Raw genomic sequence first — 144,179 nt, 5'->3', positions numbered from 1 at the left:
AAGGGATGTAGTTATTGTTGAGGACTCCAACATAATCACAAGATCACTGAAGCAGTTCCCTCCTCCTAAGCCCTGGCATGCATCTATCATAAAATGGTCCTGCTACTTAATGCATTTAAATAAGTCCACTATTTTCAGGTTAGAAAAATATTCAACTCCCAAGTCAATCAGATGGCTAAGCAAGCAGTTTCAGTTGAGGACTCCAACATAATCACAAGATCACTAATGCAGGAAAGAGCTCCCTCCTCTTAAGCCCTGGCATGCATCTATCATAAAATGGTCCTGCTACTCAATGTATTTAAATAATTCCACTATTTTCAGGTTAGAAAAAGATTCAACTCCCAAGTCAATCAAATGGCTAAGCAAGCAGTTTTAGAAGACAAAGGAACTCTCTGAGTATGTATCGAGGGGGAGGAAAATCCCTCTACACCTCAATAACATCATCAATAAAAAGTCCCAAGGAGAGGAAGCATGAAAGGTGGGACTCTCTACCCAAATTGTGATACATGGAAACAAAAGGAGTTTGGCTCACCAAATAAGAAGGCACGGGGACAGTTTGCTAACAAAGAGTTTGATAACCAGGACAATTTGCTAACAGGGACAGTTTGATCATATGTTCCAAGTACAAACTCAAAATACTAATGGAAGACAGGTGATCCTCATGCATTGGAGACATAACATATACGTTTTCTTGGAGAGGCCTGAGACTGAAGCATAGCTTGACATTCTTTTTAATTACAGATTTGCTAAAATTTCACCTCATCCCACTCTAAAGTAGAATGGTTTAAAGAAAATGATTTGTTGATATTCCTACCTGAGAACAGAACTGGCAATTAAGTTCTCATATTTGGCTGCTCCTAGGATTAATCATTACATCATAGATGTGCATAGGTTATACATTAGAAGATATATACAATCATGTATATCCGTTATCACTGGGAAGTGCAAATGTCATAATTCAATGGAGCCACTTTTAATGTGCATTACAAAACACGAAGTACAAGTTTGATACATCTTTGAAGTCAAGTCCACTAGGAACTAGGCACTGTCTGATCAACGAGATTTTTGTAGGTCTAACAAATCCACAGTTGTGAATAATTATTCCCTACAAATACATGCCCAGGTGGACAAAGTTGCAATGGATCTTGAGCATTTTGTTAGCTACTTGAGCACTGAAGAGGTGCCTTTTGCATAATGAGTAGGGTCCAGGCTGATGATCATCAACTTTGCTACTTGTGCCATCTCAATACTCAAGACAAGGCTTTGAGTAGTGACAAAGTACAAGTCAGTGAGTGTGAGAAATAAGGGAGAGGTGCTAAGTTTTGTTATGCCACTGCCACAACTACATCTAGTAGAGCATACTTTGGATGAAAAGGTACCCTGCATCCTCTTGGGGTTATCTAATATGTCGTGACCTTAGGATGTTGGTAATGAAGGATGGAACTTCCAGTGATAGTTATGTTTACCAATGTTTTGGGATGGCCTTCAAAGCTAATCAATGATGACCCTCCCTGTTCTACTACGATGCAGGTGTTCAGGTGCCATATCATTTATTGTTCATTGTTTTGTTGATGTGACTCACCCTTCAAGGTTTTATTTATGTTGATGATTGTACTGGACTTTGGGCCAAGGGTCTATTTTGTTCATAACTTCATATTTTAGTTGGATCTAGGCATTTAGTGCATAGGGGATTTTTAATATTGCTCCTATGTTGACATTATGGTGGTGGTCCATCTATTCAAGCCACACATTCACACAATGGGTGGTGGATAATGGATATAGTGGGCAGGTATGGGTTTGTTGGAGGGTTACATGTTTGAGGTGGCATTTAACTGGAGGGAGGAAGACGGATAAAATCAAAATCTGTGACCAAGTTCATGGTGAAGACATGGAACCTTGGAGGGGCTGTTAAACCAATCTTTGTACGAGGAAGAAGGGAGGCAGCCCTATGCCCCCAACATGGCCGACAAAGAGGGGATCAAAATATATGCAGAAAATACATAAGTCAAAGGCCAAGGAGAAAGCAGATGAACCGAGTAGACTGCATCAGAGCTTTATAGGGGGTGCTCAGCGCAAGCTACTGCACCTGTTCCAGTGAACCCAATCATATTAACTACAAAAAAGGATTTGAATAAAAGAGAGAAGCATCTTTATGTTGGCTGCCTCCAGAAGCAACAAAAGAAAATATTAGAGTGTGATAGGAGAGGGTATTTTCATTTGAGTGCAATGCTTAATAAAACTTAGACGACCATTTTTTCCCTGAAACGCAATAAAGAGAAGCATTAAAACTTACTACACTGGAATTTTGCACAAGAGACACATAAGCCCGAATAGGATAATAGGATAGTGATTAAAACACAGTTAACAAACTTATAAACATTTATCAAATACCATCACACAAATGGCATGGTAAATATCAGCAAAAGGCACGGCTATTAGTGCAGCAACGATGAAGCATTTGGCACACGAAGAATATAGCAATGCAGCAGCTAGATATAGTATTTGAAAATGAAAATAGAAGATACTAGAATTCCATAGTTGACATTGTAACATAGTGCTTCGCACAGTTAAGAAAGAAAATAAACATAGTTAGAAAAGGCTACTGATTGCAGCAAAGTAGGCACTTAGACATAGCGAATTCAGATGTCCCATTTGTGGTTTGATATTCCTTTCTTTTGCTCTGCATAATGAATTTCCGAGAGGAAACCCACTGGGTACTCCCCCTCATTTTGAGAATGGTAGCCAGGGTAAACTAGATTCTTCAGGGCTCAAGGCCAGCTCAATTGTCAGCAATTAGCTCATGAAGAGAGCAAGCATGTCACAAAGTGGAATATGAACCCAGATGTAGGAGGATAACTAGTTTCCTCTCAATAACTGGAGCTACACCCAATTGACATGTGGTTTGATAATTGGCTAAATTTGATATATTTTTGTAAGACGGTTCTCTCATGGGGAGTGGGTACAGCAGATGGAGAATTACGTTAGATCAAGTCAGAAATGCGAGAGTAAATAGCCATGAGATAAAAATCTATGGGAGACAACTTTTTCGTGTATGTAGAGAAGGATACTAAGAGCAAGGCTTAATGTGCAAAGGTGGTGGTACGCAAAACAAAGAAAGAAAAAAAAGATCGAGGGGATAAACAGAAATGTCTGCTCTCGTTTATATATTTTGCTGATTTGAAAAAAAGCTTATTCATTTTCATTCTTTTTCCTTGTCTGTTTGTTGTCCCATTTTCTGCTGCTGTTGACTTCTTTCTCTTTGAAACCAGCCCATTTCTTTATCTCTTTATGTCATCATCCATTCTCTTTCAAAATGTTTCGATTAAAGGTTTGCCTCATGAATTTCACATAAACTCATCATCGATATCTATTGATCTTCACCATTTGAGTCTCAGCAGGACCATTTTTGTCTTTGATACCTATTGCCATGGTTCTTTCATACCTTCAAAGGAGACGCAGCTTCAACATGCAAAACCATGAGAAAAGCACTGGGAAAAGATGAAGAAGACAATGGAGATGTAGGACAGCAAAAATCTCTCTATTTCTAATTTATTAATTACAAATCAATGATAGTCTCAAAGTGTGGTAATTGAGAGGACAACTACCTTCAGAGTAAGTTCATTTTTTCCCTTTTTGAATGTAACATGGCATATTAAGGTTTAGGAATCCCCTGATAGGAAAGTATCTTTGAATTTAACACAACATATTAAGGTTTAGGAATTCCCTGATTGGAAAGTACTACTAACGAACACTTAAAAATGGAATTACCATACGTTGCGATATCCATGATGGTTGGATCACCAAGAAACTAGTATTGTTATGCAGCATGGATGGACTGTTAAATTTGAAGACAGAGTATGGTTGGATCACCAAGAAACTAGTACTGTTATGCAACATGGATGGACTGTTAAATTTGAGGACAGAGTATAGTAAGAAACATGAAATCTCATTACGCACTAGTTTAAATCAATGTTTACTGCATATGAGATAAGGTGTCCTTCAAATCACATTATACACTTGTCTGAATCATCACTGCATTGAGCCATTGCTAACAGACAGTTTGATAACAGAGACAGTTTGCTAACAGGGACAGTTTGATCATATGTTACAAGTACAAACTCAAAATACTAATGGAACACAGATGATCCTTATGCATTGGAGACATAGAATATATGTTTTCATAGACGTTATATGTTCACAACTAAAACTTCATTCCCTATGTGCCTTTCCACTATACGTGATTAATTAGCTTTACAAAAAAACCCTTTTCCAATCTATCTACTACCTGAGGTTATATAACCTTATCTTCTTCAAAAAAATCCTTACTTTATAACATAAGAAACATGATAGGAAGACTTCAAAAAAAAGTCTGTAGAATCTTTCATCACACCGTCAAGAACTTTTATATATTTATGGCAACAGGGGACAAAGTCAAAGTCCCCTTTGATAACTCATTTGTTGAAGTATTGAGTTCATGAAGAATGTCCCTGAAGAATCTTTGTCAAACTCTGTTGAAGTGTTGAGTTCATGAAGAATGTTCGTGAAAGAATTTCATTTAAAAGATATAATTGAGTTATAAAAGTCCACCAACAAATGACATAGATTTATATTTATTAATTAATGCTTTCCTATTGGCCTAATCAATACAAGCTTGGAATCACTCATGATCTACAACTACTTAACACCTCTAAGCATAACAACCTCAATAAGTTTTCTTAGGGAAGTAAACTATGCTTGGTTAGTTGATCCTCTATCGAGAGAATAATGAATATGGAAATAGTGATCAGGAATGAGAAAAAGAACAACACATACCCCACAAATGCAGGGATGGTCTTAACTAAAACCATAAATAAATAAACTCAAAATAAAAAGCTATCATTACTGATAGCTTAGGCTTCCTTGTGGGTATATCCTCCAACCTTTAATGAGCTAGATATAACAGAGCCAACAGTAATAGAAAGAAGGATTTCCTTGTCTTGAAAAATGCTAGAGTTCTTTGTTTACCAAATACCATATATGAGTAACACTACAAGAGCTTCAAAGCATTTAAGAAACTTATTAAAGAACCAAACTTATGCACATTCCATCAAAATAACATAGGACCAAGGAACCTTTGGCTTGAGCTCAATGAAAAATTTAAATAGGATTTGAACAATATAACGACAGGAGATAAACAAATGATGAACATTTTCCTCATTGTTTTTTCACAACAGACATTGATGAGGCTAACCTAACCTATTTTACTTCAACTTGCCCAAGTGAGAAGTTAATTTGATAAAGCTAACTACAATGTAATTATAATTTCCAAAGGAAAATGCAGTTATCATAATAAATCCCACCACCACTCACTTCTCTTGAAAATTGAGATTCCATAATTACCTTATACCTTGTTTAATAGTGAAATCACTTCTACTAACTTTTTGACACCAAACTGGAACATCTTTTATATCATCTTTAAGATTTCCTTGATCTTAGGCTTGACATTCTGGGTTATGATCTTCCAGTGATTTTTTTTTTAATTATTTGTGTTTATTATTATTATCTTCTCACTGGAAGTCTTGGTAGGCTAAAATTTCACCTCTTCCCACTCTGAAGTAAAATGATTTAAAGAAAATGATTTGTTGATATTCCTAAATGATAGTCTCAAAGTGTGGTAATTGAAAGCACAACTCCCTTCAGAGTAAGTTCATTTTTTCCCTTTTTGAATGTAACATGCCATATTAAGGTTTAGGAATCCCCTGATAGGAAAGTATCTTTTAATTTAACACAACATATTAAGGTTTAGGAATTCCCTGATTGGAAAGTACTACTAACGAACACTTAAAAATGGAATTACCATAAGTTGCGATATCCATGATGGTTGGATCACCAAGAAACTAGTACTGTTATGCAGCGTGGATTGACTGTTAAATTTGAAGAGAGAGTATGGTTGGATCACCAAGAAACTAGTATTGTTATGCAGCATGGATGGATTGTTAAATTTGAAGACAGAGTATAGTAAGAAACATGAAATCTCATTACACACTAGTTTAAATCAATGTTCACTGCAAATGAGATAAGGTGTCCTTCAAATCACATTATACACTTGTCTGAATCATCACTGCATTGAGCCGCGGTATACGAATTGTAGGGATACCCAAAGAGCAAGCAGTAGCTAAAATTATGTATGCCAACACTATGGAACTAGAGGGAATGGATTCAATAGAGATCAAGACCTTACGTTGTGTCTTTCTAAGTGGAAGAGGTCCCTAGAAATTAAAATTTTCCTGCAGAGAGGGACAAGCAACTAATAACAAGCAGAATCACTAACATTGCATCAAGGAGTCAGGTTTCTGAAGGACACCTCGAACTGATGATCTATATTAGTATATGTCAAACAAAAAATAAATTAAGGCCGCTTCAGTCCAATCCTAAAAAAAAACATATTGTAGGCAAACAAATTTGCAACTAACCAACCAATGTGAAATGAATTTCAATGAAATTATCAAATATACTACACAAATTAATGATATATATATACGAAAAATAGAGCATTTATCAACCAAAATTAAGACATCACGTCTATAAAATGCCAGTCATTGTACAATTGTTCTCTGCTTAAAAAAGTACCATACGAGTATTCCAAACAAAAACTATGGGGATTTTTGTTCTATATCAATAACATCGTCTAGTCCAATTGCCGAAAATACTAGTTAGTTTTGTCCTAAGCTATGTGGCCTCAACTAAGAAAGTCATCAAGAACAAAATGTTGGACTTATGGTTGAATCAACCTTTCACAACAAAGACACAGTGAATTATTTCATTCCAGACTTATGTCTCGACTTGTATATGGAAATGCAGTTTGTGTGGAGAACTACAGTAGTAAGGGTATCTCAGATGCCGAGCTTTGTCTATCTCATGATAGCTACAATGGTCATAGAGACAAACTATGAACAGTGGAAGTGACAAAGACACTGTTTGAAAGAAACCAGGGGATGGGGCCTGAAATTTCTTGACAAAAGCCTTCATAATTCAAAATCAATACATTCACATGATCAAGATGACTTTTTCAAGTCAGAATGCAACAATAATTTCGTAGTGAGCCCTACCCCAATTTCAACATGACGTCGATAAAAATGCTATTATGATGGCCCTCCCAAGAATGATTGGACTGAATTTCAACTTACAGTTCAGTCTTTCCACTACTTGTAAACATGGATATTTTCAATTTTGAGGGTTGGAAAATGTGTTTTTTAATGCTCCAGATGTTATTAACAAAAGGGGTTTATGTTTTGCAGGTCAGGGATTGTGCTATTGAACAAAATCTATGGCCATTTTGACGACTTGTGATGAGACTTACAGTTCAATCTTTCCACTACATGTAGGCATCGATATTTTCAATTTTGAGGGTTTATATGTTGCTTCATTGTGAAGGAAAATGTGTTTTTTAACGCTCCATATGTTGTTAACAAATGGGGTTTATGTTTTGCAGGTCAGGCATTGTGCTATTGAACAAAATCTATGACCATTTTGACGACTTATGATGGGACTTACAGTTCAGTCTTTCCACTACTTGTAAGCATGGATATTTTCAATTTTGAGGGTTTCTATGTTGCTTCATTGTGAAGGAAAATGTGTTTTTCAATGCTCCAAATTTTATTAACAAATGGGGTTTATGTTTTGTAGGTCATGCATTGTGCTATTGAACAAAATCTATGACCATTTTGACGGCTTATGTTGGGACTTGTTCCAACAGATAGTCCATGCCCAATGATATCAAAATATTCTATTCATGAAAAAGAAAGAGGGTGGTTTCGTATAAAGATGGAAGCCTCTCAAAGTAGTCTTCCTGAGAAAAAGGTGAAAGTTATTGTTGAGAAACTGACTAGGGATAGGTCACTGAAAGAACCACAAATTTGTATCTTTTCTGGACGTAATCTGGGTATCTCTCATCTCAAGCGTTCTTGTGGTAATATGTTATTGAAAATAATAAGACTTCTAGTAATATGCCATTGAAAATACACCAATTTGTGTATGTTCTGGACGTAATCTGGGTATCCCTCATCTCAAGCGTTCTTGTGGTAATATGCCATTGAAAATAATAAGACCTCCTAACATTTCTACCCAGAAAGTGCATGGTGAAGATGTTTCGAAAACGATAAAGGTTTTTCTGCTTATCAATGTACTTCAAAGAACTTCAAGGCAAGACAAAATGATGTCAAGTAGCTGGAACAATCTTAAAGAGGGCGAGGATATGGAAACAACAAAATGTACATTTATTTTATTCATATCAGAATGATATGTCAAGTAGCTTGTATTTTTCAATCTTGTACACTTATTTTATTCATATCATATAACTTGGATTGCAAAAAAGTGCTCTTAAGACATTGTGTTCTCATTGTGCAGATTCATGCAAAGCTCATGTCATGGTTGTAACTTGTAACTGGCTGTGCTCTGATTGGTTGGCTCTCCTGCTTCTCATTGTGCAGATTCATGCAAAGCTCATGTCATGGTTGTAAGTATAGGAATCCATAGACTGTGCCCTTACAAGCTTGGGTGAAGATGGCTCAACTTAGTTGTCAGAAGAACAATTATTTTCTCGGCCAATGAGGTAAATTGGATTCACCTTTATGATAGCATGAATACTAGTATTATTTCAGTCATTTTTGAGGCATTTCCATTCACATCTTATGATAAATAAATGTCTTTCAACTATTTGAATCATGGTACAATCACTACCTTGACTGCTTTAAAGGAAATTCACTACTCAAATGGATTTGGTTAGTACTCCCTAAATACGATTGTGGGAAGATTTGCTAGTTCAATCCTAAAAGATTTTATAGTTCAATCCTAAAAGATCCTATATCATGGAATCTGACAGTCCTGCTATTTTTTATGCCTACGATCTGAATTTATTCCTCGAGCCAGATGGTATAAGGAAGTCTCATCCTTTCACTGTCAATATTCATCTGGAAGACAAAGTTATTGGCATCTGTGATGGATATTCCTTGGTGGACAAACAAAGAGTATGTTATAAACACACAATTATTGAAGCTTTAAGTCAAACAAATCCATTTCCACCTATAGATAGCTCTATTGTTGACAATAACAAAGTTGGACAGCCCCAGAAGATTGATTAAACCTGTAAACCCTCAATGACATATACAACTACAGTGCTGAGAATGAAAACGATGTCAAGAAAATAATTGATGAAGAATACATGCTTGACCAAATAAAAAATTTCTCTCTGGACCACATCAAATGCAAATATGTTCTCTTCTCCATGAACATGTGGACAATCATTCATGCACTAGATTTTTAAAAGGAAATGTAGACAACAAACCTCTAACAAATCCACATGAAGTTAATGCTGAGGGACAATTTTCGGGCCTGGAAAAGGTGCACTCACAGGGATTAAATCACAGTGAAGAGAGGCTCATTTGCTGTCCCAAAAGAAGGTTCTTCATCACAGCAAGAGGCTTCCATACGCTGTCAAAGGGATCTCCAAAAGAGCCCTAGTTGCAGTCTTCTATTCGTAGCTAAGACGCAATCAAAGGGAGCCTAAATGAACCCCTAATCCACAATAAGAAAGAGACTCAATACACAGTCCTAAAGGATGTGTTTTAGGTGTTGTTCAAGTAAGGAGACCTAGCACGTCTTAGTATTTCAGTGGCAACATGATGATGACAGCATTGTGATTGAAACTATTCCTAAGCACTGTTTATAAGGTTGGTAACCTATAGTCATATTATATTAATGAAATCTGTCCTAGACCAAAGTTCAAATCAGTACACTCAGATTGAGTCTAAGTCCTTGTACGAGTGGTTTTGGTTGGTTAAGTAATAATACAGACTGTGCACATGGTACAATACCACCTCTCAGTGCCTCTAAGGTAAACGGTTGGCCTAGTGGTGCTCATCGCCAACATCAAGGTTTCTTGTTGCTGGCTAGTGTCCTAGTTACTAATGTCTACTACCCAATATTGTGACATTTTGATAGGTCGATGTACCAAAAACTAATACATTGCATTAGTGTTGGTTGACCTTAAGGTGTGCTTGATACAGTTAGCCCGAAATTTGACCTAGACTTGATGGACTATAGTCCCCAACCATGGAGTGAGAGTCCTTGAACCCCCTATCTAGATGAGCTAATGGATAATGTAGGATGATATGTTAATATCAAGGACAAGTTTGACATGGCATGTAGGTTAGTTGGGGTTTTTTTCACATTTAGGTGATGGGGAGCACTATTTTCCATCATTATAAACCAAAGGAATATAGATGTTGTATGGATGTTAATGTGAGGATAATTTTTCCACTAGACAAGGATGGCTTTGTTTGGGACCTTGGACATCATCTAAGGAGAAACACCATTATCATCCAAGGGCGTAAAAGTGGTTTTGGTTGGTTAATTAATAATACAGACTGTGCACATGGTACAAAACCACCTCCCAGTGCCGCTAAGGTGAACGGTTGGCCTAGTGGTGCTCATCGCCAACATCAAGGGTTCTTGTTGCTGGCTAATGTCCTAATTACTAATGTCTACTACCCAATATTATGACATTTTGTAGTTTTATGTACCAACAACTAATAAATTGCATTAGTGTTGGTTGAACTTGAGGTTTCCTTGATACAGTTAGCCCGAAATTTGACCTAGACTTGATGGACTATAGTCCCCAACCATGGAGTGAGAGTCCTTGAACCCCCTATCTAGATGAGCTAATGGATAATGTAGGATGATATGCTAATATCGGGGACAAGTTTGACATGGCATGTAGGTTATTTGGGGCTTTTTGCACAATTAGGTGATGGGGAGCACTATTTGCCATCATTATAAACCAAAGGAATATAGATGTTGTATGGGTGTTAATGTGAGGATAATTTTTCCCCTGGACAAGGATGGCTTTGTTTGGGGCCTTGGACATCATCTAAGGAAAAACACCATTATCATCCTAGGGAGTACGAGTGGTTTTGGCTGGTTTAGTAATAACACAGACTGTGCACATGGTACAAAACCAACTCCCAGTGCCTTTAAGATGAATGGTTGGCCTAGTGGTGCTCATCGGCAACATCAAGGTTTCTTGTTGGTGGCTAGTGTCCTACTTACTAATGTCTACTACCCAATATTGTGACATTTTGATAGGTCGATGTACCAACAACTAATACATTGCATTAGTGTTGGTTGACCTTGACGTGTCCGTGATACAGTTAGCCCGAAATTTGACCTATACTTGATGGACTATAGTCCCCAACCATGGAGTGAGAGTCCTTGATCCCTCTATGTTGATGAGCTAATGGATAATGTGGGATGATATGCTAATATCGAGGACAAGTTTGACATGGCATGTAGGTTAGTTGGGGCTTTTTGCACAATTAGGTGATGGGGAGCACTATTTTCCATCATTATAAACCATAGGTATATAGATGTTGTATGGGTGTTAATGTGAGGATAATTTTGCCCCACAAGGATGGCTTTGTTTGGGGCCTTGGACTTCATCTAAGGAGAAACACCATTATCATCCCAGGGTGTACGAGTGGTTTTGGTTGGTTCAGTAATAACATAGACTATGCACATGGTACAAAACCACCTCCGAGTGCCTCTAAGGTGAATGGTTGGCAGAGTGGTGCTCATTGCCAACATCAGGTTTTCTTATTTGTGGCTAGTGTCCTACTTACTAATGTCTACTACCCAATATTGTGATATTTTGATAGGTCGATGTACCAACAACTAATACATTGCATTAGTGTTGGTTGACCTTGAGGTGTCCTTGATACAATTAGCCCGAAATTTGACCTAGACTTAATGGACTATAGTCCCCAACTATGGAGTGAGAGTCCTTGATCCCTCTATCTCGATGAGTTAATGGATAATGTAGGATGATATGCTAATATCGAGGAAAAGTTTGACATGGCATGCAGGTTAGTTGGGGCTTTTTGCAAAAAGGTGATGGGGAGCACTATTTTCCATCATGCCTCTAAGGTGAATGGTTGGCAGAGTGGTGCTCATTGCCAACATCAGGTTTTCTTATTTGTGGCTAGTGTCCTACTTACTAATGTCTACTACCCAATATTGTGATATTTTGATAGGTCGATGTACCAACAACTAATACATTGCATTAGTGTTGGTTGACCTTGAGGTGTCCTTGATACAATTAGCCCGAAATTTGACCTAGACTTAATGGACTATAGTCCCCAACTATGGAGTGAGAGTCCTTGATCCCTCTATCTCGATGAGTTAATGGATAATGTAGGATGATATGCTAATATCGAGGAAAAGTTTGACATGGCATGCAGGTTAGTTGGGGCTTTTTGCAAAAAGGTGATGGGGAGCACTATTTTCCATCATTATAAGTATATAGATGTTGTATGGGTGTTAATATGAGAATAATTTTGCCCCACAAGGATGGATTTGTTTGGGGCCTTGGACATCATCTAAGAAGAAACACCATTATCATCCCAAGGCGTACGAGTGGTTTTGGTTGGTTCGGTAACCCAACACGACTTCCTAAGAATAGTAAATCCTCCTTACTACTACTGTGTGGTGATCGAGGAAACAAGATCTGGGTTTTTATTGCTTTTCGGAGGGATTCCTCCACTCAAGGAGTTTTCCTCCTATCCACTTGTACAAACAATAGGCTTGAGTAGGATAATAGGATTAGAAGAAAATCATAGGAAAACATGTGAATAATATGAGAGGTTTAGATTCCAAGAATTTTTTGTAACTTTGCAATGTACAAAGTTACAAACAACATGTTTGTTAATCGAAGTGATATTTGATTTCAGCTCTTAGTTTAGCTTTTTTCTAAGGTTTTTAAGTTTCCTTGTGTTAACTTGGCCCATTGACCTAGGTGGTCAATATCCCTCTTGTATCATTTATGTTCACATATTTGTTTATGAGCAATTTTTTCTTACAGCTTATCTTAACATTTGTCGACGATAGTTGTAGCACTCTTACACTAGTTAGATATAATTTTTACTTTGAATTTAGTTCATTTCCATTACTATTTTTAATTTTTTCTTCATTATGTGTTATTCATTGTTACTTACACTCTACTCTATTTTACAACTACAAAAAACACTACAACCTCATCCTTGCATTTTGGTAGATTAACCGTACCACAAGTTGTTTTAATGCATTGGATATGTTCACTTTCCAATTTTCCAACTTCTCATCAGCATCATTGCCATCCAATATCACATTTAGCATATTCAGCTTCACATTAGACTATTTCTTGTAGAAAAATAAGGACCCCTGTAGCAGTTTGCAACCCAACTTCTAAGCTTGCCCAAATTCACATGAAACATAAGATAATCCGTGATTCAATGATTTGGGAAACTTTTGAACAGACAGATAATTAGTGATCCGTGTGCTTCGATAATCCGTGATCCGTGTGCTTCGATAATCCGTGATCTATGTGCTTTGAGGAGTGGATGCACACATTATCTCCAATGTGGTCGGGGAGTATCCTGTAGCATTAAAAGGTGAGGCGCATCTGTCAACAACCCTTCCGAACGGCCAAGACAGTTTTATAAGCTCTGGATTTAATACCATTTTTTTCTGTGAGGCCGATCTTCCATAGTTTTTGCCTAAAACAAGTATGTGTTTAGGCTTTCTGTTTGTTTTATTAAAAACTAGCTCTTTGAATAAATTATTATCATATCCTATTGCCTGTTCAGATTGTTGGGGCTACCTTTAGATTATATCCTTTTGATTTTGCAGACTTTAAACACATATCCAACCCATTTCCTTGTAAGCTCTACTAAGCATAGGATGATAATACGTTGCATTTTCTTGGATCAGATTCCAGCTTAGTTATTTCCTCTGCTTTTGGGCATATGTAAAGTTAAGTGCATTTTAATGGAATTTGATTACTTGTTTCTTTGTGTTAAGATATTTGCAAATTTCCTTGCTGACACTCTGACATCAATGTAAGTTCATCCATATGGCATGAATAGGATGCTCATCAAACTGAGTCAAACATGGTCAAACCTTGACCCAATACAGCGCCCAAAAACACTGATAACTGCTTGCTACACTAGCTGTAACTGATTTATGAGATATGGCGTCAACATCCAATCCTCTTCCTTCACACAGTTACCAATCCATTACTTAGAGGTGCAGCTCCACCATTATCATGCTTTCAAGTCAATACCTTTGCTGCTAGCTATGTCATGTGGTCTAGCCTAGTAGCAAGTCTGGCCTCTGATCTTCAATCAACAAATAATATCAATGCAGTAGTATAAGTCGTACAAGGACTTAGACTCAATCTGAGTGTATTGATTTGAACTTTGGTCTAGTACAAATTTCATTAATATAATATGACTATAGGTTACCAACCTTATAAACAGTCCTTAGGAATAGTTTCAATCACAATGCTGTCATCATCATGTTGCCACTGAAATACTAAGACGTGCTAGGTCTCCTTACTTGAACAACACCTAAGACACATCCTTTAGGACTGTGTATTGAGTCTCTTTCTTATTCTGGATTAGGGGTTCATTTAGGCTCCCTTTGATTGCGTCTAAGCTATGAATAGAACACTGCAACTAGGGCTCTTTTGGAGATTCCTTTGACAGCGTATGGAAGCCTCCTTGCTGTGATGAAGAACCTTCTTTTGGGACAACAAAGGAGCCTCTCTTCACTGTGATTTAATCCCTGTGAGTGCACCTTTTCCAGGGCCCAAAATTGTCCCTCAACATTAACATCATGTGGATTTGTTAGAGGTTTGTTGTCTACATTTCCTTTTAAAAATCTAGTGCATGAATAATTGTCCACATGTTCATGGAGAAGAGAACATATTTGCATTTGATGTGGTCCAGAGAGAAATTTTTTATTTGGTCAAGCATGTATTCTTCATCAATTATTTTCTTGACATCGTTTTCATTCTCAACACTGTAGTTGTATATGTCATTGAGGGTTTACAGGTTTAATCAATCTTCTGGGGCTATCCAACTTTGTTATTGTCAACAATAGAGCTATCTATAGGTGGAAATGGATTTGTTTGACTTAAAGCTTCAATAATTGTGTGTTTATAACATACTCTTTGTTTGTCTACCAAGGAATATCCATCACACATGTCAATAACTTTGTCTTCCAGATAAATATTGACAGTAAAAGGATGAGACTTCCTTATCCCACCTAGCTTGAGGAATAAATTCATATCGTAGGCATAAAAAGTAGCAGGACTGTCAGATTCCATGATATAGGATCTTTTAGGATTGAAGTATAAAATCTTTTATGATTGAACTAGCAAATCTTCCCACAATCGTATTTAGGGAGTGCTAACCAAATCCATTTGAGTAGTGAATTCCCTTTAAAGCAGTCAAGGTAGTGATTGTACCGTGATTCAAATAGTTGAAAGACATTTATTTATCATAAGATGTGAATGGAAATGCCTCAGAAATCACTGAAATAATACTAGTATTCATGCTATCATAAAGGTGAATCCAATTTACCTCATTGGCCGAGAAAATAATTGTTCTTCTGACAACTAAGTTGAGCCATCTTCACCCAAGCTTGTAAGGGCACAGTCTATGGATTCTTATACTTACAACAATGACATGAGCTTTGCAGGAATCTACACAATGAGAAGCAGGAGAGCCAACCAATCAGAGCACAGCCAGTTACAAGTTAGAACCATGACATGAGCTTTGCATGAATCTGCACAATGAGAACACAATGTCTTAAGAACACTTTTTTGCAATCCAAGTTATATGAAAGGAATAAAATAAATGTACAAGATTGAAAAATACAAGCTACTTGACATATCATTCTGATAGGAATAAAATAAATGTACATTTTGTTGTTTCCATATCCTCGTCCTCTTTAAGATTGTTCCAGCTACTTGACATCATTTTGTCTTGCCTTGAAGTTCTTTGAAGCACATTGATAAGCAGAAAAACCTTTATCGCTTCTGAAACATCTTCACCATGCACTTTCTGGGTAGAAATGTTACGTCTTATTATTTTCAATGGCATATTACCACAAGAACGCTTGAGATGAGGGATACCCAGATTACGTCCAAAACAAATACAAATTGGTGTATTTTCAATCGCATATTACCACAAGTCTTATTATTTTCAATGGCATATTACCACAAGTCTTATTATTTTCAATAGCATATTACCACAAGAACGCTTGAGATGAGATGGATTACGTCCAGAGAAGATACAAATTGGTGGTTCTTTCAGTGACCTATCCCTAGCCAGTTTCTCAACAATAACTTTCACCTTTTTCTCAGGAAGACTAATTTGAGAGGCTTCCATCTTTATATGAAACCACCCTCTTTCCTTTTCATGAATAGAAGATTTTGATATCATTGGGCATGGACTATCTGTTGTAACAAGTCCCAACATAAGTCGCCAAAATGGTCATAGATTTTGTTCAATAACACAATGCCTGACCTGAAAAACATAAACCCCGTTTGTTAATAACATATGAAGCGTTAAAAAACACATTTTCCTTCACAATGAAGCAACATAGAAACCCTCAAAATTGAAAATATCCATGCTTACAAGTAGTGGAAATACTGAACTGTAAGTCCCATCATAAGTCGTCAAAATGGTCATAGATTTTGTTCAATAGCACAATGCCTGACCTGCAAAACATAAACCCCGTTTGTTAATAACATCTGGAGCGTTAAAAAACACATTTTCCTTCACAATGAAGCAACATATAAACCCTCAAAATTGAAAATATCCATGCTTACAAGTAGTGGAAAAACTGAACTGTAAGTCCCATCATAAGTCGTCAAAATGGCGATAGATTTTGTTCAATAGCACAATGCCTGACCTGCAAAACATAAACCCTGTTTGTTAATAACATCTGGAACATTAAAAAACACATTTTCCAACCCTCCAAATTTAAAATATCCATGTTTACAAGTAGTGGAAAGATTGAACTATAAGTTGAAATTCAGTCCAATCATTCTTGGGAGGGCCATCATAATAGCATTTTTATCGACGTCATGTTGAAATTGGGGTAGGGCTCACTGCGAAATTATTGTTTCATTCTGACTTGCAAAAGTCATCTTGACCACGTGAATGTATTGATTTTGAATTATGAAGGCTTTTGTCAAGAAATTTCAGGCCCCATCCCTTGGTTTCTTTCAAATAGTGTCTTTGTCAGTTCCATTGTTCATAGTTTGTCTCTATGACCATTGTAGCTATCATGAGATAGACAAAGCTCGGCATCTAAGATACCCTTACTACAGTAGTTCTCCACACAAACTGCATTTCCATCGACAAATCGAGACATAATTCTGGAATGAAATAATTCACTGTCTTTGTTGTGAAGGTTGATTCAACCATAAGTCCAACATTTTGTTCTTGATGACCTGCTTAGTTGAGGCCACATAGTTTAGGACAAAACCAACTAGTATTTTCGGCAATTGGACTAGACGATGGTATTGATATAGAACAAAAATTCCCACAGTTTTTTTTTGGAATACTCGTATGGTACTATCTTAAGCAGAGAACAATTGTACAATGACTGGCATTTTACAGACGTGATGTCTTAATTTTGGCTGATAAATGCTCTGTTTTTCGTATATATATCATCAATTTGTATAGTATATTTGATAATTTCATTGAAAATTCATTTCACATTGGTTGGTTAGTTGCAAATTTGTTTGCCTCCAATAAGTTTTTTTTAGGATTGGACTAAAGCGGTCTCAATTTATTTTTTGTTTGACATATACTGATATAGATCATCAGTTCGAGGTATCCCTCAAAAACCTGACTCCTTGATGCATTGTTAGTGCTTCTGCTTGTTATTAGTTGCTTGTCCCTATCTGCAGGAAAATTTTAATTTCTAGGGACCTCTTCCACTTAGAAAAACACAACGTAAGGTCTTGATCTCCATTGAATCCATTCCCTCTAGTTCCATAGTGTTGGCATAAATAATTTTAGCTACTGCCTACTCTTTGGGTATCCCTATAATTCATATATCGTGACTCAATGCAGTGATGATTCAGACAAGTGTATAATGTGATTTGAAGGACACCTTATCTCATTTGCAGTGAAAATTGATTTACTATACTCTGTCTTCAAATTTACTAGTCCATCCATGCTGCATAACAGTACTAGTTTCTTGGTGATCCAACCATACTCTCTCTTCAAATTTAACAGTCAATCCATGCTGCATAACAGTACTAGTTTCTTGGTGATCCAACCATCATGGATATCGCAGCTTACGCTAATTCCATTTTTAAGTGTTCGTTAGTAGTACTTTCCAATCAGGGAATTCCTAAACATTAATATGTCGTGTTAAATTAAAAGATACTTTCCTATCAGGAGATTCCTAAACCTTAATATGCCATGTCACATTCAAAAAGGGAAAAAATGAACTTACTCTGAAGGCAGTTGTCCTTTCAATTACCACACTTTGAGACTATCATTTAGGAATATCAACAAATCATTTTCTTTAAATCATTTTACTTCAGAGTGGGAAGAGGTGAAATTTTAGCCTACCAAGACTTCCAGTGAGAAGATAATAATAATAAACACAAATAATTAAAAAAAAAATCACTGGAAGATCATAACCCAGAATGTCAAGCCTAAGATCAAGGAAATCTTAAAGATGATATAAAAGATGTTCCAGTTTGGTGTCAAAAAGTTAGTAGAAGTGATTTCACTATTAAACAAGGTATAAGGTAATTATGGAATCTCAATTTTCAAGAGAAGTGAGTGGTGGTGGGATTTATTATGATAACTGCATTTTCGTTTGGAAATTATAATTACATTTTAGTTAGCTTTATCAAATTAACTTCTCACTTGGGCAAGTGGAATTAAAATAGGTTAGGTTGGGCCTCATCAATGTCTGTTGTGAAAAAACAATGAGGAAAATGTTCATCATTTGTTTATCTCCTGTCGTTATATTGTTCAAATCCTATTTAAATTTTTCATTGAGCTCAAGCCAAAGGTTCCTTGGTCCTATGTTATTTTGATGGAATGTGCCTAAGTTTGGTTCTTTAATAAGTTTATTAAATGCTTTGAAGCTCTTGTAGTGTTACTCCTATATGGTATTTGGTAAACAAATAACTCTAGCATTTTTCAAGACAAGGACATTCTTCTTTCTATTACTGTTGGCTCTATTATATCTAGCTCATTAAAGGTTGGATGATATATCCACAAGGAAGCCTAAGCTATCAGTAATGATAGCTTTGGATTTTGAGTTTATTTATTTATGGTGTTAGTTACGACCATCGCTGCATTTGTGCGGTATGTGTTGTTCTTTTTCTCATTCCTGATCACTATTTCCATATTCAATAATCTCTCGATAGAGGATCAACTAACCAAGCATAGTTTACTTCCCTAAGAAAACTTATTGAGGTTGTTATGCTTAGAGGTGTTTAGTAGTTGTAGATCATGAGTGATTCCAAGCTTGTATTGATTAGGCCAATAGGAAAGCATCAATTAATAAATATAAATCTATGTCATTTGTTGGTGGACTTTTATAACTCAATTATATCTTTTAAATGAAATTCTTTCACGAACATTCTTCACGAACTCAACACTTCAACAGACTTTGACAAAGATTCTTTTAGGGACATTCTTCATGAACTCAATACTTCAGAAAATGTGTTATCAAAGGGGACTTTGACTTTGTCACCTGTTGCCATAAATATATAAAAGTTCTTGACGGTGTGATGAAAGATTCTACAGACTTTTTTTTGAAGTCTTCCCATCATGTTCCTTATGTTCTAAAGTAAGGATTTTTTTGAAGAAGATAAGGTTGTATAACCTCAGGTAGTAGATAGATTGGAAAAGGGGTTTTTTGTAAAGCTAATTAATCAAGTATAGTGGAAAGGCCCATAGGGAATGAAGTTTTAGTTGTGAACAGATAACGTCTATGAATATGTATATGTTATGTCTCCAATGCATGAGGATCACCTGTCTTCCATTAGTATTTTGAGTTTGTACTTGGAACATATGATCAAATTGTCCCTGTTAGCAAATTGTCTCTGTTATCAAACTGTCCCTGTTAGAAAACTATCTCTGTTATCAAACTGTCCCTGTTAGCAAACAGTCTCTATTATCAAACTGTCTGTTAGCAATGGCTCAATGCAGTGATGATTCGGACAAGTGTATAATGTGATTTGAAGGACACCTTATCTCATTTGCAATGAACATTGATTTAAACTAGTGCATAATGAGATTTCATGTTTCTTACTATACTCTGTCTTCAAATTCAACAGTCCATCCATGCTGCATAAGGGTACTAGTTTCTTGGTGATCCAACCATACTCTGTCTTCAAATTTAACAGTCCATCCATGCTGCATAACAGTGCTAGTTTCTTGGTGATCCAACCATCATGGATATTGCAACGTATGGTAATTCCATTTTTAAGTGTTCGTTAGTAGTACTTTCCAATCAGGGAATTCCTAAACCTTAATATGTTGTGTTAAATTAAAAGATACTTTCCTATCAGGGGATTCCTAAACCTTAATATGCCATGTTACATTCAAAAAGGGAAAAAATGGACTTACTCTGGAGGCAGTTGTCCTCTCAATTACCACACTTTGAGACTATCATTTATTTGCAATTAATCAATTAGAAATAGAGAGATTTTGCTGTCTACATCTCCATTGTCTTCTTCATCTTTTCCCAGTGCTTTTCTCATGGTTGTGCATGTTGAAGCTGCTTCTCCTTTGAAGGTATGAAAGAACCATGGCAATAGGTATCAGAGACAAAAATGGTCCTGCTGAGATTCAAATGGTGAAGATCAATAGATATCGATGATGAGTTTATGTGAAATTCATGGAGCAAACCTTTAATCGAAACATTTTGAAAGAGAATGGATGATGACATAAAGAGATAAAGAAATGGGTTGGTTTCAAAGAGAAAGAAGTCAATAGCAGCGGAAAATGGGACAACAAACAGACAAGGAAAAAGAATGAAAATGATTAAGCTTTTTTTCAAATCAGCAAAATATATAAACGAGAGCAGACATTTCTGTTTATCCCCTCTATCTTTTTTTTCCTTTCTTTGTTTTGCGTACCACCACCTTTGCACATTAAGCCTTGCTCTTAGTATCCTTCTCTACATACACGAAGAAGTTGTCTCCCATAGATTTTTCTCTCATGGCTATTTACTCTCACATTTCTGACTTGATCTAACGTAATTCTCCATCTGCTGTACCCACTCCCCATGAGAGAATTGTCTTACAAAAATATATCAAATTTAGCCAATTATCAAACCACAGGTAAATTGGGTGTAGCTCCAGTTGTTGAGAGGAAAGTAGTTATCCTCCTACATCTGGGTTAATATTCCACTTTGTGACATGCTTGCTCTCTTCATGAGCTAATTGATGACAGTTGAGCTAGCCTTGAGCCCTGAAAAATCCAGTTTACCCTGGCTACCATTCTCAGAATGAGGGGAAGTACCCAATGGGTTTCCTCCGGAAATTCATTATGCAGAGAAAAAAAGGAATATCAAACAACAAATGGGACATCTGAATTCGCTATGTTCAAGTGCCTACTTTGCTACAATCAATAGCCTTTTCTAACTATGTTTATTTTCTTTCCTAACTGTGCCAACCACTATGTTACAATGTCAAATATAGCATTCTAGTATCTCCTATTTTTCATTTTCAAATACTATATCTAGCTACTGCATTGTTGTATTCTTCGTGTGCCAAATGCTTCATCGTTGCTGCACTTATAGTCATGCCTCTTGATGATATTAACCATGCCATTTGTGTGGTATTTGATAAATGTTTAGCTGATTATTTAATTGAAGTACTAGGTCCATCATCTCTTCATGATTGGTTTGGCTCTCCAGGACCTCTTTAGTTTGTTGGTGTTCTAAATGAGGAAGCTTTCACTATTTCTGGAGAGATGCTATATTCTCATTTTTCTTTTTGATCAACTTCTCAACTGCCTTAATGTCACTAGGATCATGGCCCGACTCAATAACCAAGTCCTCCAATGACTTGATCCTATTTTCTTTGGCCTGTGAAGAGGCCTTCTCCAATTTGTATTGGGTTGTTACATTATCCATTGAACCCAGCAGCCTGTATGCAGCCATGGCCTTTCCTGTAAGGGTGGAGTAGATCATCTCTCCAACCTGTTTATGAAACTCTATCTGGTCAATAGGATGAACATCCCTGGCCAATACCTCAAAATTACTTTTCTTGTAATCTGTCGAGGTCTTTGGTTGTTGAACATTGGGCTACATAAATGAGACCTGCATCTTTCCTGCTTTGATGTCAAATGCTGACATCAACCTGCTCTGGTTGGCTGGTGTATGCTTTAAGTATTGGTCGTATGTCTCAACCTTCAACTTCTCATTCCTCATCTTTATTTCCTTTTACTTGTCTTTGATGTCTCTTTCTCTGTCATCTGGTCTGGTAAAGGAAGAAACCTCAACACGCATCTATCTCTCAATCATTTGAGTGTTGCAGGTTGATGGTTTTTGTATTTCACTTGAAGCAGTTGTGTCCTTGTTTCTTTGCCCCATTGTTTCAGTGTCAATTATTTCCACTGATTCAAAATTTTCTCCATGGCAGAACTAGAACCCTCCTCCCTGTTTCTTTTTGGATTCCTGTCCTCATTGGCTGGGGTCTGTAAAATAGGAGGATTACTCATTGGTTCCCCTAGTTTTGGAACTTGCAGGAAAGAACTCTGGTCAATTTGATTTTCAACATCAATAAGTGTGTTCTCAACATCCACAACTGTGTTATCCATGGCAATCGATGTATTTTCTAACCATTCAGATTGGTTGGCAAACTATTCAATATCGGGTCTTGGGTGGTGGATGAAAGGTCCCAATTTGACCTTGATTCTCAATTTTTTTATGACCCCATGGGGGTCATACTGCCATATGAAGCTATTTCTGAACTTCATTTGTTGCAACATCTTGTCAGCCTCACGTCCAGCTTCTCTGTTATTACATATGAAGGGGCCCAATTGGTTCTTTATTTTAAATTGGGTCTTCTTCCTCGTTGCTAAGAAATTGACCTCATCTAAATTGATGATTTGCCTAAAATATTCAAGTGCAAATATCCTCATAGGGAGGTATTTGGGAAGCTTACAAGGGGCTAGTTTGCAGCCATAAACCTTGATCTCAGTGTGGTTCTGTGATCTTATATTCACCATATGAGTGACATCAGTTAAAGATTTATTAAACTAAGGTATTACAGATTCATGTGCTGGTGTGTGTATGTGTTATGTGTTATTGAAGCAACGGATCGATTAGATTGCCAATACACAGACAATAAAATGGAAAGACAGCAGAGAAATACAGTGAGCAAATATAAAGACACAAGCAATTTTAATAAGGAGTTCACCCTATTCTCCAGGGCTACATCTCCAGTCCAGCTTTCAATGGTGGCCTTGTTTTATTGTTCCTTTAAGCAAGGAAATTACAATACAGGGACTCAATGTGAGTTCTCTTGCAGCAGGTTTTGCTTGGCAGGGTAGTTCTTGGATTCCCCAAGCCACTTAAGTACACAAACTTCTTCTTCCTACCAACTCTGTGACCTTCTGGTCTACAGTGGAAAGAGCCAAATGTGATGCTCAGTCCCGGACAGATTCCTCTATGGGATGGCTTGAGTCTTCAAGCTTCAATCCTCCCCTCTGGGTTCACTGTTCCACTTCTTCGTCTCTCGACTTCTGTCTCTCTGTGTCTAAATTCACTGGTTCGACTGTCTCTGTTCATGGCTTTAGCCATTCATTCTAGTGCATGTTCAGTGCCTCTTCCGCCTTTGTCGATTCACCTTCTGTAGTTGCGCTTGGAGTCACTGGTTCGACATCATCATGAATGCTCAGGCAGTGGCCACATGTCCTCTAAATAGCACCACCATGCTTCGTCAATTCATTTCTTCAGTTACGTCATGGATGTGTTCTTCCTCCACCGTGGTGGTCAAACAGATTCCAAATCCCTTCTAAAATGCGGCGTATTCCCTTGTCGATTCTGCTTCCTCCATCGGGCGTGATCTCAGTCGTCCGATGTGGGCCCCCCAGATCCGACGCTATACGCACATTTCACGCAGTTGACTTGCTCGACCGATAGCGCACTATCAACGGTAGTTTTCTCTCACCTCCTCCTGCCACACGTCGATCAATGTATGGAATCGCTCCGCTCTCTTCCAAAACCTCTTACCATTTAAGGGCACCCCGATCAATACCGTCGGTTTTCCAAAGCACAGGTCCTGCCTTGTACGTTTAGCACTTTTTCCTTTTCCGCCCGCGGTCCTCCGATTCCCAACGCGACCAAGTGCCCGGGCTTCCTCCATTTCGGCCCTGTTCGCCCGGCGCTAATCGCTCATCAAAGTCCACCTCTGTTTCCCAATCCGGGGCTCCCATGGGCTATGTTGACGTCCCGCGCAGTCTCCATGGGCCTCCGTCAGCGCGCTTTGACCGAGGTCCTCGTTGTTGCACGCTGGCTACCATTGCCACTGGTTCAAGGTGTTTTTGATCGCTGTTTTGGATTCTTTAAAGATTTGTTCCGACCTGATATAGTCGTGGTTCTTTGACAGTCTTATATGGATCCAATGCGGATCATTCTGGTACAGGTACCAGTCTCCCACCTTGTTGTTCTTAGCCAACTGTAGCACCCTCTTGATTTCTTCGTTGATTCTAGGTTGAGTGTTACTGTTCAGCGTGTTCATGACTAGGTAGACAAATGAATCTATGAAGTCTTTGTAGGTAAACGTTGTGGAGTATTTATGGATCAAGGGTGTCCAAAAGACCACTGATCTCTCCTTTCCCTTGGTATCAAACTTCTGGATGCTTACAGGGAACGTATCTGCTTGGTAATATAAAAACATGTGAAATAACACTTAAGAGTATTTGAAAACTCTTTCAGTTGGAAATCTTGTGAATTGTTCATGCATCCTACCTGCAATGAATTGAGCATAATTGTACATGATAGCAGGAGGCTTGTTTGGAGTGAATATGGACAGGAAGGCCAGGATAACCTCATCCACATGCTCATCTGAAGTATATCCTAGGATGAAAGAGAGCATGGTGATTGTATGTCTGCCTGTCTCTGAAAAAATGGTGGCAGCGTAAGGTGGAGTATCTACGGGAATATGGCAGTCTTCAATGATGAAGGTCTGGAAGATTTGTCTCAACTTAGCTAGGTCTAGTGCGATATACAAGTCCAATAGGTCTCCAATAGATAATAAGGTCTCATTAGGTACTCAAATTTCGTGATTATTGAAAAATATTGGATGAAAGAAACTTACTCTATGAGCACGGGATTGATGATATTTCTTCTTGAGACCCTTTTTCCCTTGTCTAAAACTTTTACCTTTGATTTGACGACTTGAACTTAAACGTCGGGTTCTTCCCTTTCTTAGCTTTGTATTGGATTCCAACGTACAACCAGTAGGGCTGGGGACAAGAAAGTCAAGGTTCAAGGAGGGGCGCAGAGGAGGGGACTGTCTATTCTTTACCCGCACAGTATTTAGCAAGGCATATGCCCGATATTTGACACGCCGGGCACTCACTCAGCCGCTCCCTAACAAAGCTTTCAAGGCCCATATTATAGATCACCAACTTGAATTGCAACCTCAGTGGAATATGATAACACCAAGCCTGGACAACAAACCTTCGCGTCAAACCGCTACAACGTCCCGCGAAGTCAATCAAAACAAAATAAGTAGTTACACTCAAGCGGATTAGGCAGATAGGTAGATAGAGAGATGGAGGATGGTAGGCCAGATAGATAGATAGGCAGGATGGATAGGCAGGATGGATAGGCAGGATGGATAGGCGGATAAATAGATGGATAGGCAGGCAGGTAGGCCAGCTAGATATAGAGAAGGAGGATGGGTATTTGGTACGAAGTCGCTTGTCCGCTGAGGGCAAGGGTGAGGGACGTTAAGTGACTCGCCCGTTATGGGCTTCGTGTGTAAGGCTAAACATAGGTATATTGAAAGCTAGGAGTACTACTTTTCACCCGGAACCCTTTAGAATATATGTAATAATTCACTATCCCACCCCTATCTTCACTTAAGAGTGCATTTCAGCTTTCTCTTCCGGGGCTACTATAGTTGGAAGTCGATCTCTTTGGGCTAGGTTGGACTTGCAGCATTTGGTTGATAGACTCTGGAGTGATGGTGAACAAGCGTTGTTGGTTAGGAGCAACAATAGCCCTTTGGCTAAGGATATAGTAGGCATGACAAAAATGTATGATATCAGGGAATGAGTGAACTTCTGGGAATAGGTATTTGGGTAAAATGGATTCCCATAGATGGATGTCATCGGTATGGTTCAAGTATCTATCCTTACTCCAGCAGTGGAGCTTCAAAAGGTAGGCTAAGGTAGCAGTGTCTTTTATCTGCAAATATTTGTCTGCTAGTGCCAAATGGTTGATGTCTAGGTGACGGGTTGAGACAAGTCTCACATCCAGAGAGGTCTAGGAAGCCATCACTGAGTTTATGGATTGGGATTAGGACTCTATTGGTTGTAAAAGATAATGACGTCTCATTAGCACTAGGTTGGACTTGCAGCATTTGGTTGATAGACTCTGGAGTGGTGGTGAACAAGAGCTATTGGTTAGGAGAAACAATAGCCCTTTAGCTAAGGATATAGCAGGCATGACAAAAATGTATGATATCGGGAAATGGGTGAACTTCTGGGAATAGGTATTTGGGTAAATTGGTGTCCCACAAATGGATGTCATCGGTATGGTTCACGAATCTATCCTTACTCCAACAGTGGATCTTCAGAAGGTAGGCTGAGGTAACAGTATCTTTTATCTGCATGTATGCTAGTGCCAAATGCTCGATGTCCAAGTGACGATTTGAGACAAGTCTCACATCCAGAGAGGTCTAGGAAGCCATGACTGAGTTTATGGATTGGGATTAGGCATGTATTTGCTGTAGAAGTTAGGCTTGGGAAACTCGGGTACAGTGAAAACGTAATTGCAGCTTGCAAAAGAGGGATTTTGGGTATACAGGCAAATTATACTTCAATTAGGCAAATGTATTAATTAAGTTCAATTAATTAATATTTAAACTTCACTGTACGTTTTCAAATTTAGAGATCCATTCTGGTATTCCCAAAAATACCTGGCATTTTTGTGGTATGGCTTGCAAACTAGTTTGAATGATGGCTGCAAAGTGTACGGTTGATGCAGCGGGGCACTGGATGGTTGAATTAGGCGTCCGGAGCTTCTTCGGGTGGTAGATGGCAGTCAAATTTGGTCGTAGAGGCTCAATGTGTCGCAAAAAGGCTTGAGTAGTATTCACAATGCAAACGAGCGAAAAGAGTCGAATGGGGCTTCTTCAGCCTTTTAACCGGCAACGGTTAGAATTTGGCGCAAAATTTACAAATGAACAATGTACGGTTTTTGGTATTGGCAGGGATGTGTTTTTATGGGTCATCACACCACTTTTAGCAGGTAGGCGATATTTCCTTAAGAGCACGCGATCTTCCCTGTGCCTACAACGTAACAAAACAATGCCCGAGCAAAGCTGCAAATCTCGTGTGCTCTCGGGCTGACAATGGTCAGATACTGAATGAGCACAATATTGATGTGCGTCGTCGGATCTCGATATGGAAGATCGGACGGCTGTCGCATGGTCAATATGGACAAAGGGAAACGGAGTCAGGATTTGCGAAAGCCCGGGGGATTAATTACAATTAATTGTAATTAATTAATAACTAAGGCGGGGATTTAAAAAATAATTCGTTGGTCTAATGGAGTGGGACCAGGGGTTAATGTGGCGGGATTAACTTAACTGCACCAAGGGTTGGTGGGTTAAAAGGTTTTTGTCGGGGAAATATGAATTGGGAAATTAATTTAAATAATGTGGTGGGGGGGAGAGGGTATAAAAACTTAGGATAAGGGAGTTTTATGGGGTTTTTGAGGGAAAATGAGGAAATTAATAAAGGGTAAGGTGTTTTTTGCAATAAAGAATGGGTTTCACACTAGAGACAAGGGGTTTTTGGGTAGGGGGTGAGTTTTGGAAGGCAACTTACTAGGGAAATGTGTGAAACCAAAGGATAAGGGTCAAAATGAAGGGAAAAAGTATTTAATAAGAAATGAGGGGTTAATGGGGAAATTAATAAATGAGTATGTGGGGTGAAATGAAATGGGAGGAAGTTAATCAAAAAAGCTTGTGAACATCTTTTCACTCTCATAAATGCTCTTGCACATGAAACATAGGATTAAACATCATAAATGTGCTTTTGACTAAGCAACCTTGTACATTTGCAACCTGTGCTTTTGACTGAGCAACCTTGTACATTTGCAACCTTTCTTCCACCTACACCCTATTTGTCCTAACATTTTTTCTTCACCTTATTGGGTGCATTTGAGCCAGCAGACCTTTTTCTTTTTCTTTTGACAAACAAACTATATAATTCTAACCTTATAACTTCCAATGGCTCAGATTAAGCTTATGAGCACATTTTTGTTCTCTACCTAACCACTGATCTGCTTTTTCTTTTTCTTTTGACAAACAACCTATATAATTCTAACCTTATAACTTCCAATGGCTCAGATTAAGCTTATGAGCACATTTTTGTTCTCTACCTAACCACTGATCTACCAAGGTTAAACAGTTTGGCTAGATCTTTATTCTCTATCTATCAACATAAAATTCAAAACATGAACGAGTCAAGATTAAGCTATTTGGCCATCATCGGCTATGGCATTTATGACACACTGCACACAACCATTATTTTGCATAGTAAAGTAACAAATAGTGGAACTTGAATTTGCAAGCTTTCATGATCTGTTTTATTTTTTGTTTGGGGTTCATATTTTTCACTTTTTTTTATCTTTTCTTCTTCTTTTTGTCCTTTGATTATTCTTTTAGGACCTACCATCTTTACATTTTTTAATTTTTAACATGGAAAACATTTTGCAAAAAGCAAAAGTATGTGCAATATTACAGAACTAACCATAGCCAATTCAAAATTATGAATCCTATTATTATAAGACCCTAACAGACCTGTTACAGGAGTATCAAAACTTGTTTCTAGCGTCAGTAACAGAGCTAAAAGGAATAAAAAGAGATATAATGGAGATGAAAATTGTTCTAAGATCAGATGCCCGTCCAATCCAGTGAATCACAGTCCGTATAGATTGAACCCCAGGGTGAAGAAGAAGGTTAAAAAGGAGATCAACAAAATGTTGGAAGCAGGGATTATATTTCCACTAGATGGAGCAGAGTGGATAAGTCCGATAGTCATACAAAGCAAGAAGGATGCGACAGAAATTAGGTTCTGTGTTGATTACCGAAGTATCAACAATTCATGTGTGCATGATCCTTTCCCAACAACTTTTAGTGATGAAGTCCTGGACAGCGTAGAAGGTAATGAAGCATATTCATTTACAAACAGATTGTCGGGCTACCATCAAGTTCGAATAACCAAGGAAAACAAACGGAAGACGACGTTCACCACCGAATGGAGGTCATATGCATACAATGTAATGCCATTAGGGATGAATAATGCACCATCAGTCTTCTCGAGAATTTTCATATCTGCATTTCGAGACTACATTCACACATTTTTAGAGGTGTGCATGGATAACTAGATAGTATATAACATGTTGAAGAAACACACAAGCTTACTAAGGGTCATGTTCGAAAGATGCCGACAATTGCAAATTTCCTTAAACCTTAAGAAGTGAGTTTTAGTGGTCCCATTTGGAACACTGCTAGGCCACATAGTCTGCAAAGATGGAGTATGCATAGACCCAGCAAAGGTTGCAGCAATTGTGAACATGGAGCCGCCGCACAACGTGAAGCCATACAGGGTATTACCAGCACTTCATCAAGAATTATGCATCAATCACAGCCCCAATGGAGAAATTACTAAAAAGGATAGAAGTGTTCATTTGGACTGAGGACTGTCAAGCAACATTGAATAAATTGAAAGAAAAACTGGTAAGTGCCCCGATCCTTGTCTATCCAGATTGGAACAAAATGTTTCATGTGCATATTGATGCGTCAGGGATAGCGCTAGGAGCAGTCTTAGCGCAACCAAGGGAAAGAAATATGGATCACCCGGTGTATTACACCAGCAAAAAGTTGTCAACTACAGAAAGGAATTATACGACAACCGAGAGGGAGGCTTTGGCCATGGTTTATTCTTTGTGAAAGTTCAAGCATTTCTTATTGGGGGTGCCATTCAAGTTTTTCACAAACCATTCCGCATTGAAATACTTAGTAAACAAACCAGTACTAGAGGGTAGGATATGTCGATGGTTATTACTATTCCAGGAATTCACTTTCGAGGTGGTCATAAAACCAGGGAGATTGAATGTGGGACCAAATCATTTGTCACGACTGGAGACTGGAGAGAATGAAGGAGAAATAGATGATCAATTTCCCAATGCCGACTTGTTCAGAATAGAGGCAGTCTCGGATAACCTATAAGAGATCGCTACACTACTGATGACAGGGCAATTCCCAGAAGCCTATACAACAACGCAGAGGCGACACTTAATATTAAGGGCAACAGACTACCAACTAATCACAGGACACCTCTGCAAAATGGGCTTGGATCAAGCCTTGAGAAGCTACACACTCCAGCATGATAGAGAATGTGTTATGGGAATGTCACGTGAGAGTCGCATGAGGTCATGTGGGAGGAAAAGCCATCGCAACAAAGATACTACAAGCAGGGTTATGGTTGCCAACCCTTTACAAACGTTTTAACGAATATGCTAAGAACTGCGATGTCTTTCAGAGGGTTGGGAAACCTTCCCGACGGGATGAACTGCATTTAAATCTAGTTGACACGATGCAAATCTTCGAGAAATGGAGAATAGATTTCATCAAACCCATTACGTCACCAGCAAGGCATTCACGCGCAAGATACATAATAACCACTACTGAATACCTCACCAGATGGGCAAAAGCAGCACCCGTCAGAGACTATACAGCTGACACTACTACAAGGTTTATTTTCGAGAACATAATCTCGAGATTTGGATGCCCGAAGAGCCTCACAAGTGACCAAGGAATGCATTTTATAAATGAAACTATTGAGACTCTTCTAAAGAATTTCATGATTCAGCATAATAAAAGTAGTACATATCATCCACAAGCCAACGAGACTGTTGAAACATTAAAAAAGATCTTAGAGAAAGGTCTATCAAAGATTATATCTGCCAACAGGGATGACTGGGATGAGAGAATACCAGCAACTCTATGGGTATACAGAACAACGATGAAGATAATTCATAAACAAACACTGTTTCAGCAAGTATACGGAAAGGAAGTAGCGCTGCCAACATAGTTCATAATACCAAGCATGTTCATCTCTGAAGCAACGAGAATGACGGGCAATGTAGCATTGACAGAAAGACGAAGTCAACTAATGGAACTTGACAAAACCCTGTTCTTGGCTGAGTTTCACCAGTCAGTGGAAAAGAGAAGGCAAAAAGCTTGGCATGACAAGCATATCAGGAAGAAGATATTCGAAGTTGGGGATCATGTATTACTATATGATAGCAAGTTCTAGAAATTCCTAGGAAAACTACAAATGCACTGGCTGGGCTAGTTCATAGCTGCAGATATTAGAGATTCTAGAGCGGTAATATTGGCGCAACTGGACGGAATCATGTTGCAAGGATGGGTAAATGGTGCATGCCTAAAGCCCTTCCACAAGCCATCAAACACAAATTCAACATAAAGGGGGTCTCGGATACCAGCCCACAAATAGGTAGGAGGTAATAAGAGTTAGTCAGTCACGTTAAGAAATTAGTTACAATCATGCCTTTTATATCCTTTTCATATAAATAAGAAAAAGCGTCGATAAGGTTGTCGCAACAGTATCATCACGCCGCAACACATTTGTTTGGGGAGGGGGGGGGGGGGGGTCAAGTAGAGTCAGCAATCATATATGCTTTCACAGCGCACAAGTTACACGTAGGAAGACGCTTTTCAGTCTTTATGGTCACAAGATGTATTCATCCTTTCCGACATACCAGTAGTCATTTCCATAATAAGTAACCAGTAATGCAACTGTCAAGTAGGAGCTGTAAAATCTTTTCCCATTAGGAACAAGTTTAATAACCCCATCACTGAAAAATTAATATGCCATGAGGCCCGCTTTGTCCTTCCCTAATCCACGTCACAAATGTCAGCTCCATACCAGCCGACAACGACAAGGCATGGCTAGAACACATGGGGAAAGTTTCCAAAGTAATTAATTGCTAAAAATCTAGTCAGGAAACATCGTTTCAAGCCCGACTACTTAACTTCTAGGATAAAGAAAGAAACTACAGAGTTTCAATTACAGATAGTAGAAGAAATCCAGGCCCGCTCTGAAGAACAGCTACAGAAACGCAGGAGTGTGAAACCTCAGGTGACAATTGTTTACCAGAGACACAGGGAGATGGCGAAGGGAATTATCTCAATTCCACAAGATAAGTTAGATGAACGAATTGAGTTGGTCGAGAATCTGTATGGGAAATACGATAAATCGATTTTAATCAACAATGACCTTACGGATTGCTTCTAGTTCCCAACTCTGAAGAGAGAGGTCTACACAGAAGACGTCCAGAAGGACGATGGCACCAAGACCTCCAGAGTCAAGGATGAATTTAAAGGATTGCAGAGGTCGACATTAATCCATTTGAGAAGTTTACCAGTTTTCAGCACTCAATTCGCCGCCATGCAATGTACTAAACTACTGGCAAGCAGAATGCATGGGGGATCCCTGTGGCTTGACAAAGAGTACCCCATTCATGTAGACAATATTCATCATCTAACAGGGTTGTCAGCCGGCGGGAACGCAATAACCACAACATTCCAGGCAGGCACTAAAAGAGCCAAGAAGCAGGGTGAAGAGAACTACTATGCAAAATATGGAACAAAAAGAGGTGGAAGAGGGGAAAAGATTGACATGATAAACAAAGTCAACATCAGATTTCCCTGCTACATCATAGCAGGTAAAACCATGAGACACTTCTCGAGAAACGAATGCACACTAGACGCAATTTCGGTTGCGAAGCATTGCTGCAATGGGGAGGTACTCAACTGGTCTGCTTTTGTTCTCAATGAACTTTTTGAAGCATGCGAAGATGGTTTTAGGCGGAGTACCAACTTTCTGTTCAGGTATATTCTAATGTCTCTGGCCATGTGGAAATGGAGGTCACCAAGGGAGATGGAAATGATGCCTATCATTGAAGGACAACCATCAGCACTCCAATATGAACCATGGAGAGTGTCGGGGGATCCAAGCACGAAGGAGGTAAATGAAATGGCTTTCAGAGACTAGTATGAAATGATACTAATTGCAGTAAGGTCGACATAGAGGATACCCAAAACGTTGCTAGATGAGTTTTCTGGAGAAGTCTGGTTCGGAGCCTCACATGGGCACACCTACCTTAGACCACAGTGCATCCGTCCGAAAACATTCAAGATGAGGCCACAAAAATTCATTCTGACTGAAACGACACTACATACTGAGCTAGGATCATGGTCGGGGGTGGCCTGCGAGATTACTGATGGAAAGTACAAATATATGTTCGAGGCCTTAAAGCCACAAGGGCAAGAGGGAGATGTAGCGGAAAGCAGCGGGAAGAGACCAACCGAAGATGACCTCCAATCGATGGTGTTGTAGTTGGAGGAGAAGATGTTCGCGATGAGGCAAACAATTGCAAGTTTCGAAGGCCATTCAAATGAGAGTAACCAACCCTTGCAATTTCAAGGTTCCACTATGTTTTCACCCATCATTATCATTCTGTTGGAAATGAAAATCCCCACTGGAGTCGCTTACAATCCTTCTCAACCAACAGTCCCCAAGCTAAAGAAGAAAAGAGTCATTCGCAATCCGGCCGTTAAAAACACAAGAACTGCTCTATCAACTCCAATTGTCGACCTTACTGATGAGGTTGAACACTCAGTTTCTACATCCCCAATAGTCGAAGAAATGCCCCCCACCACCTCTGTCGCCTTACATCAATCGCGAGAATCTTCCCCACACACAACCTCACTTCCGCAACCCTGTCAAAAACCTCTCTGTCCGGCCGATGACAAACAATGGTAGAAATGGAAGTCAAGTCAGCAGAGTGGGATAAGGGCACAACCTTTGCTAGCGGCACCTAGCAAACATCACTAGCATCACTACTTTTTAGGTCGGACCCACCACAAGGGAAAAGCCCAAGTACAACTATTATGTAGGAGGAAACAAATAAACCGTACTAGCGACTTCTTATTGTAAATTTCCCAGTGGTCCCGAACCCTAGCATTTTTCCCCCTACTCCCCAATTCACTCGCTCACCTCCCACTACGAAAAATCCATAGCCACCGGCCTACCCATACAACAGTATTTTCTAGAGCCCAACACAATGCAAGTCGCCACACTATAACATTAGTTGTTAGCACAACTATTTGCATTCATACAACAAGCATCATATAGGGACGAAAAGATCCATGATGATCTAGCCAAAGAGCATGAGCACTAGAGACAGCAACTGCAGCAGGTGATGGAATAGCGAGATCACTTGAGACGGGCAAACACATATTTACAAGCCCAGATCGACAAAGTCACGCAAAGATTCCGATCGTTATGGCCAACGATCATCGATGCAAACACGAAAGCGCCAACGAATATCACAGCCTGCACACTAGTGAGTTGTTTCGACCATATCCAAGCAGCATGCTCGAATCTAATAGCCACCAATGCTTATATGAAAAAAAAACTGCAGACAGAAAGATCAACACTGCCAGACCCAGTCGAGATATACGCAAGTACAATCAAAGGCAAGATCAACGAAGTAGAAGCAAAGAGACAGGCACTCACCAATGCTCTCGCAGAAGCCTACGCCCTGATGAATAAAGTCCACAACTGGCCAAGAAGCCTGGCGTTGAAAAATCATCTAGTATACCCCATGAGAGAGTAGATACAAACATTGTTTACAGTCAACACATAACATTACCACCCACCACTAAGGCTCCTACTCCAAATGATGTGACGTCTATTTTGGACTTCATATCGAAGAGATCCCTTGAATGTTGGCGTGTCCAGCACTATCAACATTGAAATAGACCCATATACTTCACGATTGATAATGTTTGATTGGGACAACTCAAAACCGCGACTACCATTGATAGTCCCCTTTCAGATTTTGTTCACCATTCAAAATATCACCATCCATCAGTGCATCATTGACAAAGCGACATCCAATTATATCATGTCCAATCAGTTTGGAAAAAAATAGGATCCCTTGAGCTCACTACTTCCCCTATCACTTTGAGAGCATATCACAGACACCCCTTAGCGCAAGTAGGACTTTTTTAGCATGTTCTGGTAGAGCTTGCTAGAAACACCATTCTCATAGATATCGAGGTCATTGACGCTCAACTAGATTACACATCTTGTTGGGACGTAGCTATATGTATGTCATGAAAGCAGTGGCATCATCATTATTTCACACCATGATGTTCCCACACAATGGGAATATCATCACCACTGAACAAATAACACATTATGAGACGCAAGCATCTCCATCACCTAATGGTGTCTTACCATTTGTTGGGTCTCAAAATGAATTGGTCCCATTCCTGATCGAGGTCAGTCTAGGGATGTTCGAGGCATCGTCACTCCTTGGAACATATCAAAAAAATCCACCAACAATGACTTCAGTTTCCACTTCAACATTCATGATAAGTTCATCAAAAACTACCCTATCCCAGGACCCTCATCCAACTCCAAAAACACCCAGTGTCATGCTTATTAAACCACCCTTCTTAACATATGCAATCACCCAAGCACCTTTCTTATACCCTCCACCCATTTTCGTCTCAAACCAAGCCATTGAAACTCTCGCATTTCCCAACATGGCTCTCGCACTGCTTGTCTATTATTTGACCCCACGGTCCATGTAAAAAATCTTAGGTATTACTTCGACCATCATTGATTCCATTGAGCACCCCTCAAGACACCACATTTAAGGAATCATACCTACATCAACATTGTTATATGGAAAAATCGTACACACATTTCTAGTCTCAAAATGAATTGGTCCCATTCCTGATCGAGGTCAGTCTAGGGATGTTCGAGGCATCGTCACTCCTTGGAACATATCAAAAAAATCCACCAACAATGACTTCAGTTTCCACTTCAACATGCATGATAAGTTCATCAAAAACTACCCTATCCTAGGACCCTCATCCAACTCCAAAAACACCCAGTGTCATGCTTATTGAACCACCCTTCTTAACATATGCAATCACCCAAGCACCTTTCTTATACCCTCCACCCATTTTCGTCTCAAACCAAGCCATTGAAACTCTCGCATTTCCCAACATGGCTCTCGCACTGCTTGTCTATTATTTGACCCCACGGTCCATGTAAAAAATCTTAGGTATTACTTTGACCATCATGATTCCATTGAGCACCCCTCAAGACACCACATTTAAGGAATCATACCTACATCAACATTGTTATATGGAAAAATCGTACACACATTTGTATAGGTCAAATGACACCCAAAGTTATATAGCAACATGTACAGGTGAATCCTTTCCACTTGGAAACATCACGAAAATAAATAAATAAAATAGATTGGTTTCCAAAGTCCAATTAGAAAAAATCAACCCGTGTAGGCGCTCCAAAGGCAAAAATTCAATAACGCGCAACTTTTACTTTGATAGTCGCATGGGTCACTCAAAATTCCAATCAAAAATCTGGGGCCACTCCACACCATTTGAGTTGAGTTTCCTTGACAAGTACCGCCCAAGGATAGTCGGTTTCAAACTGATTTTAAGATATGCAGCCCGCAAAGGAATCCTCTTATTTGTCACTCAAGTCATTTTTTCATTGATGAGCCGGGGGAGGGAAGGAGTTCAAATTCTATATTACACAAAGAAATGGAATACGAAGTAGTAGTTTTGTGCATTGTTACACTGCACAAATTGCTCCCAAGCAATCCTACATTCCATTGTTGACAGAATTCCACCACCATTGAGAATTTTCTTTGCTTCTTTGAGAGAGGAAGAGTTTGCAAAGGAAATTGAAGAAATGAAATATTTGTTGAGAGTTTTTATGCACCATTTCTCAAACAACTCTCTTCAAGTGTCTTAATATCTTATTTGTAACTCTTCCACCACCAGCAATCGATAAAGAGTAACATGTTCATATACCTTTGTTGATGTGTTTTTCCTTAATTAATCTTGTTTCTTGTTTACTTTAGTTTTAGTTTAATATTGTTTATGCATTGTTTCCATTATATTCAATGTTTTGTTAGTTTTTGTTTCGACGCTAACATCATCCAGTTGTTTGTATGCTCCTTGTAGAAAATAACTAGCTACAAAGAAAGTGTTTTTAAGACCCTTAGTCAAACAAACACCAAATACAAAATGGTGACTCCACTTGTTTGTTTTCTTTAATCTAATTGATTGTTTTACAAGACCTTCTCCTTTGAATTTTCCCTGTGCTTTTCTTCCATATTTTTTCTAGAATTGTGTATGCCTCCCTAGAACATGTTTTTGGAACGAAAATACCTCTGTTCATTTTTTCGAGCCATTCTTGTGGTTTTTCTCACATACAGATGTGTGGGTTGCACATCTGTGCAAAACATAACTCACACAACATACAAAATAAAACTTCATTGTAATTCATATTTCCAAAGTGTTGTAGCAACCTTTAGTTCGCTGCATACACTCCGCGATTTTTTATGGTTTAGATAGGCTACACTAGTTTTTTTAACCACTATTAGTAGGGAAAATGCTTATTTTTACTTTGAAGAATTTGCAACTCACATAGCATAACTAGAGGAAAGTAAGTGTCCCTAATCCACACATATTTTCTATTTAGTTTTGTTCAATCCACATTATCACACATAGCGTAATCGGAAGAAAGTAACTGGCACTAAACCAACATTTTTTTAACTAATCAAAGTTTTTTCATTTTTTAATTATTATTGGGACAATGACGAAGTGTTAGTAAATAAAATGAGTAACCCCTGTTTCTCTTATGTCCTTGTGACAATCTTGTGGTTGCATCTGATAGTTTTCTCAAAACACTCAATTTTCATATCCTTATATGCTCACATAGTGTTATTAGGAAAGAAATAAATGACCCCTTATCAACACATGATTTCTTTTCTTTCAAAGTACAAGCATAACATAATGTAATTAGAGAAATTGTAAAGGATCACCGCAATATACTTCACATTTTATATGCTCATAAGTTCACTTGCACACACTTGCACCTCACATTAAGTTCATTTAAACTTTGCATCAAGAGTATCCACCGTTTAGATTCTTTTAAGCTTACATTTTTCACACCATATGTTAAGATAATACTTTCAAAAAAATCATGACACTTGGACACACTAAATTATCTTGTAGCCCTGTGGGGAATTTATTGTGTTCAAATTAAAGTTATACTTTTAGAGAGTTTTTCTTCACTTACAATGTGAAAATGTAAGTTAAGAAGAAACTGTGTACAAAATTTCCAAGAGGAAGATACCCTTTATACAATGTTTAAGTTATCTTAATGTGTGAAGTTAAAGTATGTGTAAGTGAAGTTGTAGCATACAAAATGCGAAGTGATGTGGATATGTGGTGATCTTATACAAATCCCCTAATTACAATAAGTTATGTTTGTTCTTTACAAGAAAAAATGTTGGGATAATGAGCCACTTACTTTCTTTCTAATTACACTATGTGAGCTTATAGGCAGATAGAAGTTTTGGTGCTTTGAAAAAGATTTCAGATGTAACTATGGGACTGTCACAAAGACGCAAGGGAACCAATGGCTACTATTTTTCTTTACTAACACCAAGTCTTGGTCCTGATAATAATTGAAACGAAATAAAAGTTTTGCTTAAAAACAATAGGTGTGGATTTAAAGCCACTTATTTTCCTCCTAATTAAGTTAAGTAGTGTGAATTTTGAAATGAGAAAAATAATTTAAAAAGATATGTGGATTTACTTACTTTCCTCATAGTTAAGGTATGTTTTTATGCAAAATTTCCAATGTAAAATATAAGGATTTTGTCCTACTTATGATGATTAGAAAATCAGATCGAAAACTTATCTGACTTAGAAAAAATTGTAGTTGTGTACGCAAGTCACTAAAAACTGCCAAAACACTCTAAAACAAAACAAAATAAACAAAAAAAAAAACCAAAAAAAAAAAATTACAATGAAATTTTAAACTCTTTACATGTCTCGTGGGTAATGTTATACACAGTCGCAAGACCTGCACGACTGTCTATATAAAGTTGCGAGGCCGGCTCAAAAAAATAAAAAGAGGTATTTTCAAGTCATGTACAAGTCCAATGAATGCGTGCACCATTCCAAAAAGGTAATAGGATAAAAACATGCAATGGAATTACGAAAAAGCAAGACCTAAAAAAATAAATTATACTAAAAAAAGAAAGCAAGTGGAGACATTATTTTGTATGGTATGTTTAGTTGCATGAATTCCAAAAACATCTTTATTGTATTTGGTTGTTTGCTACAAGGAGCATACAAACAAATGGGAGATTTTAATGAGTGAAAATAGACTAACATAACATTAAATATAATGAAAATAATGCATGAACAAAATTAAACTAAATAACACAAAAAAAAACTTGTAAAGCAAAACAAATGAAGAAATAAGAAAACGATCATCTTTATTGATTGCTTATGTTGGAAGAGTTACGATAAAAGTATCAAAGACACTTGAGAGTTGCTTGAGAAATTGTGCTCAATAGCTTTCAACAAAGATTTTTTTCAATCTTTTTTGCAAGCTCTTTTTCTCTCAAATAAGCATAGAAAATTCCCATAAAATTCCCTACAATAGTGGAATTCTTCTCGCAATGATATTCTTCATTGCTTTGGAGAAATTTTGGTAGGTCGCAAAAAAATCTACAAGTTATTGTTTTTTTCTCTCCATGCACTTGTATTTATAGAAAATTTGAACATTCACTCCCTCATTTGCCTTATGAAAGTGGTTAGCCTCGTAAATGAGATGAGAACTACCATCATCTTGTCATTAAGGCTTCTTGGGACTCAACGCTCGAATGCGCTGCCCATCATGTTAAGAGGTGCAATGTCTTTCAAGCAAGTTCGCGTAACGAGGTGCTGACTTAAATTCTCAAGACCTGCACGAATATCAAAGAAAAAACCATGATGTATAGAATTTCTAGCTTTGGTGCACCCACAAGGGTTAAATTAAAAATTCAACCTTTCAAAAAGATTTTGATTTTTGCTTTTAATGATGTTTCTAACTAAAAATGTAACTCGTGAACATTTTTTTCATTCTGAGTGTTTTCTGCTACATACAAAGGAGTACCTTTTTCTCATAATAACAACTGTGATCAGCGATAAGATCCCCAAAGTCCTCTCTTGTGCTTGCATCCAAATTTTTCGCAAACCTTCCACCCACTTCCAAACCACTGTATCTCCCTATTATTCAACTTGAGAAGGCACATCCCATTCTTTTGGTGGCCGATCAACTTGATATGGTACATCCTATTCCTCTATTGGTTCACTTGCTTGATGGGCCACATCTTATTCCTAGTGGTTGATCAAATTCCATCCCTTCATAGTGGAATACAAAATATAAAAGTTAATGAGAATTGTGTCAACAACATAATAGTTTTTGCAACTAAATTTCAGTTCCTATTCTATGATTGTTCAAAGAATAAATACTCCTAATTAAATTTATTATTATTAAAAATACCTCCAAAATAGTAATTTAAATTTCCCCCAACTTCCTAGCCTCTATTATGAATAGACGTGGTCAATATTGTAGAATTAGCCATTGACATAGTTAGAAATATAAAATTCAATGTTATTACAAGTATCTACAAACAAAGTGATCAAGTGAACTTCTTTTATATCATTTTAATAGACTTGGTCAATATTGTAGAATTAGCCCTTGACATAGTTAGAAATATAAAATTCAATGGCATTACAAGTATCTACAAACAAAGTGAACAAGTGAACTTCTTTTATATCATTTTGATTGCCTTCCAAATTTAGTTGTACATAAGATATTTGGAATCCATATATATATATATATATATACACTAAATAATTCGAACAATTCAAAACTGTAACAGATAAAATGAGACAAAATTATCTATATTTGCATCAATTGGTTGAATTGGATAATCTTCTTGTTCTCTCAATTTTGCTCACCTTTGCATGGTCCTTTGATCCAAAATGGATCTTCGTTAAACCTCTAAGTCTAAAAGAATTCATATAAGAAGTAAAAGGTGCTAAATGGCACAAACCCTTTGTAAATCTGGGTTGGATGAAAATCAAAGGATGCTCTTGAGAATAGTCCCATTGCATAGATCTTTTGAATCTGAATCTAATGCAATTTGAATGTGCTAAAATGGGACTTCGGATGAAGAAGTGATTGTAAAAATAAGAATGTCCATTATCCTTAGAAAATGAGGAATTTCTTAAAAAAATGGACTTAAAAGCTCCTTAAGGAAATCACATCAGAAGAGGTGCAAAGGGCGGACTTAGACCAAAGGCCAAACGTACCCCCGATCAACAATCTCCGATATATCACACTGGAGGTAGGCCTACATGCGATATCGGAACCCCAGGTGAGGCGATTAGCGATTGCAATGAGCAATTGCAATTGCGATCGGCGACTCGACGGATCGGCACAGTCAAAGGGAAGACCCCCGGAGCCGATTGCGATATGCGATGGTTGGCGATCAGCGATCGACAGAGACAAAGTGAAGACCCCTGGGGCTGTTGCAACAGCGATATTGTGATATGCCGATATAGCAATGGGGCCGATAGCGATAAGTCGATATCGGTGATCCCCGATACAAAAGACCAATACACATTACGGTATGCCGATAAAAGGCGAACCCGATAGAATTTATAAGCCTGATTTCATAACTTTTGAAATCTGGATTTGCGAGATTTCTGTGTATTTCCCGTGTATTGGGTTTTTTGGCTATACGCCTATGCAATTGCGATTTGCGATAGAATAACGGGCCTGATAGGTTTATAGATGTGATTGCATATATTTGAAATCCGATTACACACTACATGATGTGTTTTTCAGAAATTTTCCTGTGTATTCCGTTATGTAGCTAATTTCAGGATTTCTGCACAAGGAGGCCAAACGACCGGGTTTCCTGTACTCGCCGGTGCGTTTCAATGGGAGAACGGATTCTTTAATGAATCAATCGGTCTTTCATGCTTGCAGAGGCGAAAACTGATGCATAATAAATACACACAGTGAGCTCAATTGACAGAGCTGCTAAAGGTTTCCGAGATTCGCTTGGAGGTCGAGCGAAACACAAAAGGGACAAAGAGCCCGAGCACTTGAGCGCCGAGAGCCAGAAAGCCTGAGAGCTTCAGAGCCAGAGGGCTGAGTAGAGGCAGAGCCAGACGGATAGATTCGGATAGCTAAGAGAGCCAAAGCCAGTTAGCTAGAGAACCAGAGCCGCAAAGCCAGAGAGCTGAAACAAACTTCTAAGAGCCATAGGTTGTAAGGAAGTTCAGAATAGCAAAAAAATCAAATGATCAAGTTGTGAATGGTGACTGTTGTACTGAAGACAGAAGAAGGATTCCAAAGACAATACAAAATTCTGAGGGAGTCAGAGAGGCCAGAAGCTCAAGAAGCTCAGAGCACTGACTAAAGGAGTCAAGTCCAAAGAAGCCTAGATCTGTCTACAGCTAAAGGATAGCCAATTGAATAAGATGATATCATAAACCCATAGGTTCAGTTGTAAACCGATGGAGTTGAGCGTGGAACTTGTAAAAAAAAGATTACCATAATCCCAGAGAGCCTAGTCGAGTTGATTAGAGCTCAAGGAGACATAGCCCAAGATATCAGGGTGAACTCCATATTAAACTTGATGTCTATGTGGTTTGGTTATTTGTTGCATCTTGTTGCTATGTGCATGATGTTTATTTACTGCTTTTATTTACTGTTATCTGAGTTTCATATCAGCAAAAGGAAATGAACTCAAAGCTCAAAAAACGGTTAAGAACAAACACAAGCATACACCTATTTCAAGTTATTTAATTCCGCATGTATCAAGCATAAGCATAGATCTTGGGAATATATATAAGCTTTGGAGTGGGAGAGGTTCTTGTAAGCTGACAAGAAGCCTTTAGTGCCCCATTTCAAATCAGGTGGTATCAGAGCGATTATATTAGAGTGGTTATATCCGAGCACAAGGTTGATTAAACCCACCTTCAAACAAGGTGATATCAAAGCTGGTTATCCTAGAGCAGGTGGTATCATGATGCAAGGGGTACCAGTATATGCTTGTTTGAATCGAAAGGTGTTCAAACAGTAGCAAGTATTTTGTTGTTTGATTGTTTGTAAACTAACTGTTTTTTTAGTATGCAAAGGTTCAGGGAAAGCTGTTGTTAGCTAAGTCCAGGAGAGGACAAGAAGGAAGAAGCGCTGAAGGCATTCTTCTTATCCCAAAGGAGCTCAAAGAAATCCTTGAAGCATAAGAGGTTTGTTGCAAAAGGTTGTTGAATAAGCTCTTTATTAATCTTGTTTGAAGTTTTTTTGTTCATTTTGATAATAACAACTTCTACAAGTGAGTCCTCAAATTCTCCTTTCTTCACAAGAGTCTTTGATGAAGATATGAAGCAAGACTTGTTCATCATGATGGATATGGTGAGAGAAATGTACGAGGATGGAAGGAAGAGCATCATACTTAGAGAGCAGTGGAATTCCATGAAGGAACAACAGCAGTTGCTTTCTAACAAACTACAAGAAATGGAGAGACAACTTCATATTGCAAATATGTATCTAGAAAGGATGCATGAGTTGGAGACACAACTCTTTATTGCAAAAGCAGCCTTAGTCAAGTATCAGCTTGAAGAAGAGGTAAATAATTCCTGTTTGTCTTCAAATTCTTCTAAAAATGATTATATTGGTTCTTTTGAAAGACATACCAGAGGCATAGGTTCCAAGTTAATGTCCAAGATGGGCTATGAAGAAAAAGGCTTGCGCAAACATGCATGCACAGGGTATTGTTGAGCCAATAATAGTTGAGGAAAGGCCTAACTTGTTCATCATGATGGATATGGTGAGAGAAATGTACGAGGATGGAAGGAAGAGCATCATACTTAGAGAGCAGTGGAATTCCATGAAGGAACAACAGCAGTTGCTTTCTAACAAACTGCAAGAAATGGAGAGACAACTTCATATTGCAAATATGTATCTAGAAAGGATGCATGAGTTGGAGACACAACTCTTTATTGCAAAAGCAGCCTTAGTCAAGTATCAGCTTGAAGAAGAGGTAAATAATTCCTATTTGTCTTCAAATTCTTCTAAGAATGATTATATTGGTTCTTTTGAAAGACATACCAGAGGCATAGGTTCCAAGTTAATGTCCAAGATGGGCTATGAAGAAAAAGGCTTGCGCAAACATGCATGCACAGGGTATTTTTGAGCCAATAATAGTTGAGGAAAGACCTAAGTATTTGGGTCTTGGCTATGGACAATCCTATGGAGAGAGTTCCAAGGCTGCCATGAAGGCCACTGAAACGGTTCCAAGGAGTTTCATTGCAAGTCTTCTACCTCAAGAGTGTGAAGATTGTATTCTTGGGGAATGCAATAGCTTGAAACATCATTTGCAAGATGCAAGTGGTCATAAGCATGCACTTGAACCAAAGAGTTGTGGAGACTTTGAAACCATTGAAGAGGTTGATGGTGTTCCAAAGGGAGCTACTTCTTCATTCAATTTGTCTCCTCGTAAAGGTAATAAAGGTGAAAGAGAAAGGTATAAATCTAGTTCTAACCATGTTCCTTTTGATTATACAAAGCATGATAAATCTCCATATAAGTATGGGAAAAGAATTGCATGTTCCTTTTGTGGGTTGGTTAACCATAATGTTTCTAGATGTTGGAAGAAAATGGCCACATACAGGGAACTTTTGAAGGAAAGGAAGCAAGAACATTGGACAAGGCAAATCATGCTATCAAGAGAATGCACATGTGTTGCACTTACTACCATAAGCAAGGACACATTGTTGAAAAGTGTTGGACTTAGAATCCAATAATGCTTCCATGAAACTTGAAGAAGGTGGAAAGAGAAAATGGAAAAAATGGAAAGGGAGTTTCCATGAATGATGTGTTTCAAGATGATTCACATATTGATGTTGATGTGCAGACAAAGGTCCTACCTTTGAAATGGATTGGTAAGTAATGGTCAGAGTTCTTATCCAATTAAAGATTGCATGTCTTTTGATTTGATGCATCTATTTGCATTTCTTTGTTAATGGAATGCAAATTGTAGGTTTTTACCAAGAAGGTGAATGGAAAAGTTGAGTAGGAGACTCACTTCATTGCTACAAGATTATATTCATTTCAGCTTCAAAATTACAGTGTACTTAAGCGAAAGTTGAAGGATGAAATGCATGCATAAGCGTGATATGCATGAACACAGGGATGTTGATGATTCCCTTGTATTTAAACATGTATGTGTGATTAACTTGAAGGGTTTATTACTTTGTTTTTAAGCGTGCATGTAATGTTAAAGTTGACTTGGAAAAAGTTGATTTGGTCTCCAAGATGGAGATAATGATGAAGTGTTTCATCTTTGAAAAGAATCCTTGAGATCTTTTCTACATGCTTGACTTGAAGGGTCAATTGTTTAAAGGTTGTTTTGTTGGCTTGTTATCTAGTCAATCATTTGTGTGCATATGTAAAGACATGGAGGTGTTCACAAGATATGAAATCTGTATATTTTGTTGAAGCAAGAATTTAAGCCATCCAGTCGTTGTCTGTAATCCTGTTGTTGTTAACAGTTGTTGTTGGCAGTATGCCAAACAGGTAGAAATGAAAATTTTGTGAAGCAAATGTAACTTCATATTGGTTTGAGCCACCTTTGATCAATGATCAAGGCAGAGAAGTTCAAACTACCTTCTGTGACCCTCTCAGCAAGAGCTCTGCAGGAAGTCAAGGAGGAAGAAAGTTATTCCCAGTAGGACAAGCTCATCCAAGGCTTTGGTTCAAAGGCACTAGCCATGCATGCAAGTGTATGAATGCTGAGAGAAGAGGGTGTTGTACTCTCATCTACTATTCAGATCAGTGTATCAAACTTTTGGAGACCAAAACCTTTTTAGTTAGAAGGCGTGATCCAAAATGAATCTTGGATAAACCTTTAAGTCTAAAAGACTTCATATAAAAAATAAAAGGTGCTTAATGTGCCCACAAACCCTTTGTAAATCTGGGTTGGTTGAAAGTCAAAGGATGCTCTTGGGAATAGTCCCATTGCATAGATCTTTTCAATTTGAATCTAATGCAATTTGAATGGGCTAAAATGGACTTTGGATGAAGAAGTTATTGTAAAAAGAAAATTACCCATTATCCTTGGAAAGTGAGCCATTTCTTAGAAAAACATACTTAGACGCTTTTTTAGGAAATCACATTGGAAGAGGTGCAAAAGGCGTGTTAGTGTCAGTGTATGAATCCTTCCTCCAGTGATCAAACATGCTCTTACAAAGTGATTTTAAGGTGTCAAGGTCAAATTTTGTCATTTCAGTGAGTCTTCAAGCAAAATTTGGTCACTAGGTATTAGGTCTAAGGTTTGCTTTTACTCCTTCCAAAGATGTCCAAATGTCAGTCCATGTCACCATTCCTCTGAGTGTACCATCATTCAGAGGGTTGTCATCATCATGTCAAGTTCCACTGGGTCATTTTACACCTTGTTCATGCTTCAATTGTGCATAGGTAAGGTTCACTTCCTTCTCCTAGGGTTTTGAAGGTAATTTCTCTTGGATGGTAAAATCATCAGCAAAACTTGTATCCTGATGTTCATACACCTTCCCCTATCCTTAATGTACCTTATTAAACACTTCCCATCACTAAGATCCCTTGAATTCCTCATTTTCGCACAAACCCTAGTTTCTTGCTACAACTTGGCAATTTTCTATGCTAGGCCTATGTTTTGCCCTTTTGGACCCCTTCCCCTCACTAAATCTCTAAAATTCCACTTTCCCCTGCTTCCTAACATCTCTCCCCACCTCGCAAAATTTTCTCAAGAATTTAAAAGCCCCTTATCCCCTTCATTTCGACAAATCTCGTCCCACACATCGGGCTAGGTTTCACTCAAATGATGTTTCTGAGCAATAAAAGATGAATTTGGGAAAAATGAGAGAGAGTTTTGTCCACAATAAGCCAAGGAAGAAAAACCTCCTTCACATTTTACACAGGTGTCATGATTTTAGAGAAATGTCAAAAATATCGTTGCCTTGGGAGAACTGAATGCACCTCTGAAGTGACCTTGGGAAAATCAAGATTTCTCCTAGCTTGGTTGGCCAAATGACTTGCTTGATGAGTCCAATGATAACTAGACACAAAGATCTTTCCAATGAGCTATCATGAGCTCAATTTGGAGTTGAGGAAGACCTTCCAAAGTTGACTGTAACAGCACTCTGCCTTGAGGCAGCCTCATTTAGCACATTTTGACCAATCTTGGGAGACTTGGCTTTTGACAGGGCAAATGAGCTCCAAATTCAAAAGTTCTAGTTGGGTTGGAAAGTAGACTCAAAGGTCTTTCCAACGATCTATCATGCACCCAATTTGGACACCATGAAAGCCTCCAAAAGTCTCCTGCAAAAAGCGCTACGCATAGGGCAAGTGGCGCAGCGCATTGGGCTCAAATTTCCAATGTAAATTTACACTAGCGCGGCGTATAGGGAAGGCGTGGCGCATTGGGTTTGATGCGCAGCACATACAACCGGAGAGCCCAGAAAAAACTTCCAGGATTCGCTTAAATCGCCCAAAAAAGCATAGATCGGTCTTGTGACAAGTAGGTAGAGCTTCCATCATTGTTTTTCATCCCATGTTGGTGTTTGTTTGATGGTGCTTGTGGCATGGTGAGTGTTCAAAGGGAAGCAAACCCTATTATGACATATTGCTACTACCAATTGATTTTGATGATGATGCACATATGAAGCGTGATGGATGCTAGGTTATTATGACTTTACTGTAGGATGTTCATTGATGGGATGCAGATGGCCAAAGTGTTGAGTGGCCATGCACTAGCATAAGATGATGTTAGTACCTCTATTTGTTGCTACTACATTTTTAGAGCTTATGTCATAGCTCGTGGAGGCCTTGCACTTGATGGATATGCCATGTATTACATTTTTATTGTTGTTGCCACATGGAGCATATGTTGATGCTCATTGTTGCCATGTACTCATGAAATTTCATGTTTTGGGCATGTATTTATGAGAGAACATTTATGTGCACATGTAAAATCCATGTACTATCATTGTTTCATCTTTTGCAAAGGATATTGCTGCTAGGGTTTTATATTAACTGTTTGCCTCCAAATATCCCCTCACCTCATCACTTCCTAATTCCATACGCCCCTTGTTTTCCCTATTCCCCAAAATCATACCCCCTAAATTCATTAATCCCATACCCCCAATTCCTATTTTACAAAGCCCCAAACCCAAACCCTAGTCCATATACAAAAACACCTAAATCATTTCCTAATTCCCTATATCCCTAACTAGACCCTATCCCAAATAATCCCTCAAATCCCTCATTATTTTCCCCTCCTACAGTCCCCTGTATCATTGTTTTCCTTGGTGGCAGAGATCAAGTGCATCACCAAAAACAGTGCACCACAGTTTGACACATCAGCTCTTATTTCTTCAAGGCAATTTATCTACCAGCAGTTATGGCATCTAATCCTTCATATGAGTATGAAGAGGAGACACAAAGTGACTCACCCACAGAGGGACATGCACCCAGAAGACTTCATAAAGGTGGCAAAACATTTGGGAGAATCGCCAAGCTTCCCAAAGGAGGAAGATGGCACTTCACTTGAGCAGGAGGTTAATGCCGATCGAGAGTCATGGCTTGAAAGAGCCAACATCCACTTAGAGAGACTGTCGGACAAGGCTGACAAGGAGAAGGCATTGCTGGCAATTTATCTACCAGCAGTTATGGCATCTGATCCTTCATATGAGTATGAAGAGGAGACACAAAGTGACTCACCCACAGAGGGACATGCACCCAGAAGACTTCATAAAGGTGGCAAAACATTTGGGAGAATCGCCAAGCTTCCCAAAGGAGGAAGATGGCACTTCACTTGAGCAGGAGGTTAATGCCGATCGAGAGTCATGGCTTGAAAGAGCCAACATCCACTTAGAGAGACTGTTGGACAAGGCTGACAAGGAGAAGGCATTGCTGAGACACATGGTTTTTCATTACATGGCGAGGAACAAAGTTTGCCAAGGCGCGAATCAAGAATTTAAAGGCAAAATTAAGGAAGGCATCAAAGAGGCAAAAGAGGCAAAAAGAGCACGATCGACTCCAGATATTGGCCGAGGCATCCTTGGCCCATCATAGCTCTTGATGAAGAAAGTTCAGCCCAAATTTCAAGAAATTTGGAGCAACTATTTTTTGCACTAAAAAAAAGGGTTTGCTTCCCTATGCGCCGCGCCACGTGGCGCTCGCTTTTGCTATAGGGCTCCAAATCCAAAAAACTTTGCATTTCTAGATTTGTCATGATAAATTATGGTTTTTTGTGCATGGCCAAGAAATTTTGACAAGTTTTGAGCCCTCAAGAGGCCAAAAACACTCAAAAAATGACCTCACTACCCTTATTTTGACACACAGGAAGCAGTGTTGGGAGATTGAAGTTTTGGAGGGGAAAAGGACATCTAAATTCAGAAATTCCACTTGGGTTGGAAAGTAGACAGATAGGGCTTTCCAACAAGCTATCTTGGGCTCAATTTGGACTTCAAGAAGTGCCTCAAATTCAGCTCCAAAGTGGCGCGACGCATAGAGAATCAGGCGCGACGCATAGAGGATTTTTGCCTATTTTTCACTGTACAGCTCAGAAATTCGCCCAGTTTTGCTTTTTGATGTTACTCTTGATCTTTCATGATGTAATTTGATAACCATGATGTAATATTGGCACATTTTTACTTGTTCTACAAGATTCATTCACTAAAAAATGAAAATTAAATGAATGAATCAGTTTCCTAGCATATAGGGGCAAGTTGTTTGATTGCCTAGATTTCAGTTCCTTGTTTAGAATTGGTTCAAACAGCTCCTAGAATGATGAGCTCGACCCCTAGAGGCATGGGAAGGAGTTAGGCTTGTCTATATTATGTAATTTCTCAGTCATTTTCATGGTTGGACACTTGGGATTGCTTGGCACTCCATTGTACATTTGATTTCTGCATTTTTGGATAAGGAAAGACCAGGGTTTTGAAACACTTGTTGGGATCCTTGTGGCTCTGTGTTTTGATGGTGTTTTTCTTCATGTATTGTAAGTTCATTAATGTTTTATGTATTCCATTTCCCTTCTCTTTGCTTCTGAAATTAAACAAATTGAGTGACAAAGGTAGAATCAATGAATTTGTTGTGCTCTGCCTTAAACTTTGTTTGGTTTTACATGTTTTCATCTGTTTGGAGAGGATCCTTGCAGCCTCTTACCCTCTTCAGCGCCTCAGTGGTCTTTTCTATCCATTCATTGAATCTAAAGCATCAAAACTACTGCCTACCTTGCCCCAACCAGAACTCTGCAAAAATTTGGCCTCATCCCTGGACCCAAATTTCCCTTTCCCTTTTTCCAACAAAAAACCCCCCGAAAAATCAAATCAAATCTTGCACTTCATACCTAGCCTAAGATTCGCTGCTAAATCAGTCATCTCAAGCCCCATCTAATTAACATTTGCTGAGATTGACCCGGAGAGAGCCCTCTCCTGTCCTCGTAGGGCTAGCTACGAGGCTGAGCGTGGTTTGATGTGGACCTAGAACCTTGCATTTTTAGCCTGAGGCAAATCTAGGCTCGAACAGAGCGGACTTAGACCAAAAGGCCGGATAGACCCCCGATCAGCAATCTCCTATATATCGCATCGGAGGTAGGCCTACATGTGATATCGGAACCTTGGTGAGGCAATTAGCGATTGCAATTGCGAACGACGGATCGGCGATTGGCACAATCAAAGGGAAGACCCTCGGAGCCGATTGCGATATGCGATGGTCGACGATCAACGATCGGCACAGTCAAAGGGAAGACCCCCAGGGCCGTTGCGACAGCGATATGCCGATATAGCGATGGGGCCGATAGCGATATGCCGATATCGGCGATCGGTAATCGGTGAACCCCGATACAAAGGGCCAATGCACATTGCGATATGCCAATAAAAGGCGGACCCGATAGAATTTATAAGCGCGATTTCATAACTTTTGAAATCCGGATTTGCGGGATTTCTATGTATTTCCCGTGTATTGGGTTTTTTGGCCATATCACTATGCGATTGCGATTTGGAATAGAATGGCAGGCTCGATGGGTTTATAATTGCATATATTTGAAATCTAATTAAACACTCCATGATGTGTTTTTTGGAAATTTTCCTGTATATTCCGTTATGTGGCTATTTTCGAGATTTCTGCACAAGGAGGCCAAACGACCAGGTTTCTTGTACCCGCCAGTGAATTTCAATGGGAGAACGGATTCTTTAATGAATCAATCAGTCTTTCCTGCTTGCAAAGGCGAAAACCAATGCACAATAAATACACACGGGGAGCTCAATTGACGGGGCTGTTGAAGGTTGTCGAGATTCGCTTGGAGGTCGAGCGAAACACGAGAGGGACAGAGAGCCCGAGAACTTGAGCGCCAAGAGCCAGAAACCCTGCAAGCTTCAGAGCCACCAGAGTTTGAAGGTAGAGCCAGATGGACAAAGTCAGATAGCTAAGAGAGCCAGAGCCAAATGAGCCAGAGAGCTGAGAGCGAGAGCTAGTTAGCTAGAGAGCCAGAGCCGTAGAGCCAAAGCTAGTTAGCTAGAGAGCCAAAACCACAGAGCCAAAGAGATCAAACAGACTTCTAAGATCCATGGGTTGTAATGAAGTTCAGAACAGCAAAGAGATCAAATGATCAAGTTGTCACTGGTGATTGTTGTACTGAAGACAGAAAAAGAATTCCAGAAACAATACAGAATTCTGAGGGAGTCAGAGAGGCCAGAAGCTCAAGAAGCTCAAAGCATTGACTTAAGGAGTCAAGTCCAGAGAAGCCTAGATATGTCTGCAGCTAAAGAACAGCCAGCGGGATAAGGTGATAGTCTAAACCCATGGGTTCAATTGTAAACCAATGGAGTTGAGTGTGGAACTTGTAAAAGAAATATTACCATAATCCCAGAGAGCCTAGTCGAATTGATTAGAGCTCAAGGAGATGTATCCCAAGATATCAGGGTGAACTCCATATTAAACTTTTTGTCTATGTAGTTTGGTTATTTGCTGCATCTTGTTGCTATGTGTATGATGTTTATTTACTATTTTTATTTACTGTTGTCTGAGTTCTATATCAGCATAAGCAAATGAACTCAAAGCTCATAAACAGTTAAGGACAAACACAAGCATACACCTATTTCAAGTTATTTAATTTTGCATTTATCAAGCATAAGCATAGATATTGGGAATATATATAAGCTGTGGAGTGGGAGAGGTTCTTATAAGCTAACAAGAAGCCTTTAGTGCCCCATTTCAGATCATCCTTTCTCTAACAATTTTCCTTGCTTCCTCTTGGTTTTACACTTAAACCCCTCGTCAAGAATGACTCCTTGATTAGGGTTGATTATTTACTCCAAAATTTTCCCTATGTACCCATTACTATAATCCTCTTTTATTTTGCTTCTTATGGATTTTTTTTTTTTGTTGAAAACTTTTTGAAAGTCTAATTATATTTGATTGAAAAGACATTAGGTCTCATAAGACTAAAAACTTTTAAGTTGTTACACATTTTACGACTACAAAAAAAATTGAATATTTGATTAAAATATTTAATCTACATGAAGGTCAAAAGTATATCCACTTAGTTTTTATTTTGTTCTAATTTTTATACTTTAATTCAACAACAATTTATTTAATAAAAAAAACTTGAAGTCCTGCAATCAAAATACACACATCACAATTTGAGAATAATAAATGATCACCTTGAACCATGGTGATGTCATTACATTCAAGGAATTCCACTAGTGTTGAGGGTTTTTTGGTCCTATTGTTTTATTAGTTGGACCTACGCCATATCAATCATCATTTGGTCCCACCTTGATAGGCATATCCATCTTAAAAACAACCTTGTTCAATACAACATTACATCACATTAATTATCTTTTGCATAGTCGACAGGTTAGGTCCATGTGTTAGCAATCTCAACTATCAATTTAACACTTATCATTGCATGAAATTTATGAGATCTAACAAAGATAACAAATTATCCTATTACATAGGATGCCACATAGCACGCAATGACAACCAAATTTGATTATGATACTTTAAAATTTGAATGAGATGATCAAGCAAACCACATACTGATCTTTCATTTGTTGTCCTCTTCCAACTATATCATAGAGGACTCAATTTGTTTGAGGTTATTAAACATACCTTAATTGAAATCTTGGCTAAGTGGTATGTCAGTGGAAATTGTGTCACTCATCGTAAATTTGCTTCATCGATCCAATGATTTATCGCATTTTTCAATTAACAATAAGCACAACACGAGTTGTAAAATCTTAACAAAGATTGAAAATTCACCACCACTCTCTTTGCAAATCACATTCATTAATTTTTGCAAAGCATATGCAAGTTCAAGGTACCTAAAGAACTCTGATTTTTTGCACAAATAATTGTTTTCTTGTTGTAGTGAAAAATGTTTCTATCATGATGTCATAAAATCATTATTAAGACTCAACATTTCATATTATTTTCTAATTAAGTAAAATGTATTTACATGATAATCTCAAATGCACATTCTCCGCAACCCTTTAACCAAACAAAACCAAAGACATCATATGTGGTAAATGAAATCATTGGGTTCAAATCTCAGTTTAATCCATACATCATAAACTATTATTCTATACCAACAATCCTAGCAATAACTAATATGGAATAATCATTTTTTACAAACAAGGTTGAGATATTATTTTTCACACCTATGGCAAGAATATACAAACCAATCTGCCACGCCATGTGAGCCTTCCATGAAAATAACTTATATAGCATCTTGCATGTCTTTGAGGGGATATGTACTTCATACAATTCATATAAAAATTCCCCACAAGGGAATTCTTATTATCCATTTCTTGACCCACCTTAAAAAAACCCTACAATTTTCCAACCTATTGATTATGTTGTTAGAGATTATCCCGTGTCCCTAATTGTCTTTTGTTTACCTTTGTCTTTCTTATTCCTATTGCATTGTTAAAGAGGGTGGTTGGCAATATTGAGTTGTTCAACACTCGTTATTATTATGTAGAGGTAGATTGAACACAATTAAACCATACATGTTAATAATGTGGATTTACATGTTTCTTTTAAGATGGGTCTAAAAATTCTCTCGTGGGGAATTTTCATATGAAATGTAGGATGTAAACATCTCATTAAAGATCTACAAAGTGCTATATCAAAAATAAATTGCACAAGACAACCACTTAACTTGGCAGATTGATTTTCATAATTCCCTACAAATATAAGTAAAACAATGATATTACGACAATATTTCGAAAACATGGGGTTGGCACATATTGGTTTCCATTAGGGTTGTTGTCATGGGAAGAAAGATTCGATGTCTTTGAATTGAATTGGTACATAAGCCTGATAAGTCAATCAACAACATTCGATGTCATTGGTTTTTCCTAATTGAAGAGTTGTGTTTGAAGCACATTTGAGATAACCATTGAAATGTATCATGATTGGCAATAGACTAATTTAAAAACACACATTTCTCTTCGATTTTTAAGAAAAAAATCGAAGTGGTTTTTTTCTAGTACCTTAATCTTGCATATATTATGGTCTCAACATGACTCATAGATGTGATCCACAATGTGAGTAAAACTTTTCCGTTTCATCCCCTAGCAAACTAATAATCGAAAAAAATGAAGCAAACTCATAATAAATACAAGATTTTTCATTAACATACAACTTGGACAAAGAAACAATTAAGGTGCATTGAAATAAATTCAAATAAATTGAGTGTCCTCAAATATATTATAGAAGAGCACTCTAAATAAAAAGTTGTGTGATTTGTTGAATCTAATCATTATTTTCCTTTATATTTTAGAATATTCGAAATTAGTTTGGTTGACATGACTGACCATGTGACATTATGTACAACAATGTTATCTATTAGCTTTGTTAAATTTGCAATATTTAGTGAAGTGGCAAATGGTCAATTATGGGTTTAATCCATGTGGACTTGGCAATTATGCTAAGGAGAGTTATGATAAAGTAATACTATATCAAGCATAGTTGCTCCTACAATGGTTTACCTTATCAAAATGGAATCAATTTGTGACTAATGTTGTCTAAGCAAGAATAAAAACACCTCTTAGCATTAGTACAAGGTCTTAAGAGGAAAAGAACATGAGGATATAATATGGTTCCCTATTTTTTTCGATTTGTGATGTACATAAATTTTGAATAAGAGAATTATTATTTTATCGAGTAAGTTGATTGAGTCAAAACATTAGAATTAAAACAAAAGAAATATCATATCATATGAATATTACTTTTATTTTTCTTTTGGTAATTTAAATAATATGATCAAATATTTATTTTTTCATAATGCTAAAAAGTATAATAACTTAAATATTTAGTGTTATGAGACCTAATCTCATTCTACTCCAATGTAATTAAACTTTTTGAAAGTTTTCAACTATGTTGCATGAATTCAACAAAAGAAAACTAATAAAATTTGAAAAAAGAATTATAATGAAAGGCGTTGGGAGCATGTTCTAGAAATGTTGGCAATGCTCACAATATATGTTTAAAATCACCTTTAGATCCAATTGTGTTCCATGACCACCAAAATGCTTTAAGTTTAGTCATTTAACTGCCTTCATCCTAAGAAAGAAAAAAAATTCCCAACTTCTCAAAGTCAACCGTCAATCTAAAACCTTAACAAGAAGTTTGGAGATTCAAAGTGATTCACAAAATCTCGGATTTGAATCTTACCTCATTCACTATTTTTTTTCGTGGCGAGAAGCTTTTTGGATACTATATATAATGAAAACTCTCAAGGTACCTAGAAATTCAACTTGTATTTCTCAAATGTAAATGATTAAGTGGGGATATTTGGACGTTGTTTATAAAGTCATAACCTAAGTTATGAAGTTCATGAAGTGGGGATATTTGGACATTTTTTTTATGAAGTCATAACCTAAGTTACAAGTTGATTTGTGATCTCTTAATGGAAGAATTTAATATATTAAATTAAAATTAATTTCAAAAAAAAATTGAGACTATAACCTAACTCATTTAACTAAGTGATAGATAACAAATTTGTTAACGATAATTATTGATTTTTTTATTTCCCCAACTCATCTTGAATGAAAGGGAAAATATATTTGCCAAAACATTATATAAAAATAGTTTGTAGTGTGATGTTGAATGTGTGCAAGTGAATTGTTGTAGTCAATATATGAACATTGTGGAAACCAACAATTCCAATCCATTTCAATGGAGAAAACTCTTTTTAGACAATATTTGATAATTCTAAGACTAAGTCTCCTTGGCCTACATAAAGAAGACATACAACTTATTCAAAAGACCAATTAAGGTACATTGAAATAAACTCACAAATGAAATGAGTCCTCAAAAATGTATTGAAAGAGCTCTATATATAAAAGGTTATTATGTGATTTCTTGTGTCTAATCCTTATTTTCTTTTAAATTTTAGAATCTATGAAAGCAATTTGGTTGACATCACAACAATGTTAATGTGACAATATGTACGACAATGTTATTTGTTAGCTTTATTAAATCTGCAAGATTTAATGAAGTGACAAATGATCAATTATGCGCTGAATCCATCATCATGTGGGCTTGCCGAGTATGTTAAGGAGAGTAGGGTCCCTCTCTCCAAGGCCCCCTCCCAGCTTGGGGAGATGAACTTTGTTCTAAGCAACTATAGCCCATTTCTTCCTTTGTTCTGCTCCTTTCCATAAGAAATTATTGAAATATGAGATAATATCCTTGAACACTAAGTTTAGAGTTGGTAGAATAGATAACTAACATACCTAGAGGGCCTAAAGAACTACTTTTAACATGGTAACTCTTCTTGCAAGGTTCAATGATCAAAAAGTCCAATTGGACAATCGTTTATTATGCGATCCAACATGTCTTGTGAACAAGAGGCCTTCAAAGTGTTTGTAACCAATGGAATACCTAGGTACTTTGTCAGGAAATTATCGACATGAAAACCCATGGAACAATCCAAATGAGCTTGGACTCGTCTATTGGTATGAAAAAAGAATATGTGTGATTGGTCCCCACAATACTTGTATTCACAACACTTTTAATCCTTAAGGACATGAGCCTTTCAATAAACTTGAGAAAAATTCCTTAATTTATTAGCATATTTAATTGGGCTTATACAACCTTATAAATGAATGGGACTAATCAAAATTCTTATGGAAAAACAACTAGTTGATAGATGAATCATGCATGTTTGGTAGGAAGACTTGGAGGTTTTTCCTTAATTGAAAACTTTACATGTATTGTAGTAAATGCCTAGTATGGTTAAGTAATGGAACTTTTCCTGAAATTGTTGAGTATCTTACAAGAACCCTTTAACTATAATAAATTTGTAAATTATATTTATATTTACACAGGTATGATTTCTCAACTAAAACGATTCTATAGGGACATTTCCTATGAGAATAATCAACATAGTGTTGGATTCTACTATTGAGTTCATAATTGGCACAAGTCCTTGTAGGGTGTGAATAAGAACGAGTGTGGTGTCACTCAAATAGGAAAAAATGAATCATTGGTTTATGGCCTCTATTATTCTATGGAAGACTATTGGAGTAATGGATTGATTGCTTGAATAGGGAAGCATTTTTAAGCTTAAGAGGACTCAAGTTCATATGAGGAATTCAAAGAAATTATAACCTCGATCAAAGTAAAAAAAAAAAAATAACAAGGAAAAGCCAAGGAAGACTTGTTGAGGCCTATAATTTTACATATTCAAGGATTAAGCTACAAAAACTCACATATGGGAGCTTCGACTGTAGCCCTTTGTCATATGTGCCATAGGAGGTCAAGACTAGACCCCTAGTCAAAAACGAATAAAAAGGATAGAGATCTAATAATGGTTGATGTCCCATTATCAAAAGTAATAGGCATTAGGAAATTCTAATAAGGGAATTTTACAAAAACACGAATTCCAAAGAACCTGGAACCAAGGAAGTTCATACAGGTTGTGGCCTAGAGCGAGTGGTGGCTCGCATGATATGCAAGTTGTGGCTTGCACATTGGTGGTGGCCAGTGATCATATGTAGTGTAGAACTTTTATAATAGAATATGAGCAAAGCAAAACAATCCAATGGTGGTTTTCTCCCTTGTGGTTTCCACCTTACATCTAGTGTCTCTATGTGTGCATTTGTATTGTTTATGTTGGTGTTCATGCTTATTTGCTTTGATGGTTTTCTCCCTTATGGTTTCCACCTTACATCTGGTGTCTCTATGTGTGCATTTGTATTGTTTATGTTGGTGTTCATGGTTATTTGCTTTGATGGTTATATGCATTTGTATGTTGCCTATGTTCATGGTTATGCATATATCTGCTTATGTGTTATGTTGCTAATGGATGAATAAATCAGAGTTTGTTGGTTATATGCATTGGTATGTTGCCTATGTTCATGGTTATGCATAGATCTGCTTATCCGCTATGTCGCTAATGGATGAATAAATCAGAGTTTGTTTAAGAAAGTGCAAAAATTGGCCGCAATTCATACCACTGATTAACCTCCACCTCTCCCCCCCCCTCAACAATGCTCAAGGTTTCTAACAAAAATGATGATTAACCAAAGGTTTATATTGTTGAGTGGTATGATTAGCAAGTTGAAGTGGTCCAACTGGGAACAGAAATGATGATTAACCAAAGGTTTATATTGTTGAGTGGTATGATTAGCAAGTTGAAGTGGTCCAACTGGGAACATGGCCCAATACAACAATGACATGTGGACAAAAGTATCAACATCTCATTTGTGGCTCAATGACATGGCTTTGTATAAGGGTGTCACAAGGTAGACAAATGCCACATCTCTACTACATAACGCACGATACAAATGTTGACATGGCTTAAGAGGGATAAATATTTGGAGGGCCATAACTTTGTGTCTGAAGCTCAAAATGATGTAAATTTATATAGTTGTAATTATTATAGGCAAAAGTAAATGTCGACTTTAGAAAAAAGACTCAAGATGATTAACCATATGATCAATGATGTTTTTTTTTTTTATGTAAGTTCCACTCAAGTGCTTTAATTTGATTTTACAATTACTCTTTCCTCCTCTACCCATTTTCTCACTCGCTTGTCACACTTGTTTGTATTTGCCTTCTTACACTTGGTCCTTTTATCTCAAGCTCGTTTTATTTTATGTTTATTTATCATGATCGCTTGATTTTTAAGTTATTTTAGGGTTCGATTACTACCGATCATGCACCTTAAAATGTGATTACAATGATCAAAATTTAATGGCTCATCTTCCTTAATCAATTTCAAAGTAGCTCATAACAATTTTTTACTTGAAAATGTTATTGCCTTGAAAGACTTTACAATTTTATCTTTTTCAAAAGAGAAATTCTATCTTGTAAAATATTACAAATTATTTTACTTCCCCTTCAAAAAATAAGTTTAAAAGTGCATCAGCCTTCTTTTATCCTCTTGCAATAGATCACTTTGAAACCCAAATCAATTTTTCTAGTGCCTCATCGGCTTACGTAAATGACGATGAAGAAGAGAATTAGCTATGGAATTTCCACAAGGTTATTCCCTTTATGAACTTCGCTTCATAAATACTATTATTCAATTGAACATGGCACTTATTCCATTTATTAACTTAGCTTCATTGGATTTTTTAATGTACTTAAGATTGTAGGACTTTTATTGACAACAAAATTTCCATTCCTCTTTAGTGTGGTGACAATGACACTAGAAGTGGCAAATGGACCTTTAAATTGAAGGTTAAACAACGAACCAAGTCATTTATATTAAAATATCAAGATATTTGAATTCAAAAGAAAATAATTCTCACTAGTACTAGTGGCATTATTAGTGAAATTATTCATAGGTAATAGTAAATTTTTTAAGATCTCTGAATGTTGTAGAGGTACTAGTTATGCTTGACTAGTTGCGAGGTGATATGCCTTTGTATGGGTTGACATTTGATTCCTCTAAGAGTAAATCCCACATTTGTGATAACACTGTGCGATGATAATGGTGAAACTGAGATGTGTTGTCATTGTTCAACAATGTCAATCTACTGACAAGATCTAATAAGGGGAGCGTTAGTAATCAATGTCGATTCATCCATGGCCAATGAAAAGAGGAGGAAATTATAAATCCTTGATAAGCTACACTTCCCAAGCAATTAGATGAGACTCAATATTTTGAATTGGTTTTTGGGCCCAATAGAACAGAGGATGCGGATCTGATGTTTCTAAATGAATACAGAATCACTTTGTTGAAGTTAACACTAGAGTAATTAGTAATTAGAATCTAAAGCTTTCGCCACATAATATGTTGTAGTCCCTTAGCCACTAGTTTCAAAAAATTCAAAACCTTAGATCTTATTCCCAGAGTTCCCAAGAAAACCTATAGCTCAACAAGGCTTCCAACACATAATTGGACTACTTTAATTAGATTTGTGTTTGGATTGTTGGAATGGATCATGTAGATACCAAGAAAAAAATTAGCATAACATTCTCTTGAATGCAAATCTATGCATCCAACTCCTTGACCATTAGTGTTTTGCAATTGGAATAACTATAATACCCTCGAATTCTTTTAATCCAAATTGCATTTTCTTGACCCACTACCATTGTGTCATCATGTTCTCTGAATTTAAAATGTGAATCAAAATTCGTATGAAGATACAATTTGCATGGCATTCAAGATCAACACAAGAAATCCAAGACACCTTCGCAAATGGCTACTCATCTTCATAAATCTTCCAATTTTCCACATACTTGTATTTTGATGCATAATCTTGGTCTAACACAAAGCCAAACTAACACTAGAATAGTGTCATTCTAGAGGAACAAAATGATCACTTACAAGATCACATTTACTATCTTCAACAAAGATATAATTCATATGCATTCACCATCGTTGATATAATTTTGGAATCACAAGGAGAGGAGCTTACTCATTTTTTGGGGTAGAAAATTTCCAAAAGAAGACTTGCCATTATGTCTTCAAAGTTATGCTACAAAAATAATAGATTTGAACTCAATGTTGTATTGAGTAAGGCCTTTAAAAGTTTTTAACCTTTGGTAGTTGAAGATGCAATGAATACCTATCCTAGGTCAGATCTATAAAGATAAATGGTCAATCGATGTGGCAACTCATATTACAAACATGGAGGATCGATCCATATAGAAACAACTTTTTCGTGAGTAGATCTAGCAAATCATAGATAAAGAAACAACTCTTCCAGATCAATCACTTGCATATTTTGGGGTCGATGCATTTTGAACCAACCAATGTGGCTTTTCGTCCAAAGAAAAAGATGAAGAGAATTTGATCCAACAAGGTGTATAAATAAAGAGGAGTCTTGAGAACTAGGGTCAAAAGTAAAATGAAGTAACCATTAGAAGAAAATTAATAAAATAATAAAAAGCAAAAGCAAAAAATCGTATGGAGAAAAATGAAATGATAAAAAACAAAATAAATAGGGATGAGTCTTGAGAACTAAATGATAGGGTCAAAAGTCAAATGAAGTAACAATTAGAGGAAAAATAAAAAAACAAAGTACCGTTGGGAGAAATATAAAATGATAAAAATCAAAATAAATAATATAATAAGTTCAAAAATTCAACATAATTTTTTTAATTATATAATAATATTAATAATTAATAATTAATGGGACTAAATAATCTAAAGGGAGTTAATAATAATGTATACAAAGTCAATTATAACAACCAATAAAAGTATTACTAAATAAATAAATAATAACAAATAATAAGGAATTAATAAGAATTTAGCACCCCCCCTCCTAGGATTATTAAATAGGGATGAGTCTTGAGAACTAAATGATAGGGTCAAAAGTCAAATGAAGTAACAATCAGAGGAAAAATAAAAAATAAAAAACAAAGTACCATTGGGAGAAATATAAAATGATAAAAATCAAAATAAATAATATAATAAGTTCAAAAATTCAACATAATTTTTTTTAATTATATAATAATATTAATAATTAATAATTAATGGGACTAAATAACCTAAAGGGTATTAATAATAATGTATAAGAAGTCAATTATAACAACCAATAAAAGTATTACTAAATAAATAAATAATAAGGAATTAATAAGAATTTAGCACCCCCCCTCACTCCTAGGATCTATGGATTCCCAAAAATCCATAAAGAGGGGGCTCCCTTAAGGCCTATAGTCAACACTACGTGGGCTCACTTACCTCTTACTAATTTCTTATCCCATAACATCAAGCCGCTTGTTAGCCTTATAAATTCGTTCATTAAAGACCTTGCCTCTTTTGTTAATGAGGCAAGGAATATTCAACTTGATCCTGGTGATATTCTTGTCAGTTTTGACATTGTTTTTCTCTATACAAATATCCCTATTACTGAGGTTATGGATTTCATTAATCACATCACCGATCCTGATACTCTACTTTTTCAGTTTTCAAGGTGAATTCTATAAACAAACATGTTGAGTAGCCATGGGTTCCATTCTCTCTTCTGTTGTTGCAAACATGTTCATGGAAGACTTTCAAAATAAGGCGTTAGCTTTTACTCCTTTTCTCTCGAAGCTTTGTAAGAGGTTTATTGATCATACCTTCATCATCTAGCCTCATGGTCATGACAAGTTGGATTTATTCCTTATGCATCTTAACAATCAATCTAACTCCATCAAATTCGCAACTGAGACAGAAGTCAATAATAGCATTCCTTTCCTTGATGTTCTTATCTGAAATAAAGGTGATGGTTCAATTTCTCACTAGGTTTTTCATAAAAAGACTCGCATAGAACAATATATTCATGCAAGTTCTCATCATTTTCATACACTAAATAATCTAAGGGGAATTAATATTAATGTATACAACGTCAATCAAAACAACCAATAAAATTATTACTAAATAAATAAATAATAACAAATAATAAAGAATTAATAAGAATTTGGTACCCCCCCTCGCTCCTAGGATTATGGATTCCTTCATGCAAGTTCTCATCATTTTCTAGCGCAAAACTTGATGTTTTCTTAACACACTTGCTACCCGCGCTCTAAGGGTTTCAAATGAGAATCACCTGGAAGAAGAAAAAACCCATCTCCTAGGAGCCTTTGAAAATAATGGCTACAAGCAACCCATTAATTATGTTAATTGTGTGCATCTTCCCTTCATTTTGGGAACCACAAACAAGATAGGTCACATTTTTAAAAAGTATAATGTCCATACCTCTTTTAAACCGCTTAACACTATTTGTAGCTCACTTGTCTGGATGATGAACCTTGTTATAGACTCAAAACATTGACTCATAAATGACTATTGTGGTATTTTGGAACGTTAAACTGTCTCAATATACCCTTCACAAAAATCTTCAAACAAACATAAAAGGTGTTTATTTGATCCCATGTTCCTGTGGGTTGCCCTATATTGGAGAGATTGGTTGCTCCATTAATCATAGAATTTAGGAGCACACAACTAACATCAAATATAATAAGTCTCACTCATTTTCCCTATCTGAGCATGCAAAGAACTAAACACCATCATATAAGAATCACCTAGAAGAAGAAAAATCCCATCTCCTATGAGCCTTTAAAAATAATGGCTACAAGAAGGAGCCCATTAATTATGTTAATTGTGTGCATCTTCCCTTCATTCTGGGAACCACAAACAAGATTGGTCACATTCTTAAGAAGTATAATGTCCATGCCTCTTTTAAACTGCTTAACACTATCTGTAGTTTGCTTCTCTTGATGGTGAGTCTTGTTATAGACTCTAAACGTCGACTCATAAATGGCTATTGTAGTATTTTTGAACACTAAACAGTCTCAAGATACCCTCCACCAAAATCTTCAAACAAACATAGAAGGTGTTTACTTGATCCCATGTTCCTATGGGTCACCCTATATTGGAGAGATCGATCGCTCTATTAATCAGAGAATTTAGGAGCATGCAACTGACATCAAATATAATAAGTCTCACTCATTTTCCCTATCTAAGCATGCAAAGAAAACTAAACACCACATGTATTGAGGAATCTCATGTCATTACCGAGATCAATCACTTACATCATAGAAAGTTATGGGAGGCTTTGAAAATTGAAAAGCGAGTTAGCAATCTCGACAAGGACGAGGGGTGGAAGATAAGTATCAGTTGGATTCTTGCCCTTTATTTTGTAGCAATTTAGGTTATCCTTCATTCTCTTCATATTAATTAATATTATTACATAATCTTAAAAAATTATGTTGAATTTTTTACCTTATTATATTATTTATTTTGATTATTATCATTTATTTTTCTAGCTTTCGATTTTTATTATTTTATTATTTTTCTTCTAACAACTACTTCATTTGACTTTTGATCCTATCTCTATTTATTTATTCTTTTATCATTTTATTTTTCTCACAAGGGTTTTTTGCTTTTGATTTTATTAGTTTATTAGTTTTCTTCTAACAGTTACTTCATTTGACTTTTGACTTTATCATTAATTCTCAAGACTCCCTCTTATTTATATACACCTTGTTGGATCAGATTCTCTTCAGCTTTTTGTTCTGGCGATGAATCACATTGGTTGGTTCAAAATGCTTCCACCCCAAAATATGCTTGTGATTGATCTAGAAGAGTTATTTCTCTAAACATTATGAATCACAAAAGAATCATTTAGTTCGGAAGACTCCTCTCTATTTATTTATTTTTTTTTATCATTTTATTTTTCTCCCAAGGGTCTTTAGCTTTTGATTTTTATTAGTACTAACGGTTACTTCATTTGACTTTTGATGTTATCATTTAGTTCTCAAGACTCTTTCCTATTTATACACCTTGTTGAATCAAATTCTCTTTATCTTTTCATCCTCACAATGAATCACGTTGGTTGGTTCAAAATATAGTTATTTCTCTAAACATTATGAATCACAGAAGCTTAAGTCCATAGAAACCATAGATAGCTAAAGAAGGTTAGATCTAATTCAAATTAGATGGCTAGAGAAAAGCAAATCACAATAATTAAAGAGCACTTGTGTGGCTCAATAGCCATATATATGTGATTAAAAGATAAATATCTAGTTATTAGTGCTTATCTGGTGATCATTGTCTTTACAGGGATGAAGATGCCACACCAATATTCAATGCAAAGATAGAATTTATAATAAATCAAAATGGTCTTAATGGACAAGAAACTTTTAAACTCGTGATTGCTTAAGATACTAATAGGAGATGCATAACAATAGACAAGTCATATGAAATTTTACGAGACTTCCATGGAAAAAATACCATGAAGAGTTACCTCATCTTTTCCGTTGCTCATCCAGAGTGATATAGATATGCTTTCTATTGGTGTCAGAAGTGTCACTACTATCTCATGAATTACTACCGTAGAGAATATTCCATCCATTATCAGCTTAGAATTCACTTCTAATAACTTCACCATGCTCTAATATTTTCATCCTCTCATAAGCTTGTCATGATGCCATTTTAAGAATTAAGTGAGCAAGAAAAGACAAGAAAATGGCGGAAAAGGCCTTACAGCATTGTTCAAAACATCAAATTGATCTCAATATAAGAATTTATAATACAACAATTGAATTGTCTCTCACTAACAACTTGTGAGTGGATCATGACAACACCTCAAAAACAAAGTTTACAACCCGTTTCTATGTGGTCTCTAACAATGTTATTGTATAGGGACTCATAGCCATTTATATTATAGCATTTATCCATTAGACATTTCAACTATTTATATTACATCATTTGTCCACAATCCAAGAAAAACTTGCATCAAAAATTCTCAAAAGAGACTTTAGCACTTTCAAGGGCCCTTCCAAGGGTGGCTTGTATCCATTTAATTACATATTAAGCGTTGTTAGTTATATTTCGTTTAGTTAATTAAAAAGCATTTATTTTTTTATTATATAACACACATTAAATATTCAATACTAATTAATAAACATATTGTGTTATTTATTTACATATTTCATAATATAAATTATAAAATTACATAAATAAATTGGTTATTTACCTCTAATTTCATTTTATTTATCTAAACACACAGCTATAATAAATAATATTTTTTACACATTTTTTATAGCGAAAACCCCACCAACAAATCACTAGTAACAATTCAATTCGAAAAAAACATCATTTTTTAAAACATATATTATCTTTATATCTCTAACTACTTCCTAAATGTTAGGATAATAAATACTTTCTGTACATAAACTGGTCCATTACATACACTACCTTAGTCATATAACAATAGCAACGTCTATATATTGCATTTGAAAAAGAGTCATTATCTATTTTACAACTCCTAGGTAAGCATAATTCACTGCCTCCCTCGTAAAACATTATTCACTCCCTGTCTTGTCTTTATGGATTTACTGGTCGTAAATTATGAAATAGATTAGGCATAGATATCTGTTAATCCCACATGCCTCTTAAAACAGTGAAGCGATTACCATGCATTCTTGTAAAATAATTTTTAAGGATTTTATCGAATGGTGTATACTTTCCACAACTAGTACCATGCCCGCATGATATAAAAAGCCATCTAGCCCCACTTAATTGATTTTCACTGTTCACTGTTTTTACATTATGAAGCTGCATAATTACTCCCTATACATTAAAAATATTTATCAAAGAACAAAGCAGAAGTTACGTTGCATAATTACACCCTATAAAATAAAAATGTGTTTGTACCACCCCGCAGCCTCTTAAAACAGTGGAGCGATATATCCATGCATTCTTGTAAAAGAACTTTTAAGGATTTTATCGAATGGTGTATACTTTCCCCAACTAGTACCAAGCCCACATGGTATAAAAAGCCATCTAGCCCCACTTAATTGATTTTCACTGTTCACTGCTTTTACATATGGAGCTGCATAATTACTCCCTATACATTAAAAATATTTATCAAAGAACAAAGCAGAAGTTACATTGCATGATTATTCCCTATAAAAGAAAATAAGAAAAAACAGAATATACGTTGCATAACCATTCCCTATAAAAAAAATTGTGTTTTTTCGAATAACAAAGCAAGCAGAAAAATGTGTGTATCAAACCCTATAAAAGAAAAATGCGTGTATCAAACCCTATAAAAGAAAAATGCAGAAAAATGTGTATATCAAACCCCATAAAAGAAAATTGTATTTATGAAATAACAGAGCAATCAGACGTGGAGTTTCCATTATGAAGTTGCAGAATTATTCCCTAATACACGGAATGAAATAAGAAATGCTTCTCAAACCATATAGTCAGCAAGCAAGCATTACCTGGAGGGGAAAATATCGATATTGTTTGCGCTTCAGCAATTGATCTGGACTTTGTAAAGTTCGCTAGGTACTTAGCATCTGGCAATGAGCCTCTCCTAACAAAGAAGGAATGCACATCAAGATCAGTGTTCTGGTTTCCAATATACTTGCAATCAGTAAATTCCTTGCCATCAATGGGCTTTAATTAACTACCATTAACTGACAACTGATGCGTTATAAATTGTTCGTAAATAGCAAAATTTTACCGTGAACAGAATACTTTATGGTACAGCCCAATTCTCGTAGTTGCCCCTCAGGAATTGTTGGGCTTGGGATTCCTGAATAGTTGGATCCAAGTGCATCTGCAGGAAATCAAACAAGATACCGAGGAGAGTTTAAAACTCAGGCCATCACAGTAATGGTGAAACTGAATATTTCAGTTGACTGATTCAAAGTTGGAAACCATGACAACAAATACCTAATGGAGTTACTACCTGAACCATCCTCAAGCCATTGAAAATTAGCTCCCTCCACGTTGCATTCCATGACTGCTATAGTGATGAAAGTAGCGGACGGGGAGAGTCGAGAAATGGAGTGGCCACTGATAGTGAAAATTTTGATACAAACGCGACCATTGATTATGAAGAGATCAACGGTGCAGATCTGCCTGCTTTTAGGGTTTGAGTGAAGTTTAAACGTACTATTTAAAATGCAACTCAAGCTATTTGTCAGCCGTGACGGAGGCGCGGGCTGCGGATTGGTGCGAGTAGATTCAGTGAATTTTAAACAGAACCCTCTTCTCCCGACTTTGATAGCTGTCAATCAAAGTCCAGTATTTTCTGAGTCCGATTCTGCAACCTCCTTTAATACAGCCCGAGCGAGTACAAAACGTCACCATTTGTCACGGACCAACGATACTCTTTCCTCTTTTCATTCACAGGTTCATCAACTAGGTACCTAACAAGGTAATGTTTTCATTTTGGAAATCCTCCCAGTGTGCGATAGAGATAGCAAATCAATTAAGGATTGTTAAAAGTACTAAACAACAGCAGTCCTTCCGAATATTCCGTAGCTGACTCCTTCCCCTCTCGTACATTGACAATATTGCTCCTGTAATCTCGACTGTCGAACCTCTACTTTCGGTATTCTTCTTACTAAAATCATGAATGGAATAAATCCCATATACAGATTTCAGTGGCAGGGAACGTCTCCATCCCATAATAACCGTCCCCTCCCATCCAAGGGCGCTGGCAGTAAAAAGATAGGTGAAGTTTCGCACGAGAATAGCTGGCACAATGGACATCACGGACCATTCACGGTGCGATGCAATGATGGCTGAACAGACTGCGCGCCAACTTTAGAATGACGGGTGAACGCCGACGGCGCGGCTGTATGAAAGCCTGGACGGATATATAAAGAAATTCGATTGGCAACAAAGGTTTGCGTGTTACATGAGTATTGTTTATGTTTTGTAACATAAACAATCCTCGATCACTAAATGGTTGATGTTTTGTAACATTCTTTTCCTTGGATCAATGGTTGATGGGGAAGGTCGGCAATTGGGGATCGATTCCTTTCTTGGGGTTCTGCTTTCTATCAATTATCTCCAAAGCTCATCTTCCAGCGTAGTATCTTAGGTGTTTAGGTGTTTATGTCACGCTTTCAGATTTCTCATCCATTTTTTTTTATGGGGAGGTGGAAATGTGCTTTTGAATTCGTTCTACATATCTTATTCTCATTCAAAGTGGTTTAATCTTATCAAAGCATGAAGACTCAATTGTCTGGGCTTGGAACACCTCACCTCATTTGGGCAAATTACTGCCCGTCATGGTTAGAACTTTGACAAAAATTGAAGAGAACAAAATGTGGAGCAAAGGACTTGCTCTTCTCAGTGTTACAAATCACTTAAATAAGATTACATTGGAAACATCACTAATATATCACTGGACTTAAACTTGACTAACTCAAATTGAACTGGGACACTTGGAAGGACGGTTTTGACACCTAACAAGTGGTTGGAATTTGATTCTCCAACACTCCCCCTTAATTACAACCTCATAAAAAATTCAATTAAGATACTGCTGGTCTATGTCTCAGCTAGGTTTACAATTTAAAAATTGACTCCAACTTTTCTTCTTCTCTTTTTCCAGATCTTAAAGCCTCTAAATTGTTTCAGCTCTTTCTCTTTGTTGTATTCATTAAACCTAAGTTTCTTCCTTTGTTGGTGCAGATCTTCCATTCTTTCAGGCTTTCTAAGCATACCCTGGACTTCTTCAAAAACTGACTTGTATGTGGGTTGTTGCCACATATTATCTTCTGTAGTGTTCTTTTCATCATCAATCTGCTGCAACATAAGATTATAATAAAATAATATTTCTTCAGGACTCCAATACCTGAAAATTTCATTAATATATTCATCATCATTGTTGTCTTCAAGGTTCATTTCTGCATCTTCTATGCAGACCTCATCAAGACATGGTGTTGCAAGCCATGTTTCAAGGAAATTTAACTCTTCTTCATAGTCATTCTATGTACCTGCACATTTCAAATCAATGGTAAGTTTAAAAACATCTACAGAACCACATTGGCTTTGTTCTTTCTGCTCTACAATGAGAGCTTCCTTCTGTTGTACTTCCTTCTCAGCTTTGCTTCTGCATTTGTCTCGGTTTTCTCTTTCTGGGCTTCCTTCTTTGCGCCTTCCTTTGTTTCTGTACTAACCTGTGATACTGCAGACAGGTTGTCTTCAACTGTCTCAACAAACAACATCATGTCAATATGACATTTTTGTTGCATCACTTGCAACCATTCATCATTAGCCAACAATTCTTCACCAAATTTTAAATAAACATTATTAATTGTTGGATTCATCATAGCATTCACTGCTCCAATGGCAGTGTCATTGTCCCGAGCAAGCTATGTTCCTGGAAACACCAAGTTTCTATCCACATGTGGTTGTGCACAGTGTGGTTCACGAGCATCTATGTGCTCTTTATGCTTTTCTTCTACGACATATTCACACACATCATCCATGTGTGGCTGAGCACAGTGGGTTTCAACAATCCATTCATCTGGATGTAGATCTGCTGCTATAGATCCACCTTCATCTTCAACTTCAATACTCCCCCTTGGACCAAAACACCTCTCAAGGGTATCCCAAGCCTCCTTGGTTGTCTTGGCTTCTGAAATCAAGGGAAGAATGTTGTCATCGACAGATTCTTTTATGCATTTCAATGCAAAGGCATCCTTTTGCCTCTTCACTTCCAAATCTAAAAAGATCTCAAACATCTCATATAGTCGCTTTGACTTTCTCAACCTCTTGGCTTTTCCCATTTGTTGAGTGTTGTCTCACTACGACTCAACAAAGAAAACAAATTGTAGACATCGCATCTAACTGCAATAAAAACATCGTTACTTCCACAAACAAACAAGTTTACAAATTTTCATAAAGACAACACTTTCACAAAATCTTTTTCAAAAAAACTCACAACCCCTAGAGTGGAGAACAATGCACCTTTTTTTTTTTGTTTTAAATCTCTTTTTCTAAAAAACACTCTTTAAAAAAATGAAGCCCTCCTTTTTCTAATTCACCTTCTTCCTTAAGAGAACACCTCTCATATAACCTTTATGATATAAGGCCTCTTATATAAGCTTTAACACGAATTTAATAAGCCATTTTGAAATTACTTGAGCCTTTTTTTTACAAAACAATACGAACGCATTCAAAACATTAGATGAGCCTTTTTAACACATGCACATTTGTTTATCATATACCATGATACCATACTACGTCATGTACCTTGACTTTTCTAGCGAATCGCACTCCCAATACGCTTTATCATGCCCCTACTCCTGCGGTAGTCTTTCAACCGCTTATAGCGAGGTGCGGCACCACCGAACACTTTATTTTCACCAATACTTATGTTCGTGGACTACGCCTAACATTCCACTTATCCTACTTAGTTTGTGTTTCGCAGCCAAGTATTATTAATGTGTGTTCCTTTACACCAATGAATACCCATACACATTCATTATTAACAGCATTATACAAGAGAAATGCACAACAGTATAAAGGGAGGGGCAACTCCCTGCAATATGAGTCTGCCTGAATCAATATATTACACAATCTTCACTTTTACAATGTACAAGTTAATCTTGGGAAACCCCAAATTTACACTTATTCAATTTTCACAACTTCGGCAAACTCGGTTGCCCAGCTCGTCGACACCTCCGCACGGTCGCCACATGACTCACCAACCCTTCATTCACCTCGTCGAACGATCGTGTTGTTTGCCCAACTTGGGCGCACCTCCAAGTCGCCACACACGGGCGCCTCCAACCGAGACACACTTCCGTTCACAACCCAACACACCAACAAGTCTTCGTGCACACTTGCACGATGGGCGGACGCTCACCCGAGTTGCCAAGACACCCACGCCAAGCCTTTGCACAAATAGGGCGCCACACGTTCATCGTACACGCCTCACCCAACCACCAGGCATACCTTCGCCCAACACCAAGTGCAACCTTCCACCATGAAACTAGCCCAAGAATGGGCGCATGAGATCTGCGCCTTCACCTTCTTGTATTGCGCACTTAGAACTGCGCACTCCCTTCTCCTTGTGCGAAGATGTCAAGTGATTGTTCGATGATGTAAATGACTCCAACGCCATTACAATATATACCAAAGCTTGGGGCTAAGTCTGGCTACCCAGCCGACTTGCCCAACGCCTTTGCACACTCCTAAAATGCCCAAAACCATGTCGGCCTCCAACATATCGCTCCACGCTCCAAGTGTGTGTATAAACTAACGCTCTCCTCCTCATATGTGCGCATATCATCCAAGAGAACGTCGCATAAGTTCGTCGCATATGTGTCGCGCAACCGCAGCTCGCACTCCAACCAGTGCTCCTACACGGTCGCACATCGTTTGTCCATCGTTCAACCGCGCGCGCACCTTGCCCACCCGCGATCACACTTCGGGCAGAACCGCAGGACGTTACATCCTCCTCCACCTGAAGTCGTTGTCGTCCTCGACAACATATCATCCTGGTAGCCATCCACCAAGATCATCAATATCCATGATGTCAACTCCTCCACATACTGCAAACATCCCTGCAACATATGTAGAACCATCGTCTCCATCATGTCTCGCCTCGACAACCATCTGTTACCAAGATAACCATACCAAGGTATACACCTCATCGGTATGTCATACATCAGAGATCATCTCAATCCATGATCATCGATCACCCTGTCACAATCTCCACATGCTGCTCTCCATCATGGAAGGCTGGTCCCTCCATCTCAAGCTACATGCTTCCTGCAACATCTCGTGTCGATCTCATCATGTGCCATCATGTGAACTGCTGCCATGATACTCCAACAAATGCTAACACATCTCTGTACACGCTGCAGCCCCATGTTTGAACTAGTTGGGTAGCTAATCCAACCGTCACGTCCAAACCATGAGAATGTACATCCTCATGCCATCACCAGTCGTTTCTCAGAACATCCTATCACATCCTCAACTTGATCAAGAATCCATCTCCATATAAGTAAGCCATGCTCAGGTCCATGAAGTAGCCCTCATCTCATCTGCAACATGCTGTCCATGATGTTTGGTGTCAATGTGCTACATGAAATCAACCACATCTATCCCAACATCATCCATATGTGTATCTCCTCAATGTGAAGAGACCATCTCATCAAATCGACTCTCGATGTGCCACATCTAGGTCCATGAAGCAATCCTTCATCATATCTACAATGTGTCATCCCTAAAGTCTGCCATAGAAACAAGTATACACATGTCTCATCTATCCATGTGCTGCCCATGATCATAGACCAATTAGCTCCTATGTGTCAAAGGTAGTTGAGTCTCGGCTCAACCCATGCCCAAGTGTAGTCATCAAGGCATCATCATCGTTGTAACTCCATCAGTTCAAAGTGTCTCATATCGATCCTCCACATCAAGTCATTCTTTCAAGCCACACCCATACATGTACTTGAAAGTATGCACCCCATCCTGCATCAAAGTCTCTGACCTCAGCTCCTCAATGCATCAGATCCTCCAAGTCCACCATATATGAAGTCCCCAAAAGTCACAACAATCTCATGTCATCATGAGCTCCATAAGTCATCCCCAACCAACATCCTAGCAAGCATACAAGTCTCGGCCCAAAGGTCTCTGCAAGATGCCTCAGCTCTCCATGTAGTAGGAATGCTCCATAGTCTGCTCACAACTCCATCCAAGTCCATGGCCTTGTTGTACATAAGTGCACAACCTCTCCATCGGCTCATAAGTAAAACATCTCCATGTCACACCAGCAAATCTACCTGCACAACATCCCTGCTTTGGCACTCCTCATTGGATGCCCATAAGTGACACCTCTACAAGTGCTCTTGCACAATGTCCCTGCATAAGACTGTCATGCTCCATGTCTCCAACCTGATGTCCATGACTAAGTTGTCCATGTAGTCCAACCAAGTAGACTCATCACAACAATCGGTCATCCTCATCCAAGTCTGCAATCTTCGGTCTAGTGAACTCAGTCACCCAACCATATCATCATCATCACGAGTCTCTTCCATCATAGCTCCCCCACTAAAGGTTCCACCAATACTATCTCTTGGTCTCGGCCATGAGAAGTCCACCCAAGCATTATCGTACCTCAAGTGTGTGCCCTCCAATCTGTCCATGAGTCATGCCGGGCACTTAGCCAATTCTTCATGTGGCTAAAGCATGACCCATTCCTCCACAACGATCATCGTGTTCCTTCCTTGTCACGGGCCTTTGCACCTTCTACCATAAGGTCACAAACAACCCCAACAAGTCCTACAATAGTCAACAATCCTTGCTTCTCCATACAAGGTCTCATCATAGACATCCATGGTAAGATCCTCCCTTGCATCGGCAAACTGGCTTTGCCCTTCCCTGCATACGGTCCATCTACCAAATGTTCAAATGAAACACAAGTATCAATAGTACTTACATCATCATCATCATGAGGTTCCTTCATGTGAGTCTCCTCATCCATCCATGTCTGCAAACTGCACGATCCTGGCCCAACTTGATCAATCTAAAATTGATTCTCCATCGTTGTCATGTCTGCAACATCTTCAATCATCACGGCTTCTTCTTCCTTGTTGGCACAATCTGCAACTTCATCTTGCTCCATTGTCCAACCAAGTTGAAGAAGTTCGTCCTCAACATTCTTTTCCAAGACTTCAAGCTTTTCTCAAATCTGGGGATTCTCTTCTTTCATCCGCTTCAACCTATATAAAGTAAGCAAGAGCTTCCCTTCGCATTCTTCCAAACCTGCCATGTCTTGCCATTAAGCTTGGTCCAAGCACGATGCTTCACCTCTGCTAAACCTGTTTCACCATTGTCACTTTGTCACGAGCAACCTTGCTCACCAGCTCCAACCGAGCTCTGATACCCACTGTCATGATAGTGCAGTGGGATCAGCACTTCATCGTCAACCCGGTCATCAACCAAGCTCTGATACCAACTGTCACGCCCCTACACCTGCAATAGTCTTTCAACCGCTTATAGCGAGGTGCGGCACCACCAAACACTATATTTTCACCAATACTTATGTTCGTGGACTACGCCTAACATTCCACTTATCCTACTTAGTTTGTGTTTCGCAACCAAGTATTATTAATGTGTGTTCCTTTATACCAATGAATACCCATACACATTCATTATCAACAACATTATACAATAGAAATGTACAACAGTATAAAGGGAGGGGAAACTCCCTGCAATATGAGTCTGCCCGAATCAATATATTACACAATCTTCACTTTTACAATGTACAAGTTAATCTTGGGAAACCTCAAATTTACACTTAGTCAATTTTCACAACTTCGGCAAACTTGGTTGCCCAGCTCGTCGGCACCTTCGCACGGTCGCTGCACGACTCACCAACCCTTCGTTCACCTCGTCGCACGATCGTGTTGTTTGCCCAACTTGGGCGCGCCTCCAAGTTGCCACACACGGGCGCCTCCAACCGAGACACACTTCCGTTCACAACCCAACACACCAACAAGTCTTCGTGCACACTTGCACGATGGGCGGATGCTCACCCGAGTCGCCAAGACACCCACGCCAAGCCTTTGCACAAATCGGGCGCCACACGTTCACCATGCACGCCTCACCCAACCACCGGGCGCACCTTCGCCCAACACCAAGTGCAACCTTCCACCGTGCGACTAGCCCAAGAATGGGCGCATGAGATCTGCACCTTCACCTTCTTGTATTGTGCACTTAGAAATGCGCACTCCCTTCTCCTTGTGTGAAGATGTCAAGTAATTTTTCGATGATATAAATGACTCCAACGCCTGTTGTAGCTCCAAATCTCACTCTTATGGTTTGTGATGTTGCACTCATGGCCTAGGGCAACCCCTCCTTCCAGACCTGGTCCTAAAATTTTAAAAATAGTGTTTTATCCCTTATACGCGACATTGCCCTGAGTTAAACGCGTGTATACGCGGGTAGGCATATACCCAACCCGCGTATATGTATTAAAACACTTAAAAACATATAAAACTCCTTATTTTTGGGCGGAGATCGCGGGTTTTACCTGCTGATCACCTGTTAGTGCCCGTGGCCCAATTGTTCCCAACCAACTCCCAACTAAAAAACTACTTTGGGAGAGGTATAAAAAGACCTCAAAGGGAAGGCCTAAGGGAGGAGAGAAGAGAGAGAAAGGTTATTATGCTGAGATTTTTCCCCTGACCAGGTCTGAAGTCCCTTGTGCCTTCTGCACTTCCCCCATTTGTACAGGAAACTCTTTGTTTCCTTGTGTGTTGATGTTCATCCACCATTTATGACATCATGGAGAGAGTCATGGAAGGAGTTTGTTAAAGGCTTGAGGCTGGAACAGATCCGGAAGGAAGCTTTGCTTGGAGCTTGCTGAAGGTGACTCAGGTGAAATTATTCCTTTTTATGTACTTTATTTGTCTATAATAAAAGAAACAAATGTCTTGGTTCCCGAAATGAATCTTCTTTATGTTTATGATATTCATGTTTAGAATTCATATGTAAATGGTTGTTTTGATTTCATAACTAACTACCTTTATTTATAACATGAAGATGGTTTCTTTATAAGGTTTTGTCCATATACTGTTGTGTTCTTTGGAATTGGCTATTTTGCAGGACAAAAGAGAAGAAGGGAACTCAAAGAAGGGTTTGGACCCTAAGGGCCTTCTCAAACGTAGGACCTAAGGTACATACCCCTTTACAATAGAATTTGCTTATAATAGCATAATGGCTATGTGAATGTGTGTTTCTTTGAATAGATAACTTTCAGTCTGCTAGGGTTTCAACCCAAAAAGCCCTAGGGGAACAATTCCCTCAAACACCTCTGCACGGTCACTGCACGACTCACCAACCCTTCGTTCACCTCGTCGCACGATCGTGTTGTTTGCCCAACTTGGGCGCGCCTCCAAGTCGCCACACACGGGCACCTTCAACCGAGACACACTTCCGTTCACAACCCAACACACCAACAAGTCTTCGTGCACACTTGCACGATGGGCGGATGCTCACCCGAGTCGCCAAGACACCCACGCCAAGCCTTTGCACAAATCGGGCGCCACACGTTCACCATGCACGCCTCACCCAACCACCGGGCGCACCTTCGCCCAACACCAAGTGCAACCTTCCACTGTGCGACTAGCCCAAGGATGGGCGCATGAGATCTACGCCTTCACCTTCTTGTATTGCGCACTTAGAACTGCACACTCCCTTCTCCTTGTGTGAAGATGTCAAGTGATTGTTCGATGATATAAATGACTCCAACACCATTACAATATATACCAAAGCTTGGGGCTAAGCCTGGCTGCCCAGCCGACTTGCCCAACGCCTTTGCACACCCCTAAAACGCCCAAAACCATGTCGGCCTCCAACATATCGCTCTACACTCCAAGTGTGTGTATAAACTAACGCTCTCCTCCTCATATGTGCGCATATCATCCAAGAGAACGTCGCATATGTGTCGCGCAACCGCAGCTCGCACTCCAACCGACGCTCCTACATGGTCGCACATTGTTTGTCCATCGTTCAATTGCGCGCGCACCTTGCCCATCGGCGGTCGCACTTCGGGCAGAACCGCAGGACGTTACACGCTTCGTGCTTGTGTCGTCTCGTGCTTCTTGCTCCGAATGGGTTTTTGTTTTGTTTTGTGGATCACATTGCTTTAGAGGTATAACGCAGCCGCCATTACCTTGACTTTTTCAGCTTCATGCCTGGTGGACGTTCATTTTTTTTAATATCACGAGTAACGCTAATGCTCTGTGGGATGAGCATAGGGCGCGTGTTAATACTTCTGTCAAACTTGAAGGGTAGTGTTAGTACCCTAACGCACTGTCCATCACAACCAAATTGCGCCAATTTAAAATCGATGCAAGGAATCCTCGATTAACACGCTTTCTCCTCTGACTGTTCGACATCAGTGGAGTTACTAATGCACTGGTCTTAACGCATGGCAAGTGTTAAAAATTCTTCAATCTGTTTCGCCTTCGTCTTCGCCTTGTTGTAGCTGGATTTTTGGTTTTCTTCTTGTTTCTTCGCAGACTTTTTCAAACTTTTGTTGCTCTCTCTCAAAGAGGCTTACGCTAAACTTCTACTGCTCTCTCAAAGAGGCTTACGCTAAACTTCTACTGCTCTCTCAAAGAGGCTTATGCTTTCTCTTCTTTCACATAGTTACTCTCTCAAACTCGTCTCTATCTGTTACTCTCAAGGAGTCTTACACAGACTGAGCTTTGATACCATGACAAAAATTGAAGAAACAAAATGTGGAGCAGAGGACTTGCTCTTCTCAGTGTTACAAATCACTTAAATAAGATTACATTGGAAACATTACTAATAAATGATTGGAGTTAAACTCGACTTAAACTTGACTAACTCAAACTGACCTGGGACACTTGGAGGGACGATTTTGACACCTAATAGGTGGTTGGAGTTAGATTCTCCAACAAACTCAGCTTGTTCTTTTTTTCCAAGGGAAAATTGGTGGTATAACAGGATGTGGAAGTGTTCCATTGCTCCAAAACTGCAATGCTTCATTTGGCTTGCTTTAGAGAATCAGATTCAAACATGGGACCTTATGCTCAACAAAGGATTATTTGGGCCAAATATATGTATACTTTGTTGAAAGGATTCTGAATGTGTCAATCACATTTTTTTAATGTGATTTTGTAAGGGCTCTTTGTGTGCAACCCTCAGGTTACTTAATATTTTGGACCTTGGTCCATTGTCTCCTCTTGATCACTGTGCTATCTAGTGGGAACATAATATAGGCAATTATAAAGCCCTACCCATCTTCATCGCTTCGTACATCTTGAAAGTTCAGAATAAACATATCTTTGAAGGTAGACCCATTAAGCCCTCTAGTAGCATGCCTCATATTATGGGTTTCTTCACTGCTTATATCAAGCTTTTGAAGCTTTCTCGGAGTCATTTTTTATGCTTTCCAACCAATTCTTTATCTGCAAATGTAGGCTTCTTCAATGGTGCATATCAGTATGGCGTATGTGGAGGGGGGTGCCATCATATTTTTCTCTGGCCATATGTCTTTTCCGATTTGGATGAATACTCGTTCGGGCTCAAATACCTTAGGAGATGTTACAACAGTTTGAGCGCTATTATATATTGCAACATCTTTGAACATTGTCTCCTTTCAAATTTATGGAGATTCAAAGCGTGTGATGGATTGGCTAATCAAGAGGGGGCAATTAAAGGTTCTTTCCCTCAAGCACTGGATGGACCGAATTCAAATTCCTAAGGGTCTCTTTCATAATCTATCCTTCCAGCATATAATGAGGGAATGGAATCTGTATGCTGATTCTATGTCCAAGAAAGCTCTACGGGTGGAGGAAGGGCTTATTTTCTTTGAAGAACGTAGAGGCATACACTTATTGAGGAGGGGATTAGTTCAAATCCCAAGTGATCTTTAGTTGGCTCAAATCTTTTGATATGTCAACATGCTCTTTTCTTTTTGTCAGCTTATGATCAATGTAATTTTGTCTATAATGGTTAATTCTTTTTGTAATCAAGAGTTTAATGTCTCAGTCTATCTTGGTATGTCACCTTTCTCACCAATTTTGTCGAGGCTCTACAAAGCTTAAAGTTGTTCTTGTCATATTTGTTTTTGGTCCATGTAAGACAATTTTGTGATGATTATAGTAGTTGTCATGTTAGACAGTTTTGTGATGGTTATAGTAGTTGTCCTTGTGGTTGTATATGCCTTTGTGGTATTCCGAGTTATATATATACTCCTCTTTCTTAATGAAAATGATGAATTGATAGAAAAGAGAGTAAAGGATTTATTCACAACCGAGCTTTTCACAATCCTAGTGATAGTAAGCCACTAGTGGGCAAATCATTATTCCATCCAACAATGGGGCTCACCCAACCTAGGATCAACCTAGCTGTGGGAAAAAAAGGAGGAGTTATCCACTAAGAAAATGGGTTTGACCATTTAAAACAAATTGATAGTTGATATTAATCAAAACATTTTTTTTTTCCAAGAAGAAAAACCAACAATGTTCTATTAATAGAAAATTATTACGTATAGCAAATGGCCATATATTCCCCATATCAATACTAGTAATCATGACCACAAAATAGTTTTTTCACCTCATGTGCATGTGTACAACATTGGACAAAATAATTATCTTTTTCCGAAGTTCACAAAATAGAAAAAGCACCCCAATGAGATAAAGGTTATTCCCAGTTATAATACCCTACCCATATTACAAATTAGGTTCCCCATATCAAAAAATCCTTACAAAATAAAGAAAATGTGCAAAAAACCAAGAGAAACATATTTATGAGGCTAGGAACAACTAAGCAATATTAATTTTACTTGACTTATGGAAAATGTCGTAGTATGCTTTGTAACAAATCTCCCCTGGTTGATTAGAGTTCTCCTCCTTTGATAGTGCATCAACCGCGTCATTAATTTGCTCTAAATAAATATGAGAAAATGTTAGTCCACGAAAACAACCCAACAACATCTCTTTAACCAATTAATGAACAATGAGGGATTAAAAGATGATCGCTTCAGAATCCAACCTATGACCACTTTTGAGTCACCATAAATACCCATTTTCTCAATTGAAAGTCACTTTGCACAAAATAGTACCCCCCAAAGGGCAATAATCTTTGCATAAGTATTTGAACCCACTCCACTTTCCAAGAAAAAAAATATGTGCTGGGATTTATATACAATATAAGCCCCACTCCCACATCTATCAATGCAGGTTGACCCATTGAAGAAGCCCACATAGAAACTACTCCAAATGTTTGTGAGAGGTACACATCTTGCAGGCCCCTTTTTCACCCCATGTCTTGAATTCATTACAGTAAGTAACGATCTTAGTGCACGTCCTCTTGATATCCAATGGAGATTCCTCATAAAGTATTCTGTTTCTACATTTCCATATGTCCTAGAAAATTAAAAAAGGCAACGCGCACAAGGACACATATCCTAAGAACGAATCTTGTATGCATGCATCCAAGGAGGTCACATTCCAGTGCGTCGATATCCCTAAAATATCTAGAACTCCGTACTAAATAGAGCATGCAGCAAGATAGATAAAAAAAGATGATGAACATCCTCAATTGTCGCCTCACATAATACACATCTCCTTGAGCCCCTAAAACCCCTCCTACACAAGTTATCCCATGTCAAAATTTTGTTCTACGACACTAACCAACCAATGCACTTTAACTTTAGTGGCATGTTCCATTTCCAGATTTTATGGAAACACCTAAGATTCACGTTAAAGTGTTGGGCAATAATGATAAAATTGTAAGCCTCCTTTTCCAAGATCTAGCAATTTTTTGTTTTTCCATCCCATTGGAAAATGTCCTCCTCCTCATTCAAAGATATTTCAACGATATATATATATATATATATATATATATATATATATATATATATATATATATATATATATATATATATATATATATATATATATATATATATATATAACTGCCATATCACCAAATAAACCATTATCCCAAGATTGTAACCTTGATGGACATAAGGAGCGAGGATTAACAATAACTCGAATTTGATTCAAATAGTAAATACCCTGATTGTGCAAGAGATAAATGCGTTGAGTAGGCAACAAATGATCTCCAATAAAACCCCTAATTGGATCGAGTCCAATCTCCACCAGAGAACCAAAATCAATCTCCCACCTCATATTTCCAAATAGCCACAACTTTATTATCATAAAACTGGTCCAAATATATGATGTCAAGGAAGGACCCCCGCCCCATCATTTAACCATGCTCACAGAGACAAAGACATTAGGTATTTCTCTTTAATTATTCGTTTCCAGATGCCATTTCCATTCAAAGCTCACTGTAAACTCTTAATCGACAACGCCCATTCAAAACGTTCGATATATTTTAACCCCAAACCCCTATCTTCCTTCCTCGTGGAGATGACCTTCAAATGGATGAGATGAGTATTAATCAAAACATATATAAACTTTATATTTTGGTTTTGAATATATGATTTTGAAGAAGGAAATAGATGTTTTTAATTATTATGTTTATTTAATTTTGTATATAAATGTTACAATTTGTGTGGTTTTGATGGTTAGGAACATAACTCCCTCGAGGAGTTCACTTGGCAGGATTGAGAAAATGTAAAATAAATGTGAGTATAAGGTTTTATGTTCAAATTCTCATAAATGACTAAGTCGTGGCAGTGTGTTGGGGGGCAAAGCTGTTCACCTAGAGGTTATAGCGCTGGTGGTTGGAATTGACCTTGTGTCAAGTACGAGAGCTGCCCAGTTGTTGATTCCTCTAGTAGAAAAAAACATGGTTAAAAACATGTACTTTCTCATAAGAGATCACACGACACTGGAGCATGTACACCTCCATAAATTTTAGTAGTCAATCAAATAAAAGGTTATAGTGAGGTTCTAATACACCAATATGGTGTCTGGCTTTGCAGTAACCTTACAATTCGATTATTATGTATAGCTTGAGTGGGTCAAATGGTTAGGAACATGTGTTTCCTCCTAAGAGATCACACATTCAAATTTAAAGGGGGGGAGTAGGTACACCTCTATATAATTTAGGAGTCAAACCCCTATGTACCTTATCAAATATTTTGCGCAACACTTTATAGTTTTACAATAACAAATTAATTTTTTTCATTTTCTTATTATTTTGCAGTTCATTTATTTGTTTTGGTTAATTGGAAGTCTATTATGGAAAAAAAAAATTCTCATTTTTTTGGTATTTTCCTATATTTTTTCATATTTCCAACTTAGTCACTATTCTACCCCTTCACAATAAACATCAGTTCTCTCCACCAATAAAATGGTATAAAAATAAAAATTGAATATATCACGAAAATAAAAATAAAAAGTTTATTTGCCTAGCAAATAGGTATATATTTAATTATATAATACTTTTTCAAGAGAAAAAATCCTTATTTTTATTATAGTAATAAAAATTACATTTTGTAAACAAATAAGTGTTATGCAAATAGGTCAAGTACAAACCAACATATAAAAACATAAATATATCATGGCACGGGTGGATGAAATTAATTATTTAATATAATATTTTTTCTTTTCCCATTTGTCATAGCCTTTTTTTTCTTGCCTTTTATTGTTTTTTTTTTTTTTATCTTTCTTCCCCCCTCCCTTTTTTTTATAACTTTTCCCATTTTTTCTATCTCCAACAATTATCATCCCTTAATCTTCCTTCTATTTTTTTTAAATATAATTTTTTTTTGTAAGCAAAGATATTCTAATTATATTAACAATGTAGAATACATATGTACATTTTGGAGATCATGGGGGTCTAAGCCCTTCACCAATTGGAATGCTCTAGCCCTGAGAAGGGAAACCATAGATTGAGACAAAGAAAGTTTTCTGCCCCTGAGAGGGGAAACCAAAAACAATAGTTTGAAAAGATATATTTAAACATGTCATGAAAAGAGACAAAATTTTCAAATTGTGGATTGTGTGACTCTAAGCCACTAGTTGGCCAACCTTGACGCAGGTGCCGAAATGCCAGAATAGACCAACCTGGTAAGAAGCACGAGAGACTTGAGCAATTAGCAAGAACCTATTGAAGAATCAACTTTCTAGAGATGAGCCTAAGTCACACAGGAAGACCTGGCCGCATTGTCAACTTCATCTGGGTTCTCCTCAATAATGTAGCACTCGAAGGGATGGTGGCGAGGAGAGATAGGGAGAACTAGAACTTGAGTTGTGGTCGGTAGTGGAGTTGGTTCTAGAACTATGTAGACAAGAGAGGGATGAATTTTCGGTGCCATGAAAGTGGGGGGAGAGGTAGAGCCCAGGGGCGGGGAGATGGAATGCGAGGGCATTGAGGAGGAGGGGGACATAATGTTGGGAGGGAAACTGATTTCAAGGTCACAAGAGAGGAATTTAAGAGAGGTGGAGGCATGGATATGGTAGGTCGAGAGCTCATAATTCCAACAGGTGGCCCGAGAATTTTCCTTCTCACGTTCCTTAAACTGGCGGGCTAGCAAATTGCAAAGAGCCCATAACGCATGCTTGCCATGTATGGTTTCTTCCTCCTCAAGCTTGAACACCATGCAACAGATGTGAGGTGGGATAGAATTGTCAAATAATGTCAGTTCCACATTGTCGTTGAAGGTGGTTAGGAGACAACCTCTTCCCCTCCCTCGGTTGGCGCAACTCCCTTTACCCATCTCACGCCTCATGGTTGAGAACCACGATGCATGGGATGATGAGTATGGCTTAGAGTTGACAGAGGATGCTGGAATAGGGCTGGAAAGTTGGATGGACCAGGCTTTGAGCAGAATAACAAGAAGGAAATGACGCATGGTTTCCATGAAGTAGGGAAATAAACACCGAGAGGGGGAAGGTGAAGAATTAATTTGGGCATGCGAGAGCAGGCCTCGAGACACTGAGTTGATAGATTCATGGTTCATGACAACCAGTTGTACTATGGGGGGAGTGACAGATGCCAAGTGGAGGGCATTGTTGTTCCTCAATGGAGCATGTGGCATGAGATGAGCGAGCACCCAAATTAAAGGGAGTAAAAATAAATTGTTGTACAACACTTATCACAATTATAATTAATAAAACTTATATTTCTAATAATTCAACTAAGATAAAAATTAAATTTATTTATTGCATATTTAGCAACAAATTTTATAGTCGTGAGTGAGATGCGCAATTCCTTCTGTGCTCAAACGACAATTGACAAGTGTCACTTTTAAAATAAAATTAAAATATCACTAAATAAAAATCACAAAGTAATCCATAACCAACATAGATACATCTTAACTATCGATATACCAAGAGTGGAGAGGGATCAAATCTACCAAAACACAAACCTCATTTTCAAGGAAAGATTTGCACCTCAAAACATTTGACTGTTCTTGATGCTTGGGAGATCCAAAGTTAAGATGGATCTATGCTTCTTCTTAATAATAATTTTTTTTTTTACAGAAATGGATAGTGGATATATTAGTTACTTGGCCTTAATGCCAAAAATCGGATTACAAAAGATGAGTCTAATTCCACAAGTACCGCACAACCATGCAAGGCCATGGCATTTATGCTTAGCTCACATCTCTTTTTGGCTGCTACTATGAGGTCAATTTCAGATATTTTCCCAAGTTTATGGATACATACAAACTGGTTTAACAAAAGGCAGTAAAACATGACAGCTATCTAAATTAAGGAATTGGATCCCATGTTTCCTATCCGCCTCTGAGTAAGGCTCCAGCCGTAAGGAGGGCTGCTTTGTTGGCTTCAATGTCCGCCTCCTTATTATTAGCTCTCAACACATGGTAGAAATTCAAATTCTGGAAAGAGTCTCCAAGGTCTGTTATTCTGAAGATCAGCCTTGCAAGCCTTAGATCCGTTGGCTTAGAATGTGACACCATAGTGTTGATAATAACCTGAGAGTCCCCAATTACATTAGCCTCCCTGATGTTCAGCACTTTCAAAATCTTGAGTCCTTGGAAAAGAGCCAAAGCCTCAACTTGAATGCTAGAAGCAATGCCCAAACCCTAGGCGAAACTGTGTATCCTTATGCCATCTGGATTCAATATGATGCCTCCAGCGCCAGCTCTTCCATGATTGGCCTTTGCAGCCCCATCAAAAAATAGAGAGTATCTCTACTGTTTTGTATTCCAATCTTGGAATTCTTTTGCTGAAACTCTTATTTGCCAATCTTTGGGGAGGGAGATACTATTGGCAATTTCATGGAACTGAAGATCGAGAGGGGAGCCCCAATTTATATCTTGAAGGATGAGATTTAAATCATCTTTATGATCTCTCAGACACTCTTTTCGCTGGAATTTAATCTTAACTACCACAAGCTTGGCATCCTGTTCGTAGTTTCTGAAGATCCTTTTATTTCGCTCAAGCCAAACCTGCCAACAGATTATTTTAGGGAGAGCAGACCAAGCAGCTCTGATGATTTTGTTTTTTGGGGGAGGTCCAGGATACCTTTGCAGCCAATTAGCAAAAAAATCGGAAGGAGGAAGGCAACGTAAAGCTGGAACTCAAAGTTCCTAACAAATATGTCCAAATCTACAAAGTGAAGGTGCATTCAAGCATCAGGTGAATTACACTTTCCTGGTTAACCTTACAAAGGCTGCACCTTGAAGGACTGTGGAAACCACGTTTCTGAAGATTATCATCTGTCAAGATTTTGGAGTGACATAGCAACCAGTTGAAGAAGTCGATTTTAGGCAAGGAGGGATGATGCCATATCCCTTTCCACGGCTCAGGGTTCATGGCCACGTGAGGCTGCTCACACAGGTTGGTGTAACCTTGAGCAATGGTGTATCCACCAGCCTGCGTACCCCATCCTCTTGAGTCCCGTTTTCGATCCAGCGATGGAGCCAATTCATGGAGCTTGGAAAGCAGGATCTCGCGCTCCATAGATAAATCAGGGGGCATTTGAAGATTCCAACCAGCCCAGCGTGAATTCTGCCAAACTGAAATATCCCACAGAGTACGCATTCCAGCCTCATTCATCCATCTGCGCAGCGCTTGAAGTGAACGACAGTCTCCCAGCGGCTCGTTGTTCAATATTTTGTCTGTCCAAAGATTGATCCTTTTCCCATTACCGGGAACCCAGAAGGCATGAGTGTTTATGAGAGGGCAGGCTCTATTGCAAAGCTTCAGAAAGGGCGTATTTGGAAGCGTCATAGGGTGATCCAGGCAGCGAGAATGCTGGCCTTTGAAATATTTTTTCCAAAGAGCTAATTGCGCCCAGCCAGGGTTAGGTGCAATAATTCTCCAGATTAATTTAGCTCCCATTGCAATATTATGGTAGCCAAGATTTTTGAAGTTCAAGCCTCCTTCCAACAGTGGTTTGGAGATGGATTCCCAGCTGACTAGCGAAATCTTTTTCTCATTCTGCTTGCCCCCCTTCCAAAAAAATTTTCGAATGATCTCCTCCATTTTTCTGAGAATACCAGTGGGAGCAAGAAGGACAGAAAATTGAAATAATGGAAGACTGGTAAGAACAGATTTAATGAGGACAGACTTACCAGCAATGTTAAGCTAGGAAAAACCCCAGGCAAGCAACTTGTTCTTGAATTTCTCCAATTGGGGGAGCCAATCTCTGCTGTAGGCTCTTTTGAGGAAAACCGGGAGGCCCAAGTACTTGAAGGATGTCCAATTTGAGGATGCGGTGAAACCAAAGGTTCTGGAAATGGAGTTGAGCAAGCTGGAAGTGGTGTTCCATGTTGAAAAGTGTGCAACAAGAAATTCTTGTTGAGAATACAACAAGATGATGGAGCTTAGTGAAAAGAGTCGCCTTCACTAAGTGGGCCCGCAGGCTATTTTTGGCGCAAGTCTATTTTTAGACATATGGATCATGTCTATGTTTATGGATGATTGATCAAGTTGGGAAAAATAGATGGACTTCTATTTTTGATGAAAGTGTGAGTGATCACAGTGTGAGTGATCAAAGTCTATTTTTAGACTCGCTGTCAAAAATAGAAAAGTCAAATATTATTGTCTCATAATAATATTTGGACTATAAACTTGATCTTATTCTCTTGGAGCACTTCAGAATGAGCTACGGATGTGGTACATGCAGATCCCACAAGGAAATACGTGGTTACCTATGGGATGACTAATATTTGCATGCAGGACTTCAGTTAGAACTCAAGTGAGTTGAGTTTAGTGGACTGGAGGTACAGTTGATGGAGTTGTGTTCAGTTTGACTTAGTTAAACTAGTTGTAGTTAGTCTAACTGCAGATAGACTAATGATGAGTTGTTAAACTAATTATTAACTCATAATACAACTAAAGAATACATCAGTTAAATCAGTTGCATGTCAGTGCATGTTCAGTTCAACAGGGACAAGTGGTAGAGAATCAGATTGCTATCAGTTGTGACTATAGTTGTGCATCAGATCTTGCACAATCAAGGGATTGAGTATGCCAATGAGTTTGCTCACGTATTTGGCCCACATTTTAGCCTTTGCTCACGTCCACAAAGAGTGAGTGACTATTTTGCAGGTGAAAAACGAGTTTGGGAAGCAATTCTCATCAGTTCTTGAGCAGGTATTGAGCAGTGGAGGCAGGCAAGCAGCGGGGGAGATTTGGAGATCAAATATGAGCTGTATTGTGTGTAACAGGTGGAGATACTTGTGAGAAGTATTATGCTTTGTATTGTTACATGATTCAATCAATATAATATACAGATAGTGTGGGGTTTTTAGCGAGATGCTTTCCCCGGGATACATACTGTGTTTATGAGTTTGATTGATGCTTCTATGTGCGCCTGTGAATGTTTCTGCTTCTGTAAATTGATGATCAACGTAGAGGAGATTATGTATTATACATGTTCCGCTTAGAATTGTATGATCAGGATAATCTCTGTGAATATGTGTTAAATTATTCAAAATTTCTACATGGTATCAGAGCTGGATAATTGTAGAAAAAGTTTCTACATGGTATCGAAGCTGCTTGATTTGTAGAAGAGATTTTTACAGGACATCAAGCGAGGATTGATCATTGGATCTATTATTCAGAAAGTGTTTACATTTTATTTCTTCAGGCAGAGTCTGTAATCGGGCCAGGTAGCCTCTGGATTCATCCTTCTTTTGGAAGGTGAGATATCCGGTGAATGCCCATACAGTCGATCTATGTACAAGAAATACTTTGTTCTCACAAATTCTAGATCGGAAGCAGTTGAGTTTTGTGCTGGTGGAATTCGAATTTAATTCCAAAGCAAGAGATAAAACTCAGAAACATTCAGTTCGAGAATGGAGATAGTATGCCCCAGTATCTCACGAGGTTCACTCAGTGTCGAGATGAGCTGGGAAGTGTGGGGGTTACTGTTGATGATGAGGATGGTGAGTCTAGGACTCCTTGACCTTCCTAAGAGTTGGCATAGCTACCAGGACTCGGTGAATGGAAGGGCGAAACTGCCAAATTGGGAACGACTATGGTCGGATTTGATGCAGGAGGAGATTAGACAGAGTACCAGAGACGGTTCTTCATCCATGCAGGATGAGGAGAACTGTGCCTTAGCGAGTAAGGTGAAGAAGGGGAAGGAGAAGGTTTCTCTTTTCGAATCTTGTTCTTCCAGTGATGGGAAGAAAGTTGACAAGTCGAAGCTGCGATGCTTTCGTTGTCATGAGATTGGTTCATGGGTCAGGAACCTGTATGCTCTTGAGGTTCAAGATGCATGCAAATCCTTGAGCAGCGAGGCAACTGATGGAGACTTGGTGATTGAGAGGGAGCGTATATTACCTCTCAACATGCAGAGCCAGAAGAAGTCTCAGACGATTGTGGAGGAGCCACGATTGGTGCAGCAGCTTCAGGAGATTGTGGAGGAGCCACAACAGGGGAAGCTGAGTGGAGATCGAGTAGAGACATCTACTCATGCAGAGACCTCCAGTAGGGGGAAACTTCAAGCCAGGTGGGCTGAGGGATCGCATGCAGCCATACCTCCAGGTAGGAGGTGGGGTGATGTGGATTGATTGTCCCAAGGAGGAGGGGCAGGATCCTTGAGGTACCCAACCTCTTGGATGAGACCTTGCTACGGGAGCCCCGATGTGTAGTAGCAGGAACTGACTGATTGGGTAGAGACAGATGCGGATGGAGCGGCAGAGAGAGCGACAGTGCAGGGAATCCCAGGATAGCGCATAGCTAGCAGGCTGTAGCAATGCGAGAGGCACAAGTGTTTTGCACAGTGCTAGGTGGCACAGAGAGGTGTGCAATGGTGCGAGATGCATGGAGATGTTGCAGTAGCGCAGATGTCAGAGAGGGAGCACTTGTCAGCAGCAGGTAGAGCTTCAGCATCAGAGGGTGTTTCTATCCCAACAGGGAGGTCAGTTGGGAGGTGCAGTGCGGATGCAATGCTGGGAGATAGAACCAGCAGCAGCACGGATGCAGTCAGAGATCAAAGTGACAGAGGCTAGAGTATTCAGATACTGAAGAGCACAGAGATGCAGAGTTTCAGTCGACAGAGGCAATAGCAGTCAGAGACTTTGATGACAGAGCAAGTGGACCAGCCAGATGTGTTGCATGGAGAACATTCCAGAGTTACAGGATCGGGTTTGAGAGGAAGCCTTTCTTGTTGAGAGGGAGTGTTGAAAAGTGTGCAACAAGAAATGCTTGTTGAGAATACAACAAGATGATGGAGCTTAGTGAAAAGAGTCGCCTTCACTAAGTGGGCCCGCAGGCTATTTTTGGCGCAAGTCTATTTTTAGACATATGGATCATGTCTATGTTTATGGATGATTGATCAAGTTGGGAAAAATAGATGGACTTCTATTTTTGATGAAAGTGTGAGTGATCACAGTGTGAGTGATCAAAGTCTATTTTTAGACTCGCTGTCAAAAATAGAAAAGTCAAATATTATTGTCTCATAATAATATTTGGACTATAAACTTGATCTTATTCTCTTGGAGCACTTCAGAATGAGCTACGGATGTGGTACATGCAGATCCCACAAGGAAATATGTGGTTACCTATGGGATGACTAATATTTGCATGCAGGACTTCAGTTAGAACTCAAGTGAGTTGAGTTTAGTGGACTGGAGGTACAGTTGATGGAGTTGTGTTCAGTTTGACTTAGTTAAACTAGTTGTAGTTAGTCTAACTGCAGATAGACTAATGATGAGTTGTTAAACTAATTATTAACTCATAATACAACTAAAGAATACATCAGTTAACTCAGTTGCATGTCAGTGCATGTTCAGTTCAACAGGGACAAGTGGTAGAGAATCAGATTGCTATCAGTTGTGACTATAGTTGTGCATCAGATCTTGCACAATCAAGGGATTGAGTATGCCAATGAGTTTGCTCACGTATTTGGCCCACATTTTAGCCTTTGCTCACGTCCACAAAGAGTGAGTGACTATTTTGCAGGTGAAAAACGAGTTTGGGAAGCAATTCTCATCAGTTCTTGAGCAGGTATTGAGCAGTGGAGGCAGGCAAGCAGCGGGGGAGATTTGGAGATCAAATCTGAGCTGTATTGTGTGTAACGGGTGGAGATACTTGTGAGAAGTATTTTGCTTTGTATTGTTACATGATTCAATCAATATAATATACAGATAGTGTGGGGTTTTTAGCGAGATGCTTTCCCCGGGATACATACTGTGTTTATGAGTTTGATTGATGCTTCTATGTGCGCCTGTGAATGTTTCTGCTTCTGTAAATTGATGATCAACGTAGAGGAGATTATGTATTATACATGTTCCGCTTATAATTGTATGATCAGGATAATCTCTGTGAATATGTGTTAAATTATTCAAAATTTCTACATTCCAACAATAGATATGGCATTTTCCATTGTTTAGATTGCTTCCCAAAACCGTGCAAAACTCGTCCAAAGCTCTTTTAAATCTAGAGGCCATAAGCACATAAGCTACTCCCAATAACAAGGTGTCATCTGCAAAGAGGGCATGATTTATTTTTTTAACACCTCTTGCAATATAGAGTCTAGCGATATCCTGATCTGCCCTTTTTTTATCTAGGTAGAAATTGACGACTGAGGCTTGAAGAACAAATAGAAGAGGTGAGAGAGGGCACCCCTGCCTGAGCCCTCTCGTGGCTTTGAAAAAATCAGCAGCTCTGCCATTTACTAATGGGGCAATCCAAGGCTCCGAGATGCAAGCTCGAATCCAATTTATAAATTTCTCCCCAAATCCAAACTTATGTAAGACTTTCAGCAGAAAGCTATGCCTAACTCTATCAAAAGCATTTGCTAAATCAAGTTTGACAACCATACCTTTTTCATTTTGACTCAAGCTTGAGTGGATTGCCTCTTGGACCAGAATGAAATTGTCCACAATCTGTCTACCTTGAATGAAGCCTCCTTGGCTTTCCGGTATGATTTTGGGGAGGATGGGCTTCAGTCTATTAGTGATGACTTTGGTGATCAATTTGTATCCAATATTACAGAGCGAAATTGGGCGAAACCTGTTAAAGGAGTTGGCTCCCTTCTCTTTGGGAATGAGAGCAAGAAAAGTAGAGTTTGTGCTACCTCCGATTTTCTGGCAAACTTGGGATTTTAGAACCATTTTGTAGAGATCTTTTTCCACAATAGACCAACAAATTTGGAGGAATCTTGCTGAGAATCCGTCCGGCCCAGGGGCTTTGTTTGGGTCCATGGCAAATAGGGCATCCTTGACTTCATTCTTGGTGACTTTAGCTTCAAGGAGGTGATTCATTTCAGTAGAAATCAAGGAAGGGACCACGTCCATCATATCTGAATTTTGATCCAGATTTATATCTTCACTATACAGGCTTTTAAAATGAAGGGAGGCTGCTTTTTTATGTTTGCATTATCCTTGTGAATGATAGAGCCATCTTTGATTTCAGAAATGGAATTGGTACATTTCCTAACCTGAGCTTGTTTGTGGAAGAAGGAAGAGTTCCTGTCCCCTGCTTTAAGCCAAAGACTACGAGACTTAAGTCTCCATTATTCTTCCTCAGCTAGACAAGCCTTGTGATAGTTTTGTTGAAACAGGGCTTCTTTATCTAGGATCTCTTTTGTTATGTCAGCTGTTTCAGCTTGAAGATAATGAATTTCTAGAGCGTGATGAATATTTTTTCTTTTGTTGGCGGGATTGGGCAGAGATTTGGCCCAACTTTTCAAAACCCTTTTCACTCTTCTGAGCTTCTCTTCCCAAATGAAAAATGGGGAGCCTTTGACCGGTTGCATCCAAATGCCCTTGACTAATTGCATGAAGTCCAATTCCTTAGCCCAGAGCGGGATAAATCTAAAGGGAATAGGACCAAGCTCAAGCTAAAATAGAAGTTCCAGCTTGATGGCTTTATGATCGAAAGTGCTGCAAGGGAGAATATGGACTCTAGCCTCTAAACCAAGAAGAAGAAAATAGCTTTGAAGAAAGAATATGTCCAACCTGGCAGCTATGTGACCAGGACCAATTCTTTTATTAGTCCAAGTATACTTGCCAGAGATTGGCTTGATGTCCAGCAGGTCCCAGTCCTGCATAAGGTCCTCTGCCCATTCCCTAGCCGGATCACGAACAATGCTGCCTCCTCTCTTGTGAGCTGACAGGAGAGTGAGGTTCAGATCTCTGACAATGATGATATTCTCGAGGTTAACTAGATCTGCTTGATTTCTTAAGGAGTCCCAGCAGGCCTTTTTTCCCCGGCGTTCACAGGAACATACACGTTGAAGAGACTGAAAATCTGATTTGTATCTACATGCTGCAATTTTAAGAACAGCCAGTGAGAGTTGAGGGTCTCAGAAATGACTGAGAATTTGTTAGCGTTCCAAAGGGTACCCACCCCCCGGAAGCCCCTCAGGCTGAGATTTCTTTCGCCTCACATTTATTCCAAAGTTTCTTACTTACCTAAAGGAAGGCAGAGTCCTCCAGTTTGGTCTCCTGGATGAGAAGTATGTCTGGAGCTTCTGTCCTGATTAAACTTCTGATGGCTTCTTCTTTGATTCTGCTCCCCATACCTCAACAGTTCCAGGATACAATATTCATCATTTGTATTTCTGGTTGGCTCCCTTGAAGTCTTACTGCTGATTTCTCGCCATCTTAAGTTTTGTCGCTAATAGCTTCTCAAGAGTTGGCTAGCTGCCTTGGAGCTTGTCTTTGAAAGTTTCCAGCTCCCTTTTTTCCCGATCTGTTTTGCAGCCTCTTGTGGATCTCCTTGTCGAGGCTTGGGATTCTCCTATTTTGCCTTCTTCCTCTGAGCCTTCAAATTCTTTCTCAACTTCCTTGACTTCTACAGTGTTTCCTTTGGAATTCTCAGCAAGGCTTGCCCCCTTGGGAGAAGAGGGGGTACCTTTTGTGAGGGGGATTGATTTTTGGATGTCTACTTCCTGAGTTTCCTCTATTTGTGAGCTTAGAGGGGTGAATTTATTTTCTTGCTCCATTCTGGAAGCGGGTTGCTGAGAAGGGGCCTGCTGAGGGCCTCTTCCGGATGTACCAGCATAATTTTGGGTTTTCTTGGCACGCTTGACCTAATTCCAGCCTTGTTCTTTACCCTTATCTGGTTCAGAATTGGTTGGACATCATCTGGCGAAGCAGTCATAGACATGGCATTTTTGGCACTTGAAGGGAAACTTCTCATAGTCAAGCTTCTGCAAATGAGTCCAACTTCCTACTTTGATTTTGATGGCTTCCGGAAGTCCCACCTCTAGGTCTACTTCTACATAGATTCGGGCACAGTCATATTGATCTTTGTTGTTTGCCTGGTCTATGAATTTCCCAAGGGCATTGGTGATGTGTTTCAACGAGTCCCAATTCCAACAATGCACTGAGAGATTTGGTAGCCTGACCCACACCGGAAAAATCGTAGGAACATTGAATGCAAGGTCAAAATTGGACATCCATTTGTTGAGATAGAGGCCCTGGGGGCCCATGAAATAGGGGCCATTCTGGAAGATTAGATCCTTGTCTTCATTAGAGGTGAATTCGAAGAGAAAAAATCCCTCATCCTAAGAAATAAGTTGTGACGTTATTCTTGATCAAAGGAGCCCAGTTCTTGTTGACCCAGTTCTCAGTGGACTTAGGAGAAGGCCATAGTTCGGTGAACTGACCAACAAGTGCCCGCTTAGCCAAGGACAGGGCGACTTGGATCAGAGTCTCTAGCAGCAGGGAGATTTCAGGAATATCTTCGAGCCTCTTAACGAATTTGGCAGCTTCATTCTTTTTCTTTTGCAGCAAATGGCCAAAAGTTGAGAGAAGGCTTCAGCAGAAGAAGAAGGCATAGGAGGGGGGAGGGGGGTTGCTTGGGGCGAGCCCAGGGCCTCCATGAATGTGAACTCCTCCCAGTGGCAAACGAGCCACACAACAGGCTCTCAACTGAAGAATGCAGGTAAGCAAAGATAGAGGGCCCAGGGCCTCGGGGCCGCAGGGCAAGGGGACCTAGGGCGCAGGGTCCAAAGTGTAGGATAGGGTTTCAAGGGCGCTCGCACCAGGGAGATCCATCTCGTGTGAATTTTTCTTAATAATATTATTTATATTTATATAAATTTCACATTTGTATATAGAGAGATATTCTTATTTTTAATTTTATTAAAACCTTGATGATACATATAGTCAGATGTTTTATAATTTCCTTAATTTATTTTTTTAATTTGATATATATATAAATGTGTGTGTGTGTTTCCTGAAATATGAACCATTGATATTAGTCCTTGCCAAGGTAGAATTGTAGCAATTCATTTGTTTATTGATCACTATTAATATAGCATTGACGAATGCAACTTATAATGTTTAACTTTAAAAAAAAAATATTATTAAGAAAGAAAAAAACTATTTGTCAAACATTTTATTTGAGCACAACTTGAAGATCTTATTGTAGATTTTGCATAATCTAATGCCATGTGATAATTGTCTCAAATATTTTATGCCATAATTTATGGATATAGTTACAATATTCAAACATGATTTTTAGATATTTGTATAGTGATTTTCCACTCTTAAGCTTTGTAGGAGTAAAATTGTAAATGTGTAGGCTTACAAGTGGTTACAACCCACCAAAATTTATGCAAGTTCTTGTGCCTAGGTAAGAAAATAATTTATCCACTTCAAATGTAAATTTATCAATTCCTATGGATGCAAGAATATAAGATTTGATTTTCCTATTACCATTGTTAATTTATCATTGACCAATGTAAGCTATACTTTTGTATGCAATTTTTCTCAAAGCATAACTTTTCTAACTTGATTTGCAAGGATTAAGCAACCCTACAACACTTGTTTCTCTTGTTTAAATTTATTTTAATGTGATACCTATATTATGATTGTTTATAATTTTGTTCATAAAAACAAAATTACAATACAACAAATTGAGTTCAATCTATTTATTATTTTTATTACTTATTTTTTTGTAAATCAAAGGTTTCTATTCATTCAAAAAATTACATTTGTTATTACACGAGTCCAAAAATCAGTTGGCCTCACTCTTACTAGATTTATTGTCTAGACTATGCATACCCAGGTACATCACAAACTGACGAAAAGATAAATTCTTACATACATCAACTGACAAAAAATGCCAAAACATTGATAAAACTAGTAGACAACTAACTAACTCTAAACTTCATCATGATTTACTGGGATAGGATGCTCTAGATCCAAGCCATGTGGCTTGAATTCATAGTGCGCATGAACTTCCATATGAGGTAGGTGAGAATCTAACCGCTCTAACTGCTCCTAGGTGTGTCTCTGCTCCCTCCACAAGTTGACCAGTCTGTCATGCATCACACAAATCTTCCTTTGAAAATGATCCATAAAATCAAGTAACTCCGAGTGGTCATCATGTCGAGCTCAATCCAATTCTTCAATAAAATTACATATCTAGTGTAGAAGCCTAGTAACCCCTTCTAGAGAGGGGGTCGTCCCCTCAGAGGGAGATTTCAAAGGCACTAGTGGGTCAACCGTTTCTACCTAGATTTTCTCTGGTGGTTATGGATGACCAAAATCCTCCCTCACTTCTCTACCTTTGTGTCGCCATCCATTCCGCACATGTATTTTTCAATGTTGCCTCACCTTCTCCAAACCTGCTCTAAAAGTTTTGCCGCACCAACAAGCTATAACCTCCCATGTTTAGATACTCTAATTACCCTTATCTGAAACTCCCTTTGGAAACCCCTCCAACGGCAAACATGAATTTTTTTGAACCAGCTCCTTACTGCTGCTCAATTTGTCACTGTGACCCAATGTCGCTGCTAATGACGCCACAAAGTTAACTCCCAAAACACCCAGAAGTTCCAAAGATGTCTAAGGGCCTACATGGCCTGGAATGCTCACTCTCTCCAAATCAAGCCAGGTCGGTGACCAGACATCCAAATATCCACTAGATGTTCTAATTTTTGGCCAGGTACTTGGACTGACACTAATGCCAACAATTCAAGGAACTAGGACAGTAAACCAACACGTACACTTGAATTGAAACACAGTACCCCAATATTAATTAGCATAAATTCAAATGTCAAGCTGCTACATTTATACCTGGTACACATAACCCACAACGCTATCTTAAGTAATCCTCTAGACACAAATAATGCAATGAGTCCAGGAAATTTTGCAAGGGAGTAGCCAACTTTCTCCTCAAACCCAAAAATCCATTCGGTCTTACCACTAATATTCTAACCCCTGGAACGCGCAAGGAAAAGTCAGAGCCAAAAACTTTGTTTCCTCTCTAGGCTAAGACTAGGAGCACTCCTTGTACGCTTCCCCACGATCTCCACAGTGCAAATGAGCCACCATGTCTGCAAACGCCTCACCATTTCACTTGCATTTCCTTTATGCTGATGTACAACCCGCAAGATACTCTCCTAGTACCTCATACACAGATCCACACAAATAATTATTGGCATCATAACTACCCTTGTTGAAACAATTGTGGAGGATGAGCCCTCCCACATGTTTCCTAGGTGCCAAACCATCATGTTTTAATTAACAAGCTAGGACATGAGGTGGTGAATCCTCACCCATGGCCCCAACCATTCTCGGTGTGCCACCCCCATCAAGGAGGTTCTATCCATATCCAGTATTCTATCCAACTCATCTACCCAGTTACAACGAGTTACTACCAACCAAGTGGATTAATAATAGACTAGATCTTGGTCATCACTTCCCCTGCTTTCTAGGAGATATGTTGCGTTATTATTAAATATCTAAGTATGAGATGTTATCATGTATGGAAATGATAATCTCAGGGCCTGAATCTATGACATCAACAAATCTAACCACCAACTTTTGATCACCTTCATCACCAGTGCCTCGTAAATCAATTTTTGTAATGTGTCCATTGCAATTCTAAAGTCACCTTCTATTTGAATATTTGAATACCCTTCTTCTCTGGAAATTCTAAGTCGTCTCTCCAGGGCCGTAAACACAACTACATTATTACCAGTGTAGTCACAATATCCAACATATGTCCTCTCGACATTACCTAGATCGTCTCTAAAAATACCTCTGAAACTAGCAGGCCCAGGGTTTCCTTTACAAGCCCCATCGAAGTTCAACTTGATGAAGCCCGATGGAGGTGGAATTAATTATTATTAAAAGATATTTCTTTAGTAGCATGCTAGATATTACTTTGGAATCATTTCTTGAGAGATTTGAAGATCTTTTAGGATTACCCCTTTGAGTTAATCTACTTTCCAGTCCTTAGGATCCCATGATTCAAATAAGATGGTTTCTTTAAGGTTCTTCTTTGCAGTCCTCCACACTTTTTCCAGTGATGATTGTTGATCTTTAAAAATAGTGTGATTTTGTTTTTCCATACATTCCAAAGAAGGAAGCCCAAGACTAGATTGAGGCTCTATTCACCACTATGTTATTAAAGAAGGAAAGATGGTAGGTTTCTCTTAGAATATTAGGTGATTGATCTAAATGTCCAAAGAGATGAAGTACCTTATCCTAAGACTATATAATGAAAGAGTTTGAATTTAATAGATGTCCCATTATCTCACCTTGTAGCCTACAAAATGGTCAATACGAGGGGCCGATGAATCCTTTTTTTAGAGAAGGTCCCAATTAGAAATTTCTGTCTTCTAATAAGTCATAAGACATGAGCTACTTTTGACCATAGATATCATGTCCAAATACAAATCCATAGGGGATATTGATGATCTGCATGATAACCCGCCATGATATTGTATCCCTCTTTCACAGTGAACATACCTTTAGTCTTATAACCCCATCCTAATTTACTAGGATCTATTGTTATTGGTATTCTCCTCTCTTGTAGATCAGGTGCTAACAATTTCCAAGATTGCATGTCTTGGCCCTTACGCCAATGTACTTTGGATTTCCATACACATCATTGAGATTGTGAGAGGAATCGTCCCAAAAATATTCCACCATTGTAGTTCTCTAAGTCAAGGTAAGATTCACAAATCTCTTAGATCCTCTCTATTATCCAATTTAGGGAGATATTTCTAAATGTCACTCCAAAACCTCAATGTCTGACCATTGAAAATCTCCTATAAAATATACTTTGTTGTTAGGCTTTTATTTTCTTAGGCTAAGTTCCATATCAACAATCCCTTAGAAAAGGATTGCCTCCTTAGTTTCTCCGCTAGTGTACTTTCTGGGCAGTACTTGCAATCTCATATTTTCTTCCATGACTCTAAACCTCCTTGCACCCACATCCACCATAAAAAAATTCCCATCACTTTATTTAGGATGGTAGGGTCGTGTTATCACCCCAAGAAACTCTCCTAGGTTGTAGCTCGGAGATGCTCGGGAACATTACAAATTCAACTTATTGTTGCAAATGGATGAATGGAAGAGATGATGCTTGTTCAAGCCAGATAACCATTTCTACTTTGCTTGACTCCAAACATGCGTGAACACCCCCAGACTACAAGGCTTTATACCACCAATTACTCACAATTTAAGGATTTGGGTGAATATGGAGAATACTGACCACCCCAGCAGATGCACAAGGCTATGTGATGGCCGGCTGCAACTAGTAAAGAAGTCTGTAAATCTAATTCCCCAACACACAGACAGGATGACAGCTCTCTGGCATTAGTTGAAAAGAAACCTAAATAAGTCTTTCACTGATACATACAAGATTTTAACACAGAGGTAGGATGACAGCTACTCTAATGCTAAACATCAAGAGTTCAGAAATGCAGCATATCAAGCACAACTTGGAACAGAAGAAGAATGGAAAGTGAGCAATTAACAGCAAAAGAAGCTTGTATTAGCTGAAAATGAAGACGAGACGCTGCAAGTGCCAAAATAGTTATAGTCTCCAGAATTTGAACCTCACATCAAAACAACAACCATCATCCCTGATTACATCTTGTTTCTGGGTATATATAGAGTTTCATTACAAAGGCACTCGGCCATTCTAAGTATGGAGGGGTCATAACTGACCACCAACCACATTTAGTTGCCTGATGGAGCTTCTGAGTGCGCTTGCTTGCTGTAGCGGATGAATTTGATCTCCTCGGGTGCTCTGCTGTCCTTTCAGGTGGGTGGAGTGTCGTGCAGAATGAAATTCCATAACTATTTAATACATTCGCCTGCTCGGGCTCTGTCCTTTTCTTTCTCAGCCATATTGTCTATTGAAGGCGGTTGTTGAGGAGGAAATGCGCCTGGTACTGAAAACTGGTCACCTTCATCCTTTTGGGAGCATGGAATGGTTAAGGTACGTGGACTGCACAGTGGGTGGAATAGTCGGATGGAGGAGTGAGACTGGCCGTCGGATTAAGGGGATAGACGGTGGGGATTGCTTGGCTGAGGGCATCGGGAGATATGGAAGCGGAGCAAGAGTGGGCCGTTGGATCTCGGGCAGACAGATCCAACAGCTATCGGACCGAAGAGACGTGCGGGAGTTAACGGGCGGGGACGGAGGATGGGCGGTAAGTGGTATTGCTCGCACCGGCGTTGGGGGTCGGGCGGTAAAGGTACAAGGGCGTGTGATACCACTTGGAGTGTGACGCATGGTGGCAGGGAAAGGACGAAACCACTTTTCATCGCGTGTTATCGTCCTGGCGGTTCGAAGGTGCGGGGAAGAGCGACTGCCGTCCGATCGCAGCAGAGATGATCGGATGGTGGAAATTTGATTGCGCGGGTTTTTCGTCGGATGTGACGGGGGACCGTTGGATCGGGGTGGTGGAGATCAACGGCTAAGGTTACAGTGGTGTGTTTATGGAGGCGCGGAGTCCGGCGGGCATAGTTTTAGAGGGTTTTGTGTTTTAACGCCCGAGATTTAAGAAAAGGAGTTTTTATGGCTTTTAACAAAGGTGCACGGGAAATGGAGATAAAGGGAGGGTGAGAGAGGTAAAGGAGAAGGTGAGAACGATCAGTATGGACCTCCTTTTAGCATGACCAAGGATTAAGTTTTCCTCCAACCTTTAGAACATCGATGTTATATAGCAGAGCTAACAGGTCCCTCTCTCCAAGGCCCCCTCCCAGCTTGGGGAGATAAACTTTGCTCTAAGCAACTAAAGCCCATTTCTTCCTTTGTTTTGCTCCTTTCCATAATAAATTCTTGAAATATGAGACAATATCATTGAACACTAAGTTTAGATTTGGTATAATAGATAACTGATATACCTAGAGGGCCTAAAGAACTAATTTTAACATGGTAACTCTTCCTGCAAGGTTCAACGATAAGAAATTCCAGTTGGACAATCATTTATTTATGTGATCCAATATTTCTTGTGAACAAGAGGCCTTCAAAGTGTTTGTAACCAATGGAATGCCTAGGTACTTAGTCAGGAAATTATTGACACGAAAACCCATGGAACAATCCAAACAAGCTTGGACTCATCTACTGGCATGAAAAAAGAATATGTGTGATTGGTCCTCATTTATATTAGTTCTTGACGCCTCCTGGAAATTTGATAAGACGAGAGAATAATGCCTAGATTCCTGGATTGATGGATCACCAAAGATCATATTTTCATTGATGAACTGTTGGGGTGTGGTTGGGAGATCCTACCCTAATAACTAGATCCCTTTAATCTCCCTCTAATTAGCTACGTATTTAATATATTGACCCAAACCCTTTGCAACCAGAATAAAAATCCCCTTGTCTTAACCCTCATCCTCCACAAAAGGTTTTTGTAGGGGATCCATTTAATAAAATTGAGAATAAAGGCGTAGAAATAAGAGATTTAATCCATAGGGGTGAAAACCTGAATACTTTTAGCACCCTAAGAAATATTTCTAATTCAAACTATCATATGATTTTGATAAATCAAGTTTAATGATCATACCTGACTTATTGGCTCTTTGAATAGAGTGGATTACCTCATTAGTCGTGACAATCCCATCCAAGATCTATCGTCCTTCCATGGATCTAGTCTACTCCGGGGAAATTATGTTGTGCAACAGTGGCTTGAGCCTCTTCACTATGATTGAGGAGATGAATTTTTATATCACATTGCATAAAGTTTTGGGGTGGAACCCACTCGTGTCCTTAGAGTTTCCTGATTTAGGGATTAATGTCAAAGGTGGCGTTAACACCAGACCATACATGTTAATGCCCCTTGATTATTTCACTAAAGTATGTATTTCATTACCTAGAAGTTCCAACATGCCTTATAGATAATCTATAGTGAAGCCATCATTATTTGGCATCCCTCTTATTACCTCCTCAATTTTAGCATAAGAGAGATCCCTCATCAAAGTTGAATTATGTTCCTCATCAACTAACTTAGGAATGAATGTCACGATCCAATTGATAACTTCCTCTTTGTCAACATCTGGCTATGTTAGTAGATCCTGGAAATATGAAACCAACTCGTCCTCAATTTCTTCATGTTGTACTAAGTGGTGTCCTTCTTGTGACTCTAAAGAAAATATTCGTTTATGCTGCAAATGATTTATCATGGCCTTGTGAAAAAAAATTGTGTTTCACTCCCCTTCCTTTAATCATTGAAACCAGATTTTTGGACGCCATACGGTCTCTTCTTTCTTCCTCCATTGTTCTAGTTAATTAATAATCTTTCCCTCTTCTTCAATTATACCCTCTGATCTCCCCCTCTCTGATAATTATTTGTTGAATCTTCTACATCCTTTCTTATAATCTGTGTTTTTCAAGATGGATATTACCAAACTCCGTCATGTTCCATTTGTTTAATCTTAAGATTGAGCTCTTTTAGTTTAAGTTGGAATGTCTCCATTAGATTTTGGCTGTGCAAGTCAATCTCCTTCCACCATGCTTCAATATTATTAATGAAGTCTTGGTTTTGAAGCCAAAATGATTCAAAGCAGAATGGACATTTTAACGGGGCCATTTTCAAATCTATTTCTAGGTGAATGGGCGATTGGTCTGAACCTAAATAGGGGAGAATGGAGGCCTCAACATAGACATCTTTTCTCAACAAGCCTTTTGACAAGAAGGAACGATCCAATCATGGGGCTATCTGGTGCCTTCGTCCCGCACGATTGTTCCATGTGAAAAGGTCATTGTTTGCATCTATATATATGATCCGTAGTTCTTGGATTATCTCTTGAAACGATTGACTCCATTGATCGAGAAAACAAATTCCTCCTTTCTTACCTTCCAATTGTCTTATCATATTGAAATATCCTCCCATTATCTGACCTTCATTCATATGGATGCTTTTCAAACATCATAAGTTCTCCAAAAACCTGTTTTGCCTCTCGAAACGGAAGTGTCATAGACTGTCGTTAGGCATATCTCCTATTTTGTGCCTATGCATCTAGATAGGATATTGGGAAATTCTATCCAATCCCAAAAAACCAACACACTTAGGTTCCAAACTATCACCAATTCGCCAACACTTCCACAGGCATCTATGGCCTTAATTGCACTACCTCTGCAACATTTGCCAATGATTTCCTCTAGCTTCTCACTAGAAACATTAGTTTCCTATATAGGAATGATGTTTGACTTTTATTTCTCTATATCCTTCAGACACCTCACCTTTCCATTATTTTTGAGGTCCCTAATATTCCACAAAATTAACTTCATTGGGGGTCTAGTACAATAAGAGGGAAATACTCTGTGATTTCATTGATCTAGCTCAAGTTGACAAAAAACTCCCTGGCTTCTAGAATTACCTCCCTTGTCAATTTTCTACCTTTGTGGCCGTGGTAACCTAAATTAGATCCTTTTGGTTTGGATGGATGAGGTGAACCTTGTCGTGCAATGATAAGGCTCTTCGAATCTCCCTCTGATTGGGGTTTCCTTTTCCGCCATTAAACATATAATTGATAAAAATGTTGGATATGTGTTGCAAAGATATTTATCACCTCAACTTTCTCCCATGTCTTAAGAAACTCGACCATGGTCCTTTCATCGGAGCGAGGGTTTCATTCATGTATTCTGCTTCGAATATTTATCTGGTATTATCTACTAATGTCCTTATATTTGGCGTCTCAGATGATGATTCAGTGACTTTCTCTTTGTTGATGGTCTATATTTTGGAATTTCCACCTGAAGATATATCTCTATGCCATTATTCTACGCCTAGACTAATAGGGTTGCTCCCTCTGTTGTCTCTTCACCTTGCCCTCATATTGAGAACTTTTTTTAGATGATGGTATTTTCGTTTCTGTCGCTTTCCCATTTGCTGACATGACCTTTTGATTTCAAACATTGTGGTTATTTTGATTTGTTACCTCTTGGGAAGAATATATATTAGTTTCCTAACTCTCCTTCTTATTCAACGGGTAATCCCTGAACATGAGTCCACATTCATGGAACCTTCTACAGTTGAAGGCTACATGCTCATAATCTAGTGACTACATTAAGATCTCACTGTGGTACTCGATATCAATGGATTCTGGAAGGGGTTTGGAAATGTTCATATATACCCAAATTATTGTGTAGGATTTCTATCTTCTCCTCTTCGTTATCTCTAAAAAATTTACAAATTACTCAATAGAGTTCTTGATGCCTTCAAGGATATCAGATTCTGAAAAATCCTCTAGTAAAGAGAACACGTGAATGCAAACTAGGGCAGATAGGAATCGTTCTTTCTTAGGATCGTAACAAGCTTCCAAAAACCTCATGAAAAATCCCCATGTTATTATTTAAATAGGGCCTGTTTTCAAGGACTTGTTTCTGATCTTCTAGATCTGCAAAAACTACTATAAAGTAACCCTTGGCTCATAATCTTAGATCGATAGGTCCATTTGAATTCCACTTCACTATATCTTTCTCCTTGGGCCAAAGGCCCATAAATTTATAGATCAGAGCATGATCTTTCGTAAATTGTTTTGACTTATCCAATTGGTTGTTCAGGATGACTAGTTTAGGATTAGTCACAGCCTTTGGGAGACATATCCCATCAAGTCACGCCTTCCACTAGGCCCTTAGCACTGGGGTTTCCTTATTATCCCCATTCACTCCTACTAAAGTTGTACCTCCCGTCATTGGTTTATATTTGCCTAAAGCTACAAAGCTATATGAGGGGATATTATCCCTACCACATATGCAACCAATCATAGAGTATCACAGTGACTCATTGGATGAAGAAAATACCCCACTTCTGAGCTTCAAAAAACACTAATCACACTCATTTAGAACCACTACAACATGTCTCCATATTGAGCCAACACTTTTTGTTTACACTCATTTACTGACACTGCAACATCTCCCCCATAATGGGTTGTAGAGCGCCTCTCAGCGCAATAAAAGAATAAAGTATATATATATATATATATATATATATATATGGAGTAAATTTTATTGATATTTGAGCCCACGTAGGAAATGTGTAATTCCTTAGATATTTAAAAATTATCCAATGAGGCCTTCCAATATTTCAAAGAGGGCCTTAAATAAAATATTTGAGAGAGAGAAAGAGAGAGAGAGAGAGAGAGAGAGAATTATTCCTTATTATATTATTCATAGTATAAGAGAAATGCATGTGATGAGCCTTAGTATTGCAACAAGAATGCTGCAACTCCTAAGGCTACCAACTTAAATTATCAACCCGAGGTTCGTACAAATGTAAGAGGTGTTGGTGCTATATGTGCAACATACAATGTGTCATTCTTTCATTGATCTAATGCAATGAAGTGAATATCATGAAATCAAGCCTAAACTAATTGCAAAAAATGGAAATTCTACTCTATTTGCAGGAAATGGAAATGATGCTTCGCTTAGTTGCATAAATGAAAAAGTTAGGCTATTTTCATAAATGTAAATTCTATGCTACTTGCAAGAATGTAAACACTAGTCTAATTGCAGAATGTAAAAAGTTGCTTTGAAAATAAACTAATCCTATGCAAGAACAACACTTTGTAATTGAAATCCTAAGGGCATGAATTCAAAGAAATAGGCCTAATATACTTTGCATGGGAAAATCACACTCTTAATCACCATGTTCAAAGCTACTTCACTAGAGTTACAAAACTGATATGCATTTCATAAGAAAATCATTGTTATCGTTCAATTGAGAAATTTGTCACCTAATCCTAATTACATAATTGTATTTAAAGTGAGAAAAAGACAGGTTCAAAGTGATCTTGGGTCTTCCTCAACCATGGATTTATAGCATAGGAATCATGATTCAAGCCTAAGATACAAAAACCAAGCTTTTGGACCAAATATGGCCAAGTTTACACCTATTATAGGATTGCTACAAGACTGCGATAGGATTGCCACAAGACTACTACTCCTTGAGATAAATTGCCGAATGCCCAAGAAAATCAAATGAAAATGAGATGTGAAAATTTTTGTTATTAAGTAGCATGTCCTAGGACGCCATTACAAGTGGAATCACTCGGAAATACCCCTGTTAACATGTGCTAAAAAATAACAGAAAATTACTTCTATAAAAACCGAAAATTCAAGAATTAGTGAGCTAGTTAACCTACCAAATGCCTAGCCTAATCAAGTGAAAATTCTATGCGGTAAATTTTGTTCTTCAACTAAATTTTTTGAGGACTTAATAAAAGTGGAATAAATTCAAAATAGTCCCATTAACACATGCTAAAAAATAGCGTAAAATTACTACTATTTTGCTACAAGAGACTTCTAGAAATTCTAGATTTGTGAACTAGTAAATCAATCCAAGTAGCTCAATGATGAATATGACTTTTCAAAGTTGTTATAACGATGAATCATGCTTGTGAATCTATATATAACCTAAAAAAAACTCACTTCAATCATTTAACCAATATGTCTTACAACAAAAGAAGCATGAATGGTAAATGCATAAATAAGAGAAGCAAGTCAAAATACATTCAAAGGAAATTAAGAAATTATACAAAAGGGCTCTAAGGCTCCGAGGATGGCCAAGCCAAACGATACACAAAGTCCTATGAAGGAAACCAAGCTTTAGAAGCTAAAACTGATACCAAACTTCATTATTTGAATCAATCCAAGTACATCCCTTCTAGAAATAAAAGTGGAGTTGCTAAATAACAAGTTTTGTCCACAAGAAGACTAAGAACTACATGGCTCTAGAGGAAAATTAGAATTGGTACTGATACAAAGTGATGAGAAATCATTCTCTTTGAAAGGAGGTAGGTTTCCCCTCCAAAAGTGCTCAAAAAGTTGATCTAGTTCCCAACACTAGGAATTTGCATTAAATGATAGGGAGCACATTTCTAGATTTTCTCAACATTGGAGCTCCAAAATATGCCCAATAATTTCATCATGTCCTATTAATTTATTATCCAATCTTGGTCCATCCTGTAGTAAGGAGAAAGTCCCTAGATTATCTCATCCTCCAAGTCTTCACAATATGCCCAATATTCTCACAATATTCTACAAAAACAAATAATATTAGGCACATAATATTCAATTATCTCTGAACCTTCCTAATGAAAATATTAAATATAAAAAGATGTCAACCAATGCAAAAAGAGGGGTTTAATGTGTTAAAGGATGGTATTATGGGCCTTAATTTATGTCTAATTTGGAGGCTCATCATATCCCCCTACTGAAAGTGTTGCTCATCCTCTGAGAAACTTAGTGACCTAACTGTGCCTCATTCATGGCCTTGGTGGTATCCTTGCTTTGTCTTGTAGTTGTCCAACACATTCCTGTAGCAATGTTCTGTCTTCCTATGACATCTTTCTTCCTTCCTATAGCATCTATGTTTTCTCCTATAGCAGCTTTGTTTTCTCTTGTAGTAGGGTAGTTTGTGCCTTGAGATTCTTGGTTGTGGCTGCTCTAGTGGTGGTCCTTCTCATGGGTGTCAAAATTTGATTCCCATTTGCTTTAAGGGAGGTGACATACTCAATTTTCATTTCACACTGTCCCAAATCCATTCCCTGGTGGCTAGTTGATTCCTCAATTGCAATTGGGACTGTTGAGGATGTTGAGGATTCCCTTGTTTGATCCTTGTTAATTTCTCTTGTTGAAGTAAAATGGACCCTTCTTGGGGAAATTTCTCTTGGATTTGGCAGGTGTGCTAAGTGTGGCAAAGGTGGAAACCACCTCTTGTTTTGTGTTCCCTAGTAAGAGGCTAAATTGTTTCTTTTGCTTCTTCTTCTTTCTAGGCTTAGAATATTTCCCTTGGGTTTCCTCTTTTGCCTTCTTCTTCCCTTTTTATTCTTTCCTTCCTCCCCTCTCTCTTTCTTTAATCTCCTCTATCTCTTCTTATTCTTCAAATGGATAGAAAGTCCCCTAACAACAGTTGTGGCATTGTCTTCTTCCTGAGAATGTAGGGCCATAGAAAATTCATGGGTTATGTCATCATCATATATGTTCAATTTATAAAAGAACCCCATCCATTGATGGTTTAGGAAAATGTCTCTAATAGGTGGATGTTGATGAATTATAGTTGTGCTAGTGGGTTACCTTCGGTTGAAACCTCCCCCAATGGCTCCTACTGTTATCTTATTAACTTATTTCAATTTTTTTTTGAAAGGTTTTGTCCTGAGCAGTTTATGGTATGAAGTTTCTTTTCAGTCAGAGAGAGATAATTATACCCCCACTCCCCCTCTTCCCCAAACTCCAAGGAAACTAGCTCTTCTCTCACTTTTCCTCTCTAATGTAAGCAAACAATGTTTTCAAGGAAATTCAATTCTACAGGGGTTTGCTACAGGATCCCTGTACCAGGCAGAATTTTATTGACAATTGCATGGAGAATGAGGATAAAATATGCCACTTACCCCTCTATGGATGAATTCTTTAAGTTTAAGGGGGTTTGGAGGAAGGATATCGGTGGTTTGGACCATTTCTCACCTCTCGGACCAATCCTGTAGCATCTCCCCTGTGATCCTATAACAATTCTGATATTCCTGTAGCAATTGTGCCCAATCCTATAACACCTGCAAATCAACTCTATATCTCTTATGTAGCACCCTAGGTAGCCCATGGTAGCATCTATATCGACCTCTAATTCCCTAATGAACCTCTCTATTTTGTTTGGGAATGAGCATCGATATAACTAAAGTCTAGCCTTGAATCCTTTTATTTCTTTTTGTGGTAGTGGGCTCGGCGTGCTTGGTGATTTGGCCTCTACACATATTTTTTTTTTATCCATTGTCCCCTCTCCTTGGAATTATCACCTTCTCCACTCTTAATTTTCCACATTGCATGGTTGGTTGAGTAGGCTGCACTTTTACTATTTGAGGTTGGCCAAGTATGTTGGCCACCTTCAGCCTACAAAACCTTTTCTTGTGTGCATTGAATTTATTTTTTAACCATAATATTCTCAAGAGGAGAGGTGAAGGATAATGCATACCTATGTGTACCTGGTGGTTGCTTGCTGATGTGTTGATTTTTTTGGTTGCATGGCAGATCTATACATGGATGAGGTTTATTTTGAGTGTCTTATGAGATGTCATTTCTTTCTCTTGCTTCCTACAATTTCTTTGAGAAAATACAAATTTTTAAATGTTCTTTGTTGATTGAAATTTAATGATTCAAGTCTTTATGGATTTAGGTGCTCTTATTTGTATTAGATGTTTTTGTTTTTCGGGTAATCAAATACACTTTAGAGCTTGTATATGTAGTCTTCTTCTTCAAGGCTTTATTGCTTTAGGAATCACTATGTTTGATCTACTACATGCATGATTCTTCTGCTTTAATGATGATCTTGTAGCACCATACATGAGGTCCTATAGCTACTTAAGGTCATGGTTTTGAATCCTCCAATTCTTCATGGTGACTAGATCTAGTGCTTTAGCTGTGGTCATGTAGGAGATGTGCAAACTACTACAAGACCTAGTTTCTGTAGGAATTTACAGGGTAAGTTCCTCAGAAAGAACACCAAAAGGACACCGCTCACAACCAGATCACAGATCAATACACCAGTATTTTTGACGTGGTTAAAACCCTCAAAGAGGGAAACAGTCCACGGCCTGCGCCAACGTGGCTACTACAGGCAATTTATTAATCAAAGAATGAAAATTTACATAAGCTTCTCTCATGCACGGATTACCCGAACAATGACCCTCCATGCGCTTTAAATAGAACTCATGGACCAATCGGGTGTCAAGCCACGGATCAAGTGTCGGTAATACCGAGGAGAGAATGAACCGTCGGATCACTACATATCGTGACCGTCGGATTGTAAGTTACAAAATGTACAACGGTAAAGAAACACACTTTACCTAACTCTATACCTAACTCTAAACTAGACCAAGTTGTACTTAACTATTTCCTATGTGTCGGAATATCCTAACATCCCCCCTTAAGAACAACTTGGGATAGGATTGAAGGATTTACAAATATGACACAATAGGAGAAGGAAGGAGGCACTAGAGCCTATCCCCCCTTAGTGACAACTTCCTGAACTCCAAGCATATATCGAAGTTTAGTGAACTTCGCCTCTGTGAGAGCCTTTGTGAAGATGTCTGCAACCTGATCATCTGTTGAACAATATTGCACTTCAAGAACATGGTCATGAATGAGCTTTCTGATGAAGTGCATGTGTAGTTCAATGTGTTTGCTGCGCTGATGCTGGACTGGATCTTTGCATAGCTGAATGGCACTTTGATTATCACACCAAAGTGTGGTTGGATGCTGCTGCTCAAAGCCAAACTCTGATAGGATCTGACGAAGCCACAAGGCTTCCTTACTAGCTTCCACGGCACCACGATACTCTGCTTCTGCTGACGAAAGAGAAATGGCAGCCTGTTTCTTACAAGCCCATGTAATAGGTCCTGAACCAAGAGTGAAGACATAACCGGCAGTAGACTTCCGATCATCAGGGTCACCAGCCCAATCAGAATCAGTGAAACCAACTAATAGAGGAGCTGCTTTGGCACTGTAATGAATCCCAAACTGTACTGTACCTCGAACATAACGAAGTATTCTTTTAGCTGCTTTCCAATGACTTTCACGGGGGTTTTGCATAAAACGAGCAACAAGGCCAACAACAAAGGAAAGGTCAGGACGAGTATGGGTTAAATACAAGAGTTTTCCTACAAGTTGACGGTATAAGGTAGCATCAACTTCAGGAGAAGTACAAGAGACTGAAAGTTTGACTCCAGACTGAAAGGGAGAAGGGGCTGGCTTACAGTCTTCCATGTGAAAATGACGAAGAATATCACAAGCATACTTGGACTGGGAAAGGAAAATACCCTCCTTGGATTGCAAGACTTGAAGACCGAGAAAATAGTGTAAGTGTCCTAAGTCTGTCATTTCAAATTTCTTTTTAAGGCTGGACTTCACATGGTTTATAAGGTTGGGATCACTACCAGTAAGAATAAGATCATCAACATAAAGAACAAGGATGATAAGAGAGTTGCCCACTTTCTTGGTGTAGACAGTATTGTCAGAATAACACCTAGAAAAGCCAGATTCTAAAAGAAAGCTATCCATTTTGGCATACCAAGCCCGAGGAGCTTGCTTGAGACCATAAAGGGATTTCTTAAGTCGACAAACAAGGCTGGAGTCTGTTTGTATGAAGCCAATGGGTTGTTCCATATAGATTTCTTCCTGCAAGTCCCCATGCAAGAAGGCAGATTTAACATCCATCTGATGGACTTCCCATTTTAAAGAGGCAGCAAGGGAAAGAACAAGGCGGATAGAGTTCATTTTGGCAACAGGGGAGAAGGTTTCAGTGTAGTCAATGCCTTCAACCTGTGAAAAGCCCTTAGCAACAAGACGAGCTTTATGTTTATCAACTTTCCCATCTGGTCCATACTTGGTTCTGTAAACCCATTTACATCTAACAAGTTTGCGTCCCTTTGGTAGAGGAACAAGATCCCATGTATCATTTGCCAACAATGAATGATATTCTTCATTCATAGCTGCTTCCCAATGTGGATGGCCTGAAGCTTCTGCAAAAGTGTCAGGATCATGATTTACTGGAGCTTGAGCCAGTAAAGAAGAGGCTCTTTCAAACTGAGAACGTGTACGTCGCTGATCTGTAGGATCACCGGCAAGATCACCTGCTGCATCCCGAGTAGCACGGACCCATCTTGGAAGTTGAGGATCCTGAGAAGGTGGGGGAGGATTATCATCCTCACTTTCATCATCTGAAGAAGAAATGTTTTCAAAAGTAGAAGAGATAGGAAGAGGTGGCACATCCGCCGGACTAGGCTCGCAGGCCGATTTATTTTCATCAAATTTTACATCTCTTCTAATGATAACATTTTTGGACTTAAATGGAATAAGTCTATAACCTTTTACATCTTCAGAATATCCAACAAAAGTACATTTCTCACTCTTAGGTTCTAAAGCTTTATGCTTTTCATCTGGAATATGGGCCCATGCTTCACTTCCAAAAACACGAAAGTGACTTACATCTGGTTTAATGGAACTCCAAGCTTCTTCTGGAGTGATATTCTTTAGAACCTTAGTAGGAGTGCGATTGATTATATAATTTGCACAATTAATTGCTTCGGCCCAAAAACTAAGACTGAGTCCTTTAGATTGCAGCATACAATTAGCCATTTCCTTTAAGGTGCGATTTTTCCTTTCAGCTACACCATTTTGTTGTGGAGTGTATGGAACAGTATGTTGCATTTGAATTCCATTTTCGGTGCAAAAGTTGATGAATGTGTTTTTAACATATTCTCCACCATTATCAGTTCTTAGCTTAAGAATTTGATGTCCAGATTGTTTTTCAACAAAGGCTTTGAAGGCCAAAAATGTGTTAAATACTTCGCTCTTGAGTTTTAAGAAGTATACCCAAGTGCGTCTGGAGAAATCATCAATGAAAGTTAAGAAATACTTGCAGCCAGAGAATGAAGCAACAGGAAGTGGACCACATAAATCACTGTGCACAAGCTGTAAAGGGGCTGAGGCGTGCCAAGAGGCACGTTTGTCAAAACTGTCCCGATGATGTTTTCCGAGTACACATCCGGAACAAACACCATCTCTGCAAGATACCATAGGAAGACCTGTCACCATATTTTCTTTACATAGATGCTGAAGGGAGCGATAGTTTAAGTGACCAAATCGCTCATGCCAAAGTTTGCTCACTTCATCATTATGAGCAACAAATACTGAGGGAAGATTTGATGACCCAAAGTTGTGAAACTTATACAACCTTGTGGAATCATCAGCAATACCAGTAGCTAGAATCTGTTTAGGATCTCTTAGATCCTTGATTACAACATCATGAGGTGAAAATTCAACAATTTTACCTTCACCTGAATGAGTTATCTGATATACAGATAGAAGGTTGCAGGATAAGGTTGGAACACATAATACATCATTAAACTGACCATTGTCTAGATGAACAGTTCCAGTCCCTACAACATTAAGAGATCTATCATCACCAACATATATATTTTTGGTGTTACAATCATTTAAAGAAGAAAACATGGCTTGGTTTTTGGCCATGTGATAAGAGGCTCCAGAATCAATGAGCCACTCATGAGAAGGAGAGGAAGAAGATACATTTAATGCATAACCAGACTGAGATGATTGACAACGACATGCAGAAAGTGCCATTCCGGAAGTTGAAGTTGAAGTATGCTCCACATGGATGTTATGTTTCTTCATTGCGGCTTCCAAGGCTTCCATCTTCTTAAAGCATTTAGATTCTAAGTGGCCATCTCGATTACAAAAGTTACAATGTCTATCAGTCTTCTTCCATTTGTTTTTATTGGTCTTATCATTTTGCTGAAATGATCTTTCATTTTGAGGCTGAGTTGGTTTAGGACCATTCTTGTTAGGATATGACTTCTTAGGATTCTTTGAATTTGGTTGCTGCTGGGCGGCTAACGCTTTCGTGGAAGAGTTTCCAAGATTAAGAAGACCAAGGTGTAAGAGTTTTTCTTGTTCTCTTATTAAAGAATCACAAAAAGAGTCAAAGGAAGGGGCCTTGTAGTCTTTTCCTTGACAAATGAAAGCTTCCCTTGTAGAATGGAAGGTGGAAACAAATACAGAGTAGGCTGGTCCCAACTTAGTAAGGATGGAATAAATAAGGTTACTATCTTCTTTCTTAACCTTAACACCTTCCAAGAGATATCTAAGGGTCTTGAATTTGGACAAGAAATCTTCAATGCAAGAAAAATTATTAGGATCCAATGTAAGCAACTCATTTTCAAGTTGATGGGCTCTAATTTCATTTTTAATCCCAAAAACTTTAGTGAGTTTTTCCAATGCTTCATGAGGAGTCTCAAGTTCTGCAATATGGAATCTAAGATCAGGAGAAATAGACATCCCTATCAAACCACGTGCTTGATCTTGTCTATTTTCCCATTTTGCAGCCTTGTCTTCATCTTTTGGTTTCTTCTCTTGGTCTGTGGCTATTCTGTAGAGACCTTTACTTCTAAGTAAATCTTCGATGTAGGCTATCCATTGGAAGTAGTTAGTGCTGTCAAGAATGAATTGGCATGGACTTTCCATTTAAAAAAAAAATTGAAGCTGAATATGCTGAAAGTAAGTGTTCCAATAGATAGATCTCGAAAAATTAAGCTGTTTTAAAAAAAACGGCTCTGAAAAAGGCTTCCGGATGAAGAAGTTATGGCTTTTGAAAAAAAAATTGTTGAAGTTGCCGGCAAAGTGCGCGAATGTGCGGGAATGAAAAAATCTGCCCCCACAAATGGAGACTTGAACCCAAGACCTCTACTCTCTTAAAATAGCTTTGAACCAATTGATCTATACAAAAAATTTGAGAGAGAGAGAGAGAGAGAGAGAGAGAGAGGGGGGGGGGGGGCCTTGGTTTGCGTGCTTGCCTTGAGAAAGCTCTTTTTCCCTACAAAACACAAAACACAAAACCCAACACGAATATGCAAAGAAAAACGAACCTTGCGGCTCGAAGTTAGCTTTAGCAAAAAAACTAGATATATTAAAAAAAATGAACCTTGCGGCTCAAAATTAGCTTTAGCCGAAAAAGTAAATATTTTTCTCAATGTTTCTGATTTTCCGAGATCACACTAAGGTGCAGGGAAAAGAGCATACGCATGAGAAAAATCCTTCCTTTCTGTTTCTGATTTGCCCAGATCGCACAGAGTCGCAGGGCAAAGAGCATACGCAGAAATGAAAGGTATAGATCCGGTTAAAAAAAAGCTAAATAAACCGAAACCGAAATAAGCAGAGAGAAAATAACAGTAAACTGCAAATAAACACTGTATACTTCCCGATCTGAAAAATGACGCAGCTAGGGCTACCGGAAACCTTTTCGCGTGAAACGAAAGGGGTTCCTCACTGGAACAGATGCTCCGAACACTACAGAGCAGTCCTCTCGGCCCGAAAGCAGTCAGAAATAGCAGATCTAGGAAACGACAGTCGGATGCAGTTCTACCGGCTTCAGATTTGGATCACCAACGGACGCGGCCCTCAAATAGCTCTGATACCATGTAGCAATTTACAGGGTAAGTTCCTCATAAAGAACACCAAAAGGACACCGCTCACAACCAGATCACAGATCAATACACCAGTATTTTTGACGTGGTTAAAACCCTCAAAGAGGGAAACAGTCCACGACCTGCGCCAACGTGGCTACTACAGGCAATTTATTAATCAAAGAATGAAAATTTACATAAGCTTCTCTCATGCACGGATTACCCGAACAATGACCCTCCATGCGCTTTAAATAGAACTCATGGACCAATCGGGTGTCAAGCCACGGATCAAGTGTCGGTAATACCGAGGAGAGAATGAACCGTCGGATCACTACATATCGTGACCGTCGGATTGTAAGTTACAAAATGTACAACGGTAAAGAAACACACTTTACCTAACTCTATACCTAACTCTAAACTAGACCAAGTTGTACTTAACTATTTCCTATGTGTCGGAATATCCTAACAGTTTCTTCCAGTAGTATCCTTGTTTAACCCATAAATCTCAAACGGTATATTGGATTGACCTGAAATTTTTTGAGAATGTTACCATCATCCTTATACATATCCCCATAAAACAATTTAGCCAATGGATGCATGAATCTAGAGAAAAATGGACATAGGTGATGGAGGCCAATTTCTCAAAAAGCATGCATTGGAATTTGCTGAAATTTCTTAAGTATGTTACCATCATCCTTATGCATCTCCACATGAAACATCTCCACAAAAATATACATGATTTTTGAGATATGGTCAAAACAATTTCTGCCCTGTGTATTTTGATAATCCTATAGCAAAACAAAACTTTCCTGTAGCACTTTAGAACATCGAGGAAAATGAATGGGAAAGGCTTGGGAATGATGGGTGGATGTTGGAAATGGATGAGGGTGATGGATTTACATGATGACCATGGTTATGTTGGGGCATATTGGCAAAGGACGATAAAACCTAAGTTTGACTTTCTTTGACTAGGTTTTTGATCAACTTTTTTTTCTTTTGGTGTTAACTTATTCTTATTGCTTGTAAAGGTTGGAGAACACCAACATTTATCAGAGAGAGATACCTAGAGCAAAGAATTTTTTCCTTTCCCTTTTTAAATTTTTTTTTTCCTAGGCCTAGTAGCTGCCTCAATGAGGTTTTCAACTAATAGGTCCGCCTTGGCGCCTTAAAAGAGGTTTTAACCTAGGATCTTAATATTTTTCTATTTTTTCCAACTCATTAACTGCCTCATGGAGCTTTTTAATCAATGAGACAATATCAGGCACCTCAAAGAAGGTTTTCACTTGAGTTTTTTTTTTTCCTCTTTTTCCTCTATCCTACTCTACTTGAAAAAATAAATTCTCTTTCAAGTATAAGAATACTTCCAACGAAGCCATGTGCATATCAAGATGATAGATAAAATCGTGTGTAGGCTCGAAAGATATGCTTTGACATGTACCTAAATATGAGAGACCAACTACTTTGACTGAGATGAGATTAAGAATTGTTGAAGAAGAGTGTGTTGCTGCAACTTAGTGATTGTCTAGAACCAGATTTCAATATAGTTGTGATGCCCTTGGTTCACTTGCACATTTGGATCACTTTCTATGTCCTCTTCTACCATGACATTCAAATCTTATTCTTTTTGTTGATTAGTCTTTTGAACACATAAAGAATCTGATGATAAGCATAACATAAATTCTTCATTCTTAGGCTCCAATGGCCACTCTCCATTAAATGTGGTCCATGATTCCTTGGTCTCCTCTGGATCTCCTTCTTATGGATATTTTTATTCAATGGCATCAAGAGAATCTTTTTTGTGCAATAAACTTCCCGATCTAAGGTGAATACGATTCAAATCAAGAGGAGTTGTTTGGAAGTATTATACCTCAACATTGTAAGTGGGTTGAGTTATTAGATTGTTTGGGTTCGTAAATAGTTATACATGTAGTTGAATGGGAGTGTATATTTGAGATGGATGTTGTTGAGGTTGTGGTTGTGGTGTTGGTGGATGGTAGGGATAGCATGGAGTTGGGTATGGAGGATATTGTGGATTTCTTCCATAAGGTCCTTGCCAACCTTGTTGCTAATATTTTTTTGGGGTTGAGATGAACAAGGTTGTCAAGGAAATGGTGTGTTCCAATTACTTTGAGATGGATGTCCATAACTTTGAAATTGTGAATTAGGTTCTTGCATCATACCAAGTTGACTAGGTTTCCATGGTCCTCTTGGAGCTACATAACAAATATGCTTTAGTGATTGCCTTGCTCCATTATCTTCTTGATAAAATTCCTTCAACCTTGGAAATGATGGGAAATATTTAGTAGCATGTGATTAAGCATGTATAACACAAATATCAACATCTTATTTTTGCTCATTTTTCATTTTTAACATTTTTACTTGTTCACTTAGATTGCTAATAATTTATGTTTTAAAGTTATCAAGAAAATTTCCAAGTTCAACTTGACTAACTGATCTTGATTCTTATTTACTTACTCTTTCCCTTCCTCTTGATATGCACTTGCATATTTCACAAATTTCTTCAAATGATAATTGGTATACATCACCTCTACTCATGAGATGAAGGAGTTCAATCCACTCATCCCTAATTGTTCTATGTAAGACGGTTTTTAGTGTGTCAAATCATAAATGATGTAATTTTTATCTCTTAACATTATACATGAATCTTTCTATTAAATCCTCAAAACTCTTATCTTCTTTTTGAGCCATTCTCAAGATTTCTTCTTTAAGATCATGATCTTTATATTTTTCTAGAAATATATTTTGCATATCATTCCATGATCTTATTGAATTAATCCTTAAACTCATGAACCATTTAAGAACTCTATCATTCAATGTTGTTGGAAACAGTCTCAATTTTTAAGTCTTTAATAAGTAACTGTAAGATCTACAAAGGATTTCAAATTAAAAGAGAAAGGTTTTTGGATCCAATGACCTCATACCATGGAAGTTTGAAATGAAAGATGGAGGGATGTTCTTCATATGAACACTAATATCAGTATTTTGAATGAGAAATCTAAGAGGATCTTCCTCATTATCATTATCTCCATCCATTTCTTATACCTTCTAGGCCACTTCCTTTTCTTATACCTGAAAAAGTGGATGGTGAATGGATCAACTAGGGAGGAAAACAATGAATACTTTGACACGTCCCTGACAACGACGCCAAAAAGTGATGAGCCTCAATATTGCAACAAGAACACTGCAACTCCCAAGGCTACCCACTTGAGTTGTCAACCCAGGGTTCGTAAAAACTTAAGAGGGGTCGACACTATATGTACAACATACAATGTGTCATTCTTTCATTGATCTGATGCAATGAAGTGAATACCATGAAATCAAGCCTAAACTAATTGAAAAAATGGAAATGTTACTCTACTTGCAGGAAATGGAAATCATGCTTGCCCTAGTTGCATAAATTTAAATGTTAGGCTATTTGCAAAAATGGAAATTCTATGCTACTTGCAAGAATGTAAACACTAGTTTAATTGTTGAATGTAAAAAGTTACCTTCGAAAAACTAATCCTATACAAGAACAACACTTTGTAATTGAAATCCTAAGGGCATGAATTCAAAGAAATAGACCTAATATATGTTGCATGGGAAAATCACCCTCTTAATCACCATGTTCAAAGGGACTTGGCTAGAGTAACAAAACTCATATGCATTTCATAAGAAAATCATCATTATCATTCAATTTAAAAATATGTCACCTAATCCTAATTGCAGAATTGTATTTGCAATGAGAAAAAGGAAGGTTCAAAGTGGTATTGGGTCTTCCTAAGTCATGGATTCAAAACCTAGGGGTAATTATTCAAGAATAAGAGACAAAAACCAAGATTTTGGAGCAAATATGGTCAAGTTTACATGTGTTACAATACCGCTACAAGATTGTGAAACGACTGCTATAGGACTGTTACTCCTCGAGATAGCTTGCCAAATGCCCAAGAAAATCAAATGAAAATTAGATGGGATTTTTTTTTTATTAAGTAGGATGTCCTAGGACTCGATTCCAATCGAAATCACTCAAAAATACCCCTGTTAACATGTGCTAAAAAATAGCAGGAAATTACTAAACAATGTAAACTTTGAAACGGGAACTGATACTGTTACCCATTTCGTAGAGATAGCAAAAAAGTGACCTGATTTTGAAAAGGGGTGATGCAGAACAAACATGTTTTTTTTAGAGCATAGTTTTTGGCACTTTAATTTTTTTTATGTACATTACGTTTTAGAATCGTAGTGATTTTCATGCTGATTTAAAAAAGTGAGTATTCTGCATCACCCCCTTTTTTTAAAAGACATGTTTTTTGGCTTTAAATTTTATAATGTATAAAATGTAAATAATTATTTTGTAAATTTGATCATTGTTGAAGTGGTCGTTTTCTTCACATTTTCTTGTTTTTTATTTTAATTTTAACCTTTTTTTTAGTGAGGTTTTTATTGTTTTGCATTTTTAAATTAGGAGGTCGATATTTAGAATTTTCGATATTCTACATATTTATACATCCTTAATTAATTTTTCAATCCACATGAAATAATTGTTTCTTAAAAACAATATTTTTTAACAATGGACATAAAAATAACCATTTTTAACATAAATATAACTAGAAAACTACACGTTTTGATAATTTTTTGCTAGAATTGACATGTCAAAATCGCAATTTTCATATGATAATTTTAACTAAAAATGGTTAAATAATAGCTTTTTTTTTATGAATTTCATGTCAAAAAAATAATAATAATCATTTTTTTTTTTCAAAAAATAATGATTAACTTAAAAATCAATGCGAAAATCACATATTACAGATATTGAACGTATAACAACCCTAATTGAGTGTTTATTCTTCTCATAAAATGTCAAAGTCAAAACATTACAAAGCTTGATTTACAAGCATAACTTAAATTTAATCAACAATGTCACGTAATCCAAACTCTTCGTCTTCTAGAGTTTCATCATTGCATTCTTCCACAATATTTTCTGTTTCCTTTTGCTCATTTTCCTCTTCTAATGGGTCTTTGATGTCTGCGAATCTCGCACACAACCCCGGGCGCCCCAACCCTCTCAACCCCCCCCTCCACCGGCCCGGGCGCCCTCACCTGCCCCCCAACCGACACCCCACCCTGCCCTGGCGCCCTCACCCACCCTCAGCCGCCCCCCACCCCGGCCAGGGCACCCTGCCAACCCCCCCCCGCCCGGGAGCCCACACAACCCCCCGCGCCCCAACCCTCTCAACCCCCCCGGCTCGGGCGCCCTCACCCGCCCCCCCAACCGCCCCCCCACCCGGCCCCGGCGCCCTCACCCGCCCCCCGGCCCGGGCGCCCTCACCCACCATCACCCGCTCCCCCACCCGGCCCGGGCGCCCTCACCCACCCTCACCCGCTCCCCCACCCGGCCCGGGCGCCCTCAACTGCCCCGCCCGCGCGCCCTCACTCGCCCCCCTGCCCGACGCCCTCACCTTCCCGCCCTCACCTGGCGCCTTGGCAGGCGCCCTCATCCGCCCGCCCGCCTGGCGCCCTCACCCGCCCCCACCGCCCTGCCCGCCCTCACCCACCCGACGCCCTCACCCGTGATTCCGGGAATCGCCCTGCCGCCTGCCGGGCGGGGGCGCGGGCCACCCGGGTGGCGCAGCCGAGGCAAGCGCCACACGGGCGGCCCGCGCCGGGCAGGCGGCAAAGCGATTACCGGAATCGCCCTGCCGCTTGCTGGGCCGGGGCGGGGGCCGCCAGGGTGGCGCGGACGAGGCAGGGTGGGTGAGGGCGCCCCGGGGGGGGGGGGAGGGCGGGTCAGGGCGCCCGGGCAGGGGGGCGGGCAGGGTCAGGGCGCCGAGCGGGTGAGGTGGGTGAGGCCGCCGGACGAGCGGGCAGCCGGGTGAGGGTGCCGGGGCGGGCGGGCGGGGGCGCCCAGGCGGGTGAGGGCGTCGGGTGGGTGGGCAAGGGCGCCTGGGCGCGTGAGGCGGGTGAGGGCGCGGGGCGGGCGGGCGAGGGCGCCGAGCGGGCGGGCGGGCGAGGGCGGGCGGGCAGGTGAGGCGGGTGAGGGTGCCGGGCGGACGAGTGCGCCCGGGCGGGTGAGGCGGGTGAGGGTGTCGGGCGGGCGAGGGCGCCGGATGGGCGGGCGGACGAGGGCGCCCTGGGGGGCAAGGTGGGTGAGGGCGCCGGGCGGGGGCGGGTGAGGGCCGCCCGGGCGATTCCCGGAATCGCCCTGCCGCCTGCCGGGCGGGGGCGCGGGCCGCCGGGTGGAGCCTGCCTCGGCAGCGCCACCTGGGCGGCTGGTGCCCCCGCCCGGCCGGCGCCCCCGCCTGCCGGACGGGGGCGCAGGTCGCCCGGGTGGTGCCTACCTCGGCCGCGCCACTCGAGCGGCCCGCGCCCCTGCCTGGCAGGCGGCAGGGTGATTCCGGGAATCGCCCGGGCGGCCCTCACCTGGCCGCCCGCCCGGCGCCCTCGCCTGCCCGGCGTCCTCACCCGCGTCACCCCCCCGGGCGCCCTCGCTTGCCCGCCCAGCCGACACCCTCACGCGCCTCACCCGCCCGGGCGCCCTCGCCCGCCCGCCCGCCCAACGCCCTCGCCCGCCAGGCGCCCCAGCCCACCTCACCAGCCCGCCCGCCAGGCGCCCTCGCCCGCTCGGCGCCCTCACTCGCCCGCCCAGCGCCCTCACTCGCCTCACCCACCAGGGCGCCCTCCCCCGCCCGCCCGCTCGGCGCCCTTGCCCGCCCGCCCGGGTGCCCTCACCCACCCGCCCGGGCGATTCCGGGAATCGCCCTGCCGCCTATCGGGCGGGGGCGCAGGCCGCCTGGGTGGCGCGGCGGAGGCAGCCGTCACCCGGGCGGCCCACGCACGCGCCCGGCAGGCGGCAGGGAGATTCTTAGAATCGCCCTGCCGCTTTCCGGGTGGGGGCACGGCCGAGGCAGGGTGGGTGAGGGTGCCCGATGGGGCCGGCGGGTCAGGGCGCCCGTGCGGGGGGGCGGACGGGTCAGGGTACTGGGCGGGCGGGTCAGGGTACTGGGCGGGCGGGCGGATGAGGGCGCCGGGCGGGTGAGGTGGGTGAGGACGCCGGGTGAGCGGGTGAGGGTGCCGGGGTGGGCGGGCTAGGGCGCCCGGGCGGGTGCGCCGGGGCGGTGGGTGCGCCAGGGTGGGTGAGGCTGGTGAGGGCGTCGGGCGGGCGGGTGTGGCGGGTAAGGGCGCGGGCGGGCGGGCGGGCGAGGGCGTCGGGCGGCCGGGCGGGCGAGGGCGGGTGAGGCGGGTGAGGGCGCTGGGCGGGCGGCCGGGCGAGGGCGCCCGGGCGGGTGAGGCGGGTGAGGGTGCCGGGTGGGCGTGTAACGCCCTGGCGTTCTGGGCAGGGGCGCGCCTTCACCCGACGGGCGACCTGGGTGGACAACTCGTGCACGACGGGCAGGCGACCCGGGTGGGCGACCCGCGGGCGACCCGTGCACGACGGGCGGGTGCCCCGGGCGCGCTACCCGTGTGCGGCAAACAGGATTACAGGTTCGGGCGAGCTGCGGGTTCGGCAAACGGGAGGCGGGCACAGGCGAGTTGCAGCGAACGTGAGCATGGGCACAGCGACCCGAACCGGTAGAAAAGTCACAGCGGAAGCTCGGGCGAGCTGAAACGGTGACTCGACCCGAGGGCGACCCGCGCCAAACGGGCGGGCGACCCAAGGGCGAACCACACCCGAAGGGCGAGCTGACAAACGGAACACAACCGCGAGTTGGTGAACGAGACACGGCCGCGAGCCGGGCACGACCGCGAGCTGGTGGGCGGAAGTGTGACCGTAAGTCGGTTCAAACGGAGGTGTGGACAGTTGGGCGTGCGGACGCGAACGAGGGGAGGACGACCCGGGCGGGCGTCCATCCACACGGCGGGCGGACAGGACACGACAGCGAAACGAGTGCGAACAGCGAGTTGGCAATGTAGCGCAGGGCGGGCGGACAGAACAGCGAACGGTGCGAGCTGTGCGACAGTCATATGAGCTAATGCGACGAACTCGTGGAGCGCTCACAAATCACATGTAAAACAAATGCGAAGGGATGCGAGTTTATAAGGGCGAAGGTCGACCTTGCCTTTAGGCAAAGGCCGACCTGCCCATAAGTTAATTATGGGGCTTCATCGCATATGTTTGGGGTCGGCTTGGGAAGCTAACGCCCCTCGAATGGACGAGTTGGAAGGCTATATAAAGATGGCGCAAGAGAGTTCATTCATCATCAAGCAATCGATCAATCAACAACGCACTTGCTCTCTCTTGGTGTTCGCTCTAGGAACAAGAGGAAGGCAAGTGCGCATTACTCGTGCGCATTTGGTGAATAAGTGCGCAGTCCAGCCGAGATCAGTTTGGAGGTCGAAACAGGTCACGGTAAAACAGTTGGTGCAGAAAATAACGCGGTGGAGTTTGGTAGCTCGGGCGAGCTCGTGCCTACTGGGGGTATTTTGGTATCGGGCTGTTGTAAACGGCAATCTTGCCTTTGTTGTAATTGTCTAAGTGTTGGCCGCGGATTATTTCCCGGCACACTTGTTGTAACCAAGTTTTCTTATAAATTATATCGGGCAGACTCTTACCGGGAGTTGCCCCTCCCGTTCTAAATTATTGTTGCAATTGTCTTTCGGTTTGAATTGCATATAATGATGTTATGAATGGATATGTGAATTTATGAAGATTAAAGGTTATGATTATAAGTAAAGGCTTGTTTATATATCGGTTTAAAGCTGGTTATGTTGGTTAAGGCGTAGTCCATAAACGGGAACTTGTTAAAAAGTGAACGTTCGGTGGTGCCGCACCCCGCCGGGCACGGAAAAAAATTAACCGTAGACTTGGGGGCGTGACAGGTGGTATCAGAGCTCGGTCTAGAGCTGGTGAGCAGGGTTGCTCACACACTTGAAAGTTGACAGTTGGCACGGTTCTTACAGGTGACTTGGGGAAGCCGATGAATGGTCGAAACAAGGTCGCAAAAGAAGATGGCCGCTAACTCTCAAGCCGGGTCTAGCCATACAATGAAGGATCCCGTGAAGGATCCTCATCTTGAGTTCATGGGAAAGGTGATTGAAAAGATAGAGGCTTTGGAGTCTTCTTGGAATCAAGATGTGGACTCTCTTACTAAAGAACGAGAAGCAATCTTGAAGGTCAGAGAAGAACTGCTGGAACTCCGTACTCAACACGAGGAGCTCAAGACACAATTTGAATACACAGATCTTCTGTGTACACAATTGGAAGGAAGAGTCAAAGAGGTCGAAGAATCGAGGGATCAAGGCCTTGCAGAAATCACAAACTTGAAAGGGACTCTTGACAAGGTAAATAAGAGTCTTGATCAAGCCAAGGACGAGATTGCGGTATTGAAGAGGGCCGTGAGGTATAACTCAGGTGGAGGAGTACCTCATGTGAAGGTCAAAGAGCCGGAATCTTATGACGGTACAAGGAGTGCAAAAACACTTGGTAACTTCTTGTGGGACATGGAGCAGTACTTGGAACGGTTAAGTCTACCTGATGGGGAGACACAAGTCAAGGTAGCCGCTCAATTCCTGACAAATGATGCCAAGATGTGGTGGCGAAGGAAGGTAGATCAGATTATCAATGGTAATGCTGATGACATCACTTCGTGGGACGATATGAAGAAAGCTTTGCAAACCCATTTCAGTCCTCAGGATGAAACATGGGAAGCAAGGACAAAGATTAAATTCATCAAACAAACCGGAAGCTTGCAAGCATATCAGCGAGAGTTTTCAAGTGCAGCCTTGGAACTTCCCGACATGGCGGAAAAGGACAAAGTGTTCAACTTTATTATTGGGTTGAAACCTTGGGCCCGCAACGAGGTGAAGAGACAGAAAATTAGAACACTTGAGGAGGCTTTTGCTGCGGTTGACAAGCTGGTGGACCACTATGATGAGGCTTCTAATGAAAGAAAGAAGCCCGACAAACCGAAGGAAAAGAAGAAGGAGGATACTCCGAAAACAGATGATGGTGCAAAGATGAAGAAGCCTTTGAAGTGTTGGTTATGTGAGGGACCACAGACAGTGAAGAATTGCCCATCTAAACCAAAGTTGAATGCAGTTACACAACCTGCCGAGGAGGATGACAATGCTTCTGTAGGAATGATGCAGATACTTGGTGCAGCTGCTACTACGGAAGTGCCTTCTAGGAGGGATCCAGAAAGGAACCGGTTAGAGTATGTTCAAATGAAGATCGGTGGAGCTGATGTACTCACTATGGTCGATAGTGGGGCTTCACAAAACTTCATGAGTGAAGATACCGCAAGGAGACTTGGGCTAAAATTTGTACCTGTGAAGGCACAAATGAAGACGGTGAATTCTCCTCTAATGGCAATCCTTGGTGTGGCCGATAAGGTGGACACTACACTTGGTGAATGGACCGGAAAGGTGGATTTCACCATAGTGCAGATTGATGACTATGAGGCAGTATTGGGGATGGAGTTTATGAAATAGTTTGAAGCTATGGTTGTGCCACATTTGAGGAAGCTCTTCATTTACGATGGAAGGGAAGATGTGCCCATTGGTGTTCCAACCATTGGTGTAACAAAACCCGATCGTAAGTTAGGAGGAATGCAGATGGAGGACAAGGTAAAGGTAGACAAGAGGTTGTCTACGATGGAAGCAAAGATTGCAGAACAATCTGTGGTCATCCGAACACTCTCAGATAGCATCTCAGACTTATCGAGAAGGCTAGAGTTGGTGGAGGACGATGATGATGATGATGAGCTATATGTGAGGCCGAACATCCAGAAGGAAGATCGGGAAGCATATCTACAAAGGATGGAGGTTGAGGATCCTGATAGATGGATCGAACTGATTAGTGAGGGAGAGCCCCCAGGCTCTTCTCGCTCCACATCTTCTTAGAGGACAAAGAAGATGGGGCTCATTGTTAAGCTGCTCATGGCAGTGAGCCCTCAACTTGGATGAGCAGGTATGATGGACATAACATGCTGCAGAAAGATGGGGTTTCCATGGACCTGGGCATGGAACCGTGAAGTTGAGTGTTGGCACATGGTTAGGATGTGTGACACTTGTTATACATGGGCAGTTAGCTCATGGAGATGTCTTGGTGGAGGAATCACTAAGGCGGAATGTTGTCGGGACGACAACGTCTTCAGGTGGAGGAGAGTGTAACGCCCTGGCGTTCTGGGCAGGGGTGCGCCTTCACCCGACGGGCGACCCAGGTGGACAACTCGTGCACGACGGGCAGGCGACCCGGGTGGGCGACCCGCGGGAAACCCGTGCACGACAGGCGGGTGCCCCGGGCGCGCTACCCGTGTGCAGTGAACAGGATTACAGGTTCGGGCGAGCTGCGGGTTCGGCAAACGGGAGGTGGGCACAGGCGAGTTGCAGCGAACGTGAGCATGGGCACAGCGACCCGAACCGGTAGAGAAGTCACAGCGGAAGCTCGGGCGAGCTGAAACGGTGACTCGACCCGAGGGCGACCCGCGCCAAACGGGCGGGCGACCCAAGGGAGAACCACACCCTAAGGGCGAGATGACAAACGGAAGACAACCGCGAGTTGGTGAACGACACACGACCGCGAGCCGGGCACGACCGCGAGCTGGTGGGCGGAAGTGTGACCGTAAGTCGGTTCAAACGGAGGTGTGGACAGTTGGGTGTGCGGACGCGAACGAGGGGAGGACGACCCGGGCGGGCGTCCATCCACACGGCGGGCGGACAGGACACGACAGCGAAACGAGTGCGAACAACGAGCTGGCAATGTAGCGCAGGGCGGGCGGACAGAACAACGAACGGTGCGAGCTGTGCGACAGTCATATGAGCTAATGCGACGAACTCGTGGAGTGCTCACAAATTACATGTAAAATGAATGCGAAGGGATGCGAGGTTATAAGGGCGAAGGTCGACCTTGCCTTTAGGCAAAGGCCGACCTGCCCATAAGATAATTATGGGGCTTCATCGCATATGTTTGGGGTCGGCTTGGGAAGCTAACGCCCCTTGAATGGACGAGTTGGAAGGCTATATAAAGATGGCGCAAGAGAGTTCATTCATCATCAATCAATCGATCAATCAACAATGCACTTGCTCTCCCTTGGTGTTCGCTCTAGGAACAAGAGGAAGGCGAAGTGCGCATTACTCGTGCGCATTTGGTGAATAAGTGCGCAGTCCAGCCGAGATCAGTTTGGAGGTCGAAACAGGTCACGGTAAAACAGTTGGTGCATAAAATAACGCGGTGGAGTTTGGTAGCTCGGGCGAGCTCGTGCCTACCGGGGGTATTTTGGTATCGGGCTGTTGTAAACGGCAATCTTTCCTTTGTTGTAATTGTCTAAGTGTTGGCCGCGGATTATTGCCCGGCACACTTGTTGTAACCAAGTTTTCTTATAAATTATATCGGGGAGACTCTTACCGGGAGTTGCCCCTCCCGTTCTAAATTATTGTTGCAATTGTCTTTCGGTTTGAATTGCATATAATGATGTTATGAATGGATATGTGATTTATGAAGGTTAAAGGTTACGATTATAAGTAAAGGATTGTTTATATATCGGTTTAAAGCTAGTATGTTGGTTAAGGCGTAGTCCATAAATGGGAACTTGTTAAAAAGTGAATGTTCGGGGGTGCCGCACCCCGTCGGGCATGGAAAAAGATTAACCGTAGACTTGGGGGCGTGACAGGGCGGGCGAGGGCACCCGCGCGGGTGAGGCGGGTGAGGGCGCCGGGCGGGCGAGGGCGCCGAGCGGGCGGGCGGGTGAGGGCGATTCCGGGAATCGCCCGGGCGCCCTCACTCACCCGCCCGCCCGGCGCCCTCGCTCGCTCGACGCCCTCACCCGCCCGGGCGCCCTCGCCCGCCCGCTCGACACCCTCACCTGCCTCACCCGCCTGGGCGCCCTTGCCCGCCCGGCGCCCTCACCCGCCCAGCGCCCTCACCCACCCGCCCCACCCGCCCCCGCCCGGGTGCCCTCGCCCACCTACCCGGGCGATTCCCGGAATCGCCCTGCCGCCTGCTGGGTGGGTGGCGCCTGCCTCGGCCGCGCCCTTGCCCGACAGGCGGCAGGGCGATTCTCGGAATCGCCCTGCCACCTGCCGGGTGGGGGCGCGGCCGAGGCAGGGTGGGTGAGGGTGCCCGGGGTGGCGGGCGGGTCAGGGCGACCATGCGGGGTGGCGGGCGGGTCAGGGCACTGGGCGGGCGGGCGGGTGAGGGTGCCGGGCGGGTGAGGTGGGTGAGGGCGCCCGGCAGGCGGGTGAGGGCGCCGTGGCAGGCGGGCGAGGGCACCCGGGCGGGTGAGGGTGCCCGGCGGGCGAGGGCGCTCGGGCGGGTGAGGGCGATTCTGAGAATCGCCCGGGCGGCAGGGCGGGTGAGGGCGATTCTGAGAATCGCCCGCCCGGCGCCCTCACCCGCCTCACCCGCCCGGGCGCCCTCGCCCGCCCGGCGCCCTCACCCGCCTCACCCGCCCGGGCGCCCTCGCCCGCCCGCCCGCCGGACGCCCTCACCCACCCGCCCGACACCCTCTGTAACGCCTTGCGGCTCTGTCCGGGCGCATGCTCCTCCGACTCGTGAAAACAACTAAGTATGGTTGCAAGCGATTCATGAAACGCGATGAGCATATGTGAAATGTGCGCGTAGTAATGAAAGCGCTCACCTACTTATAAGGCAGCTTGCCTTATGTTTAAAGCCGACCATGAAAGCGAGTCAAGCCGATGGTTGATGGAGCGAATGGTGGCGATTCTTTACACTTTGTAGCGTCGGCCAGGGTGGATAAACGCACAGTTTGGAGCGTATATACTTGGACGAGCTGCGGTTCATTTGAGGCATCGGACATCGATCATCTCTCATCGCACAAAGGGGTAAAGCACTTGAAGATAGCGCAGATTACCGCAGTCGATGGATGAGCCCGCCGAGCCGGGCGAAGGACGAGACGAGGTCGAGGTTTGGGTTTCGGTGGTGCACACGGTGCCCACACTACATCGCACTTAGTTTTGGGTTGAGGCGAAGGCGAGGTCATGCACGGGGTGTGCCCGCCCGCCCAACGCCGGGTTCGTGCGGCTGTACATTATATTGGCACGTTGTGTGTTGGCGGTGGGTCGTGCACGGGGTGCGCCCGCCCGCCCAACGCCGGGTTCGTGTGGTTGCACATTATATTGGCTCGTTGTGTGATTGGCGGTGGGTTCGTGCACGGTGCGCCCGCCTGCCCGACGACACAAGAGTTGGGTGTTATATGTTGTAACTTGGTTTCGGTGGAGATTTGGCAAGACCGCCGTGCGGTCGTGCACGGGCGGGCGCCCTCCCGACTTTGTAAACTTTACAAATATAATAAAAGAAGATTATTATTATATTGTCGTGTTGATTATTATTGTTGATGTGTTGATTTATTATTGTGTATTATTAATGGTTTCCACATGTTAATTCATAATGGTTATGAATTGTTAAGGCATAGTTCGCAAAGTTTATTAACGATGGAACATCTTAATAACTTAGGCGGTGCCGCACCCGCCCAATTAAACGAAAAAAGAATTGGGGGTATGACAGGTGGTATCAGAGCAGCTGATCCGGGTGTTGAAGCTGCTGAACAAGGTGAAATGGTGAAGCCTGATAGAGCAGGGTTGCTCATGACAGGTGAAGCTGATAAGGTTATGGAGAAATCATGGATGAACAGTCTGGGTTTCGTGGACTTGATGGTTCATGGCAAGACCATTCAAGCTCTGGTGGACACGGGTGCCACACATAACTTTATGATGACACGGTTAGCAAAAGAGGCTGGGCTGACGATCACCCCATCGAATATGGAGGTCAAGGCAGTGAACTCTAGAGCTAAGGTGGCGGGGTTGGTACACGATGTACCTGTGCAGATAAAAGACTGGAAAGGTCAGTTGGACTTCACGGTGATGGAGATGAATGACTTTGATATGATACTCGGACAAGATTTCTTGAAGGGCAACAAGGCTATTGTTGTCCCCTTCTGTGATGAGGTGGTGCTGGTTGGACAGTCACAAACTTGGACTTTGCCCACTCATAGGCAAAGGAAGGAAGTCAAGGTGCAGCATGTTTCGGCACTGAGTTTGGAGAAGGCTATGAAGGACTCAAATATGGAGACATATGCGGTGATGTTCAAGGATGTTGAAGGTGATGGAGTAGGGACGCCTGTTCCAGCTGAAATATCTGATGTGATTACCAAGTATGCGGATTTGATGCCTGATGAGCTTCCGAAGAAACTTCCACCAAGGCGTGCAGTGGACCATAGCATTGAGCTTGAGCCAGGAAAGCAACCCTCGGCTAAAGCACCTTATCAATTGTCGGGGCCTGAATTGGAGGAATTGAAACGCCAGTTAAAGGAGTTAACTGAGGCAGGTTTCATTAGACCTTCAAGGTCCCCTTATGGAGCTCCGGTATTGTTCCAGCGGAAGAAGGATTCGAATGAGCTATGGATGTGCTGTGATTACCGTGCATTGAACAAGCAGACGGTAAGGAACATGTATCCTTTGCCATTGGCTGCTGATTGCTTTGATAAGCTTGCGAAAGCCCGAGTGTTTTCCAAGCTGGACTTGAGGCATGGATATTATCAGGTGCGGATAGCTGAAGGAGACGAGAAGAAGACCGCGATAGTAACAAGGTATGGTAGCTTTGAGTTCCTTGTTATGCCATTCGGGTTGTGTAATGCTCCTGCTACGTTTTGCACTTTGATGAATGATGTTCTACGACCATACTTGGATTCATTCGTAGTAGTATACTTGGACGATATAGTGGTGTTCAGTGAAAACATGGAGGATCATAAGAAGCACTTGGCGATGGTATTCGAGGCACTGAGGACAAATTAGTTGTTCTTGAAGAAGTCTAAGTGTGTGTTCGCTCAAACCGAGGTTCCGTTCCTTGGGCATATTGTTGGTCAAGGGTACATATGGATGGAGCCGAGCAGAGTGAAGGCGATCGAGGACTGGGTTGAACCGAAGAATGTCCATGAGATGAGGGTGTTCTTGGGCATGACCAACTACCAACGGAAGTTTGTAGAGGGGTACTCCAAGGTGACATCGGCACTGACAGACTTATTGAAGAAAGATAAGAGGTGGAGTTGGACGAGCAAATGTCAAGAGGCATTTGATGACTTGAAGAAGAGGATGGTTACAACACCGATACTGAAGTTGCCTGACTTCGAGAGACCATTTGAGGTACACACTGATGCTTCAGATTTTGCCATAGGAGGAGTTCTTATGCAGGATGGACATCCGGTGGCGTATGAGAGTCGGAAGTTGCAGGATAGAGAACGAAGGTATCCGGTTCATGAGAAGGAGATGACTGCCATCATCCACTGTCTTCATGTGTGGAGGCATTACCTGATTGGGAAGCCGTTTGTTGTCAAGACTGACAACGTTGCAGCAAGTTATTTTGCATCACAACCAAAGCTTTCTGCGAAGCAAGCTCGTTGGCAGGACTTCTTGGCAGAATTCGACATGACTATCGAGTATAGACCGGGTAGACACAATGCGGTAGCAGATGCCCTTAGCAGGAAGGGACAACTTGCAACATTGGAGGAGGAAGAAGACCGGGCAGCAAGGAGTAGGAGTCGAGTTCAGATGTCAAAAGAGATGCAGAATAAGATCAAGGGAAGTGTTGAAACCGATACTTTGGCGCAGAATATAGTGAAGAAGATAAAGGAGGGGAAGACACGAAAGTTCTTTCTACGAGACGGGTTCTTGTTCTTTGGAAACCGACTCTATGTTCCAATGTCATCTGGACTCAGGAGACACCTCTTGAAGGAGTGCCACGATTCTCCGTGGGCTAGCCACCTAGGGCAGCGTCGTTCTTTGGCATTGTTGGAAAGAGGATTCTTTTGGGAGAAGATGAGAGAGGATGTGGAGGAGTATGTACATACGTGCATCATTTGTCAGCAGGACAAATCGGATACTCAGAGACAAGGAGGACTGTTGCAGCCTTTACCGATTCTAGAGAGGCCATGGATGAGTGTCTCGATGGACTTCATCACTCAGTTACCACAGGTGCAGGGGTATAATGGGATTATGGTCGTGGTCGATCGTTTTTCCAAGTATGCTGTCTTTGTTCCTACAAAGATACCTTGTGGAGCCGAGCGGACAACGGAGTTGTTCTTTAAGAACATAGTGAAGTATTGGGGGATGTCATTGAGTATTGTGTCGGATAGGGATCCGTGTTTTACAGGGAGAATTTGGACCACATTGTTCAAGTTGGTCGAGACAGAGTTGTTGATGAGTTCGAGTTACCATCCGCAGACAGATGGGCAGACCGAGAGGATCAACGCATTGCTAGAGGACTACTTGCGACATTATGTGACGGCTGATCAAAAGAATTGGCCCGAACTCTTGGATATTGCTCAGTTTAGCTACAATATTCAAAAGAGTTCTGCGACGGGGTATAGTCCATTTGAGTTGGTAAATGGGCAGATGCCGGTTGCACCACATACCGTAGTGACGGGAGGCTTCTTGAGAAGTCCTCATGCGAAGAGATTCATGAAGGCTTGGGAGGAGACTTTGGAGTTAGCACGGCTACGCTTATACGATGTTGCAAGGAGGATGAAAAAGTATGCTGATCGTGGAAGACGGGAAGCACACTTTGGTGAGGGGGATATGGTGTTTCTCAGGATTACCGGGGAGCAGTTTCAGCCAGCCAAGGGGACGACGAGCAAACTGACATGGAAGTATGAGGGACCATTCCGAGTAAAGAAGAGAGTGGGGGAAGTTGCTTACGAGCTGGAGCTTCCACGCCATATGAACATGAAACACCCAGTTTTTCATGTGAGTCAGTTGAAGAGATGTCGACTTGATTCAGACCATCCAGAGAGAGTTGAACCAACGAGAGGACCAGCCGGGATTGTGGACAGACCAGGACTAGAGTTGGAGAAGATTGTGAGTCTCAGAACTACGGGTGTTGGTTGCCACCAGCGACGGGAATTTCTTTGCAGATGGAAGGATGCACCGGAGGAGGAGAGCTGGGAGACGGAGGATTCACTTTGGAGATGGAAGGACAAGATCGCGAAGTATGACAGGAAGTTGAAGAGGAGAGCAGGAATTGTCGGGACGACAATGACTTCTGGTGGGGGAGGATGTAACGCCCTGCGGCTCTGCCCGGGCGCGCGCTCCTCCGACTCGTGAAAACAACTAAGTATGGTTGCGAGCGATTCATGAAACGCGATGAGCATATGTGAAATGTGCGCGTAGTAATGAAAGCGCTCGCCTACTTATAAGGCAGCTTGCCTTATGTTTAAAGCCGACCATGAAAGCGAGTCAAGCCGACGGTTGATGGAGCGAATGGTGGCGATTCTTTACACTTTGTAGCGTCGGCCAGAGTGGATAAACGCACAGTTTGGAGCGTATATACTTGGACGAGCTGCGGTTCATTTGAGGCATCAGACATCGATCATCTCTCATCGCACAAAGGGGTAAAGCACTTGAAGATAGCGCAGATTACCGCAGTCGATGGATGAGCCCGCCGAGCCGGGCGAAGGACGAGACGAGGTCGAGGTTTGGGTTTCGGTGGTGCGCACGGTGCCCACACTACATCGCACTTAGTTTTGGGTTGAGGCGAAGGCGAGGTCGTGCACAGGGTGCGCCTGCCCGCCCAACGCCGGGTTCGTGCGGCTGTACATTATATTGGCACGTTGTGTGTTGGCGGTGGGTCGTGCATGGGGTGCGCCCGCCCGCCCAACGCCGGGTTCATGTGGTTACACATTATATTGGCTCGTTGTGTGATTGGCGGTGGGTTCGTGCATGGTGCGCCCGTCTGCCCGACGACACAAGAGTTGGGTGTTATATGTTGTAACTTGGTTTCGGTGGAGATTTGGCAAGACCGTCGTGCGGTCGTGCACGGGCGGGCGCCCTCCCGACTTTGTAAACTTTACAAATATAATAAAAGAAGATTATTATTATATTGTCGTGTTGATTATTATTGTTGATGTGTTGATTTATTATTGTGTAATATTAATGGTTTCCGCATGTTAATTCATAATGGTTATGAATTGTTAAGGCGTAGTTCGCAAAGTTTATTAATGATGAAACATCTTAATAACTTAGGCGGTGCCGCACCCACCCAATTAAACAAAAAAAGAATTGGGGGCGTGACACCCTCACCCACCTGGGTGCCCTTGCCCGCCCGGTGCCCTCAGCCGCCCGGGCGGGCGGGCGGGTGAGGGCGATTCCGGGAATCGCCCGGGTGCCCTCACCCGCCCGCCCGCCCGGCGCCCTCACCCGCCTCACCTGCCTGGGCGCCCTCGCCCGCCCGCCCGGCACCCTCACCGCCTCACCCACCTGGGCACCCTTGCCCGCCCGCCGCCCTCACCCGCCCGGGCGCCCTCTCCCGCCCGCCCGCCCGGCGCCCTCACCCGCCCGGGCGCCCTCTCCCGCCCGCCCGCCCGGCGCCCTCACCCGCCCGGGCACCCTCTCCCGCCCGGGCGCCCTCTCCTGCCCGCCCGCCCGGCGCCCTCACCCGCCCGGGCGCCCTCTCCCGCCCGCCCGCCCGGCGCCCGCCCTCTCCTGCCCGCCCTCCCGGCGCCCTCACCCGCCTCACCCGCCCTGGCGCCCTCACCCGCCCAGCGCCCTCACCCACCCAGCCCGCCCGCCCCCGCCCGGGTGCCCTCACCCACCCGCCCGGGCGATTCCCGGAATCGCCCTGCCGCTTACCGGGAGGGTGGCGCTTGCCTCGGTCGCGCCACCCTGGCGGCCCGCGCCCCCGCCCAGTAGGTGGCAGGGCGATTCCCGGAATCGCCCTACCACCTGCCGGGCGGGGGCGCAGGTGGCCCGGGTGGCGCGGCGGAGGCAGGTGTCACCCGGGCGGCCCGCGCTCCCGCCCGGTAGGCGACAGGGCGATTCTCGGAATCGCCCTACCGCTTGCCGGGTGGGGGCGCGGCCGAGGCAGGGTGGGTGAGGGTGCCCGGGGGGGCCGGCGGGTCAGGGCGCCCGTGCGGGGGGGGGGCGGGCGGGTCAGGGCACCAGGCGGGTGAGGGCGCCGGGGCGGGCGGACGAGGGCGCCTGTGCGGGCGGGTGAGGCTGGTGAGGGCGCCGGGCGGGCGTGGCGGGTAAGGGCGCCGGGCGGGCGGGCGAGGGCGTCCGGCGGGCGGGCGGGTGTGGCGGGTGAGGGCGCCAGGCGGGCGGGCGGGTGAGGGTGCCCGGGCGGGTGAGGCGGGTGAGGGTGCCGGGCGGGCGGGCGAGGGCGCCTCGGCGGGTGAGGCGGGTGAGGGCGCCGGGCGGGCGAGGGCGCCGGGCGGGCGGGCGGGTGAGGGCACCTGGGCGATTTCTGGAATCGCCCTGCCGCCCGGGCGATTCCCGGAATCGCCCTCACCCGCCCGGGCACCTGGGCGATTCCCGGAATCGCCCTACCGCCCGGGCGATTCCCGGAATCGCCCTCACCCGCCCGGGCACCCAGGCGGCAGGGCGATTTCGGGAATCGCCCGGGCGCCCTCACCCGCCCGCCCGCCCGGTGCCCTCGCCCGCCCGGTGCCCTCACCCGCCTCACCTGCCCGGGCGCCTTCGCTCGCCCACCCTCGCGACGCCCTCTGTCACGCCCCTACACCTGCGGTGATCTTCCAACCGCTTGTAGCGAGGTGCGGCACCACCGAACGCTTTCTTTTTAACAATACTAACGTTTATGGGCTACGCCTATTCCAACATGAACACACTTAACTTGTGTTCTTATAACCGAATAAAGTGTTATCCTTTATACTTTAACAAAGAACATTCTCAATCATTAATCATGTACAATAAACCGAGAACATCAACAATACACAAGTATAAAGGGAGGGGCAACTCCGGGTAAAATCTGCCCAACAATACATTATAACAACTTCTTCAATTTTACAATACAAGTGTGCTTGAAAAACTTCAAGCCAACACTTAGAATAATTTTACAACAGGCATAGAACAGCCTTATACACCATCATATGCACTCTTGCACAAAGAAGAATGCCCACCTGGGCCACCTATCTCACTTTGTCAAGCCCTGCACACAATCTGCACCTCGGCACACTTGCCTCACCCAAACCGTCACTTAGAAACCCAAGTCTGCACTCACAACCGAACCTTCATACCTTAACCTGTAAACCACTCCCTCCACGCACTTAGATTAGACTACGCATGAGATATGCGTATCTACCTCTAAATCTGCGCAAGTGTTTACCCCTTAAGCGTATGAAAGAGATGAGCGAAGTTGTGATGTCAAAATGACTCCAACGTATGTCCATATATACACATGTTACATGGTGTTAATCCATGGCCAACCTCATATTATTTTGTCGTATGCTCCACATATCTTATTACATGTCGGCTTAATTTATATTTTATTGTTTTATTATTCCATGCGTATATAACCTCCATATTACATATAATATGTGCGTCCACATAATACTTAGTCGTATTATGATTTTACATTATTGTCGCATTTTATGTCGCATATGACTCCACGGTATCGTCGCAGCCAACTCGCAGAAACGTCGCACCGTCGTGTGCGCTCACCCGCTGTGCGCCCGTGCCCGCCCGTGTGCCCGCGCCCGTGCCCACCCGTGCGCCCGCGCCCGCCCGCGCGCCCTCGTGTAGCTCGACTCGCCGGTCGCCCGCACCCGCGCCCGCCGTGCACGTCGCCTTGCCCGGCGCCCAACCGCGCTTAAGCTCGAGGACCTTACATCCTCCTCCACCTGAAATCGTTGTCGTCCTCGACAACATACCATCATCCATGATGTTGACTCCTCCACATAAGGCAAACATCACTGCAACATATGTAGAACCACTGTCATCTGCACTATGTTGTCCATGTGTGTGTCTCCTCCAAAGTGAAGAGATCATCTCATCAAACCGACTCTCGATGTGCCACATCTAGGTCCATGAAGCAACCCTTCATCTCATCTACAATGTGCCATCCCTCAAGTCTGCCATCGAAACAAGTATGCACTTGTCTCACCTATCCATGTGCTGCCCATGATCCTTGATCAAATCAGCTCCCATGTATAGAAAGTCGTTGAGTCTCGGCTCAACCCATGCTCAAGTGTATCACCAAAGCATCATCATCATCATTGTAACTTCATCACTCCAAAGTGCCTCATCGATCCTCCACATCAAGTCACTCTTCCAAGCCATGCCCATACATGTACTCTGAAAGTATGCATCCCATACTGCATCAAAGTCACCTGACCTCAGCTCCTCAATACATCAGATCTTCTAAGTCCACCATACATGAAGTCCCTAAAAGTCACCACAATCTCATGTCATCATGAGCTCCATAAGCCATCCCTCAACCAACACCTCAGCAAGCATACAATATGCCTCAGCTCCCCATGTAGTATGAATTCTCCATAGCTGCTCACAACTCCATCCGAGTAATCAACTCTCGATGTGCCCCATTCAGGTCCATGAAGTCCTCTTCATCATCTGCAATGTGCCATCCTCGAGTCTCCACTCTTATCAACTCTTGATGTGCCCCATTCAGGTCCATGAAGCCCTCTTCATCATCTGCAATGTGCCATCCTCAAGTCTCCATGTCACACTAGCAAGTCCTCCTGCATAACATTCCTGCCCTAGCACCTTGTTTGGATGTCCCTTGACATCTCTACAAGTGCTTCCACACAATGTCCTTGCATAGGTCTCTACCATGCTTCATGTCTTCAAGTCTCCAACCTGATGTCCATGACTAAGCTGCCCATGTAGTCTAACCAAGTAGACACATCTCAACATCTGGCCATCTCATCCAAGTCTTCAAACTTCGGTTTAGTGAACTCGGTCACCCAACCATCTCATCATCATGTCATGAGTCCCTTCATCATAGCTCCTCCACCAAAGTGTCCATCAAGACTTGCTCTTGGTCTCGGCCATGACAAGTCCACCCAAAACATAAGTGTGTGCCCTCCTCAACCTGTCCATGAGTCATGCCGGGCACTTAGCCAATCCATGTGGCTAAAGCATGACTCATTCTTCCATAACGATCATCTAGTTCCACCCTTGTCCCGGGTCCTTGCACCTTTCATCATAAGGTCACAAGTAGCCCCAACAAGCCCTGCAACGTTTGACAATCCTTGCTTCTCCATACAAGGTTCCATCATAGTCATCCATGGTGAGATGTCCTCTTGCCTTGGCAAACTGGCTTTGCCCTTCCCTGCACACAGTCCATCTCCCAAATGCCCGAATGAAACACGAGTATCATAACCTACTTCATCATCATGAGGCTCCTCCATGTGAGTGACCTCATCCATACATGTTGACAAGCTGCACGATCCTGGTTCAACTTGATCATCCTCAAGTTCATACTCCATCATAGTCGTGCTTGCAACATCTTCATCACAGAAGGGGACAACAACCATGTTGCCCTTCAAGAATTCTTGTCCAAGTATCACATCGAAGTCATTCATCTCCATCACTATGAAGTCCAACTGACTCTTCCATTCTTTCATCTGTACAGGTACATCGTGTACCAAACCTGCCACTTTAGCTCTAGAGTTTACTGCCTTGACCTCCAGCCCAGTCTCTTTTGCTAACCGTGTTGTCATAAAGTTATGTGTAGCACCCGTGTCTACCAGAGCTTGAATGGCCTTGCCATAAACCATCAAGTCTACGAAACCCAGACTGTTCTCCATAACCTTATCTGCACCTGCTTCACCTGTCACCAGCTCCGACCGAGCTCTGATACCAACTGTCATGCCCCTACACCTGTGGTGATCTTCCAACCTCTTGTAGCGAGGTGCGGCACCACCGAACGCTTTCTTTTTAACAATACTAACGTTTATGGGCTACACCTATTCCAACATGAACACACTTAACTTGTGTTCTTATAACCGAATAAAGTGTTATCCTTTATACTTTAACAAAGAACATTCTCAATCATTAATCATGTACAATAAACCGAGAACATCAACAATACACAAGTATAAAGGGAGGGGCAACTCCCGGTAAAGTCTGCCCAACAATATATTATAACAGCGTCTTCAATTTTACAATACAAGTGTGCTTGACAAACTTCAAGCCAACACTTAGAATAATTTTACAACAGGCATAAAACAGCCTTATACACCATCATATGCACTCTTGCACAAAGAAGAATGCCCACCCGGGCCACCTATCTCACTTTGTCAAGCCCTGCACACAATTTGCACCTCGGCACACTTGCCTCACCCAAACCGGCACTTAGAAACCCAAGTTTGCACTCACAACCGAACCTTCATACCTTAACCTGTAAACCACTCCCTCCACGCACTTAGATTAGACTACGCATGAGATATGCGTATCTACCTCTAAATATGCGCAAGTGTTTACCCCTTAAGCGTATGAAAGAGATGAGCGAAGTTGTGATGTCAAAATGACTCCAACGTATGTCCATATATACACATGTTACATGGTGTTAATCCATGGCTGACCTCATATTATTTTGTCGTATGCTCCACATATCTTATTACATGTCGGCTTGATTTATATTTTATTGTTTTATTATTCCATGCGTATATAACCTCCATATTACATATAATATGTGCGTCCACATAATACTTAGTCGTATTATGCTTTTACATTATTGTCGCATTTTATGTCGCATATGACTCCACGGTATCGTCGCAGCCAACTCGCAGAAACGTCGCACCGTCGTGTGCGCTCACCCGCCGTGCGCCCGTGTGCCCGCGCCCGCCCGAGCACGCTCGTGCGCCCGCGCCCGCCCGCGCACGCTCGTGCGCCCGCGCGCCCTCGTGCAGCTTGACTCTCCGGTCGCCCGCACCCGCACCCGCCGTGCACGTCGCCTTGCCCGACGCCCAACCGCGCTTAAGCTCGAGGACCTTACACCCTCGCCCGCCCGCCCGACACCCTCACCCGGCTCACCTGCCTGGGCGCCCTTGCCCGCCCGGCGCCCTCACCCGCCCGGGCGGGCGGGCGGGTGAGGGCGATTCCGGGAATCGCCCGGGCGCCCTCACCCGCCCCCCCGGTCGGCGCCCTCACCCGCCTCACCCGCCCAGGCGCCCTCGCCCGCCCGCCCGCCCGACGCCCTCGCCCGCCCGCCCGGCACCCTCACCCGCCTCACCCGCTTGGGCGCCCTTGCCCGCCCGGCACCCTCACCCGCCTGGGCGCCCTTGCCCGCCCGGCACCCTCACCCGCCTGGGCGCTCTCTCCCGCTTGCCTGCCCGGCGCCCTCACTCGCCTCACCCGCCCTGGCGCCATCGCCCGCCCGCCCGGCGCCCTCGCCCGCCCGCCCAAGCGCCCTCACCCGCTCGCCGGGCGATTCCCGGAATCACCCTGCCGCCTGCCGGGAGGGGCGCGGGCCGCCCTGGTGGCGCGGCCGAGGCAGGCGCCACCCGGGCGGCAGGGCGATTCCCAGAATCGCCCTGTTGCCTGCCTGGCGGGGGCGCAGGCCGCCCGGGTCGTGCCGCTGCACGGCGGAGCCAGGCGTCACCCAAGCAGCTCGCACCCCCGCCCGGCAAGCGGCAGGGCGATTCCCGGAATTGCCTTGCCGCCTGCCGGGCGGGGGCGCGGCCGAGGCAGGGTGGGTCAAGGTGCCCGGGCTGGTAGGCGGGCGCCGGGCGGGTGAGGGCACGCGGGCGGGCGGGAGGGTGAGGGCGCCCGGGCCCGGCAGGTGAGGGCGCTCGGGCCGGGCGGGCGGTTGGGCCGGTGTGGGCGCCCGGGTGGGGGGGCGGGTCAGGGCGTCGGGCGAGGGGGCGGGTGAGGGTGCCCGGGCCTGGTGGGCGGGCGGGTGAGGGCGCCCGGGCCGGGGGGGCGGGCGGGTGAAGGTGGGTGAGGGCGCCTGGGCCTGAGGGCGGGTGAGGGCGCCGGGGCCGGGTGGGGGGGCGGTTGTGGGCGCCCGGGCTGGGGGGAGGGGGGGTTGAGAGGGTTGGGGCGCGGGGGATTGTGTGGGCGCCGGGGCCGGGTGGGGGGCCGGTTCTGGGGGCGGGTGAGGGCGCCTGGGCCAGGGTAGGGGGGCATTGAGAGGGTTTGGGCACGGGGGGTTGTGTGGGCGCCCGGGCGGGGAGGGTTGCAGGGCGCCCCGGCCGGCGGGGGGGGTTGGGAGGGTTGGGGGGGGCGGGGGTTGAGAGGGCGCCCGGGCCGGGCAGGGGGAAGGGTGAGGGCGCTCGGGCGGGCGTTGGGTTGGGTTGGTAGGGATTAAAGGGGGCAGGGGCGCGGGGTGTGGGTGAAGGTAGTGAGGGTGTCGAGAGGGGGGTTAGAGGTAGGGGACGAGTCGGGCTGTGGCGCCCACCCTAGCATGTTATGGTTGAAAACATGTTAAATTTATACTTAGGAAAGAAAAATGATATTCTACCAAAAACATTATTGTGTTTTTTTTCCTCGTAAACAACTTAGTTTGACACATAAAAATTTGGTTTTATTAGCATTTTTTAAAAATGTTGAAAATTGACCCTAAAAAAAAAAATCATTATTCTAGTATCATCACTTTCATTTTGAAGCTATATTTTGCACGAAAATTTCATAGTAAAGTTCGTAGTTACTGCCATTTTTAAAACATGTTCAAAATTAATGCCTAAAAAATAAAAACATCGTTCCAGTATACACACTTCTCGTTTTTAGCACTGTTTTTGATGTTTTTTTGGGGTTTTTTGGCCACAGTTCCTGTTTTGAGTTTATAGTTCCCGTTTCAAAGTTTACATTGTTACTACTCTAAAAACCAGAATTCCAGGAATTAGTGAGCTAGTTAACCTACCAAATGCCTAACCTAATCAAGTGAAAATTCTATGGGGTAATTTTTTTTATTAACTTAAATCTTTTTAGGTGGAATCAACTCAAAATAGCCTCATTAAAGCACGCTAAAAAGTAGCATAAAATTACTACTATTTTGCTATAAGAGACTTCAAGAAATTCTAAATTTGTGAACTATTGAACCAATCCAAGTAGCTCACTGATGAATATAACTTTTCAAAGTTATTATAAGGATGAATCATGTTTTTGACTCTGTAAATAACCTGCAAATTAACTCACTTCAATTTTTTAACCAATATGACTTACAACAAAAGAAGCATGAATAATAAATGCATAAATAAGAGATGCAAGTGAAAAGGACATTCAAAGCAAATAAAGAAATTGTACAATAAGGCTCTTGGGATGGCCAAGCCCAAGGATACTCAAATTCCTATTAAGGAAACCAAGCTCTATAATCTAAAAATGACACCAAATTCATTATTTGAATAAATCCAAGTACATCCCTGTTAGAAATGAAAGTGGAGCTGCTAAATAACAATTTTTCTCCATAAGAAGACTAAGAAATACACGACTCTAGAGGAAAATTCGAATTTGTACTTATACAAAGTGATGAGGAAGCATTCTCCTTGAAAGAAGGCAAATTTCCCCTCTAAAATCCCGCAAAAAGTGGATCTAGTTCCCAACACTAGTAATTTGCATTAAATGACATGGAGCACATTCCTAGATTTTTTCAATCATTGGAGCTCTAGAATTTGTTCAATAATTGCATCGTATCCTATTAATTTATTATCCAATCTTGATCCATCTTGTAGCAGGGAGAAAGTCCCTAGATTACATCATCCTCCAAGTCTTCATAATCTGCGCAAAAAAATAAAATAATATTAGGTACATAACATGCAATTATCTCTAAACTTTCCTAATGAACATACTAAAGTCAAAAATGTGTCATCCAATGCAAAAAGAGAAGTTTAATGTGTTGAAGGATGGTCGAATGTGTCTTAATTTATATAATTTGGAAGCCCATCAGTATGATTCTTTAAATACTTAATATTGAATTAACGTTTGCAGAGAGAGAGAGAGAGAGAGAGAAATTATTTATATACTAATATAGCCATATAAATTAAATAATGTTGATTTATGATACATATTACATTGCTAAGATTTAAAAAATCATAAAAATAAAACTATAAAAAGAATTACTATGAGCTAAACATATATACATCCATTATTTTACTAAGCAAATTCTTAATTCATAAATAGGATTTTTTATAATACTATGGCCCCAATACCATAGCTTATCAATACTAAATGTAAAAAATAAAAAATTCATTTCATATGATAATCAATTTGTAAATAGGTTTTTTAATTATTCAATTTAATTAGAAAAGTAGAAAGGGCATAAGTGCTTTTACCATAAATCACAACCTTTGATTTGTGAATATTAATAAGAATATTCTAGAATATTATGTGGAGGTTAAATCTCTACCATCCACCTTATAATTATTGATGATTGTCTTCTAACTTTAATGATTATTATTATTATTATTTTGAAATTATAAATAACAAAAATAAATTTATACAATTTTATTAAAATAATACGATATAATACTATATTTTATGAATTTGTTCATACACATATATTAATTAAAAAATATGATATATATATAATTTTACAATATTTATTAATAGGTTATTATTTATTTAAATAAGCCAAGTGAACTCATATTATTATGATGAATGAAATGGTTAATTTTTATAATTTTAATTTAAAAAGTATATATATATATATTTGGAATTGGAAGGGAGTTTCCATATTGACGAGTGAAGTTGCATTCAATTATTCTTTTTTCTTTTAATTTTCATCATCCAATTTTAATTTTACTGGAAAATTAATAACATCAATAATACTTCTATCTAAATTTTGTGCAATGATTTAATTAATTTTTGTGGGCACTAACCTTGGTAAATTTGCATATTTACATTTTTATTGATAATTAAATTGAAATTTGAGAAGCTCTATTAAAAAATAAACATGCATATCCAAGTAATTATATAAAGCCACTGAAAATAAAAGATTTCTTATGGTTAAAATATGGCTACTCAGTGGTTTCTTTGCTTACCACCTTTTTATGATGAAGACCTTCTTGCCTTTTGATTTCCCCTTGTTTTTCTATTCTACAAGTGTCTAAGCCTTGCAACACTTCAAACCACTCATATTTATGAGCTTATTTTTATATTGTACCAGTACAGATTCATCTAACTAGAGATTTAGAAAGAGCTGACAAGGATCAAATATCTTGAGGTGCAAACCCTTTTGATAGTTTAAAACTTAAAAAAGTTGCACCTCCAAATATTGCATCCCCCTAGGGACTTGATAGATGACGGTGAAGATGAATTTCTCTCTCTCGCATAAATGGATTCAACCCCTTGGCAATCCCTTGAATACATCGAATAAAATAGCTTAAACATGCAATTCCAACAAATATTTGCTACATTAGAAATCAATCCTTAATAAAAGGGCCAAAATGTAAAATGATGATACTTGAAATGCTATAACAATAAGAATTTAATTTTTCAATTACTTTATATAATATATAGACATAAGCCCAAAGGGTTAGCTCAATTGGTTGAGGTTTGATAAAAAATTATTTATTTCATATGAACATGGAAATATTTTATTTGTAAATGACAGTGAAAGTGTAATATT

The sequence above is a fragment of the Pinus tabuliformis genome, chromosome 3_2 (genome assembly GCF_031772625.1).
Source record: "Pinus tabuliformis cultivar Carrire ecotype Pingquan chromosome 3_2, CPIR1, whole genome shotgun sequence".
In the NCBI taxonomy this organism is placed as follows: domain Eukaryota; kingdom Viridiplantae; phylum Streptophyta; class Pinopsida; order Pinales; family Pinaceae; genus Pinus; species Pinus tabuliformis.
The sequence above is the reverse complement of the archived record's forward strand: the minus strand, read 5'-3'. Positions refer to the sequence as shown.